The sequence below is a fragment of the Pipistrellus kuhlii genome, unplaced genomic scaffold, assembly GCF_014108245.1.
Source record: "Pipistrellus kuhlii isolate mPipKuh1 unplaced genomic scaffold, mPipKuh1.p scaffold_m20_p_63, whole genome shotgun sequence".
NCBI classification, from domain to species: Eukaryota; Metazoa; Chordata; class Mammalia; order Chiroptera; family Vespertilionidae; genus Pipistrellus; species Pipistrellus kuhlii.
The window spans coordinates 1385187-1528093 of NW_023425566.1; the positions used below are offsets into that span (position 1 = coordinate 1385187).

The 142907-nt window shown below is 49.3% G+C and overlaps 3 protein-coding genes across 4 annotated transcripts in view; all 3 read left to right on the forward strand.

Moving 5' to 3' along the window:
* Positions 1 to 13589: 13589 nt before the first annotated feature.
* On the forward strand, positions 13590 to 47799 carry ZNF831 (zinc finger protein 831). The gene is made up of 3 exons (XM_045575066.1): positions 13590 to 13914; positions 44693 to 47591; positions 47750 to 47799. The coding sequence occupies exons 1-3, from the start codon at positions 13909 to 13911 to the stop codon at positions 47797 to 47799; spliced, it is 2955 nt and encodes a 984-aa protein (XP_045431022.1). The 5' UTR covers positions 13590 to 13908.
* Positions 47800 to 47886: 87 nt separating this feature from the next.
* Positions 47887 to 98386, forward strand: LOC118708756 (zinc finger protein 831-like). Its single transcript, XM_045575064.1, has 5 exons — positions 47887 to 48226; positions 49193 to 49317; positions 60368 to 60519; positions 95608 to 95762; positions 96128 to 98386. Exons 3-5 carry the CDS (start codon positions 60513 to 60515, stop codon positions 97001 to 97003), a joined length of 1038 nt encoding a protein of 345 aa, XP_045431020.1. The 5' UTR covers positions 47887 to 48226; positions 49193 to 49317; positions 60368 to 60512; the 3' UTR covers positions 97004 to 98386.
* Positions 98387 to 136350: 37964 nt separating this feature from the next.
* EDN3 (endothelin 3) overlaps positions 136351 to 142907 on the forward strand; it is a 20990-nt gene continuing 14433 nt past the window's right edge. For both annotated transcript variants that reach the window (XM_036420195.2, XM_036420194.2), the window contains exons 1-2: positions 136351 to 136947; positions 137545 to 137791. In XM_036420195.2, coding sequence (XP_036276088.1) covers positions 136896 to 136947; positions 137545 to 137791 — 299 coding nt within the window. In that variant the 5' untranslated portion in view covers positions 136351 to 136895. The remainder of the gene's footprint in view (positions 136948 to 137544; positions 137792 to 142907) is intronic.

Here is a 142907-nt window from a genome sequence, read left to right on the forward strand (position 1 = left end):
GCAGAGCTTTACTGTGCTTCCCAGCTGTTCCCACTGTCACCAGTGAGGCATGAAATGCTATCCACAAGCTATGGAAAACACTTTCTTAGCCAGGACAACGGAATTGGCTTCTGAATACCCTCCCGCCTTGTCTCATCTGAGCCCCATTGAGAGGGACTGCAGGGCTCACCTAGACTGGGTCTCAGCTTCTGTTGACTGTTGACCGTGGGGCTGGGCCTTTCTCTGTGGGGACTGTCCTGTGCATTGTAAGCTGTTGGCAGCGCCCCTGGACTCTGCCCATCCAATGCCAGTACTGCCCTCTAGTTGTGATAACCAAGAATGTCCCCTACTGAGAGTAAATCCTCCTTGGTTGAGACAGTTTCCAATTGGGGAAGCCGAGTGAGGCACTGAGGGCTTGCCCATGGCCCCAGTGGGGAGCTCTAGCTCAGGTCTGTTGGCACCGCCAGCTCACAGGAGCCCCAATTCAGCCGAGGGGGCAGTCTCATCCTCTCTGTCTCCAGTTCAACTTCCAGTCTGTCCTCGGTCATGGTCCTTTCCAGCACGAATGCCTCTCTCCAGCAAGCGGGTCTCCCAAGTGTGTGTGTTGCTCATGGGTCTGCCCTCGAGTTTCCTGCCCTCGAGGGGCAGGCTCAGGCATCTCATCTTGTTTTTGTGTCCCACGGAGGCATAACACTCCCACGTCCCATCCGGGGAAGCTGCCCCACAGCGACCCCAGGAGCTCAGCTCTGCTCCCGGGGCCATGGAGGAGGGCACCCTTGGCCTGGGGTGGAGGAGAAGACGGAGTGAGGGATCGTTGGTATCCCTTACGTCCCTGTCCTGCCGGAATCAGAGACCAAGTTCTTTGATAACCATTTGGGGCACCTGTGCTGATGCCAAGCTGGGAGCCTCCGGTCCCCAGTACCTATTGTGCCTCCCGCCCTCTCTTGCTTTCTGGCGGAAGAATGGGTTCCGCCCAGGAAATGTGGGATCAAATAAGCTAAACAGGTTTCTCTCTTGCAGGACTTCCAGAGCTTTTACCTGCTCACGTGCTCTGAGGTGGCCACAGCTGTCCAGGATGCAACAGTTCCCAAAGGAACGCGACCACAGCCCTCTTCCCTTTCACGGAGGGTCTCTGCCCCCCACTCATGGGATATCCGTGGGAAAGCAGCGCCCAGAAACGAACGTGTCCTTGTGGCCCTTGTGGGCAGTTCTAAGGAAGCTTTAAAACCAGGAGGGACGAGAGCAGCCAGACGGGGAAGCCTCTGGGGTGTGATGGTGCTGAGTGGCTGGGTTCAGAGCTGGACCCCGGAGAAGAGAAAGGACTTCTTATTCGTCTGGGTGCTCCCAAGCTGGGGGGTGAGCCTGCACCATCTGCCCTACCTGTGCATGTCTGTGGCTGCAAGAGATGGAGCCGGGCACCCATGTCCACCCTCCCCCTCCCCCTCTGAACCCTGGGGAGGGTGAAAGGGCAGACACACAGAAAGAGAAAGGAAAGCAGAAGTTTCCACTTGTGCTGCATGGGTTTTTTTTTTTTTTTTTTTTTTTATCTGTTTGCAAATGTTCAGTGTAATGGTTTGAAACCAGCCGTGGAGCTGCCGCCACCCACACACAAAGCTGCCGTGGCACCAGCTTCCCCGGCGAACCGTCGCCCCGGCATCGGCCATTAACCGAAGCCACCCCGGGGCTGGCTGCACGCGTCCCCGGCGCCCCTCAGCACCCACACCACCCTGGCACCCTGGCACCGCCACCCTCCACACACACAATTAAAAAAAACCTGCAGCCCCCGGTTTCTCTAGAGGAGGCATAGAGAGAAGCAAAGGCAGGATGGGACGAGCAGGGAGAAGGCTCCTGCCGCACCGGAGCCACCAGCCCTGGGGAGAGCGCGCCAGCCCCCGCCTGCCTGTGGCCTGACTGCAAGGTGAGAGAGGTCTTTGTGATTTCTTTGTGCACCCCGAGGTCTGGGAGGCCAGGCCAGATGAAGGGACTTAAGCATTGAGCCTGTCTGCTGCCTCCCGAGTGATTCTATCAGGCAAGCATGATGGACGCTCCCTGCCAGGCACACGCAGTCATTTCTGACACAGCCCCACCCAGGGCCCCCCCTGAGTGCTGTGACCAAGGGGGGTCTGACCCCCTGTCTGCCACCCTCCAGCACAGCCTGGGATGTGCATTCAGGTCTAATCCTGCCTCTGGCCTGACCTGCTGATTTCCACCTGAGGCTGCTGACCTCCCCGTGGTCTCCCCTCCCCCGGAGTGAGCACAGACCGATTCCTTTGGGACCATATGGAACGGTTCTCCGTCCAAGGGGCTTTGGGAAACCTGTTTCCCCAGTGACCCCAAACCCAGTAATCAGAAGCAATCAGACTCAGCTGTCCAGCTAATCTGTACGAAATAGGCTTCCTTCCCAGTAGAAATCAACAAAGTTTAAAATAGAAGGGCTGTCATCGGAAACAGAGCTGCAGAGTTCTCTGCGGTGCAGCAGGCAGGGCCACTTGCCTGGAAAATATTAAGCCCAAATGACAGAGCTCATGGCCACACGAGCCAGGAGAAGACTCGGTTTCCTTGCTTCTGAAGCATGTTTGTGGGTTGGAGGGTAGCTGAGTGGGGACCTCGCTCCCGGAGGGCTTAAACCCATTGGTGCGGAGGAGCGACCTGAGGGAGCGCGGGGGGACGGAGGGCGAGGAGGACCCGCTGGAAGGTGCACGTAGGAGAGAAGCAGATGAAAGCCCCGAGTTCTGTGCAGTCAGGGATGAATCAGTCAGCAGGTCTATTTTTAGTCTCTAAGATCTGCTGTTACATTTGCCTGGCATTAATTAATGTCACAGGCATGTAACATCCGCAGGTTCGGAAGGGCCTCAGCACGTCTGTCACTCACTCGGGGTCTGAGGGGTCTGGGCTCCAACACAAACACGGGGCAGAATGTTCCGCTCTGGCCTTGCCCTCTCCGGGTGTATCCGCTAATCTCCTGGCTCCGGCCCTTGGGGGCCTGGCCGGTGGCCAAGGGAGAGTCGTGATTGTCATGCTTTGTTTTTAAAAAAGGAAAGGCTGAAATTGACGAGAGAGAGAGAGAGAGAGAGAGAGAGAGAGAGAGATAGAGAGAGAGAGAGAGAGAGAGAGAGAAGATGTTGGATCGTGGTTTGGAATAAATAAAATGATGTTGGGGGCAACTCAATCATCGAAAAGAGGAAGGAGGCCCACTAATCCCCAAACAAGACTGGTTTTGACAAAATCGATTTCATAAGTGGGGAACATTTTCCAATGTAGTTTGGATAAAGTATATGTTAGCAGGAGCCCAGTGTTGGGTTGGGGTTGATTGGATGTTGGCTGCAATTATGCGTCAGGCTAATTCCCCCGGCAGAAGCCTGTTGGTGTGTCAGAGCGGAGGCCGTCACCCCAGAGAGCTTACACACAGGACAGGAGTGTGCGCAGGCTCGCTGCAGGGGCACAGGGTGGGCGTCGGTTGAGTAATGGGCAGGAGTGAGCGACAGAAGGCCAAGTGGTAGTCACACTGTTGGGACAATGTTTTGTGCATTTGCAACGATGATTCGGTCAGTAAGAAAGTGCGGCTCAGAGACACTCCTGATCCTCTCTCACTCAGCACGGCCCCCTCGCTCCCAGAGCCAGACCGCGTCACTGACCACCGCCCCGCGCCACTCGTCAAGGCCTGGTGTGGTCCTCATGTACTTCAGAAGTCACTTATGGTTGGTCCATCCAAAACAAGGGCACGGACAGCCTCCTGAGGAGGCCGGGAGAATTCCCGGCACTTGGCTGGCCTCTGCTGAGTGGAGAAATACCAGATGTGTAGATGGCCACCGGAGACCATCAGCAAAGTCCATTTCCAGGTCCTCAGAAGCAGCACTGCATTTCTTACTGCTAGAGAAGGGCCGGAGCCGCCCCGAGGGTGTGACCACGCGGGCCTGACCCTGGGTGTTCTGCCACCAGCTTGGTCCCGTTCTTTCACCCCATGGCTGGCTGGGACCTGAGCCCGCCCCTCTCGGCTGCGTGTCTGCTGAGCCCTGTTCTCCTGACATGCCTTGTTCCTTGAGGACGCCCACCGCATCCTTCCCCAGGCCCCTGGGCTGGCGACACCTGTCAGCCACGGCAAGGGGCTGGGAGAGGGAGCCGGTGCCTGGCGTCTCCATTGTGATGGGGTCTCTGGCCCTTCCTGTCCTGTGTGAGCCCCACCAGAGGAGCCATTGGAAGCCCGGGGAGCACTTCCTCGGTGCCCACAATCTAGAGTCCTTGGCCTCTGCTTCGCGGTTTCTTCTTGCACCTGGAGTTCTGACCTGCAAGACCAGGAGCGGCTCTCGTCCTAGGGCCGACCTCCACGGCGGGTTGGAGAAGGCCGTGAGGCTGTGCCTGGAGGGCTGGCCTGCCTTTCTTATTCGAACCCTTGGGGGCCCTGCGAGGCTGGTGCTGCCCCATCACTACTTCACGGAGGAGGAGGAGGAAATGGAGCAGTATAGATTTTATCTGCACTCCATGGTCTAGCCATTGATCTCACTATAAAAGGACACTTGGCCCTGAATAAAACCGTGAAGGAGAAGTGTCATTCCTGGGCGAGGTGCCCGTCTACCTGTGCTGCCAAGTAGGTGGCACCCGAGGCGCCCGGCCCAGCTCCGAAGCCTGTGTCCTGGTCAGAAAGCTGAGCCCAGAGCAGGTGCTCTCTGTGCCCACCTCCCGTGGAGACTCTGCATTTGCGGGTGACTCCCAGGCAGGGCAGTGTCCCCGGACCCCGTCCCTCCCCCCTGCGGGCCCCCTTCAGCATGAGTGAGGAATGGGGCACATGGCCACCTTGGCATTCTGCAAAGGTCCCGGTAGACTGGTGTGCAGCGGGGAAGCCTGGCAGAGAGCCAGGGAGGTTCAGGACCCTCCCTGCCCGCCTCCCTCCTGCTCGGTGACCCGCCACGGGCCTCACATCCTGAGAGGAGCCCTAGAAACGGGCCGTGTTGATGAAAACACACGTACCCATCAGCACAGGAAGCACGGCCTCACGTTCGCAGCAGCAACCACCGGGCCCCTCACAGAAACCAGAGAGGAACAGATTTCAGATTTTTAACTAAATTAGGAAACACATGTTCTCCCCCCCCCCCCCTCTCCCCGCGGCAGCTCTCGGTTTGCCTCACACGTGCCCTCTGCCCTCCCTTCCTCTCCCACCTCGGGGAGCGGGACATTTAGGAAACAGAGTCCTCGCTCCTCTGGGCTCAGGGAGTGGCTGTGAGAAAACAGGATATCAGCGATGCTGGGAGCCCAGGAGCTCGGCCCCAGGTAGGGATGTCGGATCAAACACAGGATGCCCGCGAACATCTGGATTCCACGTGTGCAGCAGAAACTTTTTAGCATTAGCATATCCCAGCAGGGTTATACTAGCGTAGCAACCCTTGTTTCTGTGAAATTCACATTTAACCAGGCATCCTGTATTTTTACATCTTTGCTACAACCAGTGCCGGCCACTCAGGCGAGCCTCAGCCGTTTCATCTTGTCTAGTGTTGGGCCCAACATCTCTCTCAGGCCTTGCTTACGGCCCCTGACATGAATGATAAAGCAGCCTTGTCATAATCAACCAGCAGGTCCTCAGCTCGGGTCACTGGCTTCAGGTCACGTACGGGAGGGGTCTGCCCAGTGGAGGCGTGTTGTCATTCGTGTCTCAGGGGAAACTGAGGCTCGGGAACTGGCGTGACTCAGGGGCGCTTGGAAAGCTGTGGCCTGTCTCCCTGAATAGAACTTTCTGGCAGTGGGTGGGTAAGCAGTCTGTGAGCTGGGGAAAGCAGGCTCAGAGGAGCAGTAATAATAGGTTAGCTTGGGAATGGTTGTATCAACACATGCAAATTATATGCAGATATATCTGGCCACCTGCAGGCTGCCCAACCTGGATGGGAGACCTGTGAGCACGGTTCCCATGCCAGGGTTTCGGGCAGGAGCGTGGTACCTGGCTGAGCACGCCGGGCCTGTGAGGGGTCCACGTTCCTGGGGTGCACGTGGGCTGAGGCAGGAGGCGTGTATGTGTGTGTGTCAGTGAGCAAACACACGTGTTTCTTGGCTGGATGAGGATGCGAGGGGGCTGGTGTGGAGGTAGGTGTATGAGGGAGCGTGTTGATGTGTGCGTGACTTGCCACCTTGATCTGAGCGCCCCCCGCAAGCCACATGGCTCCTGTCTCCCGGGATAACCTCTCCCCGGTTCCTGGCATCTCTCTCCGGAGGAAGAGGCAGCCCCTCTCTGTGGGTGGCCCCTGATGAGTTCTGGGCTCAGACACTGTGACGAGACCATCTTAGCCACACGCGGTCCACCTCTCCAGGGCCCGGAGCCACTGCCGGGGAGCACCTGTCCTTCCTTCTCGGCAGGACCTGGGTCATTGCCGTCCCTGCTGACCAGCGAGTCCCTGAGGCTTTGAAAGGTGCAGTCCCTGCCCACTGCTGGTGAGACACCCGCCCAGGTTCAGCCCCAGGTGCCCTTACCCCACGCTGGGACTGGCCAGGTGAATCACTGCCCCCTGAGTAAAGTGGTGCTAAAAGCTGGGTCTTGGCATGAGCTTCAGAAAGACAGAGCACTCCTTTGGAAAGTTCTAGATCAGTGGTTCTCAACCTTTCTAATGCTGACCCTTTAATACAGTTCCTTACGTTGTGGTGACCCCCGACCATAAAATTATTTTCGTTGCGACTTCGTAACTGTGATTTTGCTTCTATTAATGAATCTTAATGTAAATATCTGTGTTTCCGATGGTCTTAGGCGACCCTGCTAGCAGTTTTCAACCTGTGGCTCTCACCTTGGGGGCTCTGAGAACCCTGGAAACCAAGCTAAGTCCATTACTGTGTGAGGCTCTTAAAGACAGTCCCCGAAGTGCTGCAGGCAGTGTGCTGCTGAGGGTCAGGCCGGGGTCACTTGGGGGGGACACCCCGAGGCCGCTGTGGAGGAGGCAGGGCTCTGACCCGCCTGGCGGAGAGTGGGCTTGGGCGGGAAGGGAAGTGCGGCTGAGGGGGCGGCAGGAGCACAGCGGCAGCCTTGGGGGGGGTTCCTCTCGCACCACCTGGGCCAGGCAATGGGCTCAGAGTCGGGGACATGGCAGGAAGGCCCCTGACCTCTGGGGTTGCAGCATTAAGCAAGCGATGCTTCGTTATACCTGTGGTGCGGACGAAGGCTCAGACTGGTCAGGGAGGGGGGTCTGGGAAGGCTAGTGAGGACCTGAGACTGAGCTGAGGCAGAAAAGGTTAGTGGGAACTGCAGGCCACGGTGTGTGGCTGCGGGCCCTGACACGGAGCCGAAAGGCCAAGGTCTGGCCTCCTGGGAAGCAGAGGCAAGAACGGGGTTTGGGAAGGGGAGGTGGGCAGAGCCCGCGCCCAGGGGAGCTTGCAGGTAGGGAGGTCGCCGAATCCCGAGGGCAGTGGACCGCTGACAGTGTTGTCACTGGGTGGGGATGGCAGGTGTCATTTGTTACGGCTGCAGAATGGACTTGTGGAGGGCAGGAGTGCAGGGAGTGACCGACTTCAGTGGCTCTGACAATTTGCTCAAAATCTTGCTTGGCTGCCTCCGCCATCCCTGGCCAGCAGGCTCAGTGGTTACCTAGCGGCTACAGGGCCTCAGCAGAGCCTGCACCTGGTCCCCGCGCCACTGCCCCCACCCCCTCTGCAGGACACGTGCTTGGGCTCAGAGCCCACGCTCTCTGAGCGCTTCCTCTCCGGGCCAAGTTCTGCACAACTGGGGGACAGGAAAGGGTCAGCGAGATAGGAAGCGTGCTCCAGACCCACTGCCTGAGCGCTGAGAAGGTCAGGGCCTGGTTTCTGCTTGGCCCTGCGCCCTGGGCGGGCGTCTTCCTGGGCTGGGCTTCCCGGGGAGCGGGCTTGGCAGGAGCGGCGATTGCTTCACCGCCTGCGCTCCCAGGGCCCACAAGGTGAAGCGCTTAATTGTTCTGGCCGCTGCCCTGGTCTCCCGGCGGCCAGGCCCTGATTGGGGGCAGGATGGACATGTGTGACTCCCCAGGGCTCACCGGCACACCCCAAGAAGGGCCTGTCAGAGGCGGGGGTCCCTACTGGGCTGAGCTGGAGGGACAGGGGCCCGGGGTGCTTTGGCCAAGCTGGCCTAGAGAGGGCACTTCCGCCTGGCTGCTGCATGCCAGGAAGGGAAAGCCGCAGGCAGCTCTTCCTCCCTGGCTCCCCAGCCCGGAGGGGAGGGCGGCAGAGAAGCGGCTGTGTGTGTGTGCACCCTCGGGGCCCGCGGTCTGGTGGGCTTCTCGGGCCGGCGGCCTCTTCCCTGTCGCGGTGACGCAGGGGCGAGGGAAACCGGGTTGCTTATTATTTGAGTTCTGCTTCGCCCAACAAAGGTTTGGGGGATGCACAGTAAGAACACAAGCAGAGATGGTGGGAAACAGCGGAGTGTGCGATCGAGGCTGCAGAGAAAGAGCCGACGAAGCTCAGGGAGGCGGGGTCTCGGCCAGGCTGGCCATACACACAGTCCCCGTTGGTTTCACAAGGACAAAGCCTTCTTGGCTGGAGGAGCAGCTGGCAGGACTGCCAGACGGATCTGTGCTTTACCTGCAGATTGAAATGGCGGAAACACACCATTTTGGGGAATACCTCCCAGAGGTGCCGGCTGGCCTGGCTCCCGGGCGGTGGGTGGGGAGGCGTTAGCCATTTTGCTCCCCATCCAGGTGGGTAAACTCTTCCCCTTAAAAACAAACTCTCCAGAGAAGAAACTTTTGAGGACAGGAGGAGGGGTAGTCCCGTTTTTCTTGTTATTGTTGAAATGTAAGGCTTTTTCTTTCCGGCTTAAAAATTAATTTACAGAACCAGCGGGCGAGGCCAGCAAAGCCTCTCCCGGTGCCCTCTGTGGCTCTGCCATGGGCCCTGCGTGTGGAAGTTTGAGAGCCCCGCGCTCAGCGCCACGCCAGGCCTTCCTCCGCAGGCCCGGCTTGCAGGGAGAGTGGCGCCCCTTCCCACCCTTTCCCGTCAGTCACTCAGGCCCGTGCTTTGTGTGTGACTGCGGGTGGGCATGGCCATGGACGCGGAGGCAGTGCCGGGCCGAGGCCCCCGGGGGTGGTCTGGGAGCCGCCACCATCACAGCGGCCGCCCACCACGGGCTGAGGGGCAGTTATATCCCAAACAGCATTGGCTGCACAGCGAGAGGGACAGAGGCAGTTTGGGGAAAACTGTCTTTTGAGCCAGAGGGTCATTATCTCGGTGGATTTCTGTCCTCTGCCCACCAAGCCATTTGTGTCAATAGCAATGGCGTCTTCCTGCTTCCTCACCTGGCACATCGCTGGGCCAGGCACACCTGCCAGCCCAGCCTGCCCCTGGACCAGAAGCCACAGTGCTGACCCCGATTCTCCTCCCCCGCCTCCTCATCATCCTGGTTCTTTTCCTCCTCCTCCTCCTCCTTCTTCTCCTCCTCTTCATCCTTGTAGGTGTTCAGGAAAGCTTTGGAGTGAGCGCAGGGAGCTGCTCTCCCGTCGACCCTCCTTCCCTCACGCCTGGCGCTGGGGGCTCACACGGAGGACACTGGCCTGACTGTGATGGACTCTGGACATTTTGGATTGAACAGTGTTTCGTGAATGTTGTCCTGCAATGGGATCCCCGTGGGGGTCCAGGGTTTCCTTTTACACACCTTTAGACAGTTAACACTGAGGGAGGCATTTCAAGGCTCTTACAGAAATGCGTTATGAATGAATGCATCAGCTACTATTCCAGCCGGGGCACGCCGGAAGGAGTGCGCTGTGACTTCAATGGCGCTGACACGCAGGCCGCTGAGGAGCGAGGCGCTGTGTCCGCCCAGCCCCCCGAAGGGAAGGGGGTGCTCCTCGCCCCCAGAAAGCCAGGGACAAAGTGCTGGCCAGGCCCAGGGGGCCCAGGGCCATCCAGCCAGCCCCTCTGCGGCCCCGGCCGCTCCGGCTGCAGAAGGCGGAGGAAGTCTGGGTGGAAGGCAAGTTTCCATTTCCATTACTCAGCTGACCCCTGACCCCATCACCAGGGGTAATCAGAACCTGGCCAGGCGTCAGCTGTAACGAAAACATGGCTTACGTGGCCTGGAGGCCGGGGCGGGGGGCTGCCGGTGGGAACCACACTGCAGGGCGCGGTGCCGTCCGCCCGAGTGACCACAGCCATGGCGAGGTCGCACAGCTGCGGAGGCCCCTTTCTCCGGGGCTGTGACTGCCCCTCTCTGACTACAAGGACAGTGCAGAGGAGGGAGCTGTACCCGAAGGGAGGACAGGCTTGTGTGAAGACCTGAGCGTCGCTCCCGGGGTGGAGGGGCGGGCCCACTGCCTGTCCCCCCAGAAGCCCGCGCTTGGCTTGAGGCCGAGTGGGTGCACCTGGTGTCAGGGTGGGGGTCTCAGAGAGGGTCTGGGGCAGCTCAGAGAGCGAGGCCCCTCAGCAGACGCTGACAGGAGGCTGACTCTGTGCCCGGTACTGTAAGGGCATGCGGTCAGATGCACCGGAGGCCTGGCGGGGACAGAGGAGGGCTGAGCGTGTGACACCTGGGGAGACGTGCTGCGGCCTCTGAGGGCACCGGGTTGGGGGTGTGGGTCGGCGGTCAGGGGGGAGGGACGGCTGCCCCTGGCCCTGCAGTACTTTGGTCTTCACTGTGCTGCACGGTGTGCACGAGAGTGTCACCGCGAGCAAACCAGCAAGTGGATCCCCATTGTCATTCGCTTGTTTGTCGCCCTGTTGGGACCATGACACCATGCCTGGCTCCGTTGAAGGGGCCAGTGGAGGCGGGGAGGGGAGAGAGGCAGCGGCAGGATGTGGGGACCGTCTGGGGAGACTCACCTGTAGTCACTATCGATTCAACTCACCGAGGCCGTGAGCAGCGCTTCTCAGAGCCCAGCTCGCTGGTGAGCTGGCCTGGGCCCCGGCTTCCCGCTCAGGCTCAGCCTGGGGGGTCCAGTGGTGCCTGCAGAGCTGCCAGGCCCCCCTCTACCTGGCTTCCTGCCATGTGACCAACGAACTCTGGGGCTTGGGAGGTCCCAGGGGCTGAACCCCAAAGGCAGGATCATTGTGCTACCTCCACAGGAGTGTGGCCTTGGGGGAGGTGGGTGTGCATGGCCCCTGCTCCCCCTCCCTCCTTCCTCCATCCTCCTTCCTGCCTCTCTCAGCCCAGGGGCCCGGTGGCTCCTGTGTGTGTGCTGCTTTGTCTCAGATGGAGATAGCTTTGTTTGGAGAAACAGCCATTTCAGGCAGCAATTTTGCCTGAATGAGCCTGGCTTTTGGCAAGGGGGTGATAATATCTTTTTTGTTTGTTTCCTTGGGAATAAAAAAGCCTGAGAAAGCAAGTTCGCCATTCTTTGGAAATTTCTCTTTCTTTGGTGACTGCTGCCACAGGCGTAGCTGGATGTTCTCTGCGGCTCCTGGAGAGGTGCATTGCATCATGGTACCGAGAACAATCGAAAAGGGAGCACTTGTCCTTTCTGAGGCTGAGCTGTAACTCACATACTGTAACACTCATCCTTCTAAAGTGTGCAACTTCGTGGTTCTTAGTCTAGTCACAAAGTTGTGCAGTCTTCACTAGTTCGTAATTCCAGAACATTCTCTGCTCCCCCCAAATAAACTCTGTGCCCATTAGCACTCACCCTCCCTCCCGCAGGCCCAAGCAGCCCCGGGGCCTCCCCTCTGGTGGCTGCTCTGGACCCTTCCTGAGCTGGTGGCCCAGGTCGCTGTGCTGCTCAGGACCTCCCGCGGCAGCTGCGAGTGCTCTTCCTGTGCACGCATGTGCCCAATTTATCCACTCGCTCGTTTGTGCATGTATTTATTTTAATCCACACCAAAGGTATTTTTAAAAAGTTCTTGTGCAGGAAACTCTTTCGTTGGTTTATCTTAATGAAGGGCATTCAGACCGTCACTGGGAGACAAAAGGCAAATTGCAGGTCTTTTTCGGGGACAGGAACGGATCTGTTCCCGAGGACTTCCCGGGAAGCCTGGAACCGCCCGCAGCCCCGGGGAGCCTTGTCACCCTCCCTGCTGCTCCCCACAGCTCTCTGCTCGCAGCTTCCTGCTCTGGAGCATCTGGTTCTCCGTCTCCTCAGCATGAGCCTGTGTGCTGTGGGCCTGCCCCAGCCCACATGGCCAGCCGCCCCTCCTCATGGCCCAGGCCGCACAGGCCTCCCCCTTTGGGAGGTGGGGGGCGGGGGGTGAGGGGGCGCTTGCAAGGCTTCGGCTTTTGTGCATGTCCAGGCTTCCTTTTCTAACTTGGTTTTAAAGAGGAAGGCGGAGAGAGAGATGGGCCCACAGCTTAGGTATGTGCCCTGATCAGGAATGGAATCCACAGCCTTTTGGGGTATGGGACGACGCTCCAACCTACCGAGTCACCAGGTCAAGGCTCTCGCTGCGTCTGCCCATCAAACTCTGACGCATCCCACAAGGCCTAGCTCATCCATCATTTCCTCCGGGGAGGCTCCCCAAACCCTCTCTCCTGGGGCTTCCAGATGTGTGTTCATGTGTCTTGTGGTGAGGGGAGGGGTCTTACAACACTTAGTGTCAGTAGAGGCACAAGTGTCAATCCTTAGACGGATGCTGGGGTCAGGGCCCGGCAGGCATTCCTCCTTGGCCGTGGGTTTTGGGGTCCTGGGGAGGGGAGGGATGCTGGAGTTGACGGCAGCTGGCTGTACGCCTGTCTTCCCATTCTCAGTTGCATGCCCCCTGTGGCTTCTGGCACACCAGCGAGATGCCCGCACACAGATGTGGAGGTACCAGGAGTTGAAGCCACGGGGAATCTGCGTAATTTGGTTCAAAGTCCAGCTCACCGGGCCACCTGGGACACCTCCCCCCCCCCCCCCCCCCGCCCCAAACCCAATCCAGCTAACATGAGGCTTAGGTACATGGCCAGCTGGGAATTATGGGTAGCACAGTGGGGTGAGGACGCCTCTCCCAGTGAAAAAAAATCACAAAGCAGCCCCTTTTAGAGGCCCGGGAGGGACTCGGAGGATCTAACACAGCCACTCCACGCGGCTGGCTTCCGTCTGGCTGGCCCTCTTGACCCAAATGTGCTTCCCGCGATTGGCTCCTGTTCTGAGTTAGAGATCCGTTTGCCTCTCAGCTTCCACCACATAGGATCACTGCATTTCTCCCCCTCCACCGCCCTGTGCTGGCTCCCTCTAAAGTCGCAGGGAGCAGGGCCAGCACTCAGGGAGAGAGGGGAAGCCACCGTGGGTGCAGAACTCAAGGGGCACTCGAAACGCAGTCATCAGATCATTTTTTTAGTAAAATATCTTCAAAATAAAAACTAATGCAAATGATTCCGTATTTAACCAAATATCAAAACTTTGAGTAGAGGCGACATCCCAGAGGTCCCTGCGAGGCCTCCACCATCAGCACCTGCAGCGAGTTTGATGCCCCTTCTGGGCTCCAGAAGCTCCAGGAAGATGCATCTTCCAACCCCACAGCCAGGAGGTGACCCCGCTGGCCCCGATCCTCACCGGCCTGCACCAGCCCTCTCTGGGCTGCAAGGGCGGCTGCCCCCATCCCAGGTGGCCGTCTGTCTTTAGGGCTGTCTGACCGGCAGTCACTATGGTCCTGAGCTGTAGCTCTAGTGCTTTCCCTCTTTGTGCCTGTCTCTTCCTGTTTTCGACGGGTTGCTATTGTGACACTAAGACATGCACAGACCATCATTTACTTCCTATTTCTGAGTCAGTCAAGTTTCACCTCCTCTGAGTCTCCCCCAGGCTGCTCCGAAGGTGCTCTTTCTCGGTTAGACACCAGTTGACTCAAAGGCAGAGCAATGGGAGGCCCAGCTCTTTCCTTTGATCTTCTAAGACACAGGCCTGCCCCTCTGTCCTCGGAGAGACCGCCTGCAGACAGGGACCGCGGAGGGTGTCTCCCACACCTCCTCCGCCGAGAGGCGCGAGCGCGCTGCACAGGGGCGGCTGGCCACCTGCTCACGTCGCCTCGGTTTGGGGCCAGGCCATCTGTGTCTGAAGCTGAGCCTCCCTGGCTAGAGATGCACCCCTCTCCATGAAGGTATGTAACGTGCTGTGCACGATAGGCGTGCAGAGATGTCAGTTAAGGAAAAAAGTGTTTTTTGTTTTGTTTCTTACCCTGTATTCTCAATGAGATATTTATCTTCACGCGTGCAGTTACAAAGAAAAGGCCACGGAAAACTGGGTCTGACCGAGTTTAGTGATTCTCTGTGTGCTTAACCCCACTGTTGCTTTTGTCAAAATATTGACTGTGATCCATAATGGCTGTCAGGAGCCAGGCCCGCCATCCAGTTGTAGGATATAGAGGCGAGAGGAAAGACAGTCTGGCGCTCTGTCAGCAGCGTTTCCCTTGGCGCTGATGGGCCTGCTCAACCAAAGGTGTGAATGGATGAGAAGCATCAGCCACGTCAGGCCACGGGCTTGGAAAACAAGACGTACAGTAGACTCTAACTATCAAGGTCTTTGATAGCAACGTTATTTATAGCAGTTCCAGGGGGAGCATTCTTCAATGAGATTTACAAGGGCCCATGCACTCGGGACCATGTATTTATACACGTATTTGGTTTCCCAGCCTCCAAAATAGCTGAGAGCTGGAGGTCTGTCAGATAAGCCCTGGAGCCTGTGCTCTGGGAGGTGACACGGGTCTCCGTCCCCGTAGCAAATCTTCCTGTGAGAAGGAAAGCAGAGATGCTATCGGCCCCCGTGCCACAGGGAACAGGATGCAACTTAGGAAAGCGATAACATCGGCGACTGGGAACTGCAGAGCCAGCGTCAGGGCTGGTTTAAAATAACGTGCCTTTCAGCCACCCTCATGCTATGGCCCCGGGAAAGATCAATCACGTAGGATCACAAGGCCCAGATTAACATTGGAGCACGTGCCCGGGTTCAGCAGGAGTCACGGGGCTGTGGGAAGACTCAGAGAAAGCTAATGGATGAAGGTTGCCTTTTGCCTGGGAAGTTGCGGGTGAAGGGTGGGCATAGAGGAGCAGGGTCACCCCCAAGGGTCTAGATGACGACTGAGCTCCCGGAGCGGCCGTGGGCAGGGATTTCTGCAGAGCCCGGCGGAAGCCTTTTTTCTGCTTTGTCTTGTAACCGAGCGAGAGGCCTTGGCAGGCCTGCACGGCTTTAGTTGTAGTTTCGTTATGACTGACCTCCGAGTCGTCAGCAATGGGGCTTTTTTTGTATGGCAGCGATGGAGAATGCCCTTTGAATATAGAGGCCCACGAGGAGAAGCGAGTGGATACACAGGAAATGAAGCCAAGGCAAATGCCGCACATCGAGTCTGTTTCTCCAGGGGTCACCTTGTAGTGCTCAGGGCTGGAGACGTGCGTTAGGGAAACAATAGATGCTCCAGCAAGTGACATCGACTCACAGGACACACGTGGGGGAGCGCGCTCCCATTCCAGTTCTCTCCCTGATTATTTATTTACTATCGTTATTTCTGTAAAAGAGCTGTTGGTTTTGAAGTCATGGTAGATTCCCATGCAGTTGTAAGAAATACAGGGAGGTCCCATCTGCCTTTGACCCAGGCCCCCTTCCCCCCCCACCTCCCCCCCGCCATTGTGGCATTCTAAAAATCACAGCCAGGAGATGGGCATGGATACAGTTGAGGCACAGAGCATCTCTGTCACCACAGGACCCCTCACGGCCACGCCCACTTCCCTCTGCTTCCCTCCTCTTCCCTTTTGGTCTGTGAGATCCGAAAGGTTAGCAACCACAGGCCTAGGAACATAGTAACACCGTGATTACCATGTGCAGCACCAGGCGTGCACTGGACACATCTGGGGGGCACTTTGCAAGGATCCAATGGTCTCATCACCATGCTGCACACCTGAAATGGCACGTGAACTGTAATGGAAAAGTAAACATTTTAAAAGAGAATGTTATGCAAACGGAGCCACACAGGAACTTTGGGATTGGTTTTTTTCACTCAGCACAGTTCTCTGGAGAGTCACCCAACTTCTGTGTTGGGAGGCCCCTGTGTATTGCTCAGTGACATTCTCTGAAGCGGACACCTGGCCGTGGTTGAAACCGTCCTCTGCTGGGACATCTGTGCGGGGCCAGTTGTGGTCACACATAAAGCTGCGCTGGGCACTCGTGACTGGGCTGCTGTGTGGACGGAGGTTTTCATTTCTGTGGGCGAATGCCGGAGTGCCGTTCCAGGCGGAGGGGTAGCTGCATGAATGGCTTTGGAAAGAAGCCGCCCCGGGTCCTCTGCGGAATGGCTGTCTGCGTCCCTCTGCGCCCGCCCACCGTGTGCCTGCACCCGCTCCCTCCCTGCAGGGCGTTTGCCATGGGAGAGGCGCTGCAGCCTCCCCTCCTGCTCTAGGCTTTGCCTGGTGGCTGTGACACTGAGCTCTGTCCAGGCGCTGGCATGTCTTCTTGGCAGCAGGTCTCCCCGTGTCTTTGGCTCATTTTCTGATTGGATTGTTGCTGACATTTTTCAGTGTTACGTTTTCATAGTTCTTTAAGTATTCTGGGTATGGGTCCTTTGTCAGATGTGAGGTTTGAAAATTCTTTTTCCTGGTCTGTGGCTGGTGTTTTCATCCTCCTAAGAGCCAGCACTTTCATAGAAGAAATACTTTTAGTTTTGCTGAGGTCCAATTTCCCCAGTTTCCCCACATGAATCATGCTTTTGGCGTTAAGACCTCTTTCCTGTGTCCTACATCCTGAAGCTTTTCTCCTACATTGTTCTAGTCTTATAATTTTACATTTTACATGTAAGCATGTTTTACATTTGGAGTGAATTTTTGTAGAAGTAAAGTATGAGGTTCAGGTTGAGAGCAATTTTTTTCTTTTCTTTTCTTTTTTTTTGTCGTCCATGGATGTCAATTACTCCAACACTATTTGTTAAAAAGTTTGTAGTCTCCTTACTCATTTGTTTTTGTACCTTTGTTTAAAATCAGCTGGGCATATTTGTGTGGGTCTGTTTTTTAGTTTAATTTTGTTTTGAACATATATATTTTTAAAATATGTTTTTATTAATTTCAGGGCGAGGGAAGGGAGAGGGAGAGAGAGATAGAAACACTAATGATGACAGAGAATTTTCAATCGGCTGCCTCATCCATGCCTTACGCTGGGGCTCAAGCCCAAAACCCAGGCATGAGCGCTGACCGGGAATTGAACTGTGATCTCCTGGTTCATGAGTCTATGCTCAACGACTGAGCTACCCCAGCAGGGCAGAGAAACTTCGTTTATGTAATCCTCACCTGGAGATATTTTTTCCATTGATTTTATTTTTTAGAGAGAGTGGAAGGCAGGGAAGACTGAGTGGGGGAGAGAGAAAGAGAGAGAGAGAAACATCATTGGTTGCCTTGCACACACACCCTGACCAGGGCCTGGGGATCAAACCTGCAACTGAGGTATTTGCTCTTGACCAGGAACCTAACCCGAGGCCCTTCGGCGCATGGGCCAACATTCTAACTTCCTAGGAACACCAGCCAAGATGTCATTGCATTTTTAATTTGGGTTTTCAACTGTTCATTGCTAGTTCATAGAGGAGAACTGGTGTGTCCGTGTTGCTCTGGTATCCGATGACTTTGCTGAGCTCCCTCATGAATTCTATCAATAGAAAGTTTTGTTGTCAATTTCTTGGGATTTTCTAAGCAGATGATCATGCCATCAGGAAACAGGGACACTTTCACTTCTTTCTTTCCTACATGTAGGCTTTATTTTCCCACATTCTTGCTTTATTTCGCTGTCTGGAATTTTCGGGTTGATGTTGAATAAGAGTGACATCTTTGCCCCGCTCCTCATTTCTCATCATTAAGCATCGTGTTGGTTGTGGGTGTTGGTTGTGGGTGTTGTATAGAGGCTTTTCACTAAGTTGAGAGGCTTTCTCTCCTTTTCTGTTTTCTGAGAGATTTTATCATGAATATATGTGGACTTCGGTAAAGGCTTTTCTACATCAATTGATAGAATCCTGTGACTTTTCTTATTTACTCTATTCATATGATAGATCGAATTCACGCTTCACTGGGGCCTTGGGTTAAGGTGCCTAATTCTTTTAATGTTGCAGAATGTACCTGCTCATCTTTTGTGAAGAGTCTCACATTTATATTCATGAGGAATATTGCTGTGAAGTTTTTGTTTGTTTCTGTATTGTCTTTGTCTGGTTTTGCTATCAGGATAATACTTCATAAAATTAACTGGGAAGTTTTCCCACGTCTACTATTTCTTGGAAAAGGTTGTGTAACACTGGCCTTAATTCTTCTGAAAACATTAGGTAGAATTCTTCAGCGAGACCACCAGGACCCAGAGACTTCTTTTTTAGGAGTTTTAAAATGACACATTCTGTGCACTTAATAATTATGTGTTATTCAAATGACCTACTTCATATTTGGTGAGTGTGGTAGTTTGCGTTCTTCAGGGGTTGGTCTGTTTAAGTTAATGAATTTATGTGAATGGAGTTAGTCACAGGATTCCTGCCACGTCCTTCTGAAATCGGCAGGGTCTGTAGTTATATCCTGATATGAACATTTATATCTTTTCTCATTTTCCTTTTTCAATCTTTGTGGAGGTTCTAAAAATCAAATTTTTTTTTTATCTTAGTAAAGAATGTGCTTTTTAAAAAATGGACTATTATCTTTCTGTCCTAATTTCATCCTTTTTTCTTTATTATTTTCTTCTTTCTGCTTGCTTTGGATTTTTTAAGTTTTTTTTTTTAAACTAGATTGTTGAGGTTGGAGCTTAGATGATTTATTGGAGACTCTCACTTTTTTAATGTAAACATTTGGTGCCAGGAAGTTCCACTGGAAGCACCAGCTTAGCTGTGTTTTCACTTTCATCCATTCAATGTACATTCTGATCACAATGGATGTTTCCTCTCTGACCCCGGGGTTACTTAACAGAGTGCTGCTCAGTGGCCCGGTGTTTGGAGATTTTCCTGTTATCCTTCTGTTGCTGATTTCCGATGGATTCCATTGTGACCAGAGAACACACGCTATATGATTTTTATAATTTATGTGACATATTTTGTCTTATGACCCAAAATGTGACATATTTTGGTATTGCAGTTGATCTGCGTCCATTCAGGAAGTAGAAGCTACATAATATTATAGATTCAATAAGAAGTGTTGAATATAGGAATTATGAACTCTATGAAGAGTGACTGTAAGACACAAGGACACTGTGTATATATATATATATATATATATATATATGCTCCTAGGATTGAGAGGCACTTGGAAGGGGTTCAGACCCCATTGGGGAAGCTGTGGTCTGGCCACCGGCTAGCAGAGGAGTTGGCTGAAGACTAGAGTGTGTCTGGCATATAGTGTGGACTCTGGAGTGTGGGCAGGAAGCATGATAGCAGCAAGAGATGTGGGTGTGCATCGGGAGTCTGCACACTGTGGGGACAAAGGCCTCAGAGCTCCCTGGCTGCACGTGGGGAGGAGGAATGGTTTTCTGTGCATACCTGGCCACAGGTGGGCTGTGCGCAGGCTGCATGTGGTTGCAGAAGGAGCCACACATCCACATGGACCCTCTGGGCCACAGACAGGCTGCGTACAGGCTGAGCAGGAGCTGTGGTTTCCATGTGAGGGGTCTGCAGACAAGTTAGCGCCAGGCTGAGGCTGCAAGTTTGCACGGGGCGTGCCTCTGGGGCTCTTGGCAAGGCTGGCTCCTGCAGATATCCTTACACCCATACCTCTTGACCCTCTCCCTGGCCCCTGATGGAAATGACAGGAAGCCTCTCCCTCCTGGAATGTCCTTCCCTCCTGGAATGTCCTTCCAACATCTTCTGTTTCCTTAAGACTAAATTGTAAAATTAACCTACAATAACTCATGTTTAAAATTTTAAAGGATGAAGTTGAAAGATGTAGAGAGCTATTGGTAAATGTAAATAAACTCGTTCATGTGCATAGAAGTCGTACCCCATGCTCCTCCTGTCCTCCCTGCTCTACTTGGTCATGGGTTGACATATGACCTTTCCATTCCATCCTTTGCTTGCCCTCAGAGCAGAACCTTAGCGGCTCTGGGTTCTTTACCTCTTGGAGTGTCTAGTTATCCCTGGAAAGTTTGGATGCGTGGCCATAGATGCCTTCAGAGAAGGTGAGGAGGAGGGTTACAGTGTCTTTGTCCCTATGGGCCTGCGGACTGACAGGTCTGAAACCTGGTGACTCTGTCAGGTCTCTGGCTATCACACTTACAGTGTTTCTTGTAATGCAGATCAAGTGACATTCTAGCAGGCTGACCCTCTATTTCACTGCGAGGGACACCTTGATCCTTCAGTGCCTAATAAAGGCTCTGAGCCCCTAAGAACGCCAACTGCAGGCACATCCCTATTGCCCACTCCTCCTTTGACAACTAAGTGCAAGCCCGTGGCCTCTGCTATTCTGGAATTCCATCTTCCTGTCAGAATCAGGGTGGCATTCCAATAGTCATACTGAGAAAGTGCAGCCACACAGGTGTTCAGGAATTGAGGACCCTCCTAATGTATTGCTCAGTGTCCTGTGACAAGAGAGACTTCTGGGTTGTTTTTAAGGATTGGAGTTGGGGGCTCAGTGGGTTTGATGATTGCACACAATACTTCCTGTCCAGGGCTCCTCTTTACCTGACTCCGTCATCTGCATCATGCCTGGCATCTCAACCTCACTAAATGTAGGTGGCTGTTGTGTCCATGATCCAGCCAGCCAGCCAAGTAAGCTGTTATAGCAACATTCAGCTCTACAACTAAGACATTAAACTGAAAACCTCTAGTCAGTACTGTGCTATCAGTGAATTTGGCTAGATCGCTGTTGTTCTCCTCCTCCTCCTTCTTCTCCTCCTCCTCTTCCTTTTCCTTCTCCTCCTCTCTTCTCCTCTCCCTTTTCATCTTCTTAAAGAATAACTTTTTTTGTTGTTGTTGTTGTCTGTGAAGCTCTTTATCTGACCTTCATATCTGAATGTTAGCATTTCTGGGCAAAGTAATCTTGCTTGTAGGTTTTTGCTATTCATTATTTTGAATATTCCTTGCCACTCCCTTCTGGTCTACAAAGTTTCTGTTGAGAAATCAGTTGACAGTCATATGGGTGCTCCCTTGTAGGTAACGTAGAGAGAACCTGGGAAGGCACATGAACATTTCTTTGATTATCGTCAGCTGAGTCCAGTGGCATTGGCTGGCAGAGCCACGTCCTAGAAACATACCATGCCAGAGGCAGATAAGTTGTCAGCCTGACCCTTAGCTCAGGTGCCAGGGGGTGGATTTTGTTATTTAAGTTCAGCCAGGTGCAAGGAACAAATGCAATTATCCGAACTCAGCCAAGAGTGACAGCTACATAGAAGCCACAAGAATGAGGAATTACAGTTTGTTCTTTAACCATGATTTCACATAATTTTCTTTGTCTTAAACTCTAGTAAAACTTCCTGGAATTATACCATATAAAATAAACATGCTGTACTGGCTCTGGGTCATTGTCTCTCCATCACTACCTGGTTCCAGCGATCCCTACTGTCTGTGTCTGTGTCTGTGACTGTGTCTGTGTCTTTCTTTTTCTCAATCCTCCATAGCCCCCACTCAGGACTCGTGTCCACTCTCTAGTGTCCTGGTTGCGGTAAAGAGAATAATATACTTATAGGTAACTAACTGCTTTTCTCTTGCTGCTTTCAAGATTCTCTCTTTGTCTTTAACCTTTGACATCTTAATTATGATATGTCTTGGTGTGGGACTCTTTAGGCTTTTCTTGTATGGGACTCTCTGCACTTCCTGGACTTGTAAGTTTATCTCTTTCAGGTAGGGAAGTTTTCTGTCATGATTTATTCAAACAGGTTTTAACATCTGACACCCCCATAATGTGAATGTTATGCTTGATGTCCTAGAGGCTCCTTACACTTTTGTCATATTTTTAAATTCTTTTTTCTTTTCTGATGGGTGATTTTTGCTTCCTTATATTTCAAATCATTGATTTGATTCCTGGCATCCTCTACTCTACTGTTGAATCCTTATATATGATTCTTTATTTCAGTTAGTGTATGCTTAATTTCTGGCTGGTCATTTTTAATGTCTTTGATGTTCTCACTAAGGTTCTTGAAATTCTCACTAAGATCTTTGAAAGTCTCACTGAGTTCCTTGAAGCTTTCATTAAGATCCTTGAGCAACCTTATAACTATTGTTTTGAACTCTATATTGGTAGTTTGCTTGCTTCCATTTCATTTAGTTCTTTTTTCTGGAGATTTCTCATGTTCTTCCACTTCTCACATGTTTCTTTACATTTTGGCTGCTTTCATGTGTTTGTTTCTATGATTAAGTAGAGCTGCTATGTCTCCTGGAATTAGTAGAGTGACCTTGTGTAGTAGGTGCCCTGTGGGGCCCAGTGGCTCAGCCTCCATGTCACTCAGCCACAATGCTCACTGGTCTTTATAGCCCAAAGTTATGGGGACTTTTCTTCCTAGCTCTGGGCTAGGGATCTAGTGTGGGTCTGGAACCCTTTGCTCCTCATGGGAGGGCCCTCTGATGAGATAAGCCTCCTGATTAAAAAATGCCACACATGGTTGTCAGACCAGCCCACCCTGCATTTCCACCTCTCCTACCAGTCTCAATGTGCTTTCTTATTTACTTATCTGGTTGTAGGACTTCCATTCAGCCAGATCTCAGGCAGCTCTCAATGGTGGTGGTTCTGTATTTTAGATGTGATTTTGATGTGGTTGTGGGAGGCAGCAAATACTGGTATTTACCTCTGCCATCACCTTTCAAAGCTGAGGGTGTCAAATGTTTTCCAAGCTGAGGAAGACCACTCTTCTCAGACAGAGAGAAAGTTGTTACTGCTAGAAAGAGAGGCCCAGAATGACTTTGAGGTCAACACTGCCAGTGTGTCTAGGTCGAATAAGATGTCCTTATTCCATGTTTTTGGATCTTTTTCTTGCCCAATTAAGACCCTAATCAACACACAGGAAATATGGTGAGACTGAATTCAATGGTTCCAGCGATCCTACTGTGTCTGTGTCTGTGTCTGTGTCTTTCTTTTTCTCAATCCTCCATAGCCCCTACTCAGGACTCGTGTCCACTCTCTAGTGTCCTGGTCGCGGTAAAGAGAGTAATACTTATAGGTAACTAATTGCTTTTATCTTTCTGAATTCAATGGCTATTTGAACCCAGCACATTAAGTTACATGTTTGATTTTCAGCAATGCCAGTCCTGTGGCTTTAAGGAATAAGAGATTCATTTAGGCTACCTGACTTTCTGACTGTGACTCAAGGTGGGAGTTAATGAACCTGAGCTTGTCATTTTCTCTCTGTAAGTGCTCCAGAGCACTAAAAAAAATTCATCCCATAGTATAGTCCTTACAATCATTGTCCCTGCTAGGTGGCAAGAGTGGGAGCTACTTGAGCTCCTAAGGCATGTGCTCCTATTGGTACCTTATCACAATCAAGCACAGATGATAGCTTGCTGATCTGTGATGCCACTACATTGGCAAAGAGCTCAAAATTGCACTCCAGTTCAAGAGCATGACCAATTGGATCTCCAGGTCCCGTGTTTGGGGATCTGTCTTTTGAGACCTCTCTCAGTACCAATTCTGTTGTAGTCTTTATCTACTTAAGAGATATGAATCACCAGTAATTCACTGTAATAAAAGGGTAACCACAAGATAGAAGGAAACTCTATGTAGTACCCTAGGATTGAGAGTGAATATTGAGGAAGGAGAAACTTGAAAGCAGTTCAGACCTCACTGGAGAAGTTGTGGGTTGGCCCTCGAACAACAGAGAAGTTAGCTCCATGAGCCAGACTGGAACTTTGTCTGGAACTGCTGAGCAAACAATAGGTGACCCTCTGGAGTGAGGGCAGGAAGCAGGTTATGAACAACAGGAGATGTGGGTGTGCATTGGGAGTCTGGGCACTGGTGGGGACAGAGACTTTTAGAGCTCACGGGCTGTGCAGAGGAAGTAGGGCTTGCCGAGGGAGGGTTCCTCTGTGTAGACTCCAGTAACAAGTGGTTGCACAGGGCCCTAGTTTCACTGTCAAGAAGGCTGCAGACTCAGCATCTCCAATCTGAGGCTGGGAGGTTGCAGAAATCACATCTGTGGCCTGTGGTTTGGGCAGGCTCTGTCAAATAGCCTCATGTTGATAATGTGGCTGCTTTCGTCACAGTCTGTTGGTATCACTATATACCAGGTGGAGTGAAATGTAGAAAATTTATCTCCTTTTACCCTTCCTCAAATATAATTGTCTGAAGTATTTCTTCTAAATACATTTAGAACCATATCAGAGAGTTGTTTTGTCTCAACCATCAAATGTCATTTAGGAAACTTCAAACAAAATATTGCATTTGCCTATATTTTACTTTTCCCACTGTTCCTTTTTCTTATTTGTTGTTCCATCTGTCCTTCCTTTATTCATTTCTTTATGTTTAGAGAAATCCCTTCAGTGGTTTCTACTGGTGACACATTCTCTTAGTTTTGTTATTGAGAATGTCTGGATGTCCCCCTTGTTCAAGAAGGATCTTTTTGTGGGATATGGAATCTGGAGTTGACAATTCTTTTCTTTCATCCCTTTAAAAATGTTTTGCAACTTCCTTCTGGCCTCTGAGTTTCTGATGAGAAGCTTGCTTTCACTGGAATTTGTTTTCTCCTTATAGGTAAGGTGTCATTTCTTTCTCATGGCTTTCACGAATTTTTCTTTTTCTTTTTGTTCTTCATAGTTCAGAAACTTGGCTCTGAGGTGTTTTGGTGAGGATTTCTTTGGGTTTATTCTATTTGTGGTTCACTAGCCTCCCAAATCCATAGATTTATGACTTTTGCCAAACTGGTTTTCACTCTTGATTTCTTTGACTGAATCTTCTTTCTCTTCTCCTTCAGGGACTCTTAATTTCATGAATGTGATACCTTTTGTTAGTCCCACAGGTCTCTGAGGCTCTGTTTATTTTTTCAACCTATTTCCATTCAGTCATTCAGACTGGAAAATTTCTATAGTTCTGTCTTCAAATTCCCTAATTTGTTCCCTCACTATCTCCATTCTGCTTTTTTTTTTTAAAAAAAAATATATTTTTTATTTATTATTATTATTTTTTAAATATATTTTATTGACTTTTTACAGAGAGGAAGAGAGAGGGATAAAGAGTTAGAAACATCGATGAGAGAGAATCATTGATCAGCTGCCTCCTGCTCACCCCCCACTGGGGATACGCCCGCAACCAAGGTACATGCCCTTTACCAGAATCGAACCCTGGACCTTTTAGTCCGCAGGCTGACGCTCTATCCATTGAGCCAAACTGGTTTCAGGCATTCTGCTTTTGAGACCATCCATTGAGTTTTCAAAAATTTGGTTGTAATATTTTTCAGTTCTAAAATTTGCACATGGTTGCTTTTTTTATTTTCTACGTCTTTGCTGAGACTTTCTAGTTTTTATTTGCATATGTGTAAGGGTCTCTTAAAACATTTTTATGATTTCTGCTCTAAAATCTTTGTCAGATAAATCCAATCCCTTGCATTTTAGTGTTGGCATCTATGGATTTTTTTTTTTTTTTTATTCAATTTGAGTTCTTTCCAGCTTTTGGTATAAGTGAGTTTTGATAACAACTTGGACATTTCGGGTACTATGTTATGAGAGTCTGAATTATTAAACCTTATGATTTAATTGGCTTTCTTTGATGCTATTCAGCAGGAGAGGAGGGTAGATAGAAGTCAAGGTCACCCGCCTAGTCTTTGTTAATCCCCCAGGAGAGCTCCTCATTACTGCTGGGTGAAGATGGTAGTTCTGGCTCCCCTGAGGCCATCACTGGTCTTTCCCTGGGAGAAAGGAGTGCCTGGGAGACATAGGATGACTTGGTATAGTTCCCATATGGCTTATACACCATGGGCAAGAGAGGTTTCACTGCTGTTGGATGCTGGTGACTGTCCTAACTCCCTGCCAGGCCTCCTCAGATACTACCCAGCAGCTCACTATTGGCTCACTCACACACTGGAATACTGCTCAGCAGGAAAAAGGAGGGAACTGCTGAAACACAATAATGTGGATGGATTTCAAAAGTATCATGATAAGCAAAAGAAGCCAGACTTAAAAAGCAATTCAGGCGATAGCTCCATTTACATGGTATTCTGGAAAAGGCAAATAAATAGGCACAGAATGAATCTGTGATTGCCAGAGGCTTGGGTAGAGGAAGGGGCTGACCAAAAGAGGGAAGGGGCACCATGGACAATACATGGAGGTCCTTCTGCAGCTAGATTCTGTTGGTGGTTATACAGCTGTGTCTGTGTATCAAAAGTCTTACAACTATACACTAAAAAGGATGTATAGTATGGTATACGGGCTGTTCCTTAATTAAAAACACAAAACTCTGGGCAGGATGGTACTGCTGACACTGGAGAAGTTCCATGAGCGTGATCTCTTGGTAAGTCTCTGCAGTCAAAAGATCATCTTTGCAGGCCCTAGTTACCATGTGTCCATGGTAATTGAGAATTAAATTAAAAATATTAAAAACAACAGAACAACACACAGGAGTAAAACCCTTTAGTGGTAAAACCTACAGGCCCCTCTAAGGTGAACCTGGGCCATGTGTGTGGTGAGTGCTCTGTGTGAGCATGCACAATTCCTGTCCATGTGCTGTGTTTCCAAGTGCACAGTTCAACCTGCAGAGCTTGCTCTTTAAAAAAAAAAAAAATCCTTTATTGTTCAAATTATTACAGATGTTCCTCTTCCTCCCCCCTCCCCACAATAGCTCCCTTCCACCTGGTTTCCACCCCACTCCACACTTCCTGCCCCCGACACTGACCTCGTCCATAAGTGTAAGCTCTTTGTCCAATCTCTTCCTGCACCCTCCACAACCCCTTCCCCCCGAGAATTGTCACTCTGCTCCCTTTCCATCCCCCTGATTCTATTACATTCACCAGTCTGTTCTGTTCATCAGGTTTTTTATTCATTTGATTTTAGGTTCACTTGTTGATAAACATATATTTGTTGTCACTTTGTTGTTCATAATTTTTTATCTTTACCGTTTTCTTCTTCTTTCTCTTCTTAGAGAATACTGTTCAGCATTTCGTATACTACTGGTTTGGTGGTGATGAACTCCATTAGCTTTTTCTTATCTGTGAAGCTCTTTATCTGACCTTCAATTCTAAATGATAGCTTTGCTGGGTAGACTAATCTTGGTTGTAGGTTCTTGCTATTCATCATTTTGTATATTTCTTTATACTCCTTCTGGTCTGCATAGTTTCTGTTTAGAAATCAGGTGACAGCCATATGGGTACTCCCTTGTAGGTAACTAACTGTTTTTCTCTTGAAGCTTTTAAGATTCTCTTTTTGTCTTTTGCCCCTGGCATTTTAATTATGATGTGTCTTGGTGTGGTCCTCTTTAGAGTCCTTTTGTTTGGGGCTCTCTATGCTTCCTGGACTTGTAAGTCTATTTCTTTCACCAGATAGGGGAAGTTCTCTGTCATTATTTCTTCAAATAGGTTTTCAATATCTTTCTCTCATTCTTCTTCTGGCACCCCCATAATTCAGATATTGGTATGCTTGAAGTTGTCTTGGAGGCTCTTTACACTTTCTTCATATTTTTGGATTATTTTTTCTTTTTGCTTTTCCAGAAGGGTGTTTTTTGTTTCTTTGTATTTCAAATCTTTGACTTGATTCTTTGGATCCTCTATTCTGCTGTTCAATCTCTGAATATTATTCTTTATTTTAGTCAGTATATGCTTAGTGTATAATTAGTCCTCTTTCATATCCTTGAGGGTCTCATTAAATTTCTTTGAGGTTTCTAGAAGATTCTTGAGTAACCTTTTAATTGTGGTTTTGAACTCTATATTCCAGTATTTTGCTTTCATCCATTTCTTTCATTTGTGACTTGTTTCTTTGTCTCCACATTTTGGCTGTTTCCCTGTGTTTGTTTCTATGTACTGGATAGCTGCTAAGTCTCCTTTAGTTGATAGAGTGCCCTTGTGTGGTAGGTGTCCTATAGGGCCCAGTGGCTCAGCCTCCCCAGTCACCTGAGGTGGATGCTCTTGGTGCACCCTTTTGTGGGCTGTGTGCACAGTCTTGTTGTAGTTAACCTTGATTGCTGTTGGTATCACTGGGAAAAATTGACCTCCAGGCCAATTGGCTGTGATGACCAGTTGTGTCTACATTGGAAGATCTCTTGTGCAGGAGACACCCTTATGAGACAGGACTTGCTTCAGTGGGGCTTTGGTGATCACTGAGTCTGCCCCTTGAGTGTGTTTCTTATGGATGTGAAGAGTTGTAATCCAGTATGATCTCACTCTGACCACCAGGTACACTGGCTCTTGGGTCTCCAAGGAGGTGTAAGGTCAGCCACTGTCTAGAGCCACCCAGCAGGAGCTACAGAGAGATCTGAAGATTCCTCCTCTTTGTATGGGGTTTGGAAGTGCCCAGACAAGGCCCAGCTGTGAAGCAAGGCAGGCTTCTGCTGCCGGGCTTGGGCCTTCTTTTGGAAGCTCTGGGGCTCTCTGACCCAGCTGCAGTTTGACATATTTAGGCAAAGAAAGAACAGGCCATTCATATGCAAAAGTCAATGTACACAGCTTGGGTGGGGTTGTAAATTGGGTGGGGTGGGGTCTCTAGGAATCACCAGGGCAGAGCAAACAGCAATGGTTGCCAGTCAGCCCTGAACTATCCTGTGCCCCCATGCAGAAACAATGATTGCTGAGAGCACCTCTGAGAGAAAGCCTCTCTCCTATTCCTGTCCTGATGCCAGACAGTCCAGTTTCTCCCGTATGTGTCTAGGACACCCAGAGTCTTACATGGAACTGGAGTTAAGAGCAAGTGGGAGCTTGTATCTCCCTCCCAATTAAAAGAGCAGCGCATCCAGGTGCCAGCACTTCCCACGCCTCCATACCTCTTACCAGTCTCACTGCGTTTTCTTTACCTCTCTAGTTGTGGAACTTCCACTCAGCCAGCTTTCCCGTGGTTCTGGGTGGTAGTTGTTCTGCCTTGTAGTTGTAATTTTGATGTGGTTGTGAGAGGCAGCAAGTATAGGTGTTTACCTATGTCATCATCTTGGTTCTCTCCTGTAGGGCTTACTCTTGCAACCTTCAGAATCCCATCAGTGCTTGGGGCCCTTGAATTCTGCTTGGCATCTGTTTGCTATTTTCCTGGCTAATTAGTGTAATTATAGAAAACAATAACCATGACCAACACAATATTCCTAATTATGTGATTTCGCTTCATAAACAAACGAATCTGTTTAGCACCTGCCAAGCCACGAGTTATGGTGCTGCGTGCCGTTATATTTCACGTGTTCTGAGCTACAAGGGGTTCTACTAAACCTGTGTGGTCAGACCCAGAGTGGAAAAGAACTGTTCTTGGGATGCATCATGGTGAACAAAGGTCACCTTCAAAGCCGTGTTCTCTAGAAAGCGGTGGTCCCGGGTGATCATTCTCACATTTGTGTTGGCCTTGTCTTCCAGCCAACAAAAAAGCCATGTGCTGTGCTTTCTCATGTGCTGTGCTTTCGCACTGCAGCTGGGTCAGAGAGCCCCAGAGCTTCCAAAAGAAGGCCCAAGCCCGGCAGCAGAAGCCTGCCTTGCTTCACAGCTGGGCCTTGTCTGGGCACTTCCAAACCTCATACAAAGAGGGGATAATGATAGTCACAGCGGGGCTCAAGATAGGCTTCTTCCTTGTCACTTAACTAAGAATGGCACCTCTGTATCTATAATCGTAGGTCTTTTTGTACCCAGACCTGCCCCAATGCCCCCATTGTGTAGTTGAAGAAGGAAAGGCTGAGGGAAATGAAGATTTTCCCAGAAATGATCAAAAAGCACTGTTGGGCAGCTGGATCTGTGAAGCATCTGCTACAATTAGTGTGCCCTGCCCGCAGCACTCCGGGCACATCCCTGCTGTTCCCTGCACTACTCCATCACTAGCCTCTGTGTGTGGTCAGACATCACCTTCGCAGTGAGGTTTGCCTGCCCATCCTGTTTACCATGGCAACCCCCTTTCCTACTGCCCCTCCCCCCACACTTCTATCCTTCCTTACCATGCTCTCTTTCCCCCACAACACCATTCTCTGATATATAACTGACTTAAAACACACAAACACACACACACACACACACACACACACACACACACACACACACAGAAACTTTATCTGTCTTCCTAATTAGAGTATAAGGTCCATAAGCTTTGGTTCCTGGTCCACCTGCAGGAGACAAACACAGAACATAGCACCTGGCCCTGGGGAGGGCTCCCTGAACCTCTGAATGGGTGCAAAGGTCAGTTTCCAACAGTGCACACTAACCTGGAGTCTGTCATGTGCTCCATTCAATGTCATACTGGAGAGGAGAATTCATCCCAGCACTTTCTGTTTGAAATATTTGACTCCATAACCTAGTGTTTGTTAATGTGAGTGTCCGTCCCCACCCTTCTCTCCAAATCCAGCCAGGAAGGCACATGGCGGCCACCCCATGCCCTTGGAGCCAAGGTAACAGCTCTGCTGTGTGACCTGTCACCTCTTCCCCAGCTACGGTAGTTAGTTTGCATTCCAGAAAATATTTTGGATCTAAAATGAATGTCAAAATATCTGCAAGTGCTTGAGCTGGAGTGCCCCAAGAAATGGAGGAAGATAATCTTGCTACATGTTACCTCGCTAAATGCAAATTTATGGGCAGCCCAGGCTCTTTAACCTGTTAACTGAGCGGGACCTATAAATACGTCAAACGTAAACAATATCGGGAACGGGTAGGACATATGACTACGTCCTGGAAATATATGTTGCGCCCTGAGAGGGACGGTATATATTTTTTGTAATCTTTATAATTGTTTGTAAAATTTATAATTGTTTTTAATATTATTGATTTTTTACAGAGAGGAAGAGAGAGGGATAGAGAGTTAGAAACATCAACCAGCTGCCTCCTGCACAACTCCCATCAGGGATGTGCCCGCAACCAAGGTACATGCCCTTGACTGGAACTGAACCTGGGACCCCTCAGTCTGTAGACCCACGCTCTATCCACTGAGCCAAACTGGTTTTGGCAAATTTATAATTTTTTAATTCGATGTTTCCATTTTTTTATGTTGGTATTCTTTCCTATTTTTGTTTGTAATTTTGTATTTTCCTTTGTGCTTTATATATATTAATAAACGAAAAAAAATATATATCATTTATTTTAATGAAGTATAAATAAATAAAAATAATAATAATATGAAATTACGTCCTCTGGGCGTGACGTACTGACACGTCCTAGTGAAAGAGTATGCGCCCATTACAGGTTGCGTCATTAAAAGGGAACTCCCCGGTTAACAGGTTAAACAAATGGGTGAGGAAAGGGTAAAGGTGGGCAGACACAGAAGCGGTATCATATCGGCACTGAGCTAGGCTGGAAGGGTGACAGGTGCTGAAGGGAAGCTGTGCCAGGGCCCTGTGCTATTTGAAGAAAATGCTGAGTACAATGCCATGTATGGGGGATTAACCAATAATGACCCCTTCAATGCTATGGCATTTATCTGTCCCAGCTCTGTCCCCTGAGAAAAGTGGGTTATTGGCGGATTCACAGTGCTGAGGGATGTGGCTGGGCAAAAATTGCCACTGGTCAAAATTACCCTTAAAATTGTTTAGTTAGGCACCATGCTGAAGTCATAGTATTTGTTCAGTTAGCTCTTGCTCTCTAACAACCCAAAACAAAGGATTAAAATGATGCCATTTATTTAGCTTGTAATTTTATGGGGAGGTGTTTCGGGCTGGGCCCAGCTGAGTGGTTTTTCTGATGTTGGCTGGGCTGGCATATGTGTCCGTGGGCAGCAGCCGGATCTGCCAGGGACTGGATGGGCTGGAGGGCCACCCCGGCGCTGGCCTGTCTTGGCTCCAGGGGTGTCTCATCCTCCAGGAGGCTAGCTCGGTGCAGTCTCCCAGCACAGACAGAGCAGAACATGCAGGTTCTCCAGCCCTAGTCTTGGAACCAGCTGACCATCACCAGTGGTACCTGTTCCCGAGAGCAAGGGGATGGAGACCAAGTCTCAGTCTCTTGATGAAAAGAGGAGCCAGGTCCCCTGCACAGGCTGTGGAGATGGGGCTGTAGATGGTTGAGGCCATTTTTTGCAGCCTCTAACCATGTGTTTCAGCACCTCCCACTCAGCTAGTCTTCCCTTGGTTGTGGAAACTTATCTTAATGCCTTGTTTAATCAACAATGAGGGAGGGGGCTTGGATGTTTGGTGCACCTTACACCCCAAACCTTGACACCATGCTCACCAGTGAGAGGCTCCTGGTGGGGAGGCCTAGGGGGCTCAGCCTCCAGAACCTCGGGTTCCCTGTTTGCTGGGCACTTGCTTATTGACTTGACGGCTGGGGCAGTGCCAACTGGTTGGCATTAGTTTCTTTTTTGCCCAAACGGTGAAGCTGAGTTCAAGCTCATTGCATGTGGAGCAACCCATTGTATGGGCCTTCGGGAGTATCTCAGGCATCAAAGACAGGAGCATGCGGTCCATGCAAGGGGGAATGTCTTCAGACTACAGGTCAACAGACTTAAGTCTGGAGCCGGAAGTCCAAAGTTAAGTGTTGGCCAGGCAGTGGCCTTCAAAGGACCTCTCCAGCTTCTGGTCGCTCCAGCTATTCCGTGGCTTGTGGCTGCGTCGCCGCAGTCCCTGCCTCCATGGTGCCCTCTGAATCCTGTCTTCTTACAAGGACACCAGTCACTGGGTCAGGGCCACCTGACTCCAGATACAGATCCTCCTGCCTTGGAGCTCAAAACAATAAAACCAAGTGAGAAGATCATTTTGGAAAACCTTTCTCTCAATATCAGTGTCTATTCTCAAGATGCTTGTCTGACCAGAAATCCTCATTTACAGCTGGGGCCAAGTCTCACCTTGCTCTGTCTGTCTTCCTTCTTCTTGAGGGACTTCACATCCCAACCACTTGACTTTGGGCAAATCTCTTCACCTGTCTATGCCTCGTTCCCCTCCCTGGGACCCCTCAGCGCTTCCTGATGGGCTGTTATGCTGGTCAGGTGACCAGGGACAGCTAAAATTCTTGAGCCAGTAGCCAGCATAGAGCAGGTGCCATAGAAGGCTCAGCTATGTCTGCTAAAATCTGTAAAAGTCCTCAACTCCCTTTCGGCAGATTGACACCTTGGCTGTTTAAGGTAAGTGATTGACTCAGAAAAGGGAGAGAGAAAAGTGATTTATCTTTCTCAGCGATTGCTCCCATCCTGCACAGAGCTGCGGTAAGTGCTGCTAGATGGTATCTCCTTAATCCTCCGCCTTCATCCTCCCTTCACAGAGGAGAGTCCTGACGTTAGAGGGACTTGCAGAAGCCACTTAGTGGGGTTAGTGGAAAACTAAGACTGGAACCCTGGGGTCTTCCTCAAGGCACCACCAGGTCTGCAGGACGGCTGGGGCTACCCTGTCCCGCCAAGGCCTCCCTGACATCAGCCTTTTCCCTGCAAACATCTGAACCTCCTCGGCCATCCACAGGGAAACCACGTCATTTGTTTATGAAAAATCAGGCAGTTGAAGGGACACATTTCTGGACAAGCCTCCCCACTCCCCACCCGAGCCTTGAGTGTTGGAGGATGAACTCTCCTGGCCCACTTCCCTCAATGTGTTTAAGCAGAGTGCGCTTTGCCACCCAGCAGGATGGAACTGGGTGAAGTCATGGCGATAGCCATTGCATGTCTGGAGCAGCTAGGTTTTGGGGAGGGGATGCTCCATCCAACCCAGGCAACCCTATCCAATCACCCTTCCAGATCACTCTAGGACCTGACAGAACTCAGATCTGCCCTCGCTCTCTGGGGAGACTCACCCATACACATAATTTAAGTTGTGCTTTCCTTTGGGTCCTGGCGGGCCCAGGTGCACGGGTGAGCAGGCAGTTGGAGGTTAATGAGGCGTGGAGACTGGCAGTGCTGCCCCAGAGGCCAGGGCAGGACCTGGATGCCACCTGGTAAAAGCGGGGCCTTCAGAGGTGAGCCAGGCCTGGCTGACCATCTTTCCTTCCCTCTCTGACTGGCCAGAGTGGACACCAGAGGACTGGGGAGCCCGTGGCTGCAACCCCGGGGACCCAGGAGGAGGGAAGGTGAGATCCCTCTGGAGGGGCTAGCTAGATCTCTCAGATCAAGAGCTTAAATGAGAGGTGCAGTCCCTCAAATATGAGCCATGGCACTCAGTGTGCAAGAGCATATGAGGGCCCCACAGGTACACGCTTTAAAAGATTAATAGTTTTATATTGATTGCAATGATTCTTAGAAAAAACGACAGCCTTCTCTTTTTGGTAATGATATGATCCTCTCCCTTTCTTCCCCAACTATCACATTGAGGCATGTGCCTCGCATTTCTTGGCTAGTGAGGATAAACATCTTTTCAAATGTCTTTTAAAAATTGTTTTGATTAATTTTTTTTTTTTAATTAATAGACCTAATTTTTTAGAGCAGTTTTAGGTTTATAGAAAAATGAGGGGAAGGTAGAACTCCCAAATACCACTCCCCTCTCCCCCGTACAGTTTCCCTTATTATTAAAGTGCTGCATTCGTGTGGTGCTTCCATTGCCATCGATGAGCCACTATTCCTTATTAGTATCAACTGAGGAGCATCGTTTGCACAGGGTTCAGCTTGGTGTTCCATATCCCCCGGGCCCCTCGTTACAGACCCCACACAGCAGTTCAAGTCCTGAGCAGCTGCTGTGCTCCTCCTGTGTACCCCTCCCCCCTCTGACCCTGGACAGTCCTTTTACTGTCTCCACAGTCCTGTCTTTTTCCAGAATGTGATAGGATTGGAAGCACACAGTATTAGCCTTTCAGGTTGACTTTTTCACTTAGTGACATGCATTTAAGTCTCCTCCATGCTTTTTCATGGCCGGATAGCTCATTTCTGAGTAATATTCCATTGTCTGGATGGAACACAGTTTATCCATTACCTACGGAAGGAGGTCTGGTTGCTCCCAGGTTTTAGCAATCATAAACAAAGCTGCTGTAAACATTTGTATGCAGGTTTTGTTGTTATTGTTGTTTGTTTGTTTGTTTGTTTTCCTGAATGTAAGTTTTCAGCTCATTGGGTAATAATATATTTTTTTCTTTTTAAATCCTTACGAGATGCTTTTTTAGAGTGAAAGAGAAGGGGGGAAGAGAGAGGAGAGAGGAAGAAACATTGATGTCAGAGATCACATAGATTGGTTGCCTCCTACACCCTGACCAGGCCTGGGAGTAAACTCCCAATCCAGGTACATGCCCTTGACCAGAAATTGAACCCGAGAACCTGCAGTGTGTGGGCTGACACTCTAACCACTTAGCAGCACTGGCCAGGGTATCTTTTCACTTTTTATTTTATTTATTTATTTTAAAAATATATTTTATTGATTTTTTACAGAGATGAAGCGAGAGGGATAGAGAGTTAGAAACATTGATGAGAGAGAAACATCGATCAGCTGCCTCCTGCACACCCCGCACTGGGGATGTGCCTGAAACCGTTACATACCCGGAATCAAACCTGGGACCCTTCAGTCTGCAGGCTGACACTCTATCCACTGGGCAAAACTGGTCAGGGCTTTTTTTTCTTTTTAGAAGTTGTGAAATATACCTAACATAACATGTGCCATTTTAGCCGGGTTTAAATGAGCAGTGAGTGGACCTGGGCACACGCAAACAGCTGTGCTCAGGCTTCTGGAGTGACAGTGTGTCAGCAAGACAGACCAGCCCCAGGCATGTGAGGCACCGGTGTGCAGGGTGGGCTGATGTTTGGGGACTTGTCTCTGAAGCATTTCAGCCCCCATGCTCTTCCGGAGAAATTCTGGCTGTTTAACATATTTATAGCACTTCTCAGTGGCCACCTGCCTCTGGACCCCAAAAGTGAATTTTTGAAACCTATTTCGTGGCCCAGGCCTGTTGATTTGTTTTTTAAAATGGGGCCTTAGAAAGGCTCACTTCTGTCCCTTAGGTTTCTCCTGTTTCTCTGTGAGACACTGTGCACTCGTGCAATGAAGATTCCTGGCGTGGGGCGAGGAGGGAACATGGAGGCAGTGAGGGACCCATGGAGTTCTGCCAGGGTTCTTGGTCCCAGCGTTACAAAGGGTTCAGCATTCTGGAGAAAGGGGCTGATGTGTAGATTAAGGAGTCCAAAGATGAAAAATAATTTTGAAAGGCATTGGGGGTCAAAGGATCTTCAGCTAAAGGAACTGAAGACTCCTCCTTGTCTAAGGACCCCATGCTATTAATTTAACAAATTTGTCCTAAGGCAAGGTGGAGATATACACTTCAAAGGGTAGGGCTTCAAAGGGTACTGAAGCATTGCCAGTTTGGGGAATAGTCTACAGCTGTTCAGGTATTTGACCAACCGGAGGCAATAAAATGCCCTGAGCTGTCTGGCCCTTAACAGTCCTATTCAGCTTTTGGGGAAGTGCTGTTTTGCCATTTCCAATGAGTAAACTACATATGTGACTCATTCTTGTTGAGCTGCCCAAGCTTAACCAACCTTTTGATGAAACTCTTGTAATTATTACATGCTAGAATTGGTTCCTGGCATCACACCCTTTTTTGATTTTTTAAATTTAACAAGAATGAATGTTTTAAGATTTTAAAATTCAATGGAAAGGATAGAATTCTATCAATTCCCTTTAAATTGCTGTCAGGCATTAAAGGAATTAGCCTGCAATCAGTTTCCTTTTGGGCTAACAGTTCTTTGAATTCCAATTTCAATGTTCAACAGTTCCTTACGTGTAGATGTCAGCAATGATAGTTCAGTTCTGGATTGTAGACAATCGGTGACAATGCAGGTCCAACCCTCTCTGGTTAGGTCTTGGGCAACCTGCTGCAATGCACAGCTGCTGTCTGCTTGCATGGCAAGGAGTTTTCACCATCTCCATTTCTGGACTGTTTCTCCTCTGTTCTCAGGGGCCACTGCTTATTCTGTGGCTGGAGCAGTCCTGTTAATTCCTCTCTGGAATTTGTTGTTGCAGGAATCCACCAGGGCTTGGAGTTTTCTGGAAACATACATATTATTGACCAAAGGTTAATAAAGGAGTCTTTCCTATAAATTAGACTTGGGATCCTTTTTTATTTTTTTGCCCAAACAATTTTCCTTTGGCTTATTTTGACATCATGTATGTTTTCATGGGTGTCTAGCTATTAGCCTTACAGATGAAAATTAATTTTCAAAGTAAAAAATTTTCTTGATGTAATTTACTTACAATGTATTTTTTTCTTACAGAATATTATTCTACTATTCCCCCCTTTTTATTTAAATATTAGGAGGCTTTGGAAAATTTACAATGCAGTCTTGATAACTTTTAGTTTTAATTTTTTGTATAGAAATATGACTGCTTTGGATTCATTGCATGGAAAGCAATTTTACTATGAGATGAACCATCAATAAAAAATTTAGTTAATATTTCAGGAACAGTTTTTTTGTCCAGTACAATTAGGTTTTTATGAATATTCACTTATTTCAATTAGCCAACTTAAATTATTTGAGATAAGGCATATTTTTTAAACTTTATTTGTCCTAGGTTATGGAAAATAAATGACATTAACTAAATTTCTGTAAATTAGTCTTTGAGCAACTTTACACAAACTTTGTCAGAAAGGTAAAAACACAAATTATTGACTTTACTTTATGGAGCCAAATATATCGGTTACCCATTATAGTTCTTAATATGTCTGAAGAAAACTTCTCCTTATTTCCTTCAAGAATAATTTTTATACTAGAGTTTCATTTAAAAATCTCTGTGTTCCTTTATACCAAGCAATCTATAGGGCTGCTGCTTCATAAGGACTGGGTCATATATCTGAATAGCCATATCACAAGCAATATTACAATAAAGTTGACTACTATTTTACTGTCAGATTTAATATTTTAACAATATTCAGCTTACACTGGAAGAGATTTCAAAAGTTTCAAATTTCCCCTTTTTATTAAATTTGGAATTATGTTTTTAAGAGTATCTCCTTTTGCTTATTTGCATATACAGAGGGATCATGGGAGGTCTCATTAACTTTCTTTGAAGACTTAGTTCAAATTGCTTACAAAAACATTGACTAATTCAAATGGAGGGGTTGGCCTTTGCTATTTCAAGATGGCAGCTCTCAGGGGAACAGCAAGCCATGTGGCCAATATAGCAGCTGCCAAGTCAAGCTGTCCAGAATGTCTAAACTGTTCTTTGACAGAAAAGATGGTTTGTTAATTCTCACCATAAACAAGGGAAGAGCAAACCAAAATTCCTAAAAGATAGACTGGTTTGGCTCGCACATGTGTCAAACACAAGGCCCGCGGGCCAAATCCGTCCCGCCAGGCCTTGCAATGTGGCCCGCACCGCGCTGTCATCACTGCACTCCGCTGCGTTTCCATCACAATGACAGTTTATGACTGTTCAGTAAACCATTCGGCCCGCGATTTAGGCTGGATTTTAGATTTTGGCCCCTTCTCTGATTGAGTTCGACACCCCTAGGATAGAGCATTAGCCTGCGGACTGAAGGTAACCAGGTTCAATTTTGGTCAAGGGCAGGTACCTTGGTTGTGGGCACATCCCCAGTGGGGGGTATGCAGGAGGCAGCTGATCAATGTTTCTCTCTCATTGATGTTTCTAGCTTTTTATCCCTCTCCCTTCCTCTCTGTAAAATATCAATAAAATATGTATTTTTTTAAAAAGGTAAACAGTCAAAATTATATTGCAGACAAATCTCACTAGCTCTTTCTGGTGGCTTTATTAGAATTTCATTGTTTATAAAAATATTGGCTTTACATTTAGCTGAAATTATATGAATCCTTGATTATATTTTAAAAACTAATTTATAAAGTAATTTAAGTAGGTATCTTTAATTAAAAAGCAAAGCAAGGCAAATTTAGTAAATGTTTATGTCTAATTCACAAGGCACAAAAATTTCCCCATCTCCATCCTAATTAAAAATGCAGCCAGAGGCTTTTTGTGTTTCTTATTTTGTCTTAAAATTCTGCTGTTAGATTTTAAGAAATACTTTGACCTCCATAGAGGTCAAAACCTTTATAAGATTCATAAGTAAAATATAGTCATTATTTTATAAAGCTTTCCATGTGATTTCAAGTATATTACATCAGTTACATTTAAAATATTTCTTTAAGAAGAGAGCATAATTTCTTGAAAACATTTCAGGACCTGTGAAATGTCTTAAAATTATCCCTAGGTTGTAGCCTTGAAATTTTAACTTGGAAAACATATATATATATATATATATATATATATATATATATATATATATATATTTAAAGATTATATACTTCTAATTATCTTAAGATATCAATTAAATTTAAACTGGTCTTTATATTAAAATTTTTGGTTCAAACCACAGAATTAATCCTTCTTATTTAATTAGACCAACTAACAACATATTTTGAAATCCTAATTATTTCAGAAAAAACACAAAATTTTATTTTCTCAAAAATAAGTTTTTATATTTTAGGCATTTAATTACTACAACTATAAATTTTTCCCAATTTAATTTGAACTTTGAACTTTTAGAGCTGGCAAGTCAAATGTTTAGCAGTTCTTTGATTAATAACACATTTTAAAAAATACATTTCAAAGATACAATAATTAACTTTAAACCTACCATATTTTTTCTGCCCAGGGAAGTTGAGAAGCAAACTTGCAGCCATTCAAATGCAAAAATTTTCCTTAAAGTTAGCTACTGGCGGGAAACTGGCCTACCTGTCTGCTGGGGGAAGGGCAACCAGCCCTTCCGCTGTTAACCAAGGGTGTAGCCAGTCTTTACCTGGGCTACTTTAGATCTTTATAATATATTTTCCAACAATTTTTGAGATTCTAGAGTAAATTATAATTATTTTAAAGCATTTTCTTTGTCAAAATTTTTTTAACAGACAATTTAGTGATTTTTTGAAGGCCTTAAAGTTATTTTAACACCCTTCATTATCATTTTAAAAACTACTCTTTATTATGGAAATTCCAATCCTGTTGCTGGAACCAGTTTTAATATTTTTTTCCTGTTGGTTTCTTTACACCACCTTTCTGAGAAAAAAACAGTCTTGGGTTTTTCATTTCTGTAGCTTTTGTAAAGAGGTTCCAGCTAAAAACTACCTAAGATCCAAAATTGGACCATGCATATTTTGTTTTAGGCTAGGTTCTCTCCTCCTGAGCACAGAAATTCGAGACACATTTCTAAATTTTCATGGCGAAAAAGGAGACTTTAAATTAGCACACTGGGAGAGTGGGCTTCCATATTGGCTTGCCATGCGTCTCCCTTCCCCCACACCCTGCTTGCTTTGGGGGAAGTTTTCAGTAACAGACCTGGCCGAATATCTTTTCATGCTTAACAGATAAAGACAAATCTTAATTTTTTTTTTTCCGCTTTCCAAAGTAATAACTAGCACTTAAGCTTCTCTTAGCCAAAATTTGGTTATAATAAGATGTTTTTGCTGAGACCGGTTTGGCTCAATGGATAGAGCGTTGGCTTGGGGACTGAAGAGTCCCGGGTTCGATTCTGGTCAAGGGCATGTACCTTGGTTGCGGGCATATCCCCAGTAGGGGGTGTGCAAGAGGCAGCTGATCAATGACTCTCTCTCATCGATGTTTCTAACTCTCTATCTCTCTCCCTTCCTCTCTGTACAAAATCAATAAAATATATATATATTTTTTAAAAAAGATATTCTTTGGTAATTTTTAAACAAAACTTTAAATAGACTTTCTTTGGGAGAGTATATAGCTCTGCCCTCTCCTGCCGCCTTTGAGTCTGTCTGCACCAGAGGTGGTTTCAGCAGTGGGGATTCATTTCTTATTACAGATTTTAGATTCCAAATACAAATTAAGATTTTAATTTGAACAAGAAACCACATTAAAGATGATCACGGCACTCTTTTTTTCAGCCTGATTTTCGAAAGTACCATTAGATATTCCAATTTCTTTATAATTTTGCCTTTTGACCAAATTTTCCCCCATTATAATATGATTTAAACACAAAGTATCACTCACGCACTTACGGATCTGTGGGGTTCCGAAGCTGACATGGGCTCTATGCACAGTTAATTTTACCACCATTCCGGTTTTTTCACTCAGGCGAATCCTTCTTTCTCCAGAAGTGTTCCATTAATGTTTGCATTTCCAGGGTTAAGCCCCAGGTTGGGCACCATATGCTTGAGTTCTTGGTCCCACCATTACAAAGGGGCTGATGCATAGATTAAGAAGGAGTCCAAAGATGAAAGATAATTTTGAAAGCTATTGGGAGCCAGAGGATCTTCAGGTAAAGGAACTGAAGACTCCTCTTTGTCTAAGGAACCCATGATATTTATTTAACACAATTTGTCCTAAGGCAAGGTGGAGGTATACACTTCAAAAGGGTAAGGCTTCAAAGGGTACAGAAGCATTGTCAGTTTGGGGAATAGCCTACAGCTGTTCAGGTGTTTGGCCAACAGGAGGCAATACAATGCCCTGAGCTGTCTGGCAGCAAGTGATTATCCTATTCAGGTTTTGGGGAAGTGCCATTTAGCCTTTTCCAACAGGTGAACTACATATTGGCTCACCCTTGTTGAGCTGCCCAAGCTTCTCCAACCTTTTGATGAAACTCTTGTAATTATCACATGCTAGAATTGATTCCTGGCAGAGTCCCCACACTTTGGCCCCTCAGGATGGCAAGGGGGAGCACTGGACAGTGAGTCTAGCTGGCACATGCCCTCTCACAGGAGGAGGTTATAGCTGGTGCATTACGCTGCCAGCAGCAATCAGCTGCAACAAAGAGCCATGACTTTTGCTGTGCTCCCAGAGCAGGCTGCAGAGAACAAAGCAACAGCGACAGGTGTGTCAGCACCACGCCTTTCCTGCAATGCCTATTTTCAAGCCCTCCCCCCACAAGGCAGTCAGTCTGGGTTTTTTACTCTCCTCCTTCCTCTCCCCAAGGCTGGGTTCATTCGGGGCACGTGGGCTCAGGCCTCAGCACCCCAGCAGGCCTGCACTGACCCCCTCGAGCTCATCGCCCTCAGTCCCACCTGTTCCGTCCTCGGCTGCTCACAGGTGCTGTGGAGGGTAACTGGGCTGCCTGGCTCCAGGTGCTAAGACCATCCATTCCTCTCAGCAGGACACATGCTGTGGATGTTGCTGCTCTGAGGCCTGGGGCCTTCCCTGGGGTCATCCCTGTACCCAACTCCCCACTGTAGCAGAAGTTGCAGGTCCTCTCCCTTCCATCCTGACTGTTCACCTCCCACCTGCTCCTGAGGACGGGAGAACTGCTCGCCCTCTGGTTTCCTCCCGAGGTTTAGGCTCTGGTCTCCAGAAGGCTCTGTCCTGTTTCTGCCACAGCAGCTGCGGCAGAAGCCCTGACCATCGATCTATCTCCGCAAGGACCAGCTAGAGCCTGCTACGGGCCATGCGGCTTTCTGGGGCCACCGAACTGGCTTGGTGTGTCCAGCTGGACCTGCGAGCAGTGGCCCTCAGAGTGTGACGGCTCCTCCCGAACTGAGAGGTGTGTCTGCACAATCTCAGTGTGAACCCCCACGAAGCTCCAGCTGTCATGGTGGGACTGGCTTCACAGCTCTGTCACCCCACTTTCCCACCCCCCTGCAGCTGCTTCTTGGGTTCACCTCCCAAACAAAGTCCTGGCAATGACATCCTTTACTTGGGACACCACCTGAGACAGCACCCCTTCTCAGAGCCCTAGGGGAGCCTGCTGCATTGACTTCTGGGGGAAGAGCAAGGGGGTCGGAGGCAGGATGTGGGGGGAGGGGGGAGCAGTCACGCATTAATCGTTCAAAGTATTATGGAAGACCTTTGAAAACTCAGGCGACAGGCTTTTGCTCCATGCCACTGCCTTTGCGATGTGAGCTGCCCGGCAGGTCACCTCCATTCTCAGAGCCGTTCTGTGTTGTCACAGGCATTATTCCACCTGGTCCTTCCAGAGCCAAGTGACCTGCTCTCAGAGCCAAGGGAACTGGGTCCAGGCGACCCCCAGCAATGAGGGTCAGGAACTCAGGTCCAGTGGTCTTGGGGAGCATCGTAGGAAGGATGCAGCTCTGTGGTGTCAGACATAGTCTTCCACTATGTCAGCGCTGAAGAATTCTAGTAGCCACCTACTAATCTCTAAAGATGTGTCTTCAAGTCTTTCCTTTGAAAAGTAAAAGCTCTCTCTCTCCCTCTCTCTCTCTCTCTCTCTCTCTCTTGGCAGGTGGCATGTTACTGTGAGATCTATAATGTTAGATGAGTTTGTGAGGAACAGAGAATGGGGAGAGATGGTCCCAGGATAAAAGAATATTCATGTGGCACCTGTCAATCACTGCAGTGTAAATACTCCCCATGTGGCCAGTTCCAGGCTATCAACATAACATTACAGCATCCAAAGTTGGGGAGAGGTACCACACCATTAGATGGTATTTCCACTATAATGATACAATCAATGTAAATAACCTCAAGAGCATTGAGAATGGCAAGTTGTAATGAAATAATTAGTAAGTGATGAGCTTTGAGTGTTTAGTAACCTATTCCTGTGGTAAAATTTACATAACATTAAATTTGACATTTTAGCTCTGTGAAGTGTACAATCAGGGGCGGCACACTTACAGCGTGCTGCCACCACCTCTATCTGGCCCCAGAGTATTCCGTAACCCCACAAGGAAGCCCTGTGCTCAGCAAACAGCCATTCCTCATTCTTCCCACCCCTGGCAATCACCATAACCTGCTTTTTGTGTGTCTATATATTTGCCTATTCTGGGTTTTTCAGATAAATGGAACTATACATATGTGACCTTTGGAGTCTGGCTTTTCGAACTCAGCATCGTGTTTTTAAGATTCATCCATGTTGTAGCATGTTTTTAAGGTTTTTTTTTCTCTTTTTATGGCTGAATAATATCCCAACATATGGATATAATGTATTTTGCTTATTTATCCATCAGTGGATGGATATCCAGGTTGATTTCAACTTTGGGCTATTTTGAGTTATGAGAGAAGGCAGGTTTGTATTTGAATACCTATTTTCGATTCTTTTGAGTATATCCCCAAAAGTGGGATTGCAGGTCAAGGAGTAGTTCTATCTTTACCTTTTTAGGGAGCTGCCACATTGTTCTCCATGTGGCTGCACCGTTTTACATTCCCGCTAGCAGTGCAGAAGGGCTCCGATTCCTCCCCATCCTCGTCAGCACTTGTGATTTCCAGGTCGTTATTATGATTCCCACAGCCATGCTAGCTGGTGAGGAGTCACATCTCATGGCATTTTGTTTCCCATTTTTCTAATGACTCGTGATACTGAGCATCTTTGCATGTACTTGGGCCATTTGTGTATTTTCCTTGGAGAAATGTCTACTCAAGTCCTTTGCTCAGTTTTAAATTGCGTTATCTTTTTGTTGTTGAGTTGTAAGAGTCCTTTGTCTTTTCATCTCCTTGATGTGTCCTTTGATGCTCAAATTTTTAATTTTGACGAAGTCCAATTTATCTCTTTTTATTTGTTTGTGAATTGCTCATTCTTTTGGTGTCAAATCTAAGAATTGGCTGCAAAATCCAAATTCATGAATATTTACTCCTTTGTCTTCTTCTAAGAGTTTTGTAGTTTTAGCTCTTACATTTAGGTCTGTGATACAGTTTGAGTTCATTTTTATATATGGTGTGAGGTAGAGGTTTCACTTCATTCTTCTGCAGGTGACATTCAGTGGTAGTACCTTTTTAATATGTTATTTAATTGTAAATTTATGTAATATAACTTTTAATTATGGCCATGTTTAACAATTGGCTTGCAAAATTCCTGAAAACTTAACCATCAGCTCTCATGAGCCAGTGTGAACCGGTCTGAGCTGGCTCCTGCATGCCACTGCCTTTGCCATGTGAGCTGCCCGGCAGGTCACCTCCATTCTCAGAGCCTCACTTTCCCCTTTCCTGGTGTGGGGATGAGAGTACTTTTCTTGGGGATTGCTGTCAGGCTGCAGGGGGTGTGAATGCCTGGTGGGCGACAGGGGGAGTGTGCGTGTGAGGAGAGACAGCGCCCACGGTAAAGTCTGGTTTTGCCCGCAGGTTACCTCGCATCCTGGGCCACACAGACCATGTGGGATGGAGGTGCCAGGACTCAACCGCCCGGCCTCACCTGCTAGGGATCAGCCAGCTCTTGCCCCTGGCACTCCTGGGACCCCAGGGCGGCATGCCTCACCACACCTGACTCTGGGACCCATCATTTTGCCGCCAGAGCAGAGCCTGGCGCCCACCGTGTTCCTGAAGGCGCTGCCCATCCCACTGTACCGCACAGTGCCGCCCGGGGGTCTGCAGCCGCGTGCTCCCCTGGTGACGGGCATAGATGGGGGCAGCGTGCCCTTCCTCCTCAGCCCCCTACTGCAGCCTGAAGGCCCTGGCCCCGCCCAGGCCGGGAAGCCAGTGACCCCGACGGTCACAGTGAACATCGTGGGCACGCTGCCCGTCCTGTCGCCGGGGCCCGCGCTGGGCAGTCCGGGGAAGGCGCGCACAGCTGGCAAGTACGTGTGCCCACATTGCGGCCGGGACTGCCTGAAGCCCAGCGTGCTGGAGAAGCACATCCGCTCCCACACTGGCGAGAGGCCCTTCCCCTGCGCCACCTGCGGCATCGCCTTCAAGACCCAGAGCAATCTGTACAAGCACCGGCGCACCCAGACACACCTCAACAACGCCCGGCTGTCCGTGGGCTCCGACGGCGCGGGCGGCAGCCTCCTGGAGGAGGGGGACAAGGCTGTGGAGACCCCCGGGGCAGCCGGCAGCGGGGACAGCGGGAGCCTCGGTGGGGGTGACGGGGCTGGATCAGAGAGACCCCTTTCGCCGGGTGTCCAGGGTTCTGGGCACTGCCTGGGGCCCGCCACGCACCTGTCCCCGACTGCCACGAGCCTGGATCTGAAGTCGGAAGCCCTTTTCTGTCCGGGGTCTGCACCGGACGGCAGAGAAGCCCCTCTGGACTCTCCCCCCGCGGCTCCCGCTGGGCCCCCCCTGGCCAGCCCTCAGCGCGGGCCTAGGCCGCCGGAGCAGAGGTCTCCCGCCGCGGGCAGGGCGTCCCTGCAGCCAGCGGCCCGGGCCGCCGAGAAGCCCCCGGACGCGCGGGCCGCGGAGAGCCGGCTGAGGAAGTGTGAGAGCACCGACTCCGGCTACCTGTCCCGCTCCGACAGCTCGGAGCAGCCGCCGGCCCCCGGCAGCCCCCCGCACGGCCTGTCGGATCCCGGTGTGGAGGCCCCGAGGGAGGGCGCCCCACGGCCCGGGGGGCCCGGGGCTGAGCCCAGAGGGCAGGAGCCCCGCCTGGAGCTGGAGAAGCGGCGGCTGGAGGAGCGCATCGCCCGGCTCATCTCCCACAACCAGGCCGTGGTGGACGACCCGCAGCTGGACCACGTGCGGCCCCGCAAGACCGTGCTGTCCAAGCAGGGCAGCATCGACCTGCCCGTGCCCTACACCTACAAGGACTCCTTCCATTTCGAGATCCGGGCCCTGGAGCCGGGACGCAGGAGGCCCGGGGCGCCCGGCCCCGCCCGCTCCCCCTGCGCGGCCGCGGACACGGCGCGGCCCCTGCTCTTCCACTCCGTCCCCACGCAGCTCTCCGCCGCCGTGGAGTGCGTGCCCGTCACCAGGAGCAACTCGCTGCCCTTCGTGGAGGGCACCGGGCCGTGGCGGGAGCCGCTGGACGCCCGTCGCGGGAGGCTGAGGCCTCTGAGCCCCAGGCCTGTCCCTGCACGACCCGGGGAGGCCCCCAGTAGTCACCCCCGGGCCCTGGTCAGACAGGCGGCCGTGGAGGACCTGCCGGGTCCCGCCCCCGGGGAGACCGAGGCCCCCGCAGAGGACCGGGACGGAATGCGAGCTGCCGCCGGGGAGGGGCCGGCGGGCAGGGGCAGGGCGGCCGCGAGGAGGCCCGGCCCGAGGAAGGCCCGGCCGTTCTCCCAGGAGAAGTGGCAGGTGTACGGCTGCGAAACCTTCCAGCGGCTCTACCAGCGGGGGAGCCGCCAGCGGGGCAGGGGGGCCCGGGGGGCAGGCGCGGGCTGGGGCGCAGAGCCGGACCTGCCGGTGCTGGAGGAGGCGGTGGGGGGCGAGGGCGCAGCCCAGTCCCAGGACAGGAGGACCCCCGCTTGTGCGGACACCTCTGAGGGGGCCAGGCCAGAGCCTTGGGAAGGCCCACCAGCCGCAGAAGGCTTCTTGGGGACCAAGCCCGCCGAGCAGGGGGAGCCAGTGGCCAGAGGCAGAGGCCCTGAAGAGCCTGGGGCGGGCGAGGTCCCAGCACCTCCCGCCCTCAGCAGCAGAGAACCCCGGGGTCCGGAGCTGGGGTGTCAGCTGTCCCCAGTCCCTGGTCCCCTCAGAGGTGGGGACCTGGAGGCTCCCAGGCTGGTTTTGCCAGACCCCAAGCTGGAAGGCGGCCCCGGGAGTGGCGGGGACGCCGAGGGGCCCTGGCAGCAGGCCCTTGTGGTCCAGAGACGGCCCAGCGGGAGCTCCGGGGAGCCCCCGCCTGCTGGGGACAAGCTGCCCTCAGAGAGGAAGAAGCTGCGGGTGGAGCAGCTGAGCTGCCTGGAGCAGCTGGGGTCTCTGGGAGGGAGAGACCAGGCCCTCAGGGGCCCAGCGCAGGACAGCTACCCACCCTCCTTGAACTGGGACAGTGACTCTGGGGATGGCAGAAGGACCTCTGGAGCATCGTTCTCTGTGCCCTCCGTGGCCCCACGACCGGCAGGGCCCAGGCATGAGGCGCCTGTGCATGGTCCTGCAGCTGGAGCCCCCGGGGGGGCCGCCCCCCTGGCAGCTCAGCCTCCGGACACCACCTTCCCTCCCAAGTACCTGCTCCGGTTACCGCAGAGAGAGACACCGCAGCAGCCGCCGGGCGCCCCGGGGCTGGAGGGCAGCGGGGACCCCCCCTGCGGGAATGGGCCGCCCCAGGACCCAGCCTCCACTGCTGGGCGAGGGCTGGGGACCCACCCTGCCCCAGGCCCGGCCCCGAGTGGAACCAACAACTGCGGGGAGCACTCCAGCTGGCCCAGGCTGTGGGGCAGGAGAAAGGGGGTACCAGGAGAAGAGAAAGGAGATTTGGACACCAGCACCCCCGCGGCCGGGGCATCTCCGGGCTCTAGTGTCAGGGCCCCCCAGGAGACGGCCTCTGCTCTGCCCACCCCGCCTTGTGGCTCGGGGAGGAGTGAGGCCCGAGACGCCGGACAGCTCTGTGTGGGCAGCACGCGGGCCAGTCTCCACAGTCCATGGACGCTCGGCAGGGAGGTGGCGGCGGGGCGCAGCCCCTGCTGCCCCCTCGATCCCAGCTCCGTCGTCCTGGCGCCCCCGCCCGCAGGCTGGCCTGCACTGGCCAGGAGCAGGACCTCCGAGAGCTCCAGCCTCTGCGGGCCCCAGGGCCCCTTCCCCTCGCTGCGGGCCGAGCCCCGGCTCACCTGGTGCTGCCTGGGCGGCAGCCTGCCGCTGCCCTCGGAGCGGAAGGAGAAGGCCTGGGTGCTGCACCGCCCTGGGAGCAGTGCCCGGGCCCCGGGTGCAGAGGCCGGGCTGGTGAGCGAGGCGGAGTCAGGACGAAGGACCGGGACCAGCCCCGCAGAAGGAGGGGAGACGCAGCCGTGGACGGTAACACAGCTTTGCCCCGGGTCCCGGGCAGAGGGCGCTGCCAGCGGGTAGGACATGCCATGATGGAGAAGCGGGAGCAGTCCCGTGGCTTCTGCCTCCGTTAGAGCGTCCTCCCAGCCTGTTCTCGAGGGACCTGGGCTGCCACGCCGGGGCGGGGGCAGGGCAGAACAAAGGCCCCAAATGCCACACCAAAGAAAACCATGGGGAAAAAATTTCAAAGGAGGGATTAATTGTACCCAAGACTCTGGGTGAGAGAGTTTCCCTAACTAGACACAAACGTTAACTCCGGGCTTCCTGGCGGCAGAGGCAACATGTGACATGAGCGCTGCCTAAGGACGCTCTCTGGTTGTCTAAGATTATCTGACTATAAGCCAGAAACTCTTATTGCGAGATGGACTCCAGACAGGGGATGGGGGAGTCCCCACTGGTGATCGAACAGTCAGTCCACAGCCACAGGCCCATTGAGAGGGACCCCTCGCCTCTGGCTTTTACAACGGGGGGGTGTTGTCCTATTCTGGAGTCTAGGTCGGGGCAGCAGACGAGGGTGCGGGAGCCTCAGTGCCAATGTCACTGTGGGGACAATGACAGGCCGGGCCCAGAGCCTGGCAGGCTGGTCTCCCAGGTGGGCGGGCGGAGCTTCTTCCTCTTGAGACTGGCACCAGACAGGGCATTCCAGGCCTGGCTAGCCTTCCTTCTCCGAGACAATGCGGTGTTGGGTGCAGGGATTCCTGGGGAGGGAGAAGGGGGGGGGGGGAGAGGAGCCGGCCATGAGGCTCCCCAGGCCTCCAGGAACACAGGCCTCTGGGCTTCCCTCTGGGGACCCAGCAGCACTCCAAAGGCCCTGCCCAGGAGCTCTCACCCTGTTTGGCGAGGCAGTACTCCCCCCGAGAGGAGACAGAGCCCTTAGGGTCGTCCCCACCAGCAGGGCTCTGAGCAATATGATGCCAACGTGCCTGGTCCTTTCAGCTCTCCTGCCCAGCAGCCCCCGGGGTGACAGCCGGACCGGGGTCTGAGCCAGGACGGAGAAGGGGACCGCCTCGGAGGAGGGCGAGGACCTGCCGGGGGAGCAGCAAGCAGAGAGCAGCGAGGAGGTAGGTGTGTGGCCACCGCTGTCCTGTTGGTAACGGCAGACCCGGGGCTCACTGAGCCCCAGGAGAACACCTCACGGGGCCTCTGTGCTCCAGGGGAAGGGTGCCTGCCCGGGGCTGGGGTTGGGGGGGACAGGACTTGGCTGGTCCCCACAGCCCTCTGGCTGTGCGGATTCAACAGCACCTTCCCAGGGCCAGGGCCCCGGCACACATTTGAAATAGCTGGGACCCCCCCCCCCGCCCCCCCCAGGTGAAGTCCTGACGAGAAAGCGTGTTAATTGTCACAGCTTTTACTGCTTTTTAGTTATGCACACGGTGCAGGTCTTCTGCAGGAAATTAGAAGATACAGATGAACCAAGAGACAACAATAACCTCTCCACCGGAGACAGTCAGGGCCAGTATCACACGCCCTTGCAGACTGTTCTCTGCCACGTGCACACCACAGCGCACAGGCAGTGTGTGGCATATGGGTTGTAATGCCATTCTCGGATGGTCTTGCTCCTTCGTGCATAACCCGCTGTGCTGCCACCAAACTTCCGGTCTCCTTTCCGCACCACCTCCTCCTCTCCCACTCGGTGACCTGGTGCGGTGTTGCTGGCCCTCTCCCATTCTCTAATAGGACTCTGACCCATGTCCCTAAGACCCTCTGGCCCCCAGCAGCCTCCCCTTCCAGGCACGCTCAGCCTCTGCACCCCACGACTGTCAGTCTTTGATCCGAAGCCTAGCAGTGCTTCAAGAGGCAACGCCCATTCCTGACTCTGCCCTGCAGCGTCTCAGCCTCCGTGGCTACAGGCACCGCTTCTGAGGCCCTGGCCCTGCTCTGAGTGTCTGCCAGGACCGGGCGTCCAGAGTGGCCATCGCCGAGGGCTGTTCGTTACAGGGCACTGCACCATGACACCCCACTTTTCTCAAGGGGAAACTGAGACACACAGAAGTCAGGTGACCTCCCAGGGGCCTGTATGCCAGATAGCAGCCTGCCCCAGGGTCCCTGCCCGCAATGGGCACCAGAGTTGCCTGCAGTTTCCTGTGCTGTTGGGTGTTGCTCAGTGGGTCTGGGTTTGGGGTTGAGAGTCTGCTTTCCTGACATCCCTGGTGAAGCTGGTTTGCTGACTCGCAGCATCCTGAGGAGCCACGCTTCTGCTCAAACCACATCCTGTCCTTCCCAGCACCCGCCATCTCTCTGACCCAATCTCCCGCCGCTTTCTCCTTTTTAAAGACTGGGGTGGTAAATGGGGCTCACCCCACTAATCTCATCATCTTACTGTGCCCACAATTACTCCTGCAAAGGCCTTTTTGCCATGGAAGGTAACATATTCACAGGACCTGGGGATTAAGGGCTGGGAAACATTCTTCTGCTTGCCATGCCAACCATTCATCTGTCTATCCATCCATCCATCCATCTGCACACATGTGACTGTATGTATACATATAGATAGGATGTTCCAAAAAAGTATATACTTTGACAGCTGATAACTCACTTAATTTTCACTCCTTTTCGGGTTTATCTGATTTGAAATAATAGGTGAAGCCAGACTAAGCTTTGAACAAAAGAAATTTATCATAAAGTGCCAATAGACTATTTTTTTTTTTATGGGGGACACATAAAAGATAAAGTTTATAGCACAAAACTGGCAACAGTCAATGAATTGAGGGCACATAAATACCAAAAAAAATTATTCTTGATGTTTATGATTCTATTGCATCGCACTATTAGTAATGCCTGGACCAGAATGGTCATCAGTTCAAAAACATGGAAATGATTATATATATATATATATATATATATATATATATATATATATATATATATATATATAATTTCTGTAGATTCTTTTAAATCTTCAAAATGAACTGAATGTTTGTAAACACTGACTTTATAATCATTCAAAGTGCATATACATTTTTGGGGACACCCTGTATGTCTCAACTTATATATCCATCTCTACCATTATCAACTTGTGTGTTCTCTCCTCAAGAAAGAAGCCTGTATTTTTAATCAGCTTAACAATAACCCACAACCTTCGGACCAACTAAGAAGCCTGTATTTTTAATTCAATTTCCCATTTTACTTCAGTTGTCTTAATGTTCTATAGAAAATAAAATATTACCTTAACCAGTTTGGCTCAGTGGATAGAGCATCAGCCTGCAGCCTGAAGGGTCTCAGGTTCGATTTCAGTCAAGGGCATGTACCTTGGTTGCCAGCACATCCCCAGTAGGCGATGCACAGGAGGCAGTTGATGTTTCTAAGTCTCTATCCCTCTTCCTTCCTCTCTGTAAAAATCAATAACATATATATATTTTTTTAATTAAAAAAAGAAAAAGAAAGAAAAAGAAATATTGCACTTGAGATCCCCCTCCAGGCCTTTGCTCATAGAGAATGATGAGCTTTCTGTATCAGAATATCTGTCCTTTTTTTTTTTTTTTTTTTTTTTCTTGTTTTGGAAAAGAAAACAAAATAAAATACAAGAAAGCTCAGAAAATATATGACTCCTGGGTAATGATCCAGTGTGAACAAATGTTAACATTTTGTTATATTTGCTTCTGAGACTTTAAAAATACCACATAAACTATTACTTTTTACATTAAATGTTATGCAAAATAAAAGAAATAAAACACAGAATCTAATGCTGTAGTTTTATGTATTAGGCACTAATTGTTTCAATCCATGTTCTCATACTTGGAAAATTGAGATATCTACTACTTGCATATAATAATGTTGATTTCGGTCTTTAAAATATGCTATATTTATTGTTCTGCCTGATTTTAAACATTGTGTTTCTGAAGATATAGCCATCCTGCTACATACAGCTCCAATTCATTCCCTTCATTGCTATAGAGTGCTCATCCCATGAGTATAGCATTTCATTTATTTCCAAAATGTTTGACTTATTTTGCAATGAGCATGTGTATGCATGCCTCCTTAGGTGTTCTAAGAAACATACTTAAAAGTGGAATTGCTAGATGATAAAGTAATCACATTTTCAACTTTACAAGTTGTTACCAAGTCCCTCCACAATGGCTGTGCATTTCCCTCCTCTGGGAGCAAGCGGCAGCCCTGCGCCCACTTTCTTACTGAGGTCTGTTATTAGCAGATGTTTAAGGGCTTTGCCCATCCAGAATTGTAGGATTCTGTACCCATTTTAGATCTGTCTGTACATATAGATCTGTTACATACATATGTATACATTTTCTGTACCTATTTTAGATCTATCTATATTATTTGCCTGTTATATATCAATACATATTAGAGGCCTGTTGCATGATATTCATGCAAGAGGAGGCCTTCCTTCCCCTGGCTTTGTTCCCAGCTTCCGAGGAGCCTGCAAATCTCCACTCCCTGCCAGAGCACCACTCCTATAGTTTCCCCTAATGCCGCCCCCCCTCCCCCCCTTATAGGAGGTGTCCCACCCCTGTCAGCCACTTCATGCCTGCACATGCAAATTAACCACCATCTTTGCCAGGTTAGTTTGCATACTCACTCCTGAATGGCTATGGGTGTAGCAGAGGTATGGTCATTTTACATGTGTGACTATTATTAGGTAATATGTAGAGAGGTCTGTGTTACTTTTATTTATTCCACTAGAGGCCTGGTGCACGAAATTTGTGCCCTGGGGGGGGGGGTGTCCCTCAGCCCAGCCTGTACCCTCTCCAATCTGGGACCCCTCAGGGGATCCCTCTCTCAATCCAGGACTGCTGGCTCCTAACCACTCACCTGTCTGGCTGCCTGATTGCCCCTAATCACTCTGCCTGCCAGCCTGATTGCCTCTTAACTGCTCCCCTGCCAGCCTGATCATCCCCAATGCCCTCTCCTGCAGGCCTGGTCGCCCCCAACTTCCCTCCCCTCCCAGCCATCTTGTGACAATGTGGGGGTGGCCATCTTGTGAAAACAGGAGGGCAGCCATCTTGTGAGTGAGGGCATGAGGGTTAAATTTGCATATTATCTTTTTATTATATAGGATTAGGAATCCATTGGGCTTTTATGATTTGTGGATTGATGTCTACCTAGAAATTTCTCAGGCCTCATTCCTCAAACACCACCCTTGCCCTGTTCTCTGTCCTCTCCTTCTGGAACACTAAAATAATGAAGGTGTCCTTCCTCAGTCTTCCACCCCTCTTTTTTTTTTTTTTAAATCCTCATTCAAGGACATTATTCACTGATCTTTAGAGAATGGAAGAGAGAGAGAAATATCAATGTGAGAGAAACATATCAATTGGTTGCCTCCTGTATGTGCCCTAACCAGTGTCTGGGCTGGGGAGAAGCCTGCATCTGAGATTTGAGCCCTTGACTAGAACCAAACCCAAGATCTTTTGGTCCATAGGCAATGCTCTCTCCACTGAGCCAAACCAGCTGGGGCTTTTAACAACTTTGTCTCTCTGTGCTATAACCTCCATGCTTTGTTCAGATCCATCATTAAAATTTTACTACTTTTCTTAATCCACTGACTTACTTTTGAAAAACTCTGATGAAATATATTGAATTTCAATATTATGCATAATTAAAATATACAATTTAATAAGTTTTGATATATGTGCACACCTGTGGAACCAATAATACCTTCAGGATAATGAATGTGCCCATATCCCCAAAGTTCCCAGGAGTCCCTTTGTGATTCTTGCCTCCTGCCCACCTGGCACCCTCCCATCCCCTGGTAACCACTAGCTTAGTTTACTTCTTCTAGAACCTTATAGAAATAAAGTTGTACAATATGTGGTCTGTTTCTTGGGGGAGGGGACATTGGATTTTCAGGTCCATTCATGGTGTTGTGTGTATGAATAATTCATTCCTTTTATTGCTAAATAGGGTAGATATGTCAGAATTTGGTTATATAGTCACTTGTTGGTAGACATTGGTTTGTTTCAGTTTGGGGCTGTTAAAATAGAATGACTATTCCTCTAGATATCTTTGTGTGGGTTATGCTCTTAGTTTTCTTGAGTACATAGAAGTAGAATGGATAGAATATATGGTAGAGGTATAATTTATTATTTAAAAAGCTGCCAAACTATTTTCCAAGGTGATTGTATCATTTTCATCCCTACCAGCAGTGTGGGGAGTGTCAACTTGTCCCCATCCTTACCAACACTCAGTGTGGCCATTCTTTTTCATCTTTACTTGTATTTTCAATCTTTTTTATAAAAAAAACACACTTGCCAGTTTTCGCCTGACAGCGCCCACATGGGAAGTCTCAGCCTATCTGACTATTTCCTGTGCTAGCTCTTACTAATGGTGCCTGGTTTCCTGGTTTGTTCTCAGAGTTTTGGCGGTGAGCTGACATTTTTGGGACTTTGAGACTTGGCTTGGAGGTGGGTGTCTTCAATGGTGACATGCTTTACCTCTGCTGGGTGCCTCTGGTCACTTGCTTTAAAGAAAAGTCTTGGTTTTAGGTTTCTTCATGCCACTGGGCAGTGAATTCAAATGGCAAGCCCATGAGAAGACTGTCTTCTTGTTATGAAATCAACAGAAGAGGCTTTTGCCCCCTCTGCTCTGTGAGAAGGTTGGAGTTTTTATGTCCTTTGAGCAGGTGGTGGGGGTAGGTAATGCCAGTGGTCTTGATCCAGCATCTAGAACGGTTCAGCAATCTGGAGAAGGTGCTGTGCATAAAGTAAATGAGTCCAGAGGTGAAACATGATCTTTGGAAGGCATTATAGGAGGTCAGAGGAGCTTGGCTAAAGAAACAAAGTTCTCCTTGTCTCAGGACCCCTTGTTTTTTATTAGCATAATTTGTCTGAAGGTGAGGTAGATATACACGTCAAAGGGTAGTGTTTCCTATACAGAGTCCATTGTCAGGTTTGGGAGAAACTGCCTTTGGCTGTTCAGGTGTTTGGCCAGTAGGAGGCATTAACATATAGATTAAGATGCACTGAGCTGTCTGGAAGTAAACAATCAATTTATGTATCCTTATCAGGTTTGGGGAAATGCCTTTTAGCCATTACCAAAAGGCTATAATATATGTGACTCAGCCCTTGTTGGGTCTCAAGTTCCATCAATCTTTTGATGAAACTCCTGCAATTATGACATGCTGGAACTGGCTTCCAGCAGGTAGGGTGTGTTATCGCCCACCTGTTGAGGGTATGACCCTCTGAGGTTTCCACTCTGTATAGGAGTGGACTCTCACCTGGGATAGAGTCTGGGTTTCAATCCTGCACCTTTCACCCCAGCAGACCATGCAAATGAAGGACCCAACTCACCTCAAATGCCCGCAGAATGACAAAGCTCGCTTACCTTCCAGGTTTCTGTTTCCACTGGGTTTTTGACTTCTAAGTGTATCTTACCTTCTAATCAGAACACCAATGCCTTTCATGGTGTTAAACATTTTCCTGTTTAATACATCTGAGTTGTGCTCAGTGCGAGGGTGGGTGTGGCCGCCGTCAATCAGGGGAGCTGCTGTGGGAAATGGTTCTTATTTTCTAACCTTGTTTATGATTCTCTTGTCATCAAGAAGTGGTAATTTTGATGTAGGCAAGTGGAGCTACCTTTTCCTTTATAATGATAACTTTTGGTCTTGTTTAAGAAATCTTCTCTTACTCTCAATCATAAATACAAAAACGCATTCTCTGTGTAACATAAGGAAGGACCTATTTTTGTCCCTATGAAAAACTATGCATGGGTCAAATTGGGCTCTTGACCAGTTTTTGTATGCCTTTGTGAGTGACGCATGGCTTTTACGTTGTTGAATAGATACGTGAGTATGCCCGTGTATATTTATATGTACCTTTTCAACAATGTAGAAGCCATGCGTCACTCAAGTGCACGTGAAGATGTGTCAGAGATTGTGTGTCACCTGCAAAGTCTAAAATATTTATTATACTCATTATCTGGGCCTTTATACAAAAAGCCTGCAGACTCACGGATTAATCACTTTTTTCCTCACTTATTTGCTATATTTTAACTCCCCACTTGTACCTGGAGTTTTGGGGGGCCCTCCATTCTGTCTCATCCATTTCTTTGCTTGTTGTCAACTCCAAATACCACACTCATGACAATGGCTGTTTCCATCATGGAAGGACGTGAGCCGAAGGACATGAGCGGGCAGGCTCCATCCTCGGAGTGGAACTGGGGAGACGGGGCGGTTCGGACTCCGTGCCTCCTTGCCCGACGGTAACTAGAGGCACAGGAATGCAGAGCTCACGAGTGCACCTCCCTGTCCCAGAGACGCCCTGGACCGTGGAATCGGATTTCATTGATTAATTTGAGACTGTGGGCCGTGCCCTATGGAGCATGAAACTCCTGAGCCTTGATCCGGGGAGCTCCTGGCAAAGGGACCAATAAGTGGTGAAGTCCAGGAGCACAGAGGTGATGGGGGAGAGCAGCAGAGAGAAGCCTGGGTGCCGTGCACACCGTTCCCCTGGGTGCTGGTGTCTGCCTTACAGCTTGAGGCCTCTGGGGGGAGGGGTGCCTGCTCACTTGGTCATGAAGCATGTTCTTGTTTGATGGGGTGGCATGCTCAGTAACGAGAGCACTGCTTCCCAAGTGAGACGGAGACACACACCTGGAGGTGGCGGCCAGTAGTACAGGCACCGGAAGCTTTCACCACGATCCCGGCCCTACTCTGTGGGAGCCAGAGGACCCTAATTATTCCCCGTGGGGTCAAGAGAGGAGGGTGAGAGGAATCCTACGAACATATTCTTTCCCCGATGAGGCTGTGAGAAACAGGGCGCACACCTGTGGGACCCTCTCCTTGGAGGAGGCTAGGGCGGGCTTGAGGAGGTAGGGTGGTCAGTGGCTTCCAGCCGGCGTCAAGGTACGTGACAAACGCCTCACCTGCTCCTTCTGTGAGCTGCTCACCGGACTCCAGGTCACATGGTGCTCCCTGCGCTCTTGGCCTTGGCCAATGAGCAGTTGGGGTCCCTGCTGAAGCTGCCGTGGGGCTTTTTCCTGAACGTCCTCCCGTGAGTTTATAGACAGAGGTTCCTTGCTGGTCTTACATCTGAGTATGCAATACAGGCTTTTTTTGAAAGACCTACAGAGGGGGACAGAGACTGGAAGCTGTGCCGAGTGGAGGAGTCAACTTTAAAACCTGGACTTCAAATGGCAGCTTATGTGTTTTGGGTTGTTTTTAAGTAAACCACCATTCAGGCCAGCTACAAGTAGCAAGTTAGACACAAATACGGAAATCCAGATTGACCTCAGAAACACGGCCGTGAGTGAAAACAACTTGAGAAAAAGACGTCTCTGTGGTCATGTCCCGCACAGGCATTGCACACATTTAGAAGCACGCGTGCTATTGAAGGGTGCTTGTCACACATCCGAGGGTGGGAATCAGAAGGAAAAAGGGGAAAACACTTGGATGGTGTCTGAGATTGGGCTCCCTAGCAGCAGCCCGAGGGGAGGTTCTTGTACGGATGGCTGATGGAGGGAGGGCTCTCAGGAGGCTGATGAGAGATCACTGGCCAGGCTGAGGGCAGATGTTGGTGAAGATGTGCTGCTGGTGCTCAGTCCTGCCCGACCCCATGGGGAGCGCTGGAGTGGGGAATGCAGAGTAAGACCGTCCTGCTTGGAAGCCAAGGGACTGAGCAGTTGGCCTTTCCCGTGTGTGTGTGTGTGTGTGTGTGTGTGTGTGTGTGTGTGTGCAAATTCCCTCAGGCCTCTCCAGGCAAGATGCTCCCATCTGCCAAGGGCAATTCCCTAGGGAAGGGAGTGAGTGAGTCACTAGTTGCCTACACACCAGCAGCCGGGCCTGGGTGAGCAGCCTGGTAGAGGCGAGGCTGCCAGTGGCTGTGTGATTGGTGAGGGCCAGCTTGCAGCCCCTGCCTCACCCTGGCTGCTCATGCCCAGGGCCATGCTGCTCCAGGAGGGGCTGCATGAGAAGGTTCTGGGAGAAGCCAGGAGAGAAGGAGACAGACCCTGCCCATGACTAAGCAAAAGAGTGCTTTGGAGACAATGCCAAGACCTACTTAAGGGAGAAGGGTCCAAATCTCACCTTAACAAACTCCGAGTTCAGCGCTGGCCTCTTCCAGCAGAGCAGGCTTCTAGCTATTTCACTGAGTGGAGTGCCTCAATCCTACATTTTCCAAAAGCAAAACTCCCCGCAGCTCAAGCTGTGCAATTCTCAACACCTGCAAGCACCTGGCAGCCACCCACGGCTGTGGGGGCAGAGGTGACTGCAGCGTGAAGAATTCTCCGTGTGACCCTGCACCTTCCTTCCTTCCTTTGTCTCTGCACTTTGAGATCACTGTTGTGCCCCTTTTTTCCTCCCCTCTCCCCCAGCAGGAGCCCCCCTGGCTCAGGCTTTGTGATGATGCAGCCCTGTTGCTTCCCACCCGGGCTCAGATCGCGGTTTCAGGAAGCTGTGATCTTGGCAAGCAGGGACCCCTGGAAACGATAGCTCCTGCCCAAGGCCAGGAAGGCAACTGTGCCCTGTAAGTGGCACCTCTCCTAACCCCAGACGCCGGGAAAGATGAACAGGAAGTCCCTTTCTCATTGCTGCTGCAGTCAAAGTCAGTGCCCGAGGACACTGCATTCATTCTGCAGACCTGATTTAAGATTCTGCCAGCGCTCTGGTGCTCAGGGGACTGCGGCTGGATGTTGGCAGAGGCTCAGACAAATGAGAAAGCAAAATGGCTAAGCAGGTTGCGCCCCCCCCAGCCAGGTGGTTCTGGGGAGTGTCCTGGAAGGAGGATTCCTGTGAACTGAGGATTTATAATGGAGCAAGTCCTTGTGGCTTGACCAGGCAGTTAGAGGCGGGGTAGAGACCTTTTAATGAGCTGACCACTCACGGGGGCCTCTGCAAAGTGGTCCAGAGCCCTGGATGTAGAGTCTAGCTCCCAAGTGGCCTGTGAGTCTCAAGGCACCTGGAAGCTGCTCGGCATCTCAGTTCTTCCCCCTGCAACACCAAGGCACTAGACTAACTTGCTGGTCTGCTCTTACTTGCACATTCCTAGTAGTGACAAGTTGTAAGCCTGCATCCTAATACATGCATATTAGTAACTATCAATTTACAAATGCTACATACATGGCCAGGCAAAAATCACCACTGGTCAAAATTACCTTTAAAATTGTTTAGTTAGGCACCATGCTGAAGTCATACTGTTTGTTCAGTTAGCGCTTGCTCTCTAACAACCCAAAACAGAGGATTAAAGTGATGCCATTTATTTTGCTTGCGATTCTATGGGGAGGTGTTTCGGGCTGGGCCCAGCTGAGTGGTTTTTCTGATATTGGCTGGGCTGGCATAAGTGTCTGTGGGCAGCAGCCGGGGCTGCCAGGGACTGGATGGGCTGGAGGGCCACCCCTGCGATGGCCTGTCTTGGCTCCAGGGGTGTCTCATCCTCCAGGAGGCTAGCTCGGTGCGGTCTCCTAGCACAGACAGAGCAGAACATGCATGACACACATTACAGAGGACGTGCAACAATAGACGTCAGAATGTCTAGAGTCTAGACAAAAAGAACTATAAACAGAAGCTCTAGAATTCTCTTTCCTTGCAGTTCCTTGGCCCTCTTCTTTGTTTTGGAGGTTAGCTAGGTGATATGGAAGGCTTCTCTAGATGAAATGTCTGTTATACTCATTTTTCCCCCCAAAGGAGAGCCTTTAGACCCACACCGTCCAGTATGGTAGCCATGAGCCATGAGCCATGAGCCATGTGTGGCTATATAAATTTATCAGTGACATAAAATATAAAACTCAGTTTCTCAGACACTAACTATATTTCAAACAGTAGTTTTGTGGTTAGTGACTACTACTGCCTGAGTCAATGCAGATTACAGGACATTTCCAGCATTGCAGAAATTTCTATTTCATAGCCTGTTTATTAAGGAGTCAAGACGATTTGCCCCAGTCTTTAATCACAGCACATGTTATGTGCTACACAGCACGGGAGCATTTTATAAACACTCTCATTTAGTCCCTAAAACAACCTCATGAATTAGGTCCTATTATTGTGCCCATCACATGGAGGAAAAACGAGGGGAGGAGAGATGAGTTTCTGAGCTGACAAACTCTGTTCTCCCAGGGACTTGGGTTTTATTGTCTGAGCACCACTGTTTGGGGACGTTGTGTGTATGAGTTTCTGGATATACGCTCCCAAGGCTGGTCACTGGGTGTGTGCTTCTCTGTCCACAGGTGCAGAGGGAGTTTCTTGCAGGGTCCAGTTCGACTCAGAGCAAGCAGACTACGCAAGCCACTCCGGGTGCTGAGAAGAGACTGCCACCCTCCCCCACTCGAGGGGCTGGACCCACGCAGGACCCTAGGGCAGGCTTCTTCTGAAATGGCAGGTAATGCTCTCCTGGAATCCATATTGGGCGTGAAAAGGCATCTGGCTGCTGGGGATGCAGGGTGAGCAGGAGACAGACACCCTTGCCCTCAGGAGCCCAAAGTCCAGCAGGGGTACAGATGATGTCACAAAGTTCAGCAGGTGTACAGTCAACATGACCCTAAACTAGTGGACAGGGTACCAGAGAGATTGGTTAAGAATCCAATACTGAGAAGTTGACAGACAACCCATGAGCACTGGGCACGTGTACTAGACACAGGTTTCCCACAGGACCTAGGAAATGAGAGTCAGAACTTTTGGTGTGTCTACCTTCCCACATTTAAAAAAAAGTCGACTCGGTTCTTTCCACCGGACCATTGTGAGGCTGAAATAGGTCAGTGGACGGGCTTGCCTGTCCATGTGAAATGGGAGAGTGAGTAGTTATTATGTGTTAAGAGCTGCAGGAACACTATTACATATGAAGCGGTAAGAGGGCCACCCTTCATGCTCGGAAATAAATAGAGGATGAACTAATGGAGACTGCTTCCTGGAACATGGGCTATTTTAGGTTGCACTCACTGGGCAACCAGCACAAGTTACTTAACTTCTCTGGACCTCAATTTTCCCTTCCTTTCTCCCCTCTCCCCAGCAGTAATGAGCCCCATCTTAGCCTTGCTTGCTGGGTGTTGACTGGGAAAAATGAAGACCATCTGTGAAAAGGCTGCAGGGTCCCATCCGGCCAGCAGTGACTGAATTACCATCCTTTTGTGGCTGATTGTTGTCTGTTTGGCTCAAGGGCTGACCATGGGCTCTGTCTGGTGGCTAAAGTTTTCCCCCCTGCAGACGTCCCCTCTTCCACCTTTGTGTAGCTCAAGTGCCCCCTACAGACACTGGAGCTACTTTCCTGCTCCCCCTCCACTCCCAACCCCCATCCCTCAACCCCCAAAGCCTGTTCCAGTAGGCAAGGACAAAGATTGGTTTCTCAGTGAGAACTGAAATCAAGATAGATATTTGCTCAACTGGATGGCCAATTGTGGATGGGAAAGCACTGTGTTTGTGGCATGTGGAGGGTTAAACTCACGTAGGCAAGGCTGGGATGAGGTGGGCGGGGAAAGTACCATCAGGGAACCCATCTTTGCCCTTTCTTCATAATCTGTGTCCCTCATCCTTAACTCCATTCCTTTCCTCCTCCTCAGATAGATACGGCCAATGGAATTGCCCATCGGGGTGTGCTTGGGTGAACCTAGACCCCAACCAACCCAACAATTGTCCCAAATGCCAGAGCTTTCCCACTAGCTCTCTCCCAAGTACCTTAATAGGACCAAGTCAATCTGCTCCTGCAAACTTGCCTCAGCCTCCATATTTACATTCTTAAGGTCCATGCTATGTACCAAAGGGGAGAAAAAGAAGCACCGTGCTCTGGATAATGTACAGGATGAAGACAGCCACCCTTTGCACAGATCTCTTTAGGAATGACGTTGGCAGTCAGTTAGCTTCCTCCTCAGAATGATCTGTCTGTTAGGCTAGGCTGTCGATGTAGGTCTTACCTACCCAACAGCTCAGTGTCAGGGCCAAGTAAGCTCTTGTGTGTAGTAAGTGTTTTGCAGACTCTAAAGCAGATGGGTGTTGGCTGTTCCTATCTCCTGAGCACAATGAGCATGCAAGCATAAAGCCTGGCATATGCCTGATGAGTGCCAGATGAATGGGGTGGGGGAGGGGAGACACACGTGGTAATAATGGTCTCTGTCGTCTAGTGAAGGAGAAGGGCAGTGTTAAGAGAGGAACCCAAAGGGGGAATTTTCTTGGGAGAGACAGGGCTTCCTCTGCAAGTTCATATGCGGGGAGAATAGGACAGAGGTTTTATGAAGTGGAGAGTGGTGAGTAAAGGCGCTGGGGTGGGAACAGGGGATCTGGGGAGGGTGGATTGAGTTCAGCCTGGTGTGCGCTGCTATCCATAGAAGACCTGGGAGCCATTGAAGCCACTGTTCCTAGGGTTGCTGAAGAAATTGCCGGAAACTTGGTGGCTTAGAACAAGAATCTATTCTCTTACAGTTCCACAGGTCGGGAATCTTGCACTTCCTCCAAAGATGCTAGGAGAGGAAACTTCCCTCCTCTTCCAGCTTCAGTTGGCTCCAGGCATCACTCCAGTCTCTGCTTCTGTCTTCTCAGGGCCTTCTCCCCTGTGTCTCTGTGGATTGTATCTCCTATCTTTCTAAGGTCATTTGTCATGGGATTTAAGGCCCACCCTAAATCCCCGGATCATCTTATCTTGAGAATCTTCATTTAATTCCATTTGCTAAGACCCCTTTTCCAAGGCCACAGGCACATATTCCATGGGTTATAACTTTTATCCTGGACATATCTTTTTGTGGGGGCTTCCGCTCAACCACTATAGCATTGTTACAACTTTCCCCCACCTGCAACCTAACAGGAGTGACCCAACAAGTGTTTCTAAGGGAGAAGGGCCACGGCACACATGTACATTCAGTGGACAATGATGCACCTTGTCCGTGCTCTTATGTATGCAGTCTGATTAGGAAAGTTGTGTTTTTAAACCTAAATCAGGATACAATCATGGAAATGGAACCACTCAAGAAGACTTGTCCAAGTGGTAAAGGCAGCGTTCATCCTGAAGAGGGTGCGTTGGACCATGGGGTACATCGGCTTCCTTTCCGGAAGAAGACCTTGAGATAGGCTGCATAGTGTGAGCAGAGCCTCCTTGTGTGGCTCTGTGGATTGTGCCTGTAGGGGCTGACGTCTAGGCACCACCCAGTTCCTCTGGCCTTGTGCTTTGGGTATGGGGCTGTGTCGGCCCAAGGTGAGGACACCAGCTCCTCTGCCCTCCTCCCTCAGGAGGCACTCTTCACACATCCTTCCCAATGCACCCTGTGTGCTCAGGGACACCCAGAGAGACTGCTGAGAAAGCCTCTGAATGTCATTGTCCTTTTCACCCCTTCTTCTCTTTAAAAGCTCTTGTCAACCTGTGGGACTGTCCTGCCCCTCCCTCATGTTGAGTCTCCAGTGGAGATCTGCAGACTCCTTATACCCTGGGAGAAACTCCACTTTTGTGCACTCCTAGCTCCACATTGGCTGTCATCCCCAAATCCTAAGCACAAATGGGGTACCAAAGGATAAAACTGGACCCAAACAGAAAAAAGAATCAGAAACAAAGTCTGAATGTGGAGCTAAGAAACAAGAGGCCCTCAGTAGTTAAATCCTCCCTGGAAACGTAGTCCCAGTGTAGGTGACTCTGTCATAGCACTGGCTAGAGTGACGACAGATGTCTCCACCAGTACTTTATGTTGATTATTTGAGCAGAGGGTTGGGTCACCAGTGACTGTTTTCAAGCGGTTCCCTTGGACACAGTTTGGGAAAACACTATGGCAGGTGTGGGTCTGCGGGATGTGGCCCAAGCATTGTCCCAGGGAACAGTCATCACTCCTGCTCCTCATTAAGTGTCAAGGGAACTGGGATGGCTGGTTGATAAACCAGCAAGCCCTGTGGACAGGTCATGAGTGGACACCATCACTTTGGAGGGTGGCAGGGTCCCTTAAAATCAATACCGCCTAGAAATCAAAGGGACTTGGGGATTTTATTGTCAACACCATGCAATGCCAATATTTCACAGTGGAGGGAGAGGCACTCTGAGAGTGTTAGTATTCCAAGACAAAATGCTGTAACTTCAAAGGTATTGAAAGGTGGGCCTTGGTTGTCCACCATTTACAATAAATGTTCTCGTCTCCTTTGACCTGGCAGGTAGTGGGTAGAGAAATCAGAGCTGGCTTCTCAGTGTGTGTGTGTGTGTGTGTGTGTGTGTGTGTGTGTGTGTCCATAAGTGTGCTTTCAACTGCGTATATTATTTTGGCAGGACAGTGATAGGTGATCTGTTTGGGGTGACCTGAGAGGATGTAACTTGGGGGAATGTAATGAAATCCAGCAGAGAAATTGAGAGTGATTTGTGGGATGGGGAGAGGGATTTTCCAATAAAAAAAGCAGGAAAAACCTTTTGCTGGGGTCCTCATAGGTCAAATAGAATCAATAAAACATTAAAAAATAAGTAGTCAGAAATACTTGTGTCCAGGGGCTGCAAGAAGATGTTATAACTGATTCTCTGTCCTCTTTATTTTTGTAGAACCTTTCTGTCAATAATTTAGGAGGATGAGAGAGAGGGGGTGTTATTGAAAAATATTTTTAAAAGGATGCTTAATTTCCCTCTCTTTTAAACTACTCTGATAGCTTGGTACTAATCATTCGAACAACAGATGGCTTGGCAGTGAAGACATAAGCAAGCAGAAGGCCAGAGGAGTTATGAAGGATAAAGACCTGATGTACAATGTTTCATAGTGGTTGGGGTCTTTGAGATTCTCCTGAGAACTATCTTTTTCTTTTTTAAAATCTAAATTCAGTTGTCTATCCCATCCAAGTTTCCAGCAAGGGGGTGGGGGAAACTGAAAGTTTCTTTGCAGATGTCAAATAGAGTTGACTTACCAGACACCTCAGGATAAATATGAAAGTGGATAGACAGGAGAGTATTGATATTTCAGAGAACATCTTTTCTCACCCACGCTCACTTTGGGATCAGGGCTGAGGTATGGAGTTAGGTGGATTTAATTCCAGAAGTGCAAGCTGCCTCATTGAGGGAATTGGTAAGAAAAGGTTCTTAGATATCAAATACTGACTGTTCCAAGAACAGCAGCCATCCACTTGAGGAAAAACCTTATAATCCAAGCATTCTTTATGGGGCACCCCAGTCAGAGGTTGGCTGGGGACACAATGATTGTCACGGGATAAAGACCTTCCCAAATAAATTGCTGATAGATAAATTTAGAATCTCTCTCTTTCTCTCCATGTCTTTCTCCATGTCTTCCTTACTATCTCTCTCTCTCTCTCTCTCTCTCTCTCTCTCTCTCTCTCTCTCTCTCTCTTTCTCTCTCTCTCTTTCCCTCCCCCCTCCCGCTCTCCTTTCCTTATTAGCATCCATTCCTACCCTTCAGGGTAATTTTCACATATAATATACATTGACTGCCAAGTGACAAATCATGCTCAAAACATAGAATTTCATGAAGCTGATGGAAGTGACTTCTGGGTTGATTCATACTCATTGGCAGAATCAGACCAGGTGACAAATGAACTAGTGAAAACTGATGAGAATAGCCTTTGGTTTCTTTATTTTTCAAGATAAATTTTTCTCAAAGTCCTCAATTCTTCACTACTTACCATAACATTTTTGGTCCCCATTGTGAATGAATTCATTCTTGGTGGCCTTTCTCAGTGGCAAAGTTTTCAGTTAACAAGGACCGTATTTATCTAGCTGACAGGCATGTCCACCTTTGTACTGGGTCCCGGCACTATAGCAGGACTTTGGTGGATGTTGTTTTAATGAACAGCCAAATAGGCAGAAGCCTCCTACCTTGAGCTTCCGTGAAGGTCAGGCTCAATTGAAAGGACAACAAAACCAGCCCCAAGAAGACATGCAAGTACGTGGACAGATGCTCAATGTCATCAGCCACAAGAGAAGTGCAAATTAAACCACAATAAGGTATGCCCACACCTCTCAGGTGGCAAACACCAAAGCAGTGACAGCACCAAATGCAGGTGAGGGTGTGGAGGCAGGCATATGGCATGTGAGTTACCACCTCAGTGGTACAGGTAACGATAGTTGTAGACAGTGACTTTGAACCTGAAGATGTTCATTTTGATGCCTTTTAATCTGGATCTTCTCTTACCCTCTACTGGGATTCATTTCTAAAACTAGCCTTTTAATCAAAACCACTTGCAGTGAAAATTATCTTTGAAAATCTACAAATGCAATCCTAAGAGTATAGTTGGTGTCTACAACTCAGTGGAAATTTCCATGCACAATATGTTTAAGAACCACTGTGGTACAAGAGGAGAAAAGACCATCCCTGGAAATGCTTTGAAGATAAACAGCAAGTCCTCCTATGGAGCAGGGGAGTGAGGAAATCTCACTCTCACGTGCCCCCAACTTCCCACGCAGTGTTTTTTAGAACTAAACCTCTAAAACTTGTGTGGAGACTTAATGGATTGGTTTGTTACCATGGGGATTAACCAAGATATTGAAGTGTGTCTTCCAGGTGGCATTGGGGCCAATATGTTTCAAAAGTCAGGGCTTAGGTTAAACATGTGAGGGGACCCTGCTGGAATGTCTTCTCCTCTCACATGAACACCTGTCTTTCTCACGATCACTTAGGAACTGGGGGGCAGGGTGAGGGGAGGACAGGTCTCCGCTTGGCAACTACTCCATGCCAATGTGAGCCAGCTAGTGTGGGTCAGCCAAAGACCACGGTTTCTAGCTTAAGGGAAGTCCACCGAGTCTGGTCATGAAAATGGTCTCTGTGATGCTTCACTTAAGAAGAGAAGCTTTGCAGGTGTGTGTGTGCATGCCCATTGCACACGTGTTTGCGTTCAAGTGTTATTTTTCCATTAGGAAAAGTAATCAGAAGCCCACACACTCATACAAAGTGGGTGGCTCATCCATACACCCAGCGAGAGTCTCTGCCGCCTCCCTTTTGTTGTGGTTACACAATCCCTAATGAATCTCTCTGATGAGGTCACCGCACCGAAATGAATATGTACTTTTCTTTTCAGCGCGGGGCACAGTGGGCGACGAACACAATATCACCGAATTCTGCTCGCGTTTCAAGTGGGCCTCTCTGGCCTCTGGGAGCTCAGAACTCATCAGCACACAGGCCCGGCACCGGCCTCCTAATATCACAGTTATTGACCCGGGGCTGCAGAAAAGAACTTCCTAATTAGATTTGTTCTGTTCTGTGTTTATAGCACATTTCTTTCTCTCTGGCCGAGGATATGTGGGCCTTTACTTATTTTCTGTTATTGAAATACTTTGTGTTAAAGGGACCCACTCCATTAACGTGTTCTAGCTACTCCAGGGCTGGGATGCGCTGAAACATCCCCTCATACGTTTCCTTCTCTGTTTCCGTAGAAACGCATTTGCCGATCTGAATGGGGAACATTGATGTGGTGGAGGTTAATTATTTGGCTTTTGCTGGGCACATTGGGACACTGTGCGTCGGCTGGAACACAGGCTAAAATTGGAACACGGAAGAGGAGAGTGGCCCTGGGCCCGCATGACACATCCGAAGTCATATTGATCGAGGGCGATGCTTTGTTGAGTGATAAGAATGACACCGAGGTTATGGCTTTGTGATTTCCTGCAGCTGCCAGGGCTCGGAGCAGTAAACACGGCGAAGGTGGGGGCTCCATCTCACAGTGAGATTCTAGAAAATTCTCAATGACTGAACTAGGAGGGTACCTTCCTTTTAGGAAGTTCATCTTTTTTTGACTCCCCCCAACAAACTTGTGACGAGGGACCTCATTCCCATTTTGCTCCCAGAGGAACCAAGATTCAGAGCAACCTGCTGGGGACCACAGAGGGTGGTCAACCGGCTCCCCAAGGTCAAGTCCGTCCCTGCACTGTCAGCCATGTCGCCTCTGCGGCCCCTGCATGATTGTGGGCTTACGTTACCCTTCGGGCTCCTGTACAGGAAATGCAAATATCATTTATTTTACTTTGTTTAAAGTTTTGGTTGTTTTTTTTTTTTTTTTTTTTTTTTTTTTTTTACAAAAAACATAAGTACATCTATTTTTTAAAGAGAAACTGCTTATTGCCACGGAGAGCAGAAAACCAATATAGTGAGCCATTAAGAACATGTGACAGAATAACAAACACTGGGCACAGTGCTTTTCAGTAAATAAGTCTAGCTAGGATCTGGGGAAAGGCATGGCCTGGGTCCACTCCCTGTGCAGAAGGAAAAGGGAGGGGGAGGGCGGGGTCAGGGGGACATGAGCTCCCAATTGAGTTTTTTTTTTTTTTTTCCCCTGAATAAGAGATTATAGGAACAGCTTTCTCACTGTGTTACTCAGCGCCTTTCTTGAGAATCAGCACACACACACCACCCCCCCCCCCCCCCCCCCCCCCCCCCGTTGAGCCCCTCCCTGGAACCACCTCTCTGTCAGCAGGACCCGGCTGCTTGCATTGTCTAATCCAGACATGAGTGGATTTAGACTCCATTCCAGCAGGTGGTGAGGCCATTCTGCAAAATCCCCCCCCCCCCCAGACCCCACCTTCTCTTTCTCTCTGGGTGGGGGTGCCGAATGGGGCTCTCAGACAGCTTCAAACTCTGCCTTTCTTTTTGTTTGCTTTTTAATCCTCACCTGAGGTTAGTTTTTCCCACTGATTTTTAGAGAGAGAGAAAAAGGGAGGAGAGAAAAGGGGAGAGAGAAAGAAACATCTACCCGAGAGAGAGAGAGAGAGAGAGAGAGAGAGAGAGAGAGAGAGACATCAACTGGTTGCCTCCTGCACAAAAGAGGGAGGGGTGGGGATCAAACTTGCAACTGAGGTTCATGCCCTTGACTGGGAATTGAACCCACAACCCTTCAGTGTTCCAGCTGACACTCTAACCACTGAGCAAAACTGGCCAGGGCCAAACTCTGCATTTCTGAGACTCTGAGAGGTTGACTGAGCCCGGGTCTGCTGTGGGTGTGCTGTGGGGGAGTGGGGGGTGGGGGGGATTGGGTATTTGCAGGCTTAGCAGACCTTGGTGGGTGGGCAGGCTCGTCTTTCTCCTGAGAACAGTGGGGAGACTGTGAAGGATTTGGGCGTCTGGGAGGAGGGCAGGAGTGGCCATTCAATGTGGGCTTCAGAAAGGTCCCTTTGGGCGCAGGGTGGGCGAGGATGGGGGTGGATGGGGCCGGTGCAGCGGGACCTGGGAGACTGACTAGAAAGCTCTGAGACAGGCCCAGCCTCTGTGCTTCACGCGGACTTGGGAAAAGTCAGGCTCCATCTAGAGGAACAAAGACGCTGAGTCATTCACTGCAGCCATGAGCTGCTTCCCTCAGCACAGGGACAGGTGAACAGGCGCCTGTTGGCTCTGACCACCACCCCATCCCAATACCCTGATGCATCCACTCGTCCCAGTGCCTGGGCAGATAAAAGGACAGTTTGGAGTTTGGAAGGCATCTGCCAGATCATTATCTCTGCACGTGTGTGCGTGTGTGTGCGCATGTGTATATCACAAATGGACCACACTGCACACGTCACTGTACAATTGTTTTTTCACTCCACAGCAGTGCCTAGCTTTCCCAGTTGACACAGATGACCTTTCTCACCCTTGTAACAGGGCCTTTCTGGGGAAGATGCTCTCATTTGTGTGGCCATTCTCCTGACGAGGATAGTGTGTCATCTCCACATTTCACTGTGGCATCCTGCTCCTTGGACCACCATCCCTAACTCCATGGCCTGTGCCGTGGATCTCTCCAGGGAAGACCCAGGGGCAGGAATTGCTGGGTCTTTGAGTCTTAGGTTGTTCTTTAAAAATGCACGCTTCCCGGTTTACCTTCCCATCAGCAGCATACAGAGGACTTCTTTCCTATCTCATCAACCTTAAACCCCGGGGAGGGGGGACAGGGGTACTTACAATGCCCCCGGGCGGGAGGGCCTTTCTACCCGACCTTGCCCCCCACCCTGGGGGGCCACTGTAGATAAAAACACAGAGGGATGATAAGACCATATATATATATATATTTTAATATATATTTTATTGATTTTGTACAGAGAGGAAGGGAGAGAGATAGAGAGTTAGAAACATCGATGAGAGAGAGTCATCGATCAGTTGCCTCTTGCACACCCCCCACTGGGGATATGCCCACAACCAATGTACATGCCCTTGACCGGAATCGAACCCGGGACCCTTCAGTCCCCAAGCCGATGCTCTATCCATTGAGCCAAACCGGTCTCGGCAAGACCATATTTTTTAATCCCAGAGAAGTGAGTTTCTCTTGACCAAACTTTAAGTCCACTGGGGGACAGTTGATGTTCTCTCCAAATATTAATGGGTTTGTTCCTGGGCCGAGGCATGGTGTCTCAGCTGCTTCCAGAGAGCCCGCCACTGGGGAGGACAGGCCACGCAGGGCTTGCTCTGTACCTGGCCAATTCATTAGATCCGCCTGGCAACTGGCAGGGGAGATTAATTGATTTGCAGGCTTCTGAGCCCAAAGTGCTACTCAGCTAAATCCCAGAGGGCTCCGGCCTCCTGGGAGCTCAGGGGAGCAACCACCCAGGGGGGAGGCTTCAGTCAGAGGTGAGCAGGGTCCTCACCCCTCGTCGGAAGCAGGGGCCCAAGCGGGACTTCTGGGCCCTTCTCGTTCAGGGTGGGCTTTGTGCCTGAGCCCAGGATGCAGTGAGAGGCTCCCAGGGCTGAAGCCACAGTATGTGAGCAATGTCGCCCTCCGTAAGCTCTATTAGCCCTGACAGACACCCCGAAGTGTGCTGCTGGAGGTGGGATTTGAACTCTGCACCCTGCATTGAGAAGGGCTTTGGGCTGTGAGGAAAAGAAACTCGGTTCTAATTGGCCTGAACAACAACAGCAACACATTCATTATCTCCTGTGGCAGGCCGTGGCCGCAGGCTGGCTGGACCCGAGAGGTGCCAGTGATGTTCCCCAGACTCAGTTTCTCCATCTCTTGGCTGGTCTTTCCTCTGGGTATCATCTCCATCTCCTCTGGTCCCTGCCCAGCTGCCCACACTCAGGCTGGCTTCTCATTGGCCGGGGCTGGGCCTGGGTCTCTCCTGGACCCAGGCAGGGAGGAGGTGTGGTGAGTGAGGAGGGGTGGGCCAAGCACCCCGCAGGGCGGGGGCCGGGGTCTCTGTTCCGCCCGGAGGGAGAGCTGGCTCCCACAGGAAGCAGGGCAGGCAGGCAGGTAAACAGCGGATGCCGCTGACTCATGCTTTAATGATGTTCCTGCATCTGCGAGCAGCAGAGCCCCTCAGGCCCCGAGAGGGGAGGAGTGGGAGGTGGTCTGAGCCTCTTCTCACAGAGCTTGGACAGGGTGGTGAACCGAGACACCTTTGAGAAACAGATTAGAGTCCCACAGCCCGAGGTGCCCACGCAATTACCGGAGGCCGTGCTGTGCCAGGCAGTGTGTGGGAGCAGGAAGCGAGGCAAATAAGAACATGACATGGCCCTTGTCCTTAGGGAGAGCCCAGTCTGGCAGAGGAGCCGGCACAGACTGGTAAACAAGTCATTACAAATGCAATGCGGTGAGCTTGCTGATGTGATTAAGCTCCCAAATGAGGGCTCCTGACAAGGCCGAGGGGGAGGGAGGGGGGCTCGCACAAACAGCAACGCGGGAGGGGCCGTCCCAGGCCCCTCCGTCCCCATCCTCAAGGCCCCACCATCCCGATCCCCAAAGCCCCCCCATCCGGTTCCTGCAGGGGGAGCGATGCCCGCTGTGGCTGTCCTTTATTGTACCTTTCCTTCCTGTCCGTGGACCGTGGTTGTTTGCCACACACACACACACACACTAAAACGCTGGAAATCGAGGCACACACACTTAGCTACTATCACTTATCTAAGTGCTAAGTGTCTCCCATGGTGATCACTAATAGATTCCCGTGGAGATGGAATGACACACTCTGAGGTCTGACTTCTGGGCAGACAGAGGGTGGGAAGGCCACCTGGCTGGGCACCAGGGGCCGGTCCAGGTGGGGATGGGAGGGCAGGACCATAATGAAAGAGAAGCTGAAGTATGGGCATTTGAAAGATAAATGCATGGTCATGGTCAATGTTAAAAAAAAACAAACCTCGTTTCGGGTGGGTTTGGGTTCAATCCTGGGAAGTTCAGGTTCAGTCCCAAACCTAAAAAGGAGACTGTGCTGCTCCTGAAGGACTTCCTGAAAACCCTTCTCACCCCTTCCCAGTACAGCCCACAAGGAAGTCCGAATCTTGTTCTAGAACCTTCTAAGTGAAGTGCTGGAGCCAGGGTCCAAATGGAACCAGAGAATGGGGTGGGATTACACATGATAACCTCAGGCTTGGTCCACAGACCTCCACGTGGGGCACAAAGTCATGAACGGCTCAGGGCTCACCCCCCTGGGCAGTTGCCCTGGCCCCCCACCTGGCTCCTGGCCCCTGACCTTGAGGAGGGGCGAGGCCTTGTGGTTTTGGAGACGGTGAGCCTTTGGGAGTGATGCTAACGGAGGTGCTGTGGCAAGGGGAGGCCGGTAGGGGCCCTGCTGGTGAGCCTCGAGGAGGGACATATAGACAACGCGAGGATGCATGGATTCAGGATGAGTAGTTCGCTTCGCACGTCCCTGCTAAGCCTCTGGCCTGCATCATGGGGAGAGTCTCGTTTCGCTGCTAATACGTCTCTAGCATCTGCCCAACGGACTCTTTTCTAATCTCCCTTTAAATAGAGAAAGGTTAGGTTTCAGCATCCAGCTAGAGTTGGAGAGCAGAGGTCTGTTTTCATGGCATTTACTTTCTCAGGGGCCTTCTAATGCCAGGGACCTCACCTTCCAGCTGCCTCTCACAACAGACTGCAAACTCAGCCCCCTCCCCCCCTCCCCAGCCCTCCCTCCCATCCTTTTTGGCCTCCCGTAGGGTCCAGAGTGGTGCAGGGGAAGGGAGTTTGGCTTTGGGTTCAGAAGGACTCCCGTGAGGCCTGACCTTTCCCCTTACTTGGACAGGCCATCCCTTCTCTGCCTGAGAGCCCCACCTGCAGAACAGGGGTACCACTCTTAAGCCCATGGGCTTCAGAAGCATGGACCTACACTGACCTTCAACCTGGCCCTTGAAAACCCCATGGAGCCTGAGCATGCGCTCATGACCTTGGGAAGAGCAGAGCGAGCAACATGAGGTTGAGGTAGGGTGGTTAGCATGGCTCCCAGCAGGGGACGGCTGGCTGAGAGTCCAGCCCAGGTCTTGAGAAGACATGAGCAAGCCAGAGGAAGGAGTAAGGGAGGGTGAACTTCAGAAGGAGGGCTAGCATCCATGTGGCAGAAGTTCAAGTACCCCCAAAATACCTTGGTATTTGGGGGTACTTGAACTTCTGCCACATGGATGCTTATGTTGCTTTCCCTGCCTAGGAGAAGGGAGAGAAGACCAGGGACCAGAACAGTCCTCGGTGCTCCTGCCCCCCCTCTCCCCCACTCCCCCGCCCCCACCAGGCCTCCTGGCAATGGTGGCTCTGCTTCTGGGTGCTGCCTTCCTCTCCATCAAGCCGTTCCCATTGGCCTTGACCCCACCCGAGTGCTGGTGGGATCCTGGAGAGCCTGCTCTGACAGCATGGCTTCCTGCGTGAGCCTCTGGGCAGCTTCCTCCGAATGTTTTCCTCATCTGATGCTCCTCACGGCCCTGCAAGGTCAGGGGGGCGTGCGGGCCGCGCTCCTCCTGCCTTAGCCTTGTCCAAGCTCAGACAGGGAGGGGGAGACATGCAGGTTTAATTCCAAGGTTCCTCCTTTGCTAAGCCCCTTTAAAATCTCAGCTTGCTTATTTTCTTAACTTCCGGGGACATGACAAAGTAATTCTGTGCCCCTCCGCACCGACATTAATGATTATTTTCAGCGTTCCGCCTTCGCTGCGAGGCACCTGGTGTTCCGGGAATGGACAAAAGCCATTTTTCTCAGTACCAGCATTTGAAATTATTAAGTGTTCATTAAGCACCCCGGGTGCAGAGCACTCTCGGAGATGTTTGTTTCTCAATTTTCTATAATTTCCTTATTTTTTTTTCCTCCCCCTAGCTAAAGGCAGATTGAAAAATGAACCCGGCGCATTTGAGTCTCTGAATCATAGTTAATGCGCGACGCCCCCTCCCTTAACTGCTCTGTTTTGCTCCCGCTTCCTCCCCCTGCTCTGCTGATCAATTCCAGAAAGTTCTGGGGCTCTCTAGCCCCCCACTCGGGGGGCTGGGACTTTTGCTCGCTCCCTGACTCGCCGCCAGGAGGAGGGAGGGGCTGCGGCGGGAGCGATGGAAAAATCCAGCCGCCGCAGCGCCGGGAGGCGGGGGAGCGGGGAGCGGGGAGCGGGGGGCAGTCTGGAGCAGCTGAGCCCGGTGCAGAGCGAGCTCCCCCGCCCCGGCCCCCGCCCGCCCCGCCCGCAGGGACTGAGGGGTCTGCACAAGCCCCTCTTTGCATGGACCCTTCTGGAAAAAACCAGAGCCCAAAGGCCCCCTCCCCTCCGCCCTCGGCTCCGTGATTCTGCAGCAGAGAAAAAGGGCTGTTTTTCTCTTTGCCTTTCTTCTTCTCTTTTTATTTTTTCTAACAACAGCCTCACATAACCTCAAAAGTTAGCCATGAATTTATCAAAAAACTTTTTCTCAAACTATTCTAACCTCTGGCGGGGGTTAAAAAACAAGCCTTGTGAATTTATTACCGAGAGAAACCAAGCACGTCTTTTATTTTGCAGAGAAATCGCTTCCACACTTCAAGGGCTCCCCCTAGCGCCCGTCTGCGAGCAGCAGTGCCGCCGCCAGCCCCGCGCTCTCCCCGGTCCTGCCCGGGGGTCCTGCGGCGCCCAGGGGTGCCAGGGCCTTGCTGCAATGCGGGGGGGCACCTGGGCACTCGGGAGACCCTCTCTGAGTACCAGGGACCCCCGTGCACGGGTTTGGTCGCCGTCCCCAGGAGCTCGGGCTGCTGGACTAAGATGCCAGGCTGCAGCGAGGGAGAGCAGGGTTTGACCTCAGTCTGGGGGCTTTTTCAACCAGGCGGACCCCCACCGACAAAGCCACTCCACCTCCCAGCAGGCAGGCGACGGGCTTTTCAAGTAGTTTAATTGATCTCTCACGAATGCTCCCGATGTGCCCGGATGAAATCTTGCTAAGGGGCCCCAGCTGATAACAGGAGGAAGGGGAGAAAGAAAGGACCAAATGGGGTGGAGGGGCCTTCGGGGCTCCCAGTCCTGAGGCAGGTGAGGCGGGTCCCTGGTTCCAGGCCCACGGGCCCCACAGCCTCTGCAGGGGGCACTGGACTGGTAACCCTTCTGTGCCTAGCACGGGGCTGTTTCCATGCTCCCGGCTTGGGACATGCTGGTTCTCTCAGACCTGCCCCTGTGTTTGAAAGGACCCCGCAGAAATCCTAAAAGTTAGCTGAGACTGCAGATGCCAGAGGGAGAGGCTGAGGCAGCCTCCCCGGGTATGGCCCCGAGGTCTCCTGCCACCCCCCGGAGTCCTGAGTGGAGTCTTAGCTCCCCCATTCCTCAGTTTCCCCCTCTGTGACATGAGGGTGGTCGTAACAGTATTCATTTTCATTTTATATAAAAGTTTAAAGCAGGCTTAGCATCCGACTGCAGAGTGAGCCTCACAGCTCATTGTTATTCATCTCAGCAGAGGAGCCAGAGAGCTAGAATTTTCCATTAAGAAAAATCTCTCAATTTTTGCATGAGAGTAATTAAGGCCCATGGAAACACACACACACACACACACACACACACACACACACACACACAGTCTGGACCCCAGGCAGAGTCAGATGAGACCCCTCTCATTGCCCGTTGCTTTGATGAATCTGACTGCTCTTGGCAGCCTGCAGGGCTACGGGGGGCTGTGAGGGGCTGTGGGGGGCGGCCGTGGGCCCGGGGCTTTGTCCTGTGCTCCGTCCTGTGCTCCCCCAGGTGGCCAGCCCCGCCCTCCAGGGCTGCTTGCTGAGCACCTACTGTGCAGCTGCCCGTGCCCTTTGAAGGGCAAACCGAGCACGTCTCATTGCGTCCCCACTGTCTGCTCAAACCTCTAAAGCTCCTCGGAGTTCAGAGAAAACAAGAACAGAAATTACATGCTACAGCGATTCCAAAGGCATTACAGTGGAGACTGCCACGCTCAGGAAGTGCAGCGTCATCCATCTTCATTCGCGCGCATTAAACACAATATGCTATTGATTTTTAAAGATCCACACATTAGTGGTTCAAAAGAAATTGGGTTTGAATGTTTTAATATGAAAGCAATTATTTTCCTTGTTCTGGGTCTGCAGGATCTTCCTCCTGCCCCCTCCCCACCCTGCAGGGGGTACTGCTGGGGAGAGGGGCCACGCCATTTCTGACTTATGAATCCCTGACCGCTTTACCCTTTAAATCCTGGGTTGTGTTCTGTCGTGTTTAATTTCAATTAATTTGGATTCATTAAAGCAGCATTTCATTATAGATTCAAGGCATACATGTTATTATTATTATTTTTCTAATTAAGAAGAGGGGAACAATTTTAATGGGTTTTTGGTAATTCTTTATTCGTGCTGAGAAACCCCACTTAACCTGGCCTGTTCTAGAAGCCTCGCCGAAGAGGAAGAGGTTCTTTTTAATTTGTTTGGCTCTGTGTTTACTTCTCCCCATCTCTCCGAGGGTTTTGCACAGCTGGCTGAGCAGGCCTTGCTTCGGTCCTGGCAGCCTGAGCTCTCGGTGCTTCTGAGGACACAGTCCTATTTCTCCTCTGCTTCCGGTTTTGCCACTCAATAAATTTGAGGAGTCACGAAGCAGTCATCTGGGTAGTTAGATAAGGAGGAAAATGATGAGTTCTCTAGTGTTTTGCTTAGAAGAATGGGAAGCTAGATTAATCAATGTCTTTTGGAAATGCTTCTTTATAGAAAAGACTGGCTTCTTTCATCCAAGTCATGATTGTGTCTCATAGGCAAATGCCGGAGATGATTTGCTAGGGCCTTGAAGCAGACAATCAAGGTCTGAATTTTAAATGTGTCTTCAGGCGAAGTGAGATAAGTCCTTAATCCCACCTTTGAGACGGTTAGGAGGGTGGTGGGGGTCAGCAGGTATCCATGGTACCCAGCCATCTCACTCTCCCCGGCACAAGGAGGGTGAGTCATGTCTGTGAGAGTCAGGAGAATGTTTTGGTATGACTCACAATTCTTGGTAGAAAGGAACCAAAATCCAACTCAAAAAGGTTTAAGCACAATAGGGAATTCGTAATGAGAAGCGAAGGCCGGATCTGCGGGCTCCAATGATGTCACCAGGCTCTGTTTACCTCTCTTCCTCTCTGAGCTGGCTTTTCTCTGATGGCCTGCAGCCCCAGGTGTGCGGTGGTCCCAGGGCCCACCCACTCTGTGTTGGGGGTAGAAGTCCAGTGCTGACTGTCATTTAGTGAGGTTTGGCTCACATGCCTAGCCTTGAACCTTCCGTTTGGCCCCATGTGTAGAATGTATCCCCCGCCCCCCAACCCCTGGAGGTGGAGGTGGCAAGGATAAGCCAGCCAACTTGCATTGAGCAGCCTGCTCCCAGAGGAGGAGCAGGTGCCAAGGTTACAGAACCACAGGTGTGCATCACAGTCTCCTCCGCTTTCCAGGCACAGGTCACAGAGGTGGTGCACCCGTGTGCTGCAAGTTCCCGGCTAGATTCTGCTGTGCCCTGCCCAGGACTCTGCTCAGGCTGGGGACCCACCTGTGCCCACACCCTAGCTGTCAAGGCTGATAGCTGCTTATGCTTATACATGCCCCACGACCCCCCAAAAGATTGCCCCAAATGGAACCAACCTGCTCCTAACATACACACAGACACGAGGTGGTGGTGGTGGTGGTGGGGAGATGGAGGGGTAGTGGCCATAATCACTGACCCATTGATGGGGTGAGCCCACCCAGTCCCTCCAGGTGGGGCAAATTCTGTGATGCAATTCCTACTCCAGAGCTCCCTGAAGGGTCTCTGTAAATCATTTGTATCTGTCTTCCTCCTGCTTCCCTCACCGTCTCTAGGCTTCTTCCAGAAGCATCCCCCTTATGCACCCCAGGCACCAGTTAGCTGTAAATCATGAAACGCAGCTACTGATCACATATATAAGACTATTCCCATTTTCTCAGCTCAAAGATGGAAAGGGATTTGGGAGTCAACGTGAAATATAACACACAAAGCTATAGATGAGGTAAGCAAGTTTCTACTTAACAATATTTAGTTGTTTCATCGAGGTGCAGCTACCCCTTTAACTCACGTTATATAAGCTGTTAGTTGGGTGATGCTGCATTTTCTGCTCACATTTCATGAAGCCATTCTAGGTGAACTTGTAGCATGTGTCTTTGATGTGGCCTTTGTCATCGCCCGAGCCACTGGTTGAGTCATCTAATAGGGCTTTCAGAACACTGCATCTTCACTTCATTCCCTGTGCTTTGAGAGCTAGGGCTTTAAAAAGCCGAGTACAATGCCATCATAGAAATCTACCCATGGCCACAAGGACCCATTTAGATAACGTCAGGACAGTGGCTTTTATTTCTCTGGTAGAAGCCTGTTCGCAATTTCCACCAAATAAACATGTCCTATTTTGCTTTTAAAAGCAGACTTCAAGAGACTTGTTTACAACGTTCGGTGCTTATAATTGTGTCCCGAATGCCCAGGAAGGATGACTAAATTTGTTTCAAAGGTCTCTTTCCCATCAGCTTCTGAAAATCCATTTTGTCAGGTGATAGCAGGACTGACCCAAACGGGCATTGATTGGCATCTCAGGCTAATGAGTTTCTCCAAACAGTACTTGGTAATCTGCGATGCAGTATCTGGGAGAGCTTCCGATGGATTCAGAGTTTGTAAGGATTTTATTGTTAGATAACTGCTTCTTCTCTGAAGAATCCATGTTGAGGGTAAAACCTCTCTCATACTTAGGCATACGTGGTCCTTAGCATGACATCTTTTCCGGCTGATCAGAAAAGGAGCTGAAGGGGGACCACTGACCTTGCTTGATTTCAAAAGTGAAATAAAATTTGGGAGGACATAAAGAAGGAATGCTTTTTTCATGTTGATATAAACAGAGGAAGAAAATCTAAAAGATGATCCAATCATAGAGAGCTATTTGAGAGCCACTATGTTTTTTCATGCACTATTTTAACTAGTCATTCACTCTAACCTTCTTTATTATGGACATTTTGCTCTCAAACTTCAGTTGCTCAGCCATATTATAATTTGTTTGTAATATCTTATAGTACCTAATAAGAATAATAGTAGGAATCATCTTAGCTAATATCAATGGGCACTTACCACGGCCTAGTCACTATCTGAGGCTTTTATCATCTCCTTGAGACTTCGCCAGCAGTGCAAGTGCTGTCATTACGCTTGCCTTGCAGATTCAGGGAAGGGCGGAGCGTGATGGGAGGCTGCGCACAAGCAAGTGCTATGCATCTAGGCGGCCTACCCCAGACCCAGGATATCACAGATTATGCTTCTCATTCCAGAACTGTGACTTCGCTAGTCACAATTGGAAGCCCCAAAGTATAGGATGTTTACCTCTGTGATTTGTGAGCAAGTAATCTGAAAAATTTAAATTATAATATGCATATTAATAATTACAAATGCATATCTATATATTCATATGTCTTATGTCAAGGATATCTATATATGTACTTACTATACAGCATTATCTAACTTACTAGAGGCCCGATGTACCAGTGGGGTCCCTCGGCCTGGCCTGCAGGATTGGCCAAAACCAGCTCTCCAATATCCCCCTAGGAGTTCTGGATTGTGAGAGGGTTCAGGCCAGGCCAAGGGACCCCACCAGTGCACAGTCAGGCCAAAGAGGGACATGGGAGGTTGGCCAGCTAGGGAGGGATGGTGGGAGAGCTGTCCAGCCCATCTCACTCAGTCCTGATCATCTGGACCCCAGCAGCAAGCTAACTTACTAGTTGAAGCAACTGCTCCTATTACCCCCCACCCCCACCCCGTGGTCAGTGCATATTATAGTGACTGGTTGACCAGTCAACTATCTGCCCCCTGGTGGTCAGGGCATGTCATAGCAAGTCATTGAGCAACCTTAGCATATCATCATTAGCATTTTATGCTTTGATTGGTTGAATGGCCGACCAGTCGACTGGAAACTTAGCATATTAGGCTTTTATTATATAGGACATCAAACATATATTTACCTGTGATATAAGTCAGCTACTGCTATGTAACAAAACACCCCAAAACTCAGTGGTTTATAACAATAAGGGTTTCTTATTGCCCATGAGTCTGGGTCAGCTGGGCATTTTGCCAGTTGCTTGTTTGCTGGTTTGCTCTTGTGTCTGGGGTCAGCTGGCAGGTTGGTGGATCTGGCTGGTCTAAGATGGCCTTACCCACATGAGCTTTGGCTGTCAGCAGGGAAGGGGAGTGATGAAGTAGATGTCTCCCAGCTGGCCCAGGAGAGTCCGAGACCTGCTCAGATTCATGGTGGGAAAATGACTTTTCCGTGGTTGCAGAAAAAGCTCTCGGCAGCGTAGCGATATGCCCAGCTGGAGAGCCGGTTCTCATCATGAAGAAAGAGCATCAGAACCAGGGAAACAATTGACATGTCTGCATGGGGGCTGGAGGTAGAGACAGGGTGAAGTCCGCCATTCTCCCTTGAATAGAAAACTTTCTGCTCATCGTCATACCAGCACTGTCATTGTTTCAGGGACTATTCACATGCTAAGACGTCCCTCTGTGCCTGGACCATCAGGCTCTATAAGTGGCACTAAAATCGTATTTCTCTTTAAAGTTTTATTTATTGATTTGAGAGAGAGAGAGAGAGAGAGAGAGAGAGAGAGAGAGAGAAACATCGACTTGTTACTCCACTTACTTACACATTCATTCAGTTGTTTCTTGTATGTGCCCTGACCGGGAATCGAACCCACAACCTTGGCATATCTGGATGACACTCTAACCAACTGAGCTACCCAGCCAGGGCTACACTCATTCCTTATTGAGCTCCCCATGACAGTAAAAAGTTGTTACCACTGATAAATTATAGATAGAATCTGGAAGTTCTAGTTAGAGAAAAATTGTGTTTGTTGATATTTAGAGAGCTATGTGGTAGTATCTCAGGAACCTGGTCACTGACACGCAGTGGATGCTTCCTGGTGGGGGTTGTGCTCTTCTCTCCAAGTTCCTCCTCTCCTCCAAAGGCTCTGCCTTGAACAAACCCCTGTGGCTCCCCCTCCTCTCGCCCCCCCCCCCCCCCCATTGCAATGTGAGGAATGAGGTTTCCTGCTTTGTTCGCATCATTTCAGGTGCTGCCCCTGCAGGTTTGGTTTCATCCTGGCCACTTCCTTTCAGTCCTTGCCCACTTGGAGGAAGTCGGATTATGTGGTGAGCTGTGGCAATGCGGCAGTAACAGTACCCTGCTATTATTTACATGGAACAAGGCATGAGCCGTCATATGGTATATGGGTACAATATACCATACGTTGATATATGGGTATCGCATTGTTCCTTACCGGTACTCGCCCACAGAGAGCTCCTGGAGGTATCTATATATGACCCCGTAACAGAACATTAGCATCCTGTGTCACAGAGAGCAGACGGAGTCCATGGGGCATGCGAACACATACTGGCTGATGACTGCCCTCAGGGTCAGGCTCAAGGCAGAAACCAGGCTGACAACCATGGACACCTTCCATCTTCTTCCCATTCAGGGCCTATGCCTTTCAAAACTCATAGTTAGCGTTTAAGGAGAACTATGCCTTTAAAGAAAAAAACCCCACAAACCTTGATGAATGCAAATTGACATTAAATGGAGCTTAAAAAAATGATCAGGGTTTTGAATATGATTATAATCAGTGAGAACAGCGGATCAGAGTCAAATCTTTATTGATCTCCCTTGTGGGGGTGGGAGGGAGTCACTGCTGTGAATTAATCAGAGAATTTTCTGCACAGCCCATCCAAAGCCCTCCCGGGGGCCCGCTTCACCCTGGGGCCCAGACCTGCCAGACACTTAGTTAACCCTTTGACAAGCCAAGACCTGCAACCATGTCGGCGGATCATCTCTGTGGAGGGTCCTACTTAAGATTTTGAGGAATGAAGTGGGCAAGCAGCAGATGTATGAGTTTTGGAGTCATACTAATTTCAGTTATGAGTTCATACAGCGGGTCTTTCTTGAGCATCTATTATGTGCTACCTAGAGTGTTTGAGGCTCCAGAAAAATTGTGATGCTCAAGACTGAGCAGGTCTCCTCCCTTATGGAGCTGCTGTTCTAGCTGAGGGAAGACAGGCACAGCTCACATATATGTGACGAAGACAAGAGCATGTCACGATGATGATAAGGCAGCACTAGCAGATTCCTCCCATTGCACAGATGAGGACACTGAGGCCCGGGAAGGGCAGACCTCCGCAGGTCATATGGCCTCTGCATGGGAGTGAGACTGGATGATTTCTTTACCACTCGGAGGCACAGAACTCACTAAAGCAGGGAAGACAGGCTCACCGGCATGCCTTAGAGGAGCTGCTCAATGAGGGTGTAAGGGAGAGAGTGTGGGCTTCAGAAGGTTTTCAGATTTCGTATAATTTTAGAGACACTCACAGCAATGGGAGTGAAAGACCACCTCCTTTCCCACAGAGTGCTGCCCAGAAGGCTGAAGTTTGCACAGCCTTCCAAAGAGCCCCTCGCACATGGCTTCTCTTTGTTTACTAGGGTGGGGACCTCCGCCTGGCCAGATAGGGCCATGGAACCATCAGTCTGGCCCTGACAAGGCATGAGGAGGGATGAGTTCATTAAATTTTTGACCAAATGCAGCAGGCTGATTTTTAAGTTGATAACTTTGTATGGCCCACGAATCCTATATAATAAAAGGCTAATATGCAAATTGACTGAACTACCAGTTGCGATGACATGCACTGACCACCAGGGGGAAGATTCTCAACACAGGAGCTGCCCCCTGGTGGTCAGTGTGCTCCCACAGGGGGGATGCCACTCAGCTACAAGCCAGGCTGACTGCTGGTGAGCACAGCGCTAAGGATGTCACACTGTGCCTCAGGCCCGCTCCCGCCATCAGTTGGACCTCCCCTGAGGGCTCCCAGACTGTGAGACCCCCCTCCCGAGACCTCCCCCTCATGAAAGTGGTGCACCGGGCCTCTAGCGATGTTATAAATATCCAAATGGCCCTCGGCAGGAAAAACGGTTCCACATCCCTGGTTTAAACAAACTTTATTCTAAAACAGCTTTAGATTTACAGAGAGGTCATGACGTAGTGCAGAGTGTCCCGTAGGCATCGCACCTGGTGCTGCTGTCCTGGCTCAGAGCTCACTGCTGCCCTCATGCTAGTTCTGCCCTCGCCCTCTCCAGCCCAGCTGGACGGCGCCTCCCCGGATGGCAATGATGGAGAAGAAGCTGGTGGTCGCTCAGGTGACACAGGGCGGGGGCATTTGGCAAGAAAAAAGAGAGAGCCTGGCTTTCCTATCTGAGAGAAAAGTTGGACGGAAAACAGACTCATCACTCTCAAAAGACAGTGTGAAGGTTACTTTTACGTAGACAGAAGCTGAGGCCCCCGGAGGAGAGAGAAAGCCTGGCGATGCTGTAATCAGAGCCGTTTGTCTCCCTGGCGGGCTGCAGCGGTGCGCCACAGCGTCCTCGGGGGCCCAGGTCACCCCGCTTCCCTCCCGCTTTGCACACTGACTTCCCTCCGTGTTCTGGAAGCTCTGCGAGGGGAACTCCCAGAACCCCCTCCCCTGTGTGCAGGCCTCACTCCAATGGACGCTCTCGCAACCGTCTCGCTATTTTCCCGCCAGCATCCTCAGAAGCAGTATAAACGACTTTGTTTTAAAGCCATTATGCTAGTTTACTGCATGATCATTTGAGCTGGGTACTTTTTTTTTTTTTTCTTCTGATTTGAATTTAGTAAATAACATATTTTAAAACAGAAATCAAGAAGAGTTCCCAAATACATTGTTTAAGGTTTCTTTTCTTTTCTTTTCTTTTTTTCTTTCTCTGTAATCTCTTTTTATTGGACCTTAGTTTTCCATACTTGATGGAGTTGTCGTTTCTTTCTACTGGCACTGAGGCCAGACAGGGAAATGTATCGACCTCGCTGCCTTTCACTTGGGAAATGGCCAGGGGGGATGGCCATGAGGGATGGTATGACCACCTCCAGCCTCATCCCCCACTCCACCTCCGCCCCACCCCAGGGGCAAATTTCAGAGGGCCTGGCATCGAGTATAGCCTTTTCCAGATGAAACCTGAGGGGCACCTTCCTTTCCTGCTAGGCCACAGGTTTCCTATTCCCTATGCTTTAGGATGGCAAAGCAGCTCCATGTGTGTGGTGAACTAGAAGTCTTCAGGGGTGAGGGGGGCGGGTTGTAAAGTGCCACACACCATGGCTTTCTGAAGGATCCTAATATCTCCATGACTGCCCTTTTTGTTTTTAGAAATAAGATTTATATATATATATATATATATATATATATATATATATATATATTATTGATTTTTTACAGAGAGGAAGAGAGGGATAGAGAGCTAGAAACATCAATGAGAGAGAATCATCGATCAGCTGCCTCCTGCACACCCTCTATTGGGGATGTGCCTGCAACAAAGGTACATGCCCTTGACCGGAATTGAACCTGGGACCTCTCAGTCTGCAGGCTGACTCTCTATCCACTGAGCCAAACCGGTTTCAGCAGAAATAAGATTTCTTAATTAGTGTGGGAAGATCAAAATGACTTCTGGGGCAGTAAGCAACCTGCTCACATTTAGAAGGTCAGCTTGCTGCTCTGAGGCTGGAAGGTGGTTTCTGGGGGGCAGAAAGCCCGGCACTGGAGTCTCACAGCATAAAGGTGGGAGCACTAAAGCTGGGAGGACAGAGCGTGTCTGCATGAGTCCTTAGGAACCGGCTCATCTCTTCTCACTGCTCCTCTTCCCCTTCCTTCTGCTCCCAGGGGCAGGCACAGGCAGCCGAATGCAAGCCTTCCTGCACCTTCACCCTGGAACTCGGCCTTGCCCGCCGTGGTCACGACCGCCCCTCCATGTCCTGTCAGGACCCCTAGGAGCCAGAGGGAGGCTTTCGCTCAAAAGCACTGAGTCTCATGGCGCCGGGGCGTGGGTGCGAAGTACTCTCTCGTTCTTGTGAGATGGAAACCTTCAGCTGCATTGAACCAAGTTGAAAGTATTTCAACTTCAGCATAGCCTGCCCGACCAGTTTCTTTCATTATTAAGAAAAAGCCACGTTTCTAACACCAGCCTGAAAGCATGCATTCCTGAGTAAATGTGGGTACAAAACGTTTCTATAGCGAAGTTGAGGCTTCTTTTATTCCCCCCCTTTTTGCATCAGTCCCCCTGCTCCTGAATAGTTTTTAAGAAACGCTATTGGATGCTGTGCCCGTTCAGCCCTGGTCTTCGGTGTGGTTTAGAAGAAGTATCTGAGTGGGAGAGAGGTTCAGCTTGCCAAACACTTGCCTTTCCTAAAAAAAAAAAAAAAAAAAAAAAAAAAAAAAAAAAAAAAAAAAGCCAAGAGAAGTAAGAAAACTAAGTGCCGCACGGAGATTGGACATGCAATGAAGTCAGATTGTTCCCTCAGCCTTTTCCTGGGCTTCTGGTCCCATCAGGCTGGGCCGCCTGCCCCTGGGGCCTGAGGGAAGACCAGGACTGGGGTCCCGGGGTGACGGGGATCAGAATCGATGAGGCCACCTGCACCTTTGCTGTCTTCCTCAGTCTTTGTCTGAAATGAGTTTGTTTCCCTTCTCAGGATCAATGTCGGAGAGAAGGGAAGATCTTTCTTTCCAGCTAGTATCATCGAAATGGACCAATTCCTTATTTTTTAAGGATGCAAATCTGGAGGGGAAACGAGCCCTCTCCGAGGCCTTCGTTGTGCTGGAGAAGGGGACTGTCGTTTGCAGACTCCTTTAATAAGGAGGAGCAGGGAAAAGGGTCGTTCACGGAGCAGAGGCTCTGGGTTTCCATCCTGGCATTCTGGGCTTCAAATGGTATTTTCAATAACTGTGTCTCCTTCCCCTTTGCCCCCTGCCTGCTCTGCTCTCTAAACCTCAGGTGCGTGCTCTGGGAGGAAACTTTTAAGTGGAGATTGATTTTCAAACATGGTTTTCCACGAAATGTTTTTCAGGGACAAAGAACTCTCTGGGAGTGAAATCTCAGATTGATTGCCTTTCATCAGAGAGGCAGAAAAGACATGAGGTACCGAGAAGAAAGTCATTTTTGACATAAACCGTGATTACTCAGAAGAGACAAACTTCCAGAAATTGCGCCGGGGGGGAGCAATGCTCTGCTCTGTAGTTAGACTGTGATCAGTGCCATTTGCTGTCCCTCTGATGGCTCGTTCAGCTACCTTTTCTCCGAAGAGCCAGGCGGGGCCTCTGAGTCACCCTCCTCCGCCGGCTCAGCGAGGTGACATTTAGGGATTACTCAGGCAGGTCACATCCGACTCTCGAGCCAGATTACCTGAGGCGTGAGTCACAGCTCATCTCCTTGGTGGCATTTACCACAATGCTAATCACCGTGCAATTATGTCCTAATTTCTGTCTCTTCAGCTCCGCGTACACACCATCAGCGAGGTAGCTCTGAGCCGCTCATCATCAATAAGCCCACGCTCTTTCCAGGGCGAGGGCGGCCCCTCTCCTCTCTCCTGGTCTCATTTCCTCCCTTCCCCTCCAGCAGCTCTCCTTCTAAGTTCTGTACCAAACTCAACTTTTAAGTGACTGAAATGCGTTACCTGGAGCCCCCGCCCCCAACCCAGCTCAGGGAAGGCCCCTGGGGATCACACACGCCCAGGGAAGACATGGCAAGCTGAACAGAGCTTCTGACAGGTTGTCTCTGAGATGAAAGGTTCACAGATCATGTTGACGAGGTAAATACCCACATGAGGGCGTGGATGTAATTCTCTGAAACTCAGTAGATGGGAGTTTTTCCCTTTCTTTGGAGATCAAGCTGTTAGTCTGTCACCAGTAAGCTGGGACAGGTGCTGGGGAGGGTCCCTTGGTATTTCTCTCGCCCCCTTCTCTGTCACAAATCACCCGTGATGTCTTTGGCAGAGAAAGAGGAGCGGCAGCCTGAACTCCAGAGTCCCCTCCGCCACCAACGCCCTCCACGCCTCTGCCTCGCGGTAATGGCTCTGCTCGCAATCTCCCTGTCAGAATTAATGGGAGCTTCTCCTCGCGAAGCCATTAGTTCGGTAATATTGCTTACAGGATTGCTGAAATGGGATAACACCTCCTTCTCTGGATGTAAATCTTCAGAAATGATGAGGCAATTGCTTAAACACATCAATTATATTCCAAAGCCTGAACTTCTTCTCTCCATCATTTTCATTTAGAGTTAAGAAAGTTTGAAAGTAATGATCCATAAAGTAAGTTCTCTATTCAGCTTTGGCACTAAATAATTCAAGGAACATGAGCAGCTCTTTGGGCTGTTTTTCGTGTTTTTCTGCAGTGTTCCTGCTCACCCGCAATCTGTCTTTTTCCAGGGCCTGCTCTTATTGTCAGAGCGTGATTAGAGGCTCGGCTTACTGAAAGGTTTCAGCCTGCTCTCCCACTAAGTGTGTTTTTGGGGAGAGTGGTAAGTGGAGTGTTCTCAGGCTGATTGCCTTCATTAGGGAAATGCAGAGGGACCCGAACCACGGGGAAAAGTGGTTTCTGAGAAAAGAGATGGGACATGATTACTCGGAAGAGGCAAAAGCTCACGAAAAAAATCAGGATGGTACAGAAGTACTTCAGCTTTGGTTAAAGATGGAAAAATACATTTTCCTCTTGTGTTTGTGACTCAACTTTTCTCTTCCTGAGAAACTAAACTTTTGTTACAGACAAGACTCCCCTCCCAGGAGCGGCCTCCCGGGCGGGCGGGGGGATGCGGCTGCGGGTGCCGGGAGCCCTGCCTGGCGATCCTGGTGCCCGTGCTGTTGCTCTGCTCTTGTTTCTCTTCTGAACCATCACCGCAGCGCCATGCTCGGTGCCACCTGGCCTGTCCACGCCGAGCGGCAGCCGGGCCTCTGGCCTCAGGCGGGGGAGGCCGTGTCTCTCACAGCTTCCCACATGGACATGCAGATGTGAACAGATGCCTTTTTTAAAAATTTTCTTTATTAATTAAGGTGTCACATATTTGTCCTCAACCCCCCATTCCAATCCCACACCCCTCCCCACTCATGCCCCCACCCCGCTATTGTCCTTGGCCACTGGTTAGGCTCATATGCGTGCACACAAGTCCTTTGGTTGATCTCTCCCCTTTATCCCCTTCCTCCCTAACCTCCCTCTGAGCTCCGACAGTCTGACCCATGCCTCCTTGTCTCTGGGTCTGTTCTGTTCATCAGTCTATGCTGTTCATCATTTGCCCTACAGATGTCTTTTTAGTTTATATTTTTGCACAAATAGGTCGTCCTATCTGTGGTAACCTACTGCTCCTTTCTCCTTCATGCACCTTGCATGTGACAGGCCCTAGTATAAATGGCTGGAGGGTCTAGCCGCTGAGTTTGGGGGAACCTCTGAGAAGAGACAGTGATCAAACCGTTTCACCTGGGGAACAGGAAGTGGAGGCGCTCCTGGTGCCCTGTTCCCGCTGAAAAGCGCTGTCTCACACCCCCAGGCGGCCTGGGTCAGTGGGCGGGCCTTTCCCAGCATTCCCTCCAGGGGTTTTCTTTGTGTTTAGGGAGCTCGGCTCCGCCCCCCTGTTCTCTCCAGACTCCTGGGTCCGGGGTGCCCAGGGGTCTCTCCGGCTTCCCCCCTTCGGCCTTCTCTCTCCTCTGACAGGAGCTAATGGCTCTCCTACCTCTGCGCTCATTAGAATTAATGGAGAAGTATTAATTCTCTTCCCAAAGCTATTAGTTGAGTCATAGTGCGCTGAAATTGCCGAAACAGAATAATTTCTCCTTCATTTTGAGGTGTAAATCTTGAGGAAAGATGAGACACTGTTGGGGTGTATCAATTACATCCCCAGGAAGAGCCCCACAGACAGGCGTCTCATTTAGCAGCAGAAACGTTAGATCCCGGAGCCAGAGGCAGACGGCTGGGCAGACCCGGCCTTGTGTGTCTCTTTCGTCCCCTTCTTTTTCCTCCTGAGACCCCACCGTCCTGCTTCTGCTCCGTGTACTAACATCACACGCGTGTTGTCTGAGCACAATGGCAGCTTTAACTTAGAGCGAGGTCTGGAGCTCCCATTCACCCTCCGTGTGGTTAGCGGAGGACTCCTGTGTGGGAAGGGTTCTTGTCCGGTGCCTCTCACCAAAGAAATAGAAAAGAGATGGAAACCACCAAGAAAAGCAGTTTCTGAACTAAAAGGCCCGTGCATGCGTGATTCTGTGGAGGCAAACTTTCAGCAGATTGCAGGAGGGCGGTGCCAAGGACCTGAATGGCACTGGATAAGCAGGGTTTCCGTTCTCTCCCAGCCCCCTCTGTCCAGGCCCTGCTGACTTCAGACCCTTCTCTGATGGCGATGGAGGACCCCAGGCCCTGCTGGAGAGGAATGGAGACTCTCTCCTCCGTCCTTTTCAGCCAAATATTTCCCCCCATAGAAACTTGTAAACAAAAATTGTAATAGGGGTGAAGAAACAAATGAATTTACTTCCAAAACAGTTTAGTGCAATGTCTGGATGCAACAGAAACTTAAAAACATATATTGCTTAAATAATTACATGAATTAATTATATCAACTTCTTAGAGAGAAAACCTGCCCAAGCAGGGACAATGTCAGAATGTGGGATTTTACTCATGACCATCATATAGGTGGGGCCAGGGTCTAATGTCACCTCTCATAAGCATTTACTGCATTTGCTTGGTGAAAGGTTTTTTAAAAATATATTTTTATTAATTTAGAGAGAGAGAGAAAGAGAGAGAGAGACATTGATGTGCCAGCAGAACAATTGATAGGCTGCATCTTTCATGCCCCCCCCTGGGAATTAACCTGTCAATGCACAGGTCGCCACTCCACTAACTGAGACACATGCCAGGGCATGCTTGGTGAAATTTTTTTGTAATTATGTGACAACTGAATTTCTCTTCCATTTGACTGTAATTTCCATGTGGGTGACTGCCCCATTTGCCCCTGGACACATCGCCTGCCCTCAGTATCCTTCTTAGCACAGAATATTCGCTGTGCTCAATACTCAATAAACATGGGCTCAAGATATATTTAGAGACAATAGTACGGGCTCCAAAAATATGGATTAAAAAAAATGGGTCTAACAAACTTTTGAATAAATGAGGAAGTCACTGCACACAAAATGGTGACTTTGAGAGTTCTGCTCAGCTCTCCTTAAGTAATTGCAAATTATATTTGCCAGCAGCCTGTGCATCCAATGTCAGGGACACTGCGAGACCGTTTCATCTGAGATCAGTTAACCGGCGATTATGTCACATTCTTGTTTCTGCTTAGTGTTTGCTTTGAAGGCCGACATGGTGGGCTCATTCCATCCCTTCCTTAGAACGCAGTATTTTGGACTCCCAGTCACTGGAGCTCTTGGTGCACTGGGGCAACCAGAAGAACTGCATCCAATTACTTCCATCTGTTAATATATAATAAAAGCCGAAGTTCGTTATGGCAGAATGACCAAAACGATTGGTCGCTATGATGCACACTAACCCCCAGGGGGTAGACACTCAACGCTGGAGCTGATGCTCAATGCAGGAGCGGGCCCTGGTGGTCTGTGGGCTCCAAAAGGGGAGCACTGCTCAGTCAGAAGCCAGGCTCATGGATAGTGAGCACAGTGATAGAAGCCTCTCCTGCTTCTGTGGTAGCTCTAAGGAGCAGCAAGCAGGTGGGCAGTGAGGAGGGGTCCTGGACTGTGAGAGGGTGCAGGCCAGGCTGAGGGATATCTCCCCCTTTCCCTCACACCCAACCCCCGTCCAGTGCACAAATTTCATGCACTGGGCCTCTAGTTTTCAGAAAATGATGTTAGAGTAATGTGTCTATTAGCATTTTCATTAGGCCTAAGGTTAGACAGCGGGAGCAGACTGGTCGTGAAAGATGTCTAAGCCATGTTGGAAGCTCTGTCCTGTTGTTTCTTTACTCTGTTTTCTTTCTCATTGTTGTGCAGTTTCTTGGAAGCCTTTTCAGGAGGCTAAGTTTAAGTGTGCTATGATGCTCTTTGCGGTCTCTGCCTCTCCAAACATGGTTGGGCAATTATTTCTGAGGAAAATTATTAAAAACGCAGCTTTAATCAGGGGGAGGGCAGTAGGGTAGAGGAACTGTGATGAGCGATGGCTTTCTAATAAGATTCGCATAACTGTGTGAGCGTGTTGGAGTTTCTGAAACTTCATGGGGATGAAAGAATCCGAAATTTCTCCACATGGAGGACAGGCTCCTGAGTGATGTGGAAACCCACGTGCCTTATCCGGGCCCGTCCCTCCTGGAAAGAGCCGTTCCTTTCAGAGCCAGTTAGCGTCCTGCTTCAAGAGCCCAAATCTGTTTACCACACTTCGGTGACATTATCTAGGCCTTTCCCCCCACAATTATTAGGGATAACTCACTTTTCTCCGCAGACTGTAGGTCAGAAGCAAATCAAATCAACGGCTCTGCCCCCCTCGCGCCCAGGTGAGTCAGAAGTGATTGGTCAGATGCGCACTTGGCCTTTCCGTCTGGCCGAAAGGCCCACACCCGCCACCGAGGAGACATTTGACCAATCTGATTATTTCCTCTCGCTAATTGGTTTTACTTCATTGAATCGAATGAATTGTCTGTTGTTTTGTCAATGTGGAGACACAGCTTAATCCACTTAGAAGGATAGGAGGTGCTTGGTAAACTGTGGGGCTAGTGAAACATTTATCATCGTTATTATCTTTTGGTGACTTTTCCTGGGTGGCAATGAAACTGTCTTCCATCATCCACTTCCATCTGTTTGACTTCTGCCCCAACCAAGCCTTCCCATCTGACTCCATCTCACCGGTAACCCTGAAAATGGTTTTCCCGCTCTGCTCTCCTCTCCCGGAAAAGTAGTCTCTGAACAGGAGCCGCTTGCATCTTAGAAGCTGTGGCATCCTGCTGCCAAGCTGCTTCTTCACCGTGACAGACCGGGCCGCTTCCCAGCACCTGCCCACACCCACAAGACTTGCGCCCCTGGGCTCCCCCCTTACCAGGGCCCCGCCTCACTCAGCACCCTCCTTCCACCTGGCTGCCCATCAGGCCCTGCCTGGTCTGCTCCTCCAGATCTGGAGCGGCCTCTGGGGGTCCCCCTCACCCTCATTTCCATGGCAGGCACCACCTCTCTGCAGCTTTAGGCATACGAAGTGCTACCTTCCTCCCACCATAGCCAGGCCCCTGCCTCCCTGTTCACACTCAGCGGCTCCAGCCAGCCTCCTGCTCACCGCAAGGCTCCGGGGCTTATGTTCTTCACGACCCTGCCAACCGGAAGCGATCTCGTCCTCCACTTCGCTCCCTTGGTTTCTCCCCGTTGGGTCAGAGGCTCGAAGGCCAGGCCCTGGGCCGGCTCTCGGACTCCCCAGGAAGGAGGGGACAGCAGGCGTGGGAGGGACTGGGAAGTGGGTGTTGAGAAAATGGGTGGCATGACGAAGGCCTGTCTGTGCCATCGGACACCCCATGCACAGGAGCCCACGTGAAGGTTGTGCTCCAGGAGAGGCCATGGCTTCCGTCCCCAAACTGTTGTCCTTTTCACGGACCTTCAAGCTGCTTTGCTTGGGATTAGGGCAGCAGGGACCTGGCGACAAGCCCCTAAGATGGAAGAAGTCCTGTTGGTATAAGATGGGGACAGAACACCTTCATTTGGCTCCACTTTCCTGACAACCCGGGGGGTCAGGAAGGACTGTGTCTGTGGCACCACCTCTAAGGACAAAGTGACAGAGGAGGCAGCCCCAGGGCAGGGCCAGCCATGGACTCAGCGGGACAGCGCAGTCCCGAGGGAGCCAGACACACCTCAAAACTCCAAAATTCACAGCCCAGGAGCCCCCTCCCCAAATCTCCACCCCCCCCCTTCCCACATCACAGTCCCCCTCACTCTCTGCCCGGCAGAATGCTGGGGCTCAGTCCTGAAGCGGGTCTGACATGCTGGGGGCACGGGGCACAGTCAGTGGAGCGGGGAGTGGGGTGCCACATTGAAAACAGAGGGTTCAGCCAAAGGGCTGACCCTGCCTGCCGGTCCCCCACTCTCAGTCCCAGTTTGGGCTACAGTGCGGACAGCCTGGCTGTGCCTCCGGGCAGGAGGCTGAGTCCATGTGTGCCGACCAGGCCTGTGGGGACCAGAGAATGATGCCAGGCTTTGCCGCTTCCACAGGGCAGTCAGTACCACGCAGGGAGGCCCTGGGGACAGACTGCACTCATAAGGAGTGTCCAATCATCTTGCACATGCCTACTTGGTGAACATGGATGGATCATTACAATTGCTGATATTCCAGCCAAATCTTTAGCTATAGAAAACAAACACACACACACACACACACACACACACACAAAAAACAAAACAAAACAAAACAAACACACACACACAGATAAAGCAAACAGAAGCAAAGGAGTTTGGAAGAAAGGGAGCGTATGTAAGGAGAGACAAACTTCACCAACATCAACAAACCATTATTCATATAACAGAGCCAGTAAGAGAAGATGTTGGAGCCACGAAATAATAGCAGAATGCCACAAAGGAGGAATGATAATGGTTAGTATTAATAGTGGCTCTTAGGAATGAAAAGCATGATAGCAGAAATAGACAGTATGAGTTGGGATAGAAAATCAAAAGAATTCTCCAAAAGTAAAATGAAAGAAAAGAATAGGAAATAGGAGAGAAAAGATAAGAAAAATGGAGGGTTAGATCAAGAGGCCCACTAGCCTCACACAGAGCGTGAAAGGAAGACATATGGGGAAAATGAAACACAATGCGTGTTTCTGAGACTGAAGGACGTGATTCAGATCAGAAGGCTGCACCGAGTGCCCAGACAATGCAGGAAAATAGACAGGACGGAGTGATACCCAGACGCAGAAGAAGCCAGGCCTCCTCAGAGAGAGAACACCAAAAGCCTCACCCACAGGGCCCCGAACCGCAGACTTCTCAGTCCGGGATGGAGCCAGCCTGGCACCCGCTGGAAGGAGAATGCACCCCAGTTCGAATGTTCTCCTCTCACAAGCAGCCGGGGAAGGTATCACCATTTCTTCTCACTCACCCTTTCTCAGGAAGCTACCTGGAGTTTTGGGTTAGGGAAGCAAGAAAGTAAACCAAAAGAACTGCCGGGGCCTGGGATCCAAGGATGGGGGTAGAGGGAGGTCCGGGGCACAGCCTCGCGTGGGGCCTGGAGCTGCAGCCCAGGCACAGGTCAGAAGGTGTCATGAGTGGTGCTGGTCCGTATCAACCTGGAGAACGCCACTCGTGACCTTTCTGCCTGCACAGCCATGACCAGAGGGTCAGGGAGGCGGTGGAGGTGGAAGAGGGGAGAGGGGACAAGTGGTGATAGAAGGTCATGTGACCTTGGGTGCTGAACACACAATACACAGATGATGTATTAGAGAATTAACACTTGAAATATATAATCTTATTAACCAGTGTCAACCCAATCATTCAATACATTAAAAAAAAAAAGCTTAAAAAAAGGAGAAAAGTCTCATGAGAGATCTAAGAAAATGAAACTTTAGACCATTGGGAAGGAGGTTGGAGGGTGATTTTAGTAAAAAGTTTATAGAAAACTCAGTGAAAGAAAAAAGCTGACTCCAGGGAACACTCTGTGGGTAATAAAGGCAGTTGCTCCCAGCACACGCAAGGCTCTGGCGCGGACAGCGAAGTCCCCAGCCCAGCATGGAGACTGTCCACTTTCCAGCCAGATGGCCACAGCGGTGATGGCACTGCTGAGGAGAGAGCGGTGGGTCTGTGCTTGCCTGCGGGCGATGAGGGCTGTGGAGAAGGTGTGCTCTTCCTAGTCCCTCACAGAAGTCACACACTGGGAATAAAATAAAAACAACAAAAAACAAACGGAGAAATGGTGCTCTGAGTGTGTTTGTGGGAGGACAGGAGACACATTAACAGGATCCGGTAGGCGAAGAGGAGTGGGTGGACAGGTGCTGTTGTTTTTCTTAATAAGTAGAAAGGTTTGACTTTTTAAAAGTCTGTGCTTTTGCAGCTTTTATCAACATAAAAGCAACTTTTAAATAGGGCCTAATGCTTTCTCTGTGACACAGCAATTCTAGAATGTTTTTCTCATCTTAACTCAAGACGGGCTCTGCCTTCCCTGAGATCTGGGCCTGCATTCCGGGGGAGGCTGTTTTGTGGATGTTGTGAAGGTCATACTTTGTCCCCCCTCAAACCCCCAAATCAAACAGTAACCCCCACAAAGCAACAGCAACACAAGACCAGCCTCACCCCAGCTGCCCCGTGCTCTGAGGACTCAGGCCTGACAGGGGGAGTTTCCTGCTCTCCGCTCTGGCTCTGGGGCCAGAGAACTCAATCTGAGACTCACAGATGGAAGAGGACTCTGATGCAAAGCCACATGGAAGGTTTAGGGATTGTCCTGTCTTTGCGAATTGGTTTGCCCCCTTCCTGCTCACCTTAGCAGAACAGGAGACACTTTAATAGATGGCGGGAATTGGTTCAAGGGACATCACTTTCCCCGCGAGAGATGAGGGCTTCTGAGCTCAGGGCTGGTCTTGAAGGCACAGGTAAACTAGGAAATGACCACCTGCTGACTTAATAATTTCAGGTGTATGTACATGTGCTTTCCACGTTTAGGGCTAAGCCTGCAAGGGGAGTCATCTTGTGCCACCTCAGCATCGCCTCTTGGTTGTGGGAACAGAGAGGAGAAGGACTGGAGACCAACCTCAGGAGGCAGCTCTCCCAGCACAGATCCGAGGGCTGTGAGGGACAGAGACACCTGGACCGTGCAGGTGGGAATTCCGACTTCGGTCGTTGCTGTCTATACGTTGTCTGTGGTTATGGCTCTCCTGTCTTTGTTGGTGCTCAATGGGCTTGGGACTGGTGGGGTAGTTGAGGGGTTTGCGTTTTCACAAAGCCAGACAGAAACACGGGGCAGTCTCGTCAGGCGATTTTGTGTCAACAGGGAACTCGACTCAACTTAATGCCCCAATTAGTTATTAATGGAAACCAATTGAAGATATAATATTGAAGTTCGCGCTCAGTAAAGAATCATTAAGGACTCAAGCCCTTGTTTCATTGAGGACCATGTTTCTGACCATACATTTCTTGTACCAATTAACCTTTTCCCCCATCTGCTTCCCTTTGCACCGTTCAGGATGTTATACCCTCTGCCAGTGAGTGTGGTGACCGCTGTCCTCAGAACGCCATGGCGGGGTCAGCACTGGCCCTGCCACCCGACTCCCACATGCACCTGGGTGACCACAGCCTTCCCTCCCACAGTGGAGATCTCCCCCTGGGGCTGCCTGAGGCTCAGCTGCTGTCTTCCCAGGAGCAGATCTCGGCAGGTCCCAGACTGCCCGCTTTCTTGGATGCTCAAGAGCCTTTATCCACTGAGTCCAAAGGAAGCTCTCCCCGCCATGACACTGCTACCTCTGTGGCTGCCGTTGGTACTTCTCTGGGGTCCGGAGGAGGTCACACAACCCCAGGAGCTCCCAGTGCAGAACCACAAGGCCGTGGCCAAGCTGCAGGGGAGCTTCGGACACAGAGCTCCCCAGACAGCAAATCTATCGCCCCCCGCACGTCTCTGTCCCTCTGGCCAGGGAAGCCTTCCCCTGCGCCAAGACTTTCAGGTTTGATTCCATCAAGGCCACCTGGGAAAGCTCATCCTGCCACACTAGCTCCAGAGCCAGCACCAACCAGTTCACACCAAGAGGCAGGGAGACCCGAGGCACACCTTCCCCCTGAGGGGCAGGAGAAAGGAACGCACCCTCAGGGACGTACGTCAGAGGGCGGGGCAGTGCTGGGCCCCCGCCCTCCGGGAGGAAAGGACACTGAGGAAATTCGGGAATCGGGATTAGTGGCTCTGAAGGCTGATGTGGTTCCCTCCACGCCAGGGCAGCCTGTCGGCGTCCAGGAAGCCTCTTTGAAAACCATCAAGAAGAGGAGTTTGGGAGGAATGAGGAAGCAGACGCGCGTGGAGTTCAGCGACACCAGCAGCGACGATGAAGACCGGCTGGTGATTGAGATCTGAAGGCCCGGGCAGAGGGCATCTGCGGTCGGACACTGGCCCTGCTTCCTGTGAATGCTGTCGAGCTGGCTGGCTCCTGGACCCTTGTCTAGAAGCACCTAAAGATTGGGAAAGCCATTTTGGGTTCTTTCCAAGTCATCCCCAACCAACTCCAAACCCCTGACTCAGCCTCAGCCTTCCCAGAGGGCCCTCCCCGCCGGTATCCACAGGTGCCAGGAAAGCCAAAGGTGGCTGTGACCGCTTGGCACACGGCGACTGTGGCTGGACTCCCAGGTACTCTCTGCCTCAGTCCTCACTGCTCCTCCGTAAAATGGCATTGACCACGAAAGCCAAGAGTATCAACGAGTACACCCCACAGAGTCAAGGCAACAATGTCCTCATTAGTAACTGGGGGTAAGCACCTGAGCTGTTAACTAGGGGATGAATTTGGCACCAAATTACTTCTGTTCATTCTGGAGACAAAATTCAGATTCATTAAAATACTGAAGTTTCGTCAGAATAATTCTCCTCCTCTTCCTCGGTAGTTGTAAATATATTTTAAAACTTGTGATCTGGTGAAATGCTGATTATTCTTCAATGTCGCTCAATGGCTAATGTTTATGTATGAGTCAGTGACACAAGCATGTACTGTCTGGTGCCTGGTGCCTTTTCTGTTGAGACCTCTGAAACCTTGGTTTTTCCAACTCTTGCAAAGGAACGTTGTACTGAAAGTTAATAGAACAGTCTCTGTGATGACTCATTATTTTGAGGGAGAAAACCCACTTATTTTCCTCTGGTTCTCTGGGCCATATTGTGCGCTGAGGCCTTTCAATTAGAGGGTGACATTCCGTGATCTGCGCCTCGCCCCTGCCTGCTCATCGTGACGGAGCCTTTTCGTTCCCTCGAGGCTTCAAGGATACAAAACTAATTGGAGTTTCGATGCTGTTGTACATCTCAGTAATTTTATTTTGGGGGCTTAGTGTTACTTTGCTGTCAAATTAAATCAGCCTCTATATTGTACAAGTCAGAACAGCACAGAAAAAAATTGCCCAATATTCCAAGTCAACGCGCCCCAGTGCAGAACAAAATTGCAGCGCGCAGCCTCGGAAGTCCTGCTTCCTCTTCTCCTTAAATGGGAGAGAAAAAACTTAGAGAGACTTACACTGCTGCATCTCAGTAACATTTTATACTTGTTTTTGGTAGATTTTGTACAATCTGAAATTTATAGCTCAGCTCTTTTGTGTTAATTTTGATGTAAGAACGTTCTATGCCCTCTCATAGTGCAGACGGTGTGATGACATCCCACACCTACTGCATAGTTTAACATGGCCTTGCCTGTCACTAAGGATGGTCACATTGCAAGGAACTTCATGTGAATTTTCCAATTTCAGGGTGATTGATAGAAAACATTAGCACGTGTCCGAGGTCATCTCATATGAGCTCATAAATACTCAAGCGATGTCAAGCCCATCCGAGAAAAACATGAGGAGGGAGGTGAAAAGGAGGTTAGGTATTTACCTTCTGTGCTTTCTGAACCGAACAAAAGTGATGTGGTGATAGGCTACCCTTTGAGCTACCTGCACTACCTTGACGAGCGATGCTGTCTGGAAAAGTGGCCTGAGTGCCGAGGAAGGAAGAACAAAGGCCTGACTTTGACCTTAACCACCTGGGAAATCTTGGTGAAGGTACATACCCTCCCTGTGCCTAAGTTTCTCCAAACGAGAGTGAGAGAGTGGGAAAAGGTGAGCTGATGTGTCTCCAAGTTCCGATCCTGTGAGGATGCATGCACTGCCTGCCCTCGTCTTCACGTAGGAGGTCTTGGTGGGGTGGGTGTGATCCCCCTGGGGAGGGGTCTTTCACCCAATATATTTGGGAGGGGGCCCAAAGCCAAAACACCTTCCACCAATTCCATGGAGAGTGTGAGCTCAGAGATGTCCCACCTATTCCTGTTCCCTCCCTCCCCCAACCCCCACCCCAGAGTTCTAGATTTGGGGGTACAGTCATCTAGTTGATCAGCGTTGGTTCACCATTCAGAAATGAAAAGCAAAACCATAACCCTACTGTGTGAATGGGGACAGCATGTCTGCAGGCTGAACTGGCCACCTTGTCTCCGGAGGCCTGGTCAGGGCGAGAAAACCTTCCAGATCCTCTGCTCCTGGGAGCTGCCAAGCTGTTAGCTAGTTGACTGCACCCAACTCAGCACCTCATGGTGGTGGGAGCTCTGTCCTCTTCAAGCCACCACTTTTGGCTGCAGCATCCCTGCCTCAAACTCCCTATGTCTCTCTTATAAAGGCGAGCAGGTTGACAAACCCTTTGTCACAGCTGCTCATTTCGCTGGTGGCTGATATAAAGTGTACCTTACTTTTATCAACATGAATTTTGCAAAGATATATTTCAATGTCTTAAAAATGTATTTTGAATGACCCTAGAGGACTTAGCTATTGAAGATTTTTTGTTGTTGTTAGTGAAGGATCCTTTTATAAAGCAACCAACAGTGTCTGATTTTTATAAATCTTAGTTTCCTATGGTTGTTTTTATTTAAAGCAGAATTCAATTCTAGGAATACACCTTTAAGGATAACATGAATACCCTATAACCCAGTTTGGGTTACTGAAAATAAAATTTCAATATTCTCAATTTGTCATTTCTACAGTTTTATACCCAGTGCTATGTACTGGTTAAGAGAAAAACAAATCTATTTCATAACAGGGCCAACCATACTTTAAAGATCAGGGCCCCTACTCTCCTGAGTGCTATTAATTTTATTGTACCCTCAGGTAAATGTTTTAACCACTGGTTCCTCAGCTTCTTCCACAGAGAAGGAATCCAAGAATGCTAACACGAGCTAAGGCAAGGAACACATAGAATCCTTTGCAATTTTCCTGGGGCAAAGTATACAAGTACCATGAGCCAAGATGTTCAAGACTCACCATCAGGTTTATTGCTGCCACTGTACCTACACCTGGACAGATCTCACTTGTTAGAGGTGTGGAAGAAAAAGATTTTATGTCCTCCCTTGGCAACCTATACTGTTAAGGAACTCTTATAGTCAGGTGGTTTGTGGTGGACAGCCTGAATCCTCCTGTTGGAAGGCATGATGGAGTACAACTCATCTGTCCTGTTAGATAGAATCTTTGAGATTCTGGATAAGCTAATATCCCTTTAGTCCACAATCAAGCAGAACCTATGGTTCATTTGCCAAGAGGTAAAAACAAAGATGGGGCAGGGGTGCCTCTGAATTTGAATAAGAACTCTGCTCAACCTGGCTGGCATGGCTCAGTGGTTGAATGTCAAACCCATGAACCAGGTTTGATTCCCAGTTGGGACACATGCCCAGGTTGTGTTTCTGTCTTTCTCTCCCTCTCCATTCCTCTCTGAAATCAATAAAAACATATTTAAAAACAACCAAATAACCCTGCCCAGCATGGTGAGTATCTGAGGACAAGGTAAACATTCCTTCCAAAACTCTTTCCTCTGATGCTCTGATGAGGCGCAACCTTGCAGAAATAAAATACATGAAGACCCCATGTCTTGGATATGCAAGACACAGGATTTGCAGCCTCATACCACATAGTTTCCTCTTGACTTTACATTTCTCACTTAGAATGATCACATTCTCCCCCTCCCCCTCAACCCCCAGCATAGAAATTTGCATTTTACACAAAATTTGCCTGGTGCAGCAGATTCTTGTAGTTAGGGAAAATGTCACAATCAATGACGTGCGGCTGCTCACCTCCCCTGGTCTGCCTGGCCCTGGCAATCACATTCCTACCACTGTAGCAAAGAGGGTGTGGGTATTTTTGCTCATGTCAGTTGTGATTCCTATAGCTCTTGTGAAGGAGCTCTTTGGCTTTTGAAACACTATATTTCTCCATCTAGAGCACAATTGCTTATCCTGATATTTCAGGACTCATTACATTTAGGTATCAGGTCCCAGCAAATCCTGTGTGCTAGGTTTGTACCATTCTTTGTACCCATGCTTTGTACTTATGTGGGAATATCCATGATTTATTCTGGAGAAGTAAAGGAACATTCTAGTATAACACTTCACCCTGGGGAGAGAAGGAACCAGGGAAAATAGTCTCTGTCACTTGGAGCCATAGAGGATGACTCAACATCTTGAGTGCATTCAACTGTTCATAACTTGCTACTCTACTGATTGTTTCTTTATATGGTTAAATTATTTTGTTTTGATAAAAATAAAACTGAAATGAAAATGTCTTGTGTGATTTGTGAACATCCTAACCAAACATACCACAGACAATATCCTGTATGAACTGGATGTCTGATTATTCCCAAGAACTTGCCATTCTGTCTGCCATATTGGTGACCCATTCCACTCAACCAAAGGATTTGGTAGTGGCAAAAAAAAAAATCACACTTTCTTGTGCTGTTTCCTTTTCTTACTTGTCATTGTCTGCCATATTTTAGATTCCATAACTTGGAATGTAGCTAAACTTTGAAGCCACATGAGGGCACTATCCACAGTGCATTATTCCAAAACTTACCCCCTTAGAGTTGATGTTTCTTGATATTTAATATTATTCATTAACAGAGAAAAACATCCTAATTCAAAACAATATCTCCTATGAAGAGAACTCCTGCAGTCTTTGTAAGGATAAGCAGACTTATTTTACATGGCAGTAGAATACTATTCTTTGTCTATAAGAAGTCAATGAAGACACAAGATAGGGAGAAAAAGTGGGGGTGATAACATGGAAGAAACAGATATACTAATTCATACTAATAGCATTTTTGCCAACTCATCAAACTCTAATAGTAATAAATTAATCCATTATTTCCAAACTTCAGCCATTTGAGAACCATTTTAATGTCTGGTTTTTTTTGTGTGTTTTTTTTTTCCATATGTGTCCACTTTTGGGTCTGTTATTTGCTTAATACTTTTATTCAAATAATCACTATCTTAAAGAAGCTACTATTGTCCTAAATAAAATCTTAATTTATTTAGGGCAATAATAAAGTCTTAATTTAGTAGTTATGTATATTTTCTGATATGCATTAAAGTAAAATAAAATGATTAAGACTCATTTATCCATGTACCAAACATCGTCTTTATACTGCCAGTTGTACATCCCCACACTTGGGAAACATTGAGTGAATTTGAAAGGTACATACCTTGTTAGTTTCTCTAGTTAGTCTAATTTCTCTTAAGCACAGCTCTCTCTTCATTTCCCTCTGAAGCAATAGAACTAGTGACTCTACAAGTAGAATTGTAGGTTTATCAGATAACTTTCTTCAGCCAAACAGCACAGTTGAGTTAATAATATTCCAAATTAAAGGATTATTGCATGTTTTGGTCTCAAATGATTAATCATATAATATCTTGTTGCATAAATATCTACATTTTTGTTTTGGTGTTTTGTTGGCTGGTTGGTAAGAACAAAATGATATACAGGAAAGCATCATTAGGGATTCACACTCAATTACAAGCAGTGCCATTAATTCTACTGAAAGACCCGCTTCATACTTTTGAATGCACAGCAAATGGATTTGGCTTTACTAACAACCACAGAGAGTGACTGTCCATTCTGCTTTGTGGTGACAGCCTCTTGGTCTTTGGACTGTGAACACAGAAGGACTTTCTCTGTGGTGTAAGATCTTTGTTTCCAGCTGTGACAACATCTGCTTTTAGTCTCCTTCAGCTTCTTTCAGAGACAAATTCAACACCCTTTATCACTGAGCATCCTGGCATACAATTTTTGTCCAGAAGTACGTTGATTGTTTTTTTTGGCATAAATGAATAAGTGAATAAATTCCTACAGGAAATTGGTGGTTTTGTATGTCCAGTATCAGGAAAAGAGTGGCCCAGCCCTGCACTGGCCATACTGAAGATCTGGTTGTCTTCTGTGTGTACATTGTGTGAAATGGGGTATAATTGATTCAGTAGAAATGAGCCTCATTACTTCATTACAAATGGAAAGCCTAATAGGCAGGCTTTTTTTCTCTATATAGAAGTGTTCCAGTCAGACATGTTTACTCTAAGGACTGTTCCCCCTACACACACACACACACACACACACACACACACACCATTCATCAAAGAACTACTCAGAAAGTTCTTGTTAAAAGAACTTGGGTGGAATGGGGTCACTGATCTAGGATATGAGACAGCCATATATGACACAAAAGAGATCTCTTGGAAGTAGGGCTCAGTGCCTGGCTCACAGAAGGTATGAGTTGCACATTTGCTAAATAAGTGAATGGAAATGGCCCACTGTGAGTCAAGGAGAGGAAAGAGAGATTCTCAGACGAGGAGTATGGCCCACTCCCTGTTCTCATAGAGGTCTACTTCATTATCAGAAATGAGCAAAGACATCTAGAGAAGCACATAGCATGCACAGGATGATATAGGAGTAAAAAAGACATACAGGATTCATGGGGCTTTTACTTGGGGGGAGGGAATGTCAATTCATGGACCGACCAAGCCAACAAATATATAAAGAATATAATATCAGATGATATTAAGAGCTAAGAAAGCTGAGGGGATATTAGAACGATACCGTAATTCAAAACATTGAATGAAAACAAGCATTTTTCTTTAGCTGGCATCAGTAGAGAAGGAGAAATCATCCTATGTATTAAGATCCATCTCCTCCATTTCATCCAACCACCTGGTTCCTTTCACATAGAGCAGAGAGCGTTTCAGGGTGATGTCTCACTACCCCCTGCTTATAGATTTTCTTATTCTCTTGGTAGCTGTGGTGAGCATCCATAAGAATTTCCTCCACCTGAGCATGATGACTTGTGTCTACTGCACTAACATTGCTGATTTCCAGCACCTCAGCATGTAGAGAATCCTGGATCCAAAGTAGTAAAAGAAACCTAGGTGGGCATTATTTTAGACCTAATTTCCTGAAGAGAAGCCATCCAATATTTGATGCCTTGATGCTTTCAATTCTGAATTCTTTTTCTCAGGAAAGCTTGAGGTCACCCTTCAAGGCAGCAGTTCTCATAAAGGAACAATGTTACCTCCCAGGGACCTTCGCCAAGGTCTGAAGACAGTCTTGATTTCACAACTTGGGTGAAAGATGCTATTGTAGGTAGAGACCAGAGATGTTGCTCAACATCCAGGATGACCCCCAAAGAAACATCCAGTTCACAATGCCAACAGTGCTGAGGCTGAGAAACTCTGGACTAAGGAGATGAGGTTACCATTTATTAGAGACCTTAGAACAGCTCAGTCCTCCGACTGATGATGGGAGTGGAGTGGAGAGAAAGACTTGTCCAGAGCAGGACCAGAAGTAGGTCCAGGCTCCATGTCCAAGGCCTATTTCCTCTGCACAGTGTAACACCTGAACTTTCACGTGAGGGCATGCTTCTAGAGTCTTCACATAATGGACCACCTATTGATTATGGTTCAATGAACTCCAAATCTCATTTTTTCACTCTTTAATTCACATTGAAAACAAAGAACATGGGCACGGGAAGGTAAGTTTATGTGCACAGATGTATAAATATCCAGTAGACATTCAAGACTTATTTATAGGTCAGAAACTGATTCCTTTGACCTCCAGAGCCAAATGGAACAAATGAGGGTGAACATAGGAGCTGGGCACCAGAAAACTTTCAGATTTCATTGGATGATCTAGTTTGTTGGTTTGTACCTAATTTTGCTTTTTTTCTTTTTCTTTTTTTTTTCTTTTTTCTTTTTTCTTTTAAGGGAATCTGAGAACCAGAGGATTTTGTCCTGGCTTGAGTCAGGGACACAGCTGTGACTAATACCAGGGTTTTAGTCCTAATGTCCAACATTCTTGCCATGACATGACCACATTCTGTCTCTGAAATTGTCCATTATGTTCTGCTATTCTTGCTAAGAGTATAAAAGGGAACAATACATTGTATAAGGATTTTCTGCATCAGGGTTTGAAATAATCAATGGATTTCTGATTACCTGAAAGTTACCCAGAAAATGAAATTTTATTCTAGACTATACCATTCCCTCAATGTTCTAGTTAATCAAGATTTAATTGTGTTTGTTTTGCAAAAAGAAAACTTCTCTCCTAAGATATTTAAACTCAAATAGATGTGAGCAGCATCTACGTGGTCTCATAATTTATGCACTTGAGCTCTGTTCTGTGGGCAATTTGGTAGGGATTACAAGCGTAGACAAAGAAGATGTTAACAGCAAAGAAGACATCACCAGAAAGCCTTTAGAAGATAAACACTTCACATCTTCAATTATAAGACAACCTGATACAGGCAGAGAATACATTAATTTTAAAACTCCTGCACAAATAAAGTAATGGAAAAATACATCACAAGCAGTTGTCCCTTTTGTGTTAAAAAACAAGTGATTTGGACGAAACCGCATGGGCTGAATATGTTAATATTATTATCTTTTCTGGTTTTAAATTCGTAAGGGGAGAAAGAGAGAACAAGGAAAACAAAACAAAACAAAACAAAACAGAAGCTTTTATATTTCAACAAACATTTATTGGGCATTGAGTTTGTTGCCAAGCACCAGGCTAGACTTTCTGTGACTTTTCCTACTTTAAAAACTAATTTCCATCATGGGAAAGAAACTTCTAGATGTCTCATTGCTGATTCCAACAGTGGTTCCAGAAAGGCCATTTCTTCTAATGTTTTGGCCAAAACTTAGAAGTGTAGCTGGGAATATCACTTGGTGTCCCTCTCTCCCCCGTCTGGGAACCAGAGTTTTAGGGGCTGGTTCATCCTACGCTTTGTGGGAGCATCCATTTGCAAACAGAGGACCTTGGGTGACCTGGGTTGATGAGAGTTTCTGGCTGGCTTTTTGGGAGCTGACTCTGGAATGCAGGCCAGTGGGCCAGAGGTTTATTTGGAAGGTGCTTGGGGTTCACACCTGTGCGGAGGATAGGGAAGCAGAAAAGGGAGAGAGAGAGGTTGAGCCCTAATACAGACAATGACAGCTTTGGTCAACCCAGGTGATACACTGGAGTAGGGGTTGACCTTGGAGGAGGCAGCTCTGCAGCTGAGGCACTTTCTGAAGAGACCAGTGGTTAAAGCCTGCCTGCCAACAGCACTCCCAACAACTGGGCACAACCTCCACTAGGGGGAGCTGGGAAGCACGTCACAGAATCCACTCAACAAGGTTCTCTCTGCTCTGGGCACATCCATCCTCCCTCCCTCTTTTCTCCTTCCTCCATACAACCAATATTTATTGAGCATCTATCATCTGCCACCTATTACACATTATCTATTTACAAATGGATAAATGGTGAAAAGGGACCGTGCAAGGTAGAAAAAAGAATATAATTGGGGGAACCAATAGAATAAGGGAATCTTTAGTCTGAGCTCCAAAAGGTGAATTAGGACCAGAGAGAAAGAGGGATTCCCAGTGGATGGAGCTTAGACTGAAGGAAAGGAAAAGACTATGGTGCGGCCCCAGGTGTGGACTGTTTGCAGCAGGCAATGACCGGATCTGAAGGATTTGTGGGCAGAGTTAAGGAGAACGTTTTTATCCCAAACACCGTGACCAAGAAATCCACACCATGCTTGGAGATCCAAGAAGAAGGTTCTCTTGGGCGCAGAAAACTGGAAACTGGCTTAAAAACATTTTTATTATTTTACATATTTATTGATTTCATAGAGGGAGGGAGAGGGAGAGACATAAGAAACATCAATGATGAGAGAGAATCATTAATTGGCTGCCTCCTGCATGCCCTACACTGGGGATCGAGCCCACAACCTGGGCATGTGCCCTGACTGGGAATCAAACTGTGATCTCCTGGTTCATAGGTCAACGCTCCACCTCTGAGCCACGCCAGCTGGACTGGCTTAAAATTTAAATGCATACCCCTGACTGCAAGGTTTGTACTCTTCTGGAGAATGGGCAGTGCCTGAGATTAAAATAGCTTTGGTCAATGTGGCTCAGGGGGGAGCCATTCGGAGCTACTACAAATTCCATACAGACATGAGCAGTGTCTTGTCTCAGCATCACAAGTAATGTAACCATTGTTTTCACAGGTGCTCATCCACATGGGATAATTGAAGCGATGATACCATGCAATACTTAAAGGGGCCGTCAGCCACAAGCTTGGAGAAGTGCGGTCCATAAACCCTCTGATGAAGGAGGGACAGCGTGAATCGCCTTTCATCTGGAAGAAAAGATGAAAGAAAAGAGTCACTGTAACACCCAGGAGATTCCAGATGCCTGATGTCAGTGTTGTGTCTTGTGGGACTCAGGGAATAAGAAGTTTCCCTTTTGACTTATGTAAGAACAGAGTTGAGATGAATTGGGATCTGAGAAAATTCCAGAAGGTTAGATTCAGATTCTAACTCCCTCCTTCATTCTCTCTTCACTCAAAGAGAATGGTGGAGAAGCATTGGAAAAACAAGCCGATTTTTGGCGGGAGGCCCCAACCACTCAGGATTCGCTCGGAACACCTCCCCAACCCAGCGCTTTCCTTCCTTCTGAAATCTCAGCCCTTATGGAGCTCAGAGTTTTGAGAAGCTTAACCTTTTCCATTGGTAGCTGAGCTCTTCTCCACAGAGACCATCCAATTATAAAACCAACTCCGGGCCTCGCAAACCGGTAGTCTTTATTTGGTATTTGTAAAAATGGCCCACACATGAACATCAGAAAAAACACTTCCTCATGTGCTGGCTTCACACATGTGTGGGCTGGGAGCCAGGGACAGAAGATGCGTGTTGGCCTCCAACGAAGGCCGCGGTTGGGTGTGGGGACATTTAACGTCTTAAATGGCGGTGGCTGACCGGCGGGTGGCCTGAAGCCCCTGGTGGTGAAGACGGCTTGTCGTCCCCGCTGTCCTGATACCCCCTGTGCCCTGTGCTGTTGATCCAAAGCTCAGTGCTTCCCAGTGGTGGGGAAGGAGGGAGATTAGAAATAATTGCCCACTCCCTGAGCTGTCACAAGCGGCCACGGGTGTCAAGCTTGGTCCCCTCCCGTGGGACACGTCTACCACCAACATGAGCAGAGAGCTGGGAGGTAGCAGTCCTTTCCCAGGAGAAAGCCGTGGACATGGGAACATGCAAGGACGGCCTCCAACAAAGGACCAGAGCCTCATTGTGCACATTTCATCACTATTTCATCTGGGGAGAAGGAGCCTGAGGGAGGGCGGAGGGAAAACCACAGATTGTATATGATTGTATGAGCAGACTGTTGGGAGTGACTGACAGATTGAGTAAAATACTCTGCATTGGAGCAGCAAGGGACGTGAAGGTGGAAACCTAACTGACTTCTCCCCTGAACCTGGGAGCTGGGGGTGGGGAAGCTAGACCCTCCATCACCATCGGGGCCAGTGCAAATGGGACTTGCAGTTACATCTGTAGGAATTTCCAATGACTACCTGGTTATCGGAGGGAATTGGTGTGATGGGGCACTGTGTGGATGCATTTGAGTGGAGTCACATCACCCCACCAAACATGCAGCTAGAGAGTCCTGGGGACACAGCAGGGAGGGAAGACCCTAGCGTAAGGGCAACCACCTTGGCAGTGGGAGACACAGCCCGCACAGCCCGGCCTGGAGAGGTTTCAGATCCACTCGATAGGAAAGGCCTCTGGGTGCGGTCAGCCCCGTTTTGCCTCGGATCTCAGGAGCTCACTCAACGTGGAGGGGACCTGAGGGGACCCCAGGAAAGCTTTTCTGAATATGAATGCTTTAGCATCCAAGTTTGGAAGATTCTGTCAGCTTTCCAGAGTTTTCCTAAATGAAAGACTACGATTTTGTGATGAGGTTGATTAATAAGCAGGTCTCCTTTATTGAGAAAGTCCTTTGTTTTCATGGAGAAGAGATACCCCCTGCGCGGCCCCTTCTTTTCCCCTCACCCCAACACACAAATAGGCTTGCTGATTTGCCTATTGAGTAGCTAATATGAACTAAGTCTACTCAGGGCACCAGGCTCAGAGGTCAAAACAGGCTTGGTCCCATTCTGGGAAGGCGTACCTTAGCCCAGACTCCAAACCAGTTGTGTAAGGGATCCTGTGTAAGCTGAATGAAGGATCAAGTGAGAGGAAGTTCAATGTCTGGCTAAGCAAACAGGCTTTGGATCCAGACACACCTGGGCTTGTGTCTGCCTCTGCTCTGAATGGCTGTCTGGCTTTGAGTTTGCCCGTGCCTCAGTTTCCCCTTCTGTGCAGTGGGGCTAGGAAGAGCCACCTCTCAGGTTTACTGCATTCAGCAGTGCTGCACATCGATTGGTCAGCAGCTCGGGTCTCAGGACGCCTTGTTACTCTAAAAATAATAGAGAGCTCTTGTTGCTGAGTCCTTAGTACAAAATAGTGATCAATGCTTACCGTGATGGAAACTAACACTGAAAACACTTCACGATACTTAGTAATTCGTTTAAAAATAGCAATAATAAACCCTCTGCATATATTTTTTACAAAAAGCAGCAATATTTTCCAGACCAAGCATTTAGTGAGAAGAAGGGCTTGTTTTCCGCTTGCCCCTCTTTAAGGCCTGTTGCTCTGTCCCCTTTGTGTGGCCTTTGGGAACGCCGCTGGGCGTGCTCCTAAGAAGAGCTGGGTGTTGGGAAAAGCCAGCGGCATCTTCCTGTCTTTGGGAAAACAGTGTCAACCCCTGAAAGAGGCTGGGGGAGGTCCCAGCCCCACCTCAGCTCCGCTGGGTAAGTCATTCAGTCTTCACTACAACCCTTCAGGGCAGGTGCTGTTTTCATTCCCACTTTACAGTAAGGTGACCAGATTTTAAAAAATGGTAAAGGGGGACACCATTTAATTTCTTGATTTGGTCTATATGGAGCAACAAACATTTTCATAGAATGCGAAAATAGTATTGTAATATATTTTTTTGAATTTCAACATAAGTACAATTTACAAATATAATAAATAAAAAATTATGTATAGTATTATTTTATTCTTTGGCATATTTCTCATTTGAGTGAATTTTTTTAGTAGATTGCTGCCGTTGTCTAAAAGGTCATGAAATTTTTCACAAGAGTTTGTTAAATTATATTTCACACATAAAATGGCTTTCAAAGTCTCAACACTTAATTGTAACGTAAGTCGTAAGTGTCACTTTCAAGGCTGGTGCTAGACTTTTTGCCGCCACTATAAAATATAAATAATATGAGTACTGTCTGCTAAATTCAAGAAAATTTATGTATTTATGAAATAAATAAATAAATTACTTACCTAAATTATCTGAATAGCGATTTGTAATGACATCACTTGTTTAGCTTACTAGCAAGCAGTACGATGTGTATTGTCTGAGAGACAGTTACAAAATGTTTTTGTCCTTGCAAACTTTGATAAGCAGTTCCCGATAATCAATTCTCAATAATTATTTGTTATTATTAAAGTTTAACATTATAAAATTAATAAAAATAATATAAAACTCATATCCTGGCTAAATAGCCACATGGCTGCGGAAAACCGTATATTCCTTTTCCATTCTCCTGCCGTTCCCTAGCCTGCCGTGCATTCTTTCCAAAAATCGGGACTTTTTAAGACAAATTGTTAAAAATCGGGACTGTCCTGCCAAAAGCGGGATGTCTGGTCACTTTACTTTCCAGATCAGGGGAGTGAGGTGCAGACAGGTTAAGAATTTTGCCCAAGGCCACACAAAGAGCAGCAGACCGGGCACTGCAACCCAGCAGGCTGCCCAGGGCTGTGTTCTCCCCACTAAGACCTGTCCTGGGAGAAAGCTGAGCTGCGCCTGCCAAAGGACGCTCCTGGGGGATGGGAGCAGCTGGCCCAGCACGAAGGGCCAGGACATCCTCTCCCACCCTCCCAGGGCCAGTTCATCAGCGCAGAGAAGTAGATGGAGGGAGGGGAGGCAGGGGAGAACCCAATGGGATTGAGATTTGAGGACTTGGAAATAGTCACTAAGAATCTGAACATTCTTTAATCACCCAAATCATCCTGGGATCTCTCCAGGGATTGGAAGATGCTCCCGAGAGTCAGTCTGTCTGTCTGATGCTGGGAAGCTCGGGACATTTTCTGGCCATCAGAGAAGCTCCCAGCCCCCAGGGCTGGTTTTCACCTTCATGCGGAAGAAGGAAACAGGACATCAGGGGCAGGAAGATAAGAGTCACACCAGCTGGTGTCTCACACTTTCACCAAAAAGGTGGGTCCTTGATTCAAATGACCTGCAGCCAAAGGGACAGCCTGCGTTCTTCCAAGAGCAGAGGAATATATATATATATATATATGTATATATATATATGTGTGTGTGTGTGTGTGTGTGTGTGTGTGTGTGTGTGTGTGTGTATATATATATATATATATATATATATATATATATATATATATATATCTTTTAACTCATGGATAATTTACTCTTTTTTACCCTAAAATTCTCCACCGACTTTACAACTCAACTCTTCCATTTGCCAATTAAAAGGAAAAAAGAAGAGAAAAAAAACCAGACACATTCAAATTCATGAGAAGATGTGGAATGATGTGCCTAAAACCTGGATGATTTTGTTAACCAGTGTCAGGACAATAAATTCAATAAACAAGGGGAAGGGGGGAGAAATTGTGTGATGAAATGAGATTGTTTTTGAGACACTGACAACTGAATGCTGTTGTTTTATGAGCATAACTAAATTATTAGTTCAGCACAGAAAAAGGGTAGATCTCTGTCATATAAGAAATTATCCATACCAACAGGGACCGTCACAAACCAGGATAGTAATGATATCTCACTTACATTTACATAATGCCTTTCAACTTGCACAAGGTCTTCACATACGCTCTGAAGGCTGGACTCAGAGGTGCATGCATGGCGCTTCGGCCCTGGCTTGGACCAGTGGCTGGCCCGGGACTTGACCCTAGTATCACCATGCCCAGGTCATGGATAAACACCCTAGTTTCAGTCAGAGGTGGCTGGGGAAAAGTCATCAATATTTAACATTTTTTATTGCATTTCCAAATTCAAACTTTTACAGAACTTGCCTTTGAGAATCAAGAGGTACCAGCTCGCTTTGGGGAGTGGTCCAGCCTGAGCCTGGGTGGGGTCTCCTATCCTTAACTGGATGGAGCCATTTGCCAGCTGAACAGCTTGTCCCTCTTCACCTGGGACTTCCCCAGGGTCAGCCCTGGGAGCCCAGTCTTCAGGATTCCACTCAGTCCTGGGAAACAGGAAAGGTTGGTCACCCTACCAGTTGACAATCCTTGATCATACCACACACTCTGAACCCACCACCGCTCTTTCCATCATCTGAAGTTTTGCTCCTGGCTGCTGCTGGCAAGGGCTGCTGGCAAGGGCTGCTGTTAAGGGCTGGCCTTGCAGCCGGAACCCCACACTCCACCTCTGTCTGTGGGCATCAGGACTCCCATTCTCCTTGGGGGGAAACCCCCTTGGTGTGTTCCTCCTTCACTGCAGGAGCCAACCAACTGTGCAGGTGCCGGTTCCTTCTCCTCACCCCTGGGACTCAGCTCAAGCACGCATCCTCCCTTGGCCAACCACATGCCCTCACCTCAGGCTCTGAATCTTCAGGGAGACACGTGGAGACTTGGGGACCACCAGCGCCCACTCTGGACCTGGCAGTGAGTTCTGTGTTCCGAGAGCAGGGCCAGCTGTAGAATCCAGATCATGATTCCTGAAGCAAGACCTTCCCAGCTCCCTTAGCACTGGCCTACTTTCCGAGCCAAATTCCCCAACTTTGTTGTAAGTTCTGTGAGATAACAAATGTCCCTTCTGACTAATTCCTTCCATGCTTAAGCTAGCCGAGTCAGCTTCTGATGCCTGCAACATAATAGTAGATGGTCTCTACAATGGTGGGGGTCAAGAATTGTCACATTATCCTCCCCACCTACTAGCTTTAGCTCTCAATTTATCCATTCATCCACCTAACTATCTCTTGATCTTCCTATTCATTCTTCCATCCATCAGCCAGCCAGTCAGCCTACTCCATCCACTCCCTCTCTCCAAGCCCCATACTAATGTATTAATCATTTTGTTTGTACTTTTGGAAAATATATTTTGTTGCATTATATCCATGTACCCATTTGCATACAAATTTTAAGTGTATTGCTCAATGGACCTCACCTATATCTATACTCATAGCCACCATCCAGATCAGAAGACCTTCAGGACCCAGCAAGCCCTTCTCAGTCAATTACTGTACCTTCTCCCCCAAAGTAACCACTCTCCTGACTTCTGTCACCATAGATAAATTTGGGGCATGTATTTTCAACTTACATAAATGGCCTCACGTATCTTGTCCTGTTTCTCAATGTTGTCATGAAGTCCTGTGTTGTTAAGATCCATCGTGTTGTTAGGTGTTCCTCACACCTATCACTGCTAACTCACATACAACACTCATGTGCTGGCCTTAGCTGCTTACACCTGCCCTATCCAGGGTGCTCAGCTCTGTGATGCAACTGGGACTGTCTCCAGAGTCCGTACATGGGAAATCTGCTGCATTTCTCAGTTTGTTGACACTTGATAAAGTCAAGTTTTAACCCTGGGTTGGGGGCGGAGGTTTACCAAGTGAACCGCCTATAAATGTTATGTCCTTGATGCTTTTGCTAAATTAGTTAGCGCATCCCTCTGGACAAGGATTTGTTGGGGGATGTGGGCATCCTTTCTGGGTGTGGAACCATCCTCTCACAAGAGCCCTCCACCTCCTGCCTCTGGGCTATGCACAGATGACACTGTGAGTGTGGTGAGCTCACACCATCACTCCCGTAAGGATCACAACATGCCTGCCTTTAGCAGCCCAGAAATTCCAAGACAAGTCTTTGATGGGAACCCAGGGAGGGAAGCACGAGTGAGAGAACAGTACGTGTTGGTCCATGAAGCCTCTCACTGCCCGGGAGCGCCGGGGGCATGGCGGCCACTGCCCTGGAGGACACACTCTTCTGTTTGGACTCACAACTCCTGTTTGTGCAGTTGTTCATGGAGGATTGTGGAGGGGGATGTGGAGGAAACGCATTTTTTCCCCTGCAGAAGACAAAAGTTTATGGACAGAACAGCCCAAAAGGCAAAGACCTTGTACGTGCCCTTCTGCCTGTGAGGCTGCCAGACCCACCCGGTGGAGCTGACTGGTGCAGACTGCAGTAAAGCCCCTCATCCTGTGCAATTTCAGGGCAATCTGGGAAGTTATACAGGGGGATTTAGTAGCCGGAGTGGACAGAACAAGAAAATAAACGAATAAAGGAAAAATAATCACTGTCCTCTGGGCTGTAGCATGAAAAATACCAGCATAATCCCACTTCATAATAATTCAAACCAGATGAAGAGGACTTCAGGTCCAACCCCCCACCAATTGCTCTGATTTCTGATCGATGGCTATGGAAAGGGCATTCACAGATTCCAGGAGGCAGGTAGGCAGTGACATGTACCCAGCTCCAAGCATGCAGCCACTGGGAGTGAGAGATGGGGATGGCACCCCCAGGGTCAGGCGGGACTGCAGCCAAACGCATATCTGGTTTTGTGTTTTATAGTATACTAGAGGCCCAGTGCATGGATTCATGCACCAGTGGGGTTCCTCGGCCTGGTCTGTGGGGATCAGACCAAAACCGGCTCTCCAACATCCCCTGAGGGGTCCTGGATTGTGAGAGGGCACAGGCCAGGCCAGGGGACCCCACTGGTGCATGATTGTGGCTGGAGAGGAACCATGGGAGGGCTCCAGGGTTTGTCTAGCCCATCTTACCCAGTCTGATCGGCTCGGACCCCAGCCTACTGGTCAGCGCATCATAGTACCTGGCTGAAGGGTCCAACAATTGGGTATTAGCATATTAGGCTTTTATTATATAGGATGATTTGGGGAAAACCCCTTTTTTCCTGAGACTCAGTTTTCTCATCTGTAAGATGGGTAGTAACAATTCCTGAGTCCCAGGACTCCATGCCTTTGGAGTTAGAAAGGCGAAGAGGCCTTTCTGAGAGCAACACTGGAGGTGTTCTCAGTGTGAGCTGGTCTCAGTTTTCCAGCCACAAGGTTCCCTCGGGATGGCAGCCCCGGGGAGTCTCAGTCAAAGGCAGCTGTTGTGAGCCCCTGAGGTCTATCCATGTGTGGCCAGGGCTCATTTTCTCTTTCCAGTCACCTGTCCTCCTCCAGACATTAGTTCTGCAAGGACACGTTTTCCTACGGGCAACTGACCTGGGGATGAGCACCCTTTGTGACCCAGCCCCGTGACATAGGGGAGCAACCTACACACCCATCAGCAGCCAATGGGAGATGGACCGCAGTGCCCTCATGGGTTCCTGCAGCATCCAGAAGAGCAAGCAGATGGACACATGGATGGGAAGGGAGGCCTCGTCCTAAAAGAAAGTATGTGACAATGCCTGCATTTTTGTAAACATAAGCAAGAAGAATAATGGTTGGGAGTTGAGCCTAGGAAAACACTGAGAAGATTGTGTGTGAAGAGTTGATGATGACCTCCTCACGGGAAAGTGGTGTCATAGGTAATGTGGTCACACAATTAACTGGCCAACAATGGGCCCCTTGAGAGTAAAAGAGGCAGAGCCAGACCTGCCCAGCAGGTACTGATCTGAAGCCACTCGAGCCTCCAGGCACTTCCCGGGGGGCTTTTCTTTTTCATCAAGAGGACCTGGAACTCTCCTTGGCTGGTAACAGAATTCCAGTCAAATGCTCTTGGTTCTTATTCTCTTGCCCAGAGCCCAATATTCCTGGGACTGGGACTCAGCCAGGCCTGGACAAGGCAGGAGGGTCCTGGAGACTCCAGCCTCCCCATGGGGCACAGCATTGCCCACCTGCATGGGAGGGAGGGAGCAGAACCACAGGCTGCGCTAAGCATTTGTGCAGCCCTGGAGGTTTATGACCCCGAAGGCCATAGAAGGGGGAAGGGGGTGGGGTGTGTGGGGACAGCTCTAAGTACGGGAGAAAGGGTCCGGTGGAGAAAGCCCTGTGGGGGATGCTGGGGTGGCCGAGGACCCAGAAAAGCAGCAGGTTGGTGTGGAGAGGAAAAAGGGAACATAAGCCCTGCATCTTGCCAGGCCTGTGCTTTGTTCCTTGCACCAGGGGGAGGAGCTGTGCTGGAAGAGCAGCGGTGGGTGGGTGTGCGAGAGCGCAGTGCTCGGTGCTGGGATGCTGGGAGCGAAAAGGTGGCTACCCTGATTGGAAGCAGCTGTGGCCTTTGACTCCTAGAGAGAGGGAGTCTGGTGTGTTGTCGGTGTGAGAGGTGACTCCAGAGGGCTTCCTGCCACCCAGGCCTCACCGAATTGGAACCATTTCTCAACCTCCTCAGACATCCAAGGCTCCTAAGGGTCTGAGGGGTCTCCAGGCATCCATCTCAATCAATCCTGCGATGTCTTCCCCTGGGAGGGCTCAAGCAATGGAATTACTGAGCGAGCTCCCAGCACCCACATGGAACCCTCAAAATGACCCGTAGACTCTCCCTGTCCTCTCTCCCCAGCTGAGCTTCCAAGCAGAGAAACTACCCCTTTGCGATCTCTCAGGATCTGACTCTCTGGAGCCCTGAGAGGGTTTCTGCGGAGTCAATGGTAGCCATAGAGCAGGGTCAGAGAAGTTGCTAGAATGACAATCAGGTTAGGAGACCATGGTTCTTAACTCTTTCCAGCCATCAAATTGGGGCAATTAACAGTGCTTATCTTAGAGGGTTACATTTTTAACCAGTTTTTAAATTTAAATACATTTTTATTTTAAAGTAGTTTTTGATGTACAGAGAAGTTGCAAAGATAGACAGAAAGTTGCTATGAACCTTTTACACATCTTCTTTTTCTTTCTGGTTCACAGGTTGATGCTCAACCACGGAGCCATACTAACCAGCAGCATCTCCCTTTTCTGTGCCACGTTGGTCACCACTCTCTCGCACCGCACCAACACGGGGCACTCCTGGTAAGCGAATGGCACAGTTTATTCAGATTCCACAGTTCTCACCCCAAGTCTTTTTTCAGGCCCCAGACCCATCCTGACACCACCTCACACTGGGCCGTCCTGTCCCTCGGGCTCCTCAGGGCCCAGGCGGTTCCTCAGACTTCTCCTGGCCCTCATGACCTTGCAGATTTGGAGGAGGACTGGTCAGGTGCTGTGTGCATGTCCCTCCGATTGGATTTGTCTGATGTCTTCCTCAGGATCAGCTGGGGGTGGGTTTGGGGAGGTTTTGCCTTCTCATCACATCATGTGGAGGGTCCATGTGGTCATTGACCTTGATCACAGGGGTCATTTTGAGAATTCAATGACATCATGCTTACGAGATGCTTGGCCGACCTCCTGGCCCCCCTGTCTGTGGTGATTGGACAGATGGGCTCATGGAATCCATGGTCACAGGAATTCTCACTTTGTCAGGTGTGTGTCCATTTCAGACAGAGAAGTAGCCTTAATGCCCGCCCTTCCGGACACAGGTGTGGAAAGCCACCTCCACCTCCCGCACTTGGCTTTGTTCAGCGGCTTCTGAGTTGGGACTGCAGCTGCGGGCCTCCGGGCTGTGCAGGAAAGCAGAACTCGAGCCAACAGCCATTCCTGGCCACAGGTGAGCAGCTGGGAGACTGCGGAGCAGGGGCTCACAGAGGGACCTCTCAGCAGGACGTGGGGTGGAGGGGAGGACCCCTCAGGGAACCGCGTGGCCAGGAGGAACCCCTGAAGAGGCTCCTCCACCAGCTTCCTGTGGGGCTCGGAGAACCCTCCAGTAGCGGGGCTGGTCTCCTTGTGTGTCCTGTGGGGACAGCAATGGTCGGTTGGCCTTTGTCACCAGGTTCTCTTTAGCTTAAGTTGATTAGCTTTGGGTACACGTAGCTACAAAGACAGAAAGAGTCCCAGCTTATCATTTCCTGAGACTCCAACGGCCCAAACATGTCCAAGGCTCTTTACAATGGGGAACACGATGTGAACGTGTGACTTCTGAATAAAAGGCCAAACCGGCCGCTCTGTCCTTCCTGTCGCCTTTTCTCACCAGCATGGCAATCCCACTGCAGTTCCATCTCGGAATCTACAAGATGGGGCTGTGGGAGGCTTTGCCTGGACTGCCCCGCAGAATGAGGAAAACAGGAATTTAAAACGGCCATCTTTCCCCGGAGACACAGCAAGGTGAGTGAGTGACCAGGAAGCTCAGGCCTCCTCGCACCCTGCTCAGCTCAGACACAGCCCCCCAGCTCTGCTTTTTGCTCCTGCCTTCCCGAGCCCAGGCCTTCCTGAGCAGCCAGCATCTGCTGACACCCAGAGCCACTTTCCTTGGGTTCTTCTGTGGCAGCAATTGTCCAATTGAGCCCAAATGAGCGTTTACCAAGAAGTTCTTTGGCTGAGGTAGACGCGGTGATAGGTCTGTGTGGGATCTGTTTTTTGTTCTTTGCAATGATTGGAACATTTTAATCATATTTTCATCAGTAAAGAGCTCACAGCACACTTAGGATCACGGGAGAAAGACGGACACCAAAGGAAATCCAATTATTCTCACGGTGCTCTGCCCAGTCTCTGAGGATTTCTGCATGCTCCAGTGCTTCCCAGACACCTCCCAGCAGTGCTGATGGGCAAGCCAGCACGAAACCTTGACTGAAGGACCACATGTGTATGTGCCGCAGCTCCGGGAGTTCCAAATGAGTGCTGTGTGTAAGTTGCATTTATTTCCACCCCAGCTTTCCAGGGCCAATGCCACACGTCACAGACTATCAACCGCCCTTGAGTGAGCCTAGGAGACAACGGAAAATCAGAGGGCCCAGGGAGCCTCTTCTCCCATCTCCCTTGGCAAGCGGGGCTCTGTGGGGATCGGCGATGCCACAGGGGGACGAAGTGCGGGGCAGGGGGTGCGGGCCTGAATTTTCATCTTTGGACATTTGTTCCATCCAAACAACGTTAGGGTGAGGGCACCAACTATTCTGAGGTCCTCCAAGGTTCCAGCCGTAGATGTAGCTACTGCAGCCAGTGAGTTCCCTGTTCCACCTGAACTTGTGAGAGTTGGGTTTTGTCTCCTCAAAGGAGCCCTCTCTGGTTTCCGCTCACAGAGCAGAAGGACCACTCTGCTCAGGGGTGTTGTCTGAGCCACGGACGCTTCCCATGCCCACCCAGAGGACCAGGATTCCCGCTTCGGCCCAGTGACATCTGCGCTCCTTTCTGGGACTGTCCTTGTGTGCTGTAGGGTGGCCCTGGATGACGTAGCCAAAATCCCTCCCGAAAGCTGTGACAATAAAAAATGTCCCCAGAAATGCCAAGTGTCCCCTGGGGAGCAGATCACCCTGACTGAGAACCACTGACGAAGCAAACCTGCAATAGCTCATTTGGAAGGAGGAGTTGACCAGCTCCTATGAAAAGAAGCATGTGGGCCAAAACCGGTTTGGCTCAGTGGTAGAGCGTCGGTCTGAGGACTGAAAGGTCCCAGATTCGATTCGGTCAAGGGCATGTACCTTGGTTGCGGGCACATCCCCAGTAGGGGGTGTGCAAGAGGCAACTGGTCGATGTTATTCTCTCATCGATGTTTCTAGCTCTCTATCCCTCTTCCTTACTCTCTGTAAAAAATCAATAAAATATAAAAAAAAAAGAAAGAAAAAAGAAAAAGAAAAAAAGAAAAGAAGCACGTGGGTTGGACGAGAATGCCCGGAACAAGATCAGGCGGAAGCCCAGCCCTTGCTTTTGTGTCACTCTGGCTTTGCAAGAGGTGCACCACTTCAGAGGTCAACCCTGGAGCTGGTCCCGCCCCCTGACCATCCAGGAGCTTCTGGGAAGCAAACTGGTTTCATCCCCCTGGGTGTGCCAGTCACCGCTCACCTGCTGGTCTGCTTTGGTCATTCCATTTCTTGCTGAACACTTCCGGTCTTGCTCACATTTGCACCGTCCCTGCCTCTCTCTTTCTGCATGAGGAAAGGGTTTGTAGTAGGTAGGAGTTTGCTTATCCTGATCGCACTTATTTATTTAGAATGTCGAATTCCTCTTGAGATGACAAATTCACTTTCTGCCCAAGTTGTGTGGCTGAATGTTTATAACGAAGCCTACAATTAATTGGATTCTGTCACTAGAACATGCTTCCCTTCCTTCGGCTGGCAGGTGTGAAATCTCAGAGATGGCCCTGCCAGGGGCAGTGTCCGCGCCTCAGCTGGAGGGGCCGGCGTGCAGGCTGGCCCTCCCGCACCTTCGCTTTTAATTGGCCTTTGATGTTGGGCAGATCTTCTCTTGCAAACAGCCATCTTCTCTGTTGAGTCTGGACAGTGCTGAACATTCATTACCCCACAGAATTGGTCTCGGCTTACTTCAGAATTATGAGTTCTCAAAGCTTATTTAGACAACCTCTGGCCTCCCTCTCAGCTTATGTAAGTATTTTCTCATGAGACCGAGCATGGCCTCCCCGGGCATCCCGGGCTACGTCGAACCATGAAATCTCGCCCATAATTCTATTGTGAGAGACAGAACAGAGGCGCCACATCGGCACCCCCTCCTCAGAGGTGAAGAGCAGGGCTGCCCACATCCCGTGGTCTGCACCATGTTGCCCGCTTTCCCGCAGCGGCGTCGGAGTTCCTGCCTCTGTGGAGAGGGGCCTAGGCGAGACCGGACCCACAAGTCTCAGAGCAGACGGCTCTTCCTCAGCTTAGATTTACTTCCTTTACCCCCCTTTACCCAGAATTTGTGGGATTTTGTGTGTTTTTTAATCCCCTGAGAAGTATTTCCAGTGATGCCCCGACCTCCTTCCCATTCCGAACACACAGACTTCAGAGAAGACAGTGGTCAAGAGACACATTAGAGGCTGAATTGAAACAAATCGAATTATTCAGTGCAGGAAGACACAAAAACAGCAAGACTAGTTATATGCCAAGTTTTTAAACTGGTTTGGTGAAATGGATGGGTGATCTAGTGGTCCCGCCTGGGTGGATCTGTGCAAACATATATTTAAAAGCTGATTTTTCAGGGAAATCTAAGAGACATACACAGGATAAATATTTAAGGCAAACACAAAAAACCCCACTGCAAATAGCAAATCATCTTGTTTCCTATTTCTGACAACTCCATGGAACAATTTACCCTTTAATTTGTCTGAACATCAAAAGAATCACTCAATGTGAAATATTCCCCCAGATGTCATTCAATAACGGATCTTTTCCCAAACAAAGCCCAAGCTAGAATGGGAGCCTTTGCTTCTCTACCCATTGGTATTTCTCATTAAAATTCCCCTTAGGAGAGGGAAACTTGGCACAGAGAGCTTGGCTATGGACAAAGGCCCTGCAACCTTAAAGGTTACAAGTCGGGTGTTGTGAACACGAAGGAGGTGAGACCATCTGGGGGGCTCAGTCCCATCCAGGCATAGCGGTCCTCCTCCTGCAGGCCGGGAGTGGGGTGAAGAGACCATGTCCTCCAGGGGACAAGCCTCCACGCCTCTGCTGAAACCACATGACCCAGGTTTTCACAGTCCCGTCGGGAGAAGGAGTTTGTCTGCAGCCACATGGCACAGTGGGGGCCGCCTCTGCTGGTCCAGAGAGCCATGCTGGCTACCGGTGCTGGGCTAGCCGAGACACCACAGCCACACCAGGTTCTCGCCCTCCCCTTGGTTACCACATGACCTTTCTTCCCTTTTCTTTCTCCTGACATTTTTTTTTTTTTTCAATAAGGGATGGGGACCACTTTTTTTTTTTTCCACTTGAAACTTTTATTATCTTTAAAACTCCTACTTCTGCCCCCCCCCCCCCCCCCCCAGAACAGTTTTGGAAAACAGCAGCTAACCAGCACTTCCTGAGCACAGTCCAGGGGCCTCACTCTGTCCTGGGCGTCACGCGGCGACACTACAGGGGCCGGAGGACGAGGACCACACGTCAGGGGCCCCTTGTGGGGCACATGCTTGGCTCCCCCTGCCCCCGCTTCAGGAGTGGGTGGGAGAAGGACCCAGAGTGGTCCCTGCAGGACAGCTCTGCTCTGAGAGGAGCTAACAGAAGAAGGAGAGACTTGTCGCACTGACTTTTGCAAAGGCTCTCGTTTCCTCCTCTTCCCGTTGGACCTGGGATTGAAGTGTTCTGAAAAGCCAGCTCACTGGCCACTATTGCCATAGTAACTTTTTCTCTGTGTGTGTGTGTGTGGGAGGGGGTGGGTGGGGTGGGGATATAGGGACTTATTTTTCCTGTGTTTTTTATTTTAATTTATTTTTTTAAACTGTGGTAAAATAACATAAACTGTACTATTTTTTACCGTTTTTTAAAATATATTTTATTAATTTTTTACAAAGAGGAAGGGAGAGGGTCAGAGAATTAGAAACATCGATGAGAAACATTGATCAGCTGCCTCCTTCACACCTCCTACTGGGGATGTGCCCTCAACCAAGGTACATACCCTTGACCGGAATTGAACCTGGGACCTTTTAGTCCACAGCCCTATGTTCTATCCACTGAGCCAAACCAGTCAGGGCCATTGTAACCATTTTTAAGTTTATAGTTCAGTGGTGTGAAGTGCATTCTCACTGCTGTGTGGCCATCACCAGCATCCATCTCTGGAACTTTTTTCATCTTTCAAAACTGAAACTCTGTCCCCATAAATACTACTTTGCCAAACCTCTGCCCTAGCCCATGGCAGCCACTATTTTACTTTTTACTCTAGAAACTTAGCTGCTCTAAGTACTTCGTATGAATGGAATCATGCAGTGGTTTGTCCTTCTGTGGCTGGCTGATTTCACTAGCACAGTGTCCTCCAGGTTCATGCATGTTGTAGCAGGTATCAGAATTTCTCTCCTTTTTGAGGCTGAGTACTGTATGGATGGACCATGTTACTTATCCATCCATCCATCTATCCATCCGTCCGTCCATCCATTCATCCATGCTCGTTGGGTGGCTTCTACCTATTGGCTATGGTATTGTGCGTAGTGCTGCTATGAATGAGAGTGTGCAAATATCTCTTCAAGGCCCTGCTTTCAATTCTTATTTTCTGTTTTTGTTTTTTGTTGTTGTTTGCTTGTTTGTTTGTTTAGTGTAATTTGATATCTCATGATTTTGGGTGTGATTTGATAGCTCATGATTTTGATTTGTACTTTCTTAATGATCAGTGTTGAGCATTTTTTTAATGGACTTATTGATCATTTGTATATTTTCTTTGGAGAAATGCCTATTTAAGTCCTTAGCCACTCTGAGTGTTTGTCTTTTTGTTGTGATTAGGATTCTGTATATAATTTGAATATTAATCTCTTATCAGATGTATAATTTGCAAGCATTACTCACATTACATGTTGCCTTTTTACTCCATTGATCGTGTACTTTGACACACAAAGTTTTTCATTAAAAAAATATATATATTTTATTGATTTTTTACAGAGAGGAAGAGAGAGGGTTAGAGAGTTAGAAACATCAATGAGAGAGAATCATCGATCAGCTGCCTCTTGCACACCCCCAACCGGGGATGTGCCCACAACCAAGGTACATGCCCTTGACCAGAATTGAACCTGGGACCCTTCAGTCTGCAGGCTGACGCTCTATCCACTGAGCCAAACCGGTTTCAGCACAAAGTTTTTAATTTTGATGAAATCCTAATAGCCCTTTTTCTTTTGTTGCCTATGACTTTGATGTCATTATCCAAGAAGTCAAGACCACCCACAGTCATGAAGCTTTCCCCCTGTGTTTTCTACATTTTCAACCCAGCACTTCTCCATGAAAAACATGCATTGAGTTTAAAGTAGAGGTGAGAGTTGAAATAGGAGAGAGAAACTGGTTTTGGGCGAGAGGTGAGGTCTTTGGGACATGACCTTCTAATTTTGGGAGTGAAACTGGGGGCTGCTCACCCTCTAGTTTTGGCTGCTGAAAGGGTGTGAAGGGTTCCCTTTACTCAGACGGAACTTCATCATATGTTTCAAAACACTTCCATGTCCGTACCAAGTGCCAGGTTCAAATCCTAGAAGGCACTGAGTATTTTCCACTCTCCTCCCTCCTCCAGGGTTTTGTATGTGACCATTTGGAGGGTGGACAGCACTGCTCTTTTGTGCTCCTGATCATTATGGCTGTTAGAGGTCGGGGAGAGAGAAAGGGGGAGGAGAGGCTGCTCCAGAGAGGCCCTGGAGGAACAAGCAGCGTTCAGTTCATGGCGTTAAGACGGCCTGTCTCTGGAGCTGTCTCCCCACTGTCTCCTGCAAGGCCCCTAAGTCTCCTTCACGCAGCCATGACACATCAAAGTTTTCAATTTTGTATGCAAATCCTATCATTCACCAAAGGTGGGACTCCGGGGCTACTTCAGAGCAGATGTCTGGGAGCACCTGGCCTCAGGTCTGTTGCTGGGAGAAGCAAGGTTCACTGGGTGATGGGGATGGAGGGGTGTTGGTAGCATTTCACCAAGGAAACCGGGGACACCACCCAGGCAGCCCTTTGGAATGAACGTAAGACAGGCCTGCCTGGCCACACCCTCACTGATGATCAACCAGAGCCCGCCAGGGTGAGGCCAGCCTGGCCATGGTCCAGAGGGACTCTGGGTGGAAATCCCCAAGACTGGTGTGGAAACATGCAACAGCCAGGTGCTTGGAGCTGTTCTTCCATTGGCTACCCAGACCCACTAATTTGCATGGCAGGGATGATCCCTTTACAGGGCCTTCTCTCTCTTTCAGGTCTCAGCACCAAGGGCCTTCTCAGGGGGCCTTCTCCAATCCCCCAGACAAAGGTGCATTGCCTGTTCTATCACCTTGGGCTCATTCTGGCAGCCATTGTCACAGTTGTCCTTGTAAACAAAGCTCAGTGGCACTCCACCACAGGTGGGCTGTGGGTCTCCAGGGTTATCGTTCTTATTATTGTCATTACAACAAAAATAATGACGGATTATATTTGTTGAATTATGGTGGGTATATCATTGTACACAAGTCATTTCACTTAAAATTCTCCCACCAACACTGAGCCAGACAGGTGTCATTATTGTCACCATTTACCAAGGAGGACATGGAGGTTTGAAGAGTTAAGCATGTCGAGTGGCCCTGGGCCTGGGCTGTGATGCAAGTGCCCTCACCCATTGCCAACCTGCAGGCATCCTTCATGGGGTACATGAGATGCACACTCCCATAAGGACCAGGCCACTCCCTAGCTCTGCTTCACTCCCCATTGCCTCCAGGACAGTCTCTCTCTGCCAATAGCATATCTTATCTAATGCCTGCGTACCTCTTTTTTTTTTTTTTTTTTTTTTTTTTTTGCATAAAGAGAGGACCAGCCAAAAGCTGAGAGTCTGGTGCACAATTCTACCTGGTTAAACATTTGATCCTCATGTTCTTGGCTTTTCTTATATTTAATTTTATAGTTACTTTTTCTGTATGGCACATGAGACTGGTTTCCATTTGTGTAACTGACCTCGGCTCTTTCTAAAGCAAAGAAATGGAGGAAAAAATTACAGGGTAAAGGGAAGATATTAAGTGAATAATGGTAGGGAAGCACCCAGCTATGGATGGTGTGGTGTGTGACAGGCTCCCCAGACTTATGGCTGCTCCCCAGACTTAGCCTTGCCTGTCACCCATGCAGGCCCCAAGACACCCCAGGAGACCACTTAGACCTAATTGCATCTGCCTTGCATTGTGCTCTGACAATTCCTTTATCTCCCTGGCAAATCTCAGGCTCTTAAGGAGCAAAAGCTCTGTCACACTTCTGTATGCCCCTAGACACCAACACAATGGGCCTGAGTGGCCGGCCATTGATGGATTCATCTCTTTCCAGCTTATCTGCTATCATGTGACTGTATCTGACTTGAACATTTGGCACAAAGTAATCATTTATCCAGGGTATTGAGGAAAAGGCAGACATGGCTCAGAGTTTTCTTATTACAAGCATCTCCAGGCATCTTATTCCTTCTTGGGATATGTGGCTAGTCTACCATAGGGAACTTAGAGCAGCTGAGAAGGTTGGAGAACATAGAAAGGGATGCAACCCATGGTGACCTTTCTAGAAAACTTGGTGTGTAACTAGGTCTAGGTAAAATACATGCATATTTACTAATATATCATAATTTATTTCATAGAACAACAGCCCCTGTAATGATGGTGATGACTTTTGCCAGCAGGTTGAATCAATTAGAAAACATTGATGTTGCAAATAAAAGACAGACTCACTCTGCCTTAGAACATAAAGACTGGTTGCTCAGATGCAGGTCTGATTGTGGGGGAGCGGGCTGGATCCCATGCCTCAAATGGTATCACTGTGGACCTGATTCTCTGTCTCTCTCTGTCTCTGTATTCTGTCTTCCATGGTGTGGCCTTCTCCTTAGGATCAACAGTGGGAAGATGGCTTCAGGAGTGTAGTGTGCTGGTTAGGTGTTGGAGCCAAAAAGGCCCATATTTAAATCTTGACCATCCCCTTACCCCCTCACAGCTGTGTGACCTTTGGCAAGTCACTTCCCCTCTCTGTCTCAGTTTCCTCATCTGTGAAATGGGAATAATGGCAGTACCATTTGGCAAGGTTACTGTGAGGATTATATAGGAGGAAGCAAGAAGGCCTGGAATGTGTTTGCAGAGCATCTGCTAAGTGTCAGACTCTGGTACGGGTACTGAAGCCACAGTGGTGAACACGAGGACATGGTCTGTGCCTTCTAGTAGCATTATAGGGGAAAGCAGACAGCCACCAGATGACCAGTAGAAATCAGAAGAAATGGACATTTATCCACAACTCTGAAGAATGTTCTATGGGAGAATCCAGGTGTTCCCAGTGTTAACGTGAGAAGCATTCAAACTTGTAAAGAATTTTTGTGAATTTATTTGAGTCAAACTGTCCACAGTTGCCAAGAAGCAGAATCTCAACACATTGAAATAATGCTCTGGAGAATGGCATTCACCTTTTTTTATACATTACAATCAAAGGAGGAGACGTAAGTTGGGTTACAAGAAATCCATTGGTGATAGATTAGAGAGGTGGGAGAAAGCAAAGCGGGGAAACCTCTGGGATTGGATAAAAAGTAAAATGACAGACACATGCTTCTTTTACTTAGGTGGGTGCAGGACAGTTCATAGTCAACAATTAACAGATAACAATAATAATGAGGGAGTCTGTGGTCTGTGCCCCGTGGCACCATTTGTTGTGCCAGGAGAGGTCTGGAAAAAGGGAAGTACAAGTTACCCTGACATTCCACAGGATGCAAGAGGACAATAGGCTTAGTAAAGATCAAAGTTGACCTTTGTCACTGAAGATATTGGCCTAAAACATGATTACCCACTATAAACTGCTTTCTATTGTAATCAAAAGGTTTTAGTTTCAGGCCTTCTTTTGTGGTTACTTTAGGTCTCCCACTTTGCAAGGTCGCCATACAAGGCTTCCCTTAGCTGGTCAGGCTAGCATGTGGAGACCTAGGTGGCATTATTGTCAGATGATGCTGAGAAGAGTAACTCATAGACTGACCTTATCACCCTTCCCTGGAGATGCCAGGTTCTTCCTGCCTCGCAGTGTCCTCTATCTGCGATGCTCTCCCATACCTTTGTGTGGCTTAGCTCTGTCCTTCAGTTCCTTAGCTCATATGGCATGTCCATCCACTGCATTCAACTCAGGGACCTCTCCCTGCTGCTTTATCTCTCTATACTCCTTTCCTTCATTCTTCATAGCACTCATCCCCACCCAAATCATGTTAATTCACGAGGTGTGTTTTTATTGTTCATTGTTGGCATCATGGAGGCCTCTGTCTTGTTCAAGGTCCTCATGTCAGCACTAGACTAGTTCTGGCTCCCGACAGGTCCTCGAATAGGAGTCGAATGAATAAAGGAACAAACTTAGAACCTCTTTAAGTGTATGTTCATTGTGATACCAGTTGACATCTCTGGAAACAGAGTTTAATCCTAAAGTTAAAATAAAAATACCACATATATCTATGCCCTCCCCTAACTCATCACTGCGTTTGGCAGGAGACTTTGCGACAGCTCAGAGCTCCATGTGTCTGAGAAGGTATTAGATCCAACCCCGCCCTCTCTGGATTTCTGAACTGGAGTTATGGCTCACAGATTCTACTGGATTGCCCTTTTGTTCCATGGATGTCCTGCTGAGGTGGCTTCTCTTGTCTTTTAGAAGGAAATTGTTTTCACACGACAAAATGTGGAGCTCATTAAGAACTTGATTGCAAAATTTCTTTCAGAAGAAAAGGCATCTGTGCTATAACTTGGGCAGCTCTGCGGAGTGCCTTCCCTATTCTAACTTTGGAAGTTCCAGAATCAAGCAGCCTCGCTTAGCTTTCTGTCCTCCATTCCTACCCTCTCCCAACCCGTCAAAACTTCTCCTGCTCCATCCCTTTTGTTTTCATGTCTCTCATCCCTCATCTCCTTACTTCTCCTTGAAGTGTGGGTAGTACCCCAGGTGTGAGGGAGATCTAGATGAGGAGAAAAGATGGGCGACACAACAGGGGACTTAGGCAAATGTAACATATCTTTTCTCTCTGACCCTAGGAACAAAAGTTTAAAATTTCCATGTAAGGAAATACAACTATTTTATGCTATTACATTACAAATACAAATACAACTATTAAATGCTATTAAAAATACAACTATTAAATGCTATTTTTGGGGGGGAAACACACAACTTCAATAACAATGAATCACCTGTACTCCATAAATTTCTCTATTTTTAATCTTTGATTCTAATATTTGCCATGTTGGCAACTTAGGTTTGGAACCCAGATTTGTGTTCAACTCACCTAACATTTACAGATGTTTCCGGATGAAGAGATCATTTTGGACAGGTTGCAGGACTGAAGTTCCTCCCTGTGGTAGATTCCAAATGAGCCTAATTCTTCACGCCTCCCTAACCACGCCCTTGACCATGTAACCTTGTTGGGCCTTCCTGAGTCACAATGGCTTGACCATAGGAATTGCTTTGACCAATGGTATGTTCAACAGAAAACGGGCTATTCACTGGTCTTCTCTCTTTGGAGCCCTGTCCATTGCCATGAGGAGGACATGCCTGGGCTTGCCTGCTAGAGGACGAGGATCACACAGAGTAGGGCTGAGTCACATCTGTTGTCCTGGCCAAGGTCAAGCTGGATCCTCCCATAGCCAGTTAATCCTTGGCTATATGAGTGAGCCCAGCAAGAACACAGAGCTGCCTAGGCACTACATGCTTTATTAACCATGGTTCTGGTTTGGGGGACATTTGTTAGTGTGGTAATAAATGATGGATACACCACCCTCAAAGGTCTTCCATCTGTTGGGAGATATCATTCTTACAACCACTATCACTGGTGGATAACACTATTAAATGCTTATTCATTTTGTGCCAGGCCTGTAGTCAACACATTCCTTACATTCTCTTATTTAATCCATAGAGTAACTCCACTAGGCAATTACAACTATTATCCCCATTTCAAAGATGAGGAAATTGAGACTCAGAGAGTTGAAATGATTTGGCCAAGGTCACACAGTTAGGCAAGATTAGGGGAAGTTGGGTTTCAATCCAAGTCTGTTTGAGTCCAATGCCCACAAATGTCACTATCATGCTTTACCACAAGTCTAAATCTTTAAGCAGCTATAAGAGGGTCAGAAGTTATTTCCTTTAAATAAGCAAATTAGATAGAACTTTCTAGAAAAGGTAGCAGTTGGGCTTTGAAGTGGCTCTGGGCAGGATCCATGCAATGAGGAGAAGGCATTGGAGAAGTGCTTTTGTGAATATCTTTGCTCTGCAAACAGATTAAAGCATTCGACAGCTGCTGGCATCGAGTTTCCCAAACCCAGCGACTGGTTGCAATGGGACACATGAACAGTCCAGTTGGCAAAAAATTCCTCTGATAAAAGTCAAGGCTACTTCAAGGTGGGTGAAGCGGGCAGGTGTGTTTGTGGCATGTTGACTTAACTTGCTCAAAAGTATCTCTCCCATTAATCCGCCAGGATGCCTGAAATTCCCACCTTCGGGTAAGGCATTGACGGCGCCAGTCAGCACGCACACGTGTTGCTGGAGATAAGTTGAGAGGGTGTGTGTATGAGAGTGGTCTGGGCAGGGGCCCTGGGAGGGGACAGCAAGGTATGAGTTGGAGGCATTGCTGAGGAAAACAGGCAGAGAAATGTGAGGCAGAGGTTTTCAAACCAAGTTGGCTTCTGGGAGGGCAGATGCTGTTGAAGATGTTGCCCTGGGCCCTGCTGTCAGGAAGCAGCCCATCGATGCCAGGCAACATGAGGCTCTGGGCGGCATGGCACTGATATTTGCATAACATGTTGCCTCAGGTTCGGATGGCCCCTCTCTGCTGTCTCTGTGTTGGCTCCATTCTTGAACAGGCTTTTCTCCTCCTGGTGACAAGATGGCTGCCAAAACCTGTGAGCTTTCCTCTGACCTCTCAGCAACCCCTTGGAAAATCGGAAGGGCCTTGTATTGCAGTCTCAGACTAAATCCCATTGGTATGGATAGGGCTGGGCTCAGCTCACAGGCCTGTCCCTGAACCCATCACCATATTCAAAGTCGTGCTCATTTCCTCCAGCTACTGTAACAAATTACTACAAACTTTGAGCTTAAAACAACACAAATGCGTTGTTTTATAATCCTGGTCTGTCTATATCACCAGGTATGCAATGCTCTGATTGGTTAATCCTGGAAAGGCTCTTTCTTCCCCAGGGCAAAAGGATGCTGAAGGGCCAACAGCAGCCAAAGTCCACAATGGATACCATGGAGCTCTCAAACAATGCTTGCTAGACTTACTGTCAGATTTCTTTTTAGAACTGGCTAATTTCTTTGAGCCCCAAGCACATGTAACTGGCAGGACTGAAGTGTGGAACGCATTGTTATCATTTTATTTCATTGGGAACTTTATATTCTGTTTATGCTGCTTTTATTTTTATTTTTAATATATATATTTTTTGATTTCAGAGATGAAAGGGAAGAGAGAGAGAGAGAGAGAGAGAGAGAGGAGAGAAACATCAATGATGACAGAGAATCATTGATTGATCAGCTTCCTCCTACACGCCCCTCACTGGGGATTAAACCTGCAATACGGTCATATGCCCTGACCCTGATCTCCTGGTTCATAGGTTGACACTAAACCACTGAGCCATACAGGCTGGGCTATGTAGCTTTTAAAGCCAAGAGTTTGGAGCCTGATCCCTCCTCCAGGTGCGTCTGACAATGAACCATGTGACAATGTGGAAGCACACAGCTGCGACCTGGAAAATATGGAAAAGCACTTAATTATCTGGTTTCTGAGTTGGTTCTGGATTTCCACTGGGTAGGGTATGCAGGAGGAAGAAACTCCAGGATAATGGAAAACTACATACTGTATTATATTACTCTCACTTAAATCCCCTAAATTTTAAGGAAAACAATCTTCAAAGGAGTCATAAAGCACATGGAGAGCCACTTGAGGAGTTGCTTACCCAAATACATTACTGTGTTCTTAAGGGCTGGATTTTGAATCAAAGTTGGAGCGAGAGGTATCATCACAAAGATACAGCTGCACATCTGCCAGCTTGGAAAAAGTTGATGAAAAATAAACAGAATGACCTAGCCATGCACTTGGCTAAGGCCCAGAGTGTCTTGATCTGTGGCTTCTCTTAGGGGCACGGTTGATGACAGAGAGTGGAGAGCCATTAAGAGTGTTGGCTGACGTTAGAAGAGGAAGGAGAAGGACCATTCATTAGTGTCCTCCGCACAGAAAGCACTGGGCCACCATTCCTCCACATGACCTTTCATCAGAGATTATGTGACTAAGGAAACTAGACCAGCGGAGAGGAATGAGTCGTCGCTGATATACAGAGAAAGCCAAGTGTGATTATAAACCCAGGGTACCAGCTCAAGAATTAGAGCTGGCTAATGGCTGTGAACTCTGACCCTGAAATTGGATAGGACTGAATTTGAATCCTGACTTTGTCACTTACTAGCTGCTGACCGTAGACCGGTCACTTGAACCTCGTGGATCTCATTGGGGTTTTTCTTCATCTATAAGATGGGGATAATGACAGTTTGAATGTTGTTGAGTAGTCACAAGGGCAAAAGAGTCATTAAAGCACTCACTAAAGCCTGCCCTTGAATCACGTGAATCGCATGTTTCTTTTGCACACTGCTTAGCCTGGAGCCCAGGAAGACTGAGATTGTTCACTTCAAAGTGATAGAATCCCATATACGCTCACACGAAAGAGAAATGATGAGCTATTACAAATGAAAAGTATATGGATAGTGCAGATTTCAGACCCAGCTGAATCCAGGGCTAAATCAGGGCATCAACCCAGTCTCCTGACCCCATTTTCTTCTGTGTTGAGTCCATGCTTAGGCTGGTCTTGCTTCATGGTGGGATGGTGGCACATTACCCTTTTTCTCTACAATTCCAGTGAACATGGAACTTCTTTCTCAAGATCTAGCAAAAGTCCTGAGGTTGACTCTGATCTCATCTAACCTGCCCCTGCCTGAACTAATAATGTGTCCAAGTGGAGTGGACTTACGATTGGCTGGATCTCGGTCACAAACCTACCTTGGAGTACCACCCACCTGACCACAAGGGCCAAGGGTGGGTGAGTCCCCAAAGAAGAAGCAAAGTGCAGTGACCAGAAGGCAGAGAGCAGGTGCTGGGTGGGCAAAAATAGCCAGCATCTTTGACAGTGGCCTTAAGTTAATGAATCAATCAATGTGGCATTAAGTGGGCAAATGGGTGTTGATGATATTGACTTCCAGTCTGATTCCCCCAAGTCCTCCTTCCTCCCACATCCAACCAGGTGGCCTCAATCGCAAGAGGACAGGACCAAGCCCTGGGGTTCCCAAGGCAGTGCCAACAGCGTGGATAGGTGTCTTCCTGTCTGTTGGCCCTTTTCTCCATGACAGAAATTATCAGAAATCATCACTGAGTTGAATATTTGAAGTTCCTCTGTACCTTTGACTTGCTCAAATATATAGTATGGCTTATTAATTTCCACAGATTCTTTCCAAAAGCTCTTTTCAAGAATGATGAGCACTCTCTGGTCCTGTCCACTGTCCTCTGCCATAGGGACCTATAATCATAATGCTCTGCTCCTCATCCTCCTTTCTGTGTCCTCCCTCTGTCTCCCTCCTCTCTCTCTCTCTTTCCTCTCTCCTTTCCCCTCTCCCTCCTCCTTACCTAGTTTCCTTTACATCTGAGCTTTCCAGATTTCGGTTGTGGGCGAACCAGCTTTGTGATTTTGCCAAGTTCCCACACCACCTTTACAATAGCTATTTCATATTTCAATTTAGGTTACTCTTATTTTAGTTCAATAAACCCATGTGATTTATTTTATTTACCACACATGAAAAACCAGTATAGCTTGTCATAAATGAAAGGTAAATATAAAGGTAAGCAGAATGAAAATAAAAAAATGTTACAGAAGTAGAACAACAACAAAAAAACAACTCTATTCAACAATGGTCAAGGGGTTTGGCTAGATATTTCTCCAATGGCTAATGACAAGATGCTCAACATCACTGGTCATCAGGGATCTGCAAACCAAAGCTACAATTAGATATCACCTCCCATCTGCTAGGATGATTTCTACCAAAAAGCCTTCAATATAACAAGTGTAGTGAGGGTGTGGAGAAATTGAAACTCTGGTACACTGTTGGTGGGAATGTAAAATGGTGCAGCCTCTATAAAGAACAGAATAAGGCTTCTAAAAGAAATTAAAAATAGAATTATCATATGATTCAGCTATTCCACTTATGAGTATGTACCCAAAAGATTTAAGAGCAGATTATCATAGAGATAGTTACACAGTTAGTTGATAGCAGCATTCACACTAGCTAAAGTGTGGAAGCAACCCAAGTGCCCATCAATGGATGAATGGATAAATAAATGTGATCTATTCATACAATAGACTATTATTCAGCCCTAAAAGGGAGGGACATTCTGACACATCTACAGCATGGATGAACCTTTAAGACATTAGCTAAGTGAAATAAGCCAGACACAAAAAGACAAATACTAGATGATTCCACATATATGAAGTAGTTAGAGTAGTCAAAATTATAGAGACTTACGCAAAGCAGAATGGTTCCAGAGCTGGGAGGAGGGGAGAATAGGGAGTCACTGTGTAACAACTGTTTGTTTAGGTGCAGTTTCAGTTGTACAAAATAAAAATATAAGGAAATGGATGGTGGTGATGGTTTAACATTATGAATGTATTTAAAACCACTGAACACTTAAAATGGTTAAGATGGTCAATTTTATGTTTCAGGTATTTTGCCACAATAAAATAAAATGGGGGACAGAGTTTAGCTAGATTCTGTGATCTGCCCAAGGCTCTAAGCCTATTCTCTCTTAGCACAAAAAGGGATTCTGTGGGAAACCGTTAAAGACACAGCCAGCCGAGGTGTCCTCCTGGGCACAGTCAGAAGGACTGGACAGGAGAGAAGGAAAGAACTTTGTGTGTGGGTGTTGGTGACTGTCATGGCGGGTGCCACCTCCAAGCATGGCACTCAGGTTGTTGTGAGGACGATGAAAAGTCTGCATCCTCGGATGATCTCGTGGACCATGTTCTCTTCCCTGGGGTTCCTGCTCTCAACTGGGTTAGAAGACTCTGAGGAAATGGATGGTGGTGATGGTTTAATAAGGCCAGCACCATCCTGACTGTGCAGCCACCTGCCTCCCAGGCTAGTTCAGGGGGCGTCGGTGTTAGTTTGAGCTGCAGGAGGCAGTGGACACAGTGCGCAGCCTAGCAGCGCTGACATCTCACGGTCTGAACACACCAGGAAATGTCTTCTAGCCATTTTCCCCTTTTAGCTGATGAGTGTATTTTCTCTTTTTCCAGCCATCCTCCAATCTAATACTATTTTATATGGTGTGTGATGGATATTTTAATTCCAAAGAAATCTATATAATAAAAGCTTAAGCGACAGTTGAAAGCAGAACTACAAGAACGGCCATTCGCTATGATGCACACTGACGATCAGGGGGCAGATGCTCAGCAGGGGGAGCGCCGCTCACCTGAAGCTGGGCTCATGGCTGGTGAGCACAGCACCGGAGGCAGGAGCCTCTCCACCTCTGCAGCTGCTCTAAGGGGCAGCAAGCCGAGCGATAAGGAGCAGCAGGGAGCAAGGGGTCCTGGACTGTGAGAGGGTGTGGGCCAGGCCGAGGGACCCCTCAGCCCCCAGTGCATGAATTTTGTGCACCCAGGCTTCTAGTAGATAATAACGAAGTGATCCAAATCCTAGCCCAGTGGAGCAGAAGTTACTCCTAGAAGAAACACTTTTGGGTTTTTCTAATTTTCAAGATGTGGAGCACAGAAAATAAAGTGGAAGCCCTTACAGAGCCCTGTCCTTGTGGGAGGCAAGCGACCCTCAAAGAGGTGTCTATTCCTCTCCTCTCCTCGACTTGGACTCAAGGACTGGAAGAATGGGAGGGGCCGGGGCAGGGGACTGAGCTGATGCTTGACTACTATTTTAGTTACAATGGCTCTGCAACAAGTCACCCAAAATGGAGTGGTCCAAACGATCATTCATCATGCCCATCGGTTTGGTGGGTCAGAATTCAGACAGGGCACAGTTGGGGCAGCTAGTCTTCAGTTGGAAGCTTTGAAGGCTGGGGCCTCCAGTCATCTGAGGCTCATTCATTTACATGTTAGTGGTTGGCGCTGGCCGTTGGCGGGAAGACCTCAGTGTCTCTCCAGGTAGGTTTCTCCATTTCCAGGTGAATGCTCCACGTTGGGGCTTGTTTGAGCTTCCTTCCAGCATGGTGGCTGAATCTAGAGGACAAGAGTGCCGAGAGAGAGCCAGATGAAAATTGTAGCACCTTCTATGACTTTCTCCCAGAAGTCATTCTTATCACTTTCGTTGCCCTGTTTTTTTTAGAAGCGGATCGTTCAGGGTAAAGGGGATGGGGTGGTATTCAACGCCACAGTTTATGGGAAGAATGACAAAGGATTTCAGACATGTTTTAAGTCGAAAATGACCTGAGACATGCTGAGCAACTGCAGGGCTCAGACCTGTTTCTCTTCCTCCCCGTGCCCGTGACTCCCTGCTGTGTCCTGGGTTCCCCGGGAGGCCCCCTCCAATCCAATCCAAGCAGACAGGGTAGGCGGTGGCGGGAGGGAACTGCCTGGTGACATTGGGACTGCTGCCGCTCCTTATGCTCCTTCCCTCTGGTCAGGGGATGCTGCTAAGGAGGGGTTATAAGGGCTTCTTGGTGTCCTCAGGAGTCAGCATCCAGGGCCTAATCCATGGGAAGCATTCACTCATTCATTCATTCATTCATTCACTCATCCATTCACCCACAAATCTTTCGTGACTACTTCCGATGGGCCCAGGGACAAGTCTCAGCCCAGATGACCTTGGTAAAGAACAACATAGACCAGCCCTCCTGTTCTGGACGTACTTCATGCTGAAGACAGGTCCTGGGTGGGCTGGGAGAACAGCCAGCATGCGGACTCGGAAGGAGTCCTGCCTCTCTCTGAAGCCGGCCCTCTGTGCAGGTCCATGAGCAAGTCCAGGCCACCCCAGGACCAGGACCGCTAACCCTGCCTGGTTGACTTTGCTCCCGGCCCGTGCTCACACCCACTGGCTCCGAGCTCCTGGGAGAGGCAGGGAGACAAGCCAGTACCCTGAGTCACGGGTATAAAGTACGGCCAGGGCCTTGGCAGACGGGGAGTTGTCATTAGGTGAACAGCGAGAAGAGTCGCTTTCCCTTGGCCCCTGCGCTGAAAGACAGCAGCCCTCCTGCACACCCTTTTATCAGGGGTGGGAGCTGCAGGTCCTGGGGCAGCAGAGCAGTGAGCAGAGGCAGTGTGAATGCGAGTGTGCCCCTGTCTGTGTGTGAGTGTGTGTGCGTGTGTGTGTGTTCGCGTGGCCTCCCAGCAGCTGTCCCGGCCCACACCCACTGCACCCGCCTGCGCACCGCCCCCGCCCCTTGCCGTGCTGGGTGCTCTGTGGGGCTGCTGTGCTGGGCGCGTCCTCAGCTCCAGGAGACCCCCGGAGCGCCGGGTTCAAAGGCCCCGCGAGCAGCTCCAGCCCTCTGGGGGGCGGGGAGGCGAGGGGGTGGTGCGGGAGCCAGAAAAGCCCGAGCCCACAGCGGCCGCCCTGCGCGGGGATGGGCAGCGTGCTCTGAAGTCTGTGACCGCTGCAGCCAGCTCCTGGAGGGAGCGGGACCCAGCAAGTGGGAGGCCCTCCTCCAACCCCACAGCTGGAGGGTGAGGCCCGGGAGCCCTTCTGGGGCCACAGGAGAGCGTCCTCCAGGCCCGGTGCTCCCGCGCCTGATCGGGGTTCATGGAGCTGGAGCTGTGGCTACTCTTCGGGCTCACAGTGACCTCCGCTGCAGGTAAAAGCGGGGCGGGCGGGGCGCCTCTCTGGCGCGAGCGCACACAAAAGGACGCTGGGGCTGGGGGCGCGGGGAAGGGTGCATCGCGGGGAGCAGCCTTTTGCCTGGGCTCGCCATCCCTGGAAGCTCCTGGGGGGAGGAGGTGGGCAGAAGCAGGAGCACAGACGACCCAGGGGCTCTGGAGGTTGCATGCAGCCCATGCACAGACTGGAGACCAGCGGCCTGATCCACCTCCACCAGTTTTTCATTAAATTGAAACTTTTAAAAAAAGTTTGCAACTCCTTCAGAAACTGCAAAATGATCGCAAAGTTTTGAGAAAGCGTGCAAAACGCTTGTAAGTCTCCAGTGGGTGCAAATAGCTTGCAGACTTTGCAGAAAGTGAAAATGCTTGCAAGCTGGAGTGCACACATAGTTTGAGAACTTTTTGGAAACTGGGCACATAGTTTGCAAACTTTTCAGGACACTTGGCATTGCTCAGAGACTTTCTGGAAGTGTAGCTAGCTTGCAAGCTTTGCAGACAGTTTGGGGGTCTTCCTCCGCCAGGATTTGGGGCATCCCACCCAGGAGCTCAGGGACTCCTCCGTCTGCCTCTTTCAGGATTGGGGACTGGCACCCAGCCTGCAGCCAGATCGGAGGGGGACATCGAGACTGTGGCCAGGACTGCAGCGCAGGGCCCAAGTCCCTGGAGCCCTGGGCCAGAGCAGGGACCAGGTGGGTTCGGGGAGCAGGTGGCCAAGGAGGGCCCCGCACGCCGCCGAGCCCGACGCTGCACGTGTTTCACCTACAAGGACAAGGAATGCGTCTACTATTGCCACCTGGACATCATCTGGATCAATACCCCTGAGTGAGTGAGCCTTGGGGTGGCTACGTGCCGGGGGTGGGGTGGGGGAGGTAAGGGGGGCTTCCTGTGTCATCCCAGAGGACCTGGTCCCACCATAGCGCCGTCAGCCCAGAGCCTGCCTGGCCCAGAGTTCAGATCTTTTTATGTTTAAAATATATTTTATTGATTTTTTTACAGAGAGGAAGAGAGAGGGATAGAGAGTTAGAAACATCAATGAGAGAATCATCGATCAGCTGCCTCTTGCACATCCCCTACTGAGGATGTGCCCACAACCAAGGTACATGGCCTTGACCGGAATCGAACCTGGGACCTTTCAATCTGCAGGCCGACGCTCTATCCACTGAGCCAAACCGGTTATGGCCAGAGTTCAATTCTTGCTGGGTCTCCTGCCAGCCCAGTCCCATCTGTAGGTCAGGGTGGGACCCATCCCCTGGGAGGGCCTGGCCCAGGAGAAACCCACCCCCAGAGTGTCTGCCCCAGTGGAGCCCCTCCCAGTGACCTGAGCCAGCGGAGGGATTAGACACCTGAGAAGTCCCTCTGGTCCCTCTGAGGCGGAGAAGCCCCCATAGTATCTCCTGCCTCAGGGGCTGCTGGGCCACCCCTCCTCCTGACCCTGTCAGCTCTAAGGAGTTTCAAATTTCTTGAGAGCAGCCTGTCCTCAGGGAACAGGGAACTGGGGGTGGGTGGGTGGGGAGTGGGGAGCTGAGAGGTGGTGTGGGGGGTTGGCAGGGCTGGCAGGGCCTGTGAAACCTGCCGTTCAGGGTGAGATTGCCCAGGCTCCGATCATCTTGGAGGGGAGGGCAGAGGGGCCCTCCCACGGCTGGCTCCTGTGGCCACTGCACCCACTGTGCAGACATCCTCCCGCTCCCCTGCAGTCCTAAGGACTCTCTGGTGCTGGGTCTGCCCTCTGTGAAGCTGGCCCTCGCCCAGGCCATGGCAATGCTCTGCTGGAGGGCCTGCTGGCTCCCCCCCCACTCCCTCAGGGCAGAGGACTTGGTTTCCCCTGGGCCAGGCCCTCCCAGGGGATGCGGGTCACACCCTGACGTACAGATGGGACTGGGCTGGCAGGAGACCCAGCAAGAGTGGACGCTTCATCCTGCAGCGGAGAGGGCTGGGCCTGGCCCTCCTGGTCTCTTAAATCCGGTGCGTTTCACACCCTGCGTGGTCCCGGGCGGGGTCTCTCAGGACTCAGCACCCCGCTAGGGCTTCTTCTAGAGTAGCTGCTGTGAACGGGAGCCCTGGGCCGAAAGGCAGCTCTGTCCCGCCCGCCTGGTTCCCTCCATCCCAAGCCAACGCACCTCTGAGCACCCAGGCGACACCTCAGGTGGGCGTACTGCAACCTTGCTCCGTGGACTCCGGAGAAAGAAGTGCAGAGCAGGGTGAGCCCAGGGACCAGGCAGCTTCACAGCGAGCCCTCCCACGGCACCCGGGATAGACATGGAAGCCCCTCCCCCCGTTATTCCAGAATGGCAGACAGGGCAGCTCACCCGGCAACTGGACTCAGGCACAGGTTCCGGGGTGCGGAAGGCTCCATCCCCGGTTTGATGCTCCTTTGTTGTGGTCTTGAACTTCTTAATTCCTTCTGAACCAGAGGGTCCATGCTTGCATTCCATCCTGGGCCCCGCAAATCACACAGCCCTTCCTGATGTTGAATGGGCTGCATGTGCTCAGGCTCCTGCACACAGTCAGTCCGCAGCAGAGAGGAAGGCAGCCGCCCTGTTAGCTTCCCTTTGAGGGGCTCCTAGACCAGGCTGCCATCGACTGCCTTCGTCCTCGAAGAGTGGTTGGGGTCTCCTTTTCTTATAGCCCCATCGCCCTGACACTTGCCACGCTTCTGATCCTCCTGGCATTGCGATCTGACCCAATGAGCGTCTCAGAACCCAGCACTCAGGGCGGTCAACTGCGGGGCTGAGTCTTGCCTTGGCAAGTATCTCAAGCTGTGGCTTCATCTAGACGGAAGAAGAAGGAGGCCCCTGAGTTAGGGGCAGCGGGCCTGGGGCAGAGGGGAGCAAGAGGCCAGAGGAGAGAATTCAGAGACCACCTCCTGGGTCCTCTGCCCGTTCCCAGGCCCCCGCTGATTGTGGACATGCATCGGAGCTGGGCCACCCCTGCCCTCCGTGGGAACCCTGGCCCTGCGTTGCATGCTGAGGCGAAGCCTGGGTCTCTGACTTCCCTCGATGTGTGATTTACACCTTCCTCTCCCCTGCCCCGGCCCGTTTTAGACACCAGGAGAGGGATTAAATACGGTGTTTGGGTGTCCTGGGAACTACTTGGGAAACAAAAATGACAAGAGCCAGACTTGAGCAGTGTGAAGTTAGACAAGCAAAATTATTTTTATAAGGAAGATTTTCCCAGATGGTCTTTCTCTTTTCCTCCTTTCTTTCTTCCCTCCCTCCCTCCTTTATTCTTCCTTCCTTCCCACAACGATTCTTTGATATGTAGATGGTCAGTTTGTTATCTTTAAACCAGAGGTGGGAACCTTCTTCCTGCCAAGGGCCATGTGGATACTTATAACTATCACTCAGGGGCCGTACAAAATTATCAGCTTAATAATTAGCCTGCTCTGTTTGGCCAGACATTTAATTAACTCGCCCCTAGTGCTCCAGCAGGGCCAGACCAAGTGACTTCCGGGGCCTTGTGCAGCCGGTGGTCTGGATGCTACCCCTTTGCCTCAAATGACCTGACGAGCTGCAATGTGTGAAGACGGGCTATAGGGACGGGGAACGTGGGTTTGGAGAAATGAATCGAAGAAATTCCTCAGTCACACCGAAGGCACAGCAGTGGCACAGCGAGGTCTTCCCCAGGCCCCTGTCACCCCAGCCCCATGTCTCCCTCTCAGCGGCCACCCCTCTTCTTTATCAGACCCTCCTGGTGCCTCAGGACTCCTCCAGGGTGTCGTTTCCTCCCTGTCCCGGCTTCTGGCTGCTCCAAGAGCCCAGAGCATCTTGATCCTTATGTTTAAGTAAGAGTCCTGAACTTGGGGAGATTCTCAGTTCTGGCTGTCTTTCCTCTTGCTGCTCATTCAGTCGGCAGCGGAGATGGATCAGCCATCTCCTTTATTTGGGAAGGATGTCTGCAGAGGTGCAGGCTGGCTGTGAGTGTGGTCCTCACGCCACAGTTAAGGACCTAAATGCCTACTTAGCAGGAGGACGCTGGGCTTTGTGCTGAGATCTATCTGCTCTGCATCTTATGTGGACAGTTGATGTCAGGTTCAGCCCGAGAGACCCGTTACTCCCTGACTACCTTCTGGGTATAAAACCTGAGGTTCTCTGGTTCTCCCAGGTTTTCCTACACCCTCAACTCTTCCAGACCTCGCTGGGTCAGCCCTCTCCACCAGTGCACGGCCCACACGAGAGCTCCGGCCAAGTCCTGCTGGTGCTCCCCTGGCTTTGCTGCCGCTGAGTTTCTGGTGTGCACAGCTTTCTCCCAGAAATAAGGCTTCTTGCTCCAGGGGCATGGATGCTCCCCACACGCCCACATTTCCTTTAGGACTGGTGTGGGAGCAGGGACTTTCCCAGTGATGGTTTGCATAGCTTCCGTCCTATTCCCCAGAAGGCCCGTGGCCCCCAAAGAGGAGCCCAGGTTGTCCGGCATCTGTCCCTCTTGTCCCTGCTGGAGGCAGCTGAGAGGGTCTGATTCTCATGACTTTCCTTGGCCACTCGCCCAGCTGGAGAGTGGAGCTAGCCCACCAAATGGCTGCTGGAGCTTCAGGACACCCAGCAGGATCCACCGTGTCCCTCCCCACTTTGTTCCCAAGAATGGAGGGAACCTGCCATCTGTTAATCCCTCCGAGGACAACATGAGGGGAGCATTGCGATGCTACAACAGCGACTAGGATTTTCAAAGCTCTGAGCCACATTGGCTAGCGAGTAGGAATGAACTTATAAAAAGAGCAGAGCAGGGTGTTAGAAGTCATGACTGTGCTGGACACCTGGGGATGCACAGACCCTCAGGGGAGACCCCAGCCCCGGGAGCTCTGACTCACACGTGGCCTTGGGGTGCTACCCTCTCACGGCAGCCCCTGGAGGTTGGGGGTTGCAGTGAGAGGGTAACTCACTGCAGATACCAGTTGAGCTGTAGGCTAGTGAACAGCATGGCCACCTTAGCTGCTCCTAAGCCTGCCATGCTGACTCAGCCCAACAGGAATGACCTTCGTCTGGAGGTCTTTTTCTCCCCAAAGAAGTAGAGTAAAAAAGAATAATCATAATAAGTAGCAATTCAACAGATTCACCTTTGCCCCCTGTGTCATCTAAGAAAAGTGTGTCAGCATGTTTCCAAGAAGGGACCTTCCAAACTGAAGGCCATCCCAGTGGAATGAAAGGACCTGGAACCCCAACCTCCTGCTGACATAAGGTCAGCCGTGCACCCAGTGTGTGATTTCAGGGGCCCAGTAATAGTCACCCCACAGTGCGCCAGGACAGGATATTGTTGATGGAGATGCAGATGTGGAGGCAGAGGGACAGTGTTTCTGGCCTTCGTGATAATCACGACAATGCAATGCAGATGGTGATGGCGGCAGCGTAGACGTTGACTGTGATGAGTACGAGGAAAGACGCGTGAGGATGGCGTGAGAAAGGCCGTGGGACATGTTCAGACAGTGTCTGGAGTGTAGTGAGCACTCAGCACCTGGAAGATATGACCGTGAGGTAACTACACAACCTCTGTGCCGGGTCCAGGGCCGGCTGCCGAATCACACTCTGGTTGGACAACGCCAGTGAGTAGAAAGTTCTTTCTCAAATACCACTGAGGTTGGCCTCCTTGGACCATCCAACCATGGTCTTGCCCAGCCTCCTAGAGGGCTCGTGGAGGCCTGTTAGCATCCGATTTGCATACGGAGCCTGGGAAAGGTGTGCCGGGCTGCCAAACTGATAAGCCCCTTGATAGGGATGCTGGTGGCCAAAGGTTGTTCCGGGCGGGCTCACTGAGGTCTGGTCCCACCCTGTGTGTCCCTCCTTCCTTGTTTTCTGTTGCTTCCTGCTCACCTGGGGACACACTGGAGTGTTTGTGGCAGGAGACCTGGTGTTTTCTGAAGCCACGGGCCTGGGTTGCCCCTGCTAATGAGGAGGCAGGCAGTGACTGGGGTCTGGCATTGCAGGCAAATTTGAGTGACCTGTTGAGA

Bases quoted from the DNA above. Each gene is read 5' to 3' on its own strand.
- ZNF831 (XM_045575066.1), top strand. The intron at 47,592-47,749 runs GCCCGGCCCCGA...AGGGCCCCCCAG, and splicing joins GGGGACCCACCCTGCCCCAG to GAGACGGCCTCTGCTCTGCC.
- LOC118708756 (XM_045575064.1), top strand. The intron at 95,763-96,127 runs GTGGGAATTCCG...TGCACCGTTCAG, and splicing joins GAGACACCTGGACCGTGCAG to GATGTTATACCCTCTGCCAG.